The sequence below is a fragment of the Nyctereutes procyonoides genome, unplaced genomic scaffold, assembly GCF_905146905.1.
Source record: "Nyctereutes procyonoides isolate TBG_1078 unplaced genomic scaffold, NYPRO_anot_genome, whole genome shotgun sequence".
Classification (NCBI taxonomy): Eukaryota; Metazoa; Chordata; class Mammalia; order Carnivora; family Canidae; genus Nyctereutes; species Nyctereutes procyonoides.
In genome coordinates, this window is record NW_026575146.1 from 82344769 (window position 1) to 82488947 (window position 144179).

The 144179-nt window shown below is 38.0% G+C and overlaps 2 protein-coding genes across 11 annotated transcripts; one reads left to right on the plus strand and one right to left on the minus strand.

The window, feature by feature from the left end:
- Nucleotides 1-18714: 18714 nt before the first annotated feature.
- ZNF461 (zinc finger protein 461) lies at nucleotides 18715-71047 on the minus strand. Of its 5 annotated transcripts, XM_055310694.1 has the most exons (6): nucleotides 53704-55134; nucleotides 50748-50834; nucleotides 37198-37324; nucleotides 36096-36191; nucleotides 19845-20936; nucleotides 18715-19411 (listed from the first exon to the last, which is right to left on the minus strand). In XM_055310694.1, exons 2-6 carry the CDS (start codon nucleotides 50754-50756, stop codon nucleotides 19158-19160), a joined length of 1578 nt encoding a protein of 525 aa, XP_055166669.1. In that variant the 5' UTR covers nucleotides 50757-50834; nucleotides 53704-55134; the 3' UTR covers nucleotides 18715-19157. The 5 variants fall into 5 exon arrangements, with proteins under 5 accessions (XP_055166669.1, XP_055166667.1, XP_055166668.1 ...); XM_055310692.1 differs by lacking the exon at nucleotides 53704-55134 and adding an exon at nucleotides 70947-71047 and having other exon boundaries at nucleotides 19344-20936; XM_055310693.1 differs by having other exon boundaries at nucleotides 19344-20936; nucleotides 37198-37345; nucleotides 53704-55132.
- An 86-nt stretch (nucleotides 71048-71133) lies between these two features.
- On the plus strand, nucleotides 71134-99632 carry ZNF567 (zinc finger protein 567). Of its 6 annotated transcripts, none has more exons than XM_055310647.1 (7): nucleotides 71134-71217; nucleotides 71766-71827; nucleotides 72598-72924; nucleotides 74490-74563; nucleotides 92973-93099; nucleotides 93358-93444; nucleotides 97174-99631. In XM_055310647.1, exons 4-7 carry the CDS (start codon nucleotides 74555-74557, stop codon nucleotides 98892-98894), a joined length of 1944 nt encoding a protein of 647 aa, XP_055166622.1. In that variant the 5' UTR covers nucleotides 71134-71217; nucleotides 71766-71827; nucleotides 72598-72924; nucleotides 74490-74554; the 3' UTR covers nucleotides 98895-99631. The 6 variants fall into 6 exon arrangements, with proteins under 6 accessions (XP_055166622.1, XP_055166625.1, XP_055166624.1 ...); XM_055310650.1 differs by having other exon boundaries at nucleotides 71766-71823; XM_055310649.1 differs by lacking the exon at nucleotides 71134-71217 and adding an exon at nucleotides 71287-71549.
- Nucleotides 99633-144179: the final 44547 nt, after the last annotated feature.

A 144179-nucleotide genomic window follows, 5' to 3' on the forward strand; every position in this document is an offset into this window, starting at 1 on the left:
CAAGCACCAAGCTGGCCCCCAGGAACTCATGACTAGGCCCATCCCGATGAATTCAGACGCGAGGCCAACTCAAGTACCAAGGCTGGCTCCTGCATACTGAGGTTTAAAGCCTGCCACAAAAACAGTCAACTCCCATGAACCCAGGCTCTAGGCCCATCTCCACAGACCCAGTCACCAGGCTAAGACCAGTGAACCCTAGCACCAGGCCAACCCCTGCAGTCCCAGACTCCAGGCTGGCTGCACAGACCCAATCAACAGGCCCAGCCCGGTAGACCCCCATGCCAGATTTGCCATCATGAATCCAAGCTCCAGTCCTGTCCTTGCAGTCCCAGGCAGGTACCAGGCCCACCCCATGTACCCAGGTGTCAAACTCACCAATTCATTGACCCAGACACTAGGAACAAGCCTATCCATGAACCCCACTAGCCAACATACCAAGAATCTCTGGAAAGACTAACATGGGAGGGGGTTTCACAACTGAAGCATTCTATAAGACTGGAAGAGGTGCCAATTCAAATGTGCAGATACCAAACAGAAAGCCACAAGGATCACAAACAACCAGATGAATATGACACTACTGGAGTAACAAAATAAAGTAACAGTAACCAACACAAAGTAAACAGATCTGCAAATTCTGACAAAAAATTCAAAATAATTATCTTAAAGAAACTCAATCAGCTACAACAAAAAACAGACAACCAAAAATGAGGAAAACAATATATGAACAAAATGAAATAGAAGAAAGAGCTAGAAACCATTAAAAAAAATCAAACAGAAACTCTGGACCTAAAAAACACAATGACTAAACAGAAAAATTCCAGGGAGTTTCAGAAGGACACTTGCTCAGGCAGAAGAAAAAATCAGTAAGCTTTGAAATTTACTGTTCAGTTGAAACTACCCAGTCAAAAGAGTAAAGAAAACTTCCAGATATTGTGGGGTGCCATCAAAAGTATCTATATATGCATTATGGGCGTCCCAGAGGAGGCAGAGAAAAAAAGAGAGAAACAAATCAAGAATCATACTTTTAATTATAGAGAACAAACTGATGGTTACCAGAGGGGAAGAGGGTGGGAGGATGGGTTAAATAGGTGATGGGCATTGTTGTAATGAGCACAGGGTGATACATGGAAGTGTTGAATTACTACATTGTACACCTGAAATTAATATAACACTGTATGTTAACTAACTGGAATTAAAATAAAAACTTAAAATAAAAAAGAAATATTATTTAAAGAAATAATAAGGGACACCTGAGTGGCTCAGCCATTGAGCATCTGCGTTTGGCTCAGGGCATGATCCCCAGTCTGGGAATTGAGTCCCACATTGGGCTCCCTGTGGGGAGCCTGCTTCTCCTTCTGCCTATGTCTCCCTCTGTCTCTGTGTGTCTCTCGTGAATAAATTAAAAAATATATATATATATTTTTAAAAAGAATGGGTGACACAAAATGTCCCTAATCTGGAGAAGAAAATGAACTTCCACATATAGGCAGCCTATACAACCCAAATAGATTAAACAAAAAGAGATCTTCACTGAGGCACATTATAATCAATTCTCAGCAGTCAAAGACAAAGAGAATTTTGAAGTCAGTGAGAAAGTGACTTGTCACATATAAGGGAGCTCCTATAAGACTTCTAGCAGATTTCTCACAGAAACCTTGCAGGTCAGGAGAGAGTGGCATGATATATTCAAAGTGCTAAAAGAAAGGAAGAAAATCTTACCAGTCAATAACACTACACCCAGCAAAGCTGTCCTTGAAATGAAGAAAAGAAAAAGACATTCCCATACAAACATATGCCAAGAGGGTTCATCACCACTGGGCCACCACCATACAAGAAATACTAAAAGGAGTTCTTCAACTTGAAATGAAAGGATGCTAAGTAATATAAAAGTATAAAACTCATTGGTAAAATAGTCAAATCAGAATACCTTAATACTACAATGTGATGTTGCCTTAATAGCTCTAGTATAAAAGTTAAAGGACAAAAGTATTTCAAATACAGCTACAATAATGTGTTAATGGAAAAACCACATATAAAAATGTAAATCGTGACACTGATAACAAAAATGTCGGTGGAGAAGTTAAAGTGTAGAGATTTTATATATGGCCAAAGCTAAGTTGTTATCAGCTTAAATTTAGCTTTATGTCTATGAGATATTTTTTTTTGTGAGCCTCATGGTAAATCACAAAGCAAAAACCTAGAGTAGATATGCAAAAGAGAAAGAGAAAGAGAGATCGGGGCACCTGGAAGGTGTCTGACTTTGGCTCAGGCCATGGTCTCTGTGTCATGGGATCAAACCCCACATAGGATTCCATGCTCAGCAAGGAGTCTGCTGGAGATTCTCTTCCTTTCTCTCTCCCTCTGCCCCTCTCCCTGGCTCATGATCTCTCTCTCTCTCTCTAAAAGAGAGTGAAAGAGATCAATGCATATTATTATAAAATAGCATCAAATCACAGCAAGAGAGGAAGAATAGAAGAAAGGAACCACAAAACAGAAAACAACAAAATGGCAATAAAAAGATCCTATCTATCAAAAATTACTTTAGGGATCCCTGGGTGGCGCAGCGGTTTGGCGCCTGCCTTTGGCCCAGGGCGCGATCCTGGAGACCCGGGATGGAATCCCACATCGGGCTCCCGGTGCATGGAGCCTGCTTCTCCCTCTGCCTATGTCTCTGCCTCTCTCTCTCTCTGTGTGTGTGACTATCATAAATAATAAAAAAATTATTTTAAATGTAAATGGAGTAAATTATTCAATCAAAAGATGTCAAATAGTTGAAGGGATTGAAAAACAATCTAACTATATGCTACTAGAGGGGACTTACTACTTTAAAAGTGAAAGGATGGAGAAAAATATTCCATGCAAATGACAACTAAAAGAGAGCTGAGGTAGCTATACATATGTCAATAAAATAGACTTTCAGTCAAAATCTGTCACAAAAGACAAAGAAGGTCACTATGATATTAAGTGGTCAATTCATAAAAAGGATATAACAATTACAAATATATGTACAGCCAACATCAGAGCACCTAAATATATATGGCAAATATTAACAGAACCAAAGGAAGAAATAGCAATATGAGAATAGGGAACTTAAATACCCCCCATTTCAACAACAGAATGCTCATCTGACAGAAAATGGGTAAGAGTGTACTTAACAATCCTACAGATCAAATGGACCTAACAGATATACACAGAACATTCCATCCAACAACAGAGGGATCCACATTTTTCTCAAACACATACAGAACATTCTCCAAGATACATTATGTATTAGGCCACAAAACAAGTCTTAACACATTTAAGATCAATACTGTATCTAATGTCTTTTGTAACCACAATGGTATGAAACTAGAAATCTGTAACAGTAAGAAAACTGGAAAATTCACAGATATGTGTAGATTAAGCAACATACTCCTAAACAACCAATGGATCAAAGATGAAATCAAAGGGAAATAAAAAATATCTTGAGACAAATGAAATGAAAATGCAACATGGTGTGTGGCAAGAGAAGTTCTATGAAAGATCTCAAACAACCCAAGTTTACACCTCAAAGAACTAGAAAAAAGAACTATGAGGACCAAAGTCAGCAGAAAAGGAAATGTAAACATTAAAGCAGGTATAAATGAATACAGACTAGAAAAACAATGAAAAGTTCAGTAAAACTAAGAGTTGGCCTTTTGAAAAAAAATCCTTTAGCTAGATTAAGTTAAAAAAGAGAAGACTAAAATAAAATTATTAATGAAAAAGGAGGCCTTACAAATGATACCACAGATATACAAAGGATCCTGATACTATTATAAATAATTATGACAATACATTTGATAATCCAGAATAAATGGATACATTTCTAGAAACACAGTCTACAAAACTGAGTCATGAGGAAACATCTGTACAGACCAATAATGAGTAAGGAGACTAAATCAATAATAACTAATCCCCTAACAAAAAAAATTCCAGGACCAGATGGCTTCACTGGTGAACTCTACCAAACATTTAAAGAAGAATTCATACACATACTTCTCAAACACTTCCATATTCAAGAGAAGGAATCACTTCCAAACTCACTTTATAAGGCTAAAATTAACCCCAGAGTAAAACCAGACAAAGACTACAAGGAAAGAAACTTATAGGCTAACATCCTTGATGAACACAGATGCAAAAAGTCTTCAGCAAAATACTATCAAACCAAATTGAAGAGCTCACTAAAGGAATTCTACACCATGGTCAAGTGGGATTTCTCCCAGAGATACAAAGATGGTTGAACATATACAAATCAGTAAATGTGATAATGTGTGATAGCCACATTAATAGAATGAAATATAAAAATTATATTATCTCAACAGATACAAAAAAAAGTATTTAGAAAAAGTCAACATCTTTTCATGATAAAGACTGAAATATATTGGGTGTACAATGAATGTACCTCAACAAAATAAAGGCTCCATGTGACAAGAACACAGCTAACATCACACTAAATGGTCAAAAGCTAAAAGCGTTTCCTCTAAGATCAGGAACAAAAAACAAGGATGCCCAATCACCACAGCTATTCAATATAGTACTAGAAGTTCTACCCAGAGTTATTAGACAAGAAAGAGAAATAAAAGGCACTCAAAATGGAAAGGTAGAAGTAAAATTGTCACTGCTGAGGACTAATCTTATATAGGAAGAAGCCCTAAAGACCACACACACACACACACACACACACACACACACACACACAGAAGTAATAAAAAGTAAATATGCTGGGTACATAATCAACATATAAAAATCGGTTCATTTTTATAGACTACCAATGAATTATTTTAAAAATTTAAGAAATCACCCCTACTTATAATTGCATCAAAAAGAATAAAATAGGGCAGCCCAGTGGCTCAGCAGTTTAGCACCGCCTTCAGCCCAGGTTGTGATCCAGGATCGAGTCCCACATCGGGCTCCCTGCATGGAGCTTACTTCTCCCTCTGCTTGTGTCTCTGCCATTGTGTGTGTGTGTGTGTGTGTGTCTCATGAATAAATAAATAAAATCTTTAAAAAATAGAAAATATCTGGAAATAAACTTAACCAAAGAAGTGAGGATTTTTATGCTGATAATTATAAGATATTGATGAATTGAAGAGGACACCAGTATATGGAAAGGTCTCTCATGTTCATGGATTGGAAGAATGTTAAAAAGACTATACTACTCAAAGCAATCTACAGATTCGGTGCAATCCCTATCAAGACTACTCCTTTCAGCAGCCCCGGTGGAGCAGTGGTTTAGTGCCGCCTGCGGCCCAGGGCGTGATCCTGGAGACCCTGGATCGAGTCCCACATCAGGCTCTCTGTATGATGCCTGCTTCTCCCTCTGCCTGTGTCTCTGCGTCTCTCTTCTGTCTCTATGAATAAATAAATAAAATCTTAAAAAAAAACTACTCCTTTCATACCTCTTTGCTTCTAGACCAATAACTAGACTCAAGTTCCAGAGCACCCAAAAAGTTAGGTACAACGTGTACCAGAAGAGTTGTGCTTTGATTTTTCTAATTTATGCAAATATAAATCTGTGGGTTGTATTTGGAAATGGATCTTAAAGAGTGTGATTATGGTGGAAAGAATATAAGGTGTGTCAGGCAGACTTTACTGATACGGGCCCAGAGATTCTGGAGTCAGTGTTTTTTGTCTTGATAAGTTAGGAAAGACTCTAATTGTTTGGTTGGCTGGCTGAGACATGGACCCAAAGGTGGCCTCCACTAAATGAAGTTATAACGCTGGATCTGCCTTAATATCTGTAGAGTAAGGTATCCAAAGGCTTAGGGAGACTGGAATGTTAGACTAGACATAAGACCTGCTAACTTACTCCAGCAAATCTAGAGGACAAACCTTTCACTATAAATGTGAAGAGGAATCTCAGCAAACTGAAGAATTCTGTTTTCTCTGTACATTGGAAATTGTGGTGGACACTGTTGCCAAACTGGTGCATCCACTCTGGAAAACAGTATGGAGGTTCCTCAAAAAGTTAAAAATAGAATTTCTCTATGACCCAGCAATTGCACAACTAGGTATTTGCCCAAAGGATATAGATTTGAAGGGGCACACACACCCTGATGTTTAAAAGCAGCATTATCCACAAGAGCCAATCTATGGAAAGAGCCCAAATGTCCACCAACTGACAAATACATAAAGAGGTAAGATACATATGTGTGTGTGTGTATATAGATATAGATATCACATATAATAGATATATAACATATATATGTATGTGTGTATATATATACATATACATATATAAAATAGAATATCACTCATCAATCAAAAAGAACAAAATCGGGACAGCCTGGGGGGCTCTGTGGTTTAAGCGCCACCTTCAGCCGAGGGCCTGATCCTGGAGACCTGGGATCGAGTCCCACATCAGGCTACCTGCATGGAGCCTGCTTCTCCCTCTGCCTGTGTCTCTGCCTCTCTCTCTGTCTCTCATGAATAAATAAATAAAAATCTTTAAAAAAAGAACAAAATCTTGCCATTTTGGAGGATGGAGTTAGAGTGTATTATGCTGACTGAAATAAGTCAGAGAAATCAAATGCCATATGATTTCACTCATATGTGGAATTTAAGAAACAAAAGAGATGAACATAGAAGGAAAAAAAAAAGAGTGAAGCAAACCATAAGAAACTCTTAGCAAAAGAGAACAAACCGAGAGTTGATGGAGGGAGGTGGGTGGAGGATGGGTTAAATGAGTGATGGGTATTAAGGAGGGTACTTGTGATGAGCACTGGGTATTATATGTAATTGATGAATCGCTAAATTCTACACCTGAAACCAATTTTACCATATAATGTTAACTAGCTAGAATTTAAATAAAAACATGAAAAAAAGAGAAACTGTTGCCAATGAACTTCAATCTCAAAATACAATGGGGATAATGAGATACTGGTGTAGCAGGGGCCAGATTGTGACACTTAATCACAAAAGACAAGGCAGGTGTGGTTATGTAATGGACAGCAAAGCTAAAGCAGTAAATGTAGTCTGACTCACAGAGACCTATGGTGCTTGCTAATTGATCACAGTATATCTAGAAAAGACAAAGATGGCTAGACTACTAAATTCTTAATTGATCTAAATAAGCAGAAGACATCTAGGATGAGTGAACAGAAGTCTAACTTGAATTACCACAGTGATTCATAACCCTTTAATTCCAAAACCTGAGCCACTTTACAGACACAAAGGCCCTGGTCTAGGTCTAGGTCTCTTCGCGAAAGGATACTGCTACACTGCCAAAAATTTATGTTGTTAATCTTTCTCCTATCCTTCTCCAAAGGAAACTTTGGCCATTTACCAAGGTAGTTGCACTGGGGAAAAAGAAATAATCATACTTTTTAGGAATTACTGAACATTGGGTTGAATTGATGCAAATTTCTGGAAACCCAAGATGTCATTGTGGTCCATCTGTTATAGTAGGGAATTAGGAAGGTCAGGTGATCAATGTTTTAACTCAAGGCTGTGTCACAGTGAGCCCATTGGTTTCCCAGCTCATCTTGTGGTTATTTCCCCAGTTCCAAATGCACAATTGGAATACACATATTAAATTAACGATCACAAAGGTATATCAACTCTCCAGCTTTAGGTCATAATTTAGTCCATCTACACCTCACTAATGTTTCCCTTGCACAAGTCATCATGCTAGTGCATTGTATTAATCAGGATTCTAGACATATTGGCAAGATATTTGTACATCAGAGAGGGAGATAACTTTAGCAAAAATTCAGGGGCCTTCCACATTAGTGGAATTTCTGTGGAGTCAATGTGGTGCGTATTGAGATATCCTTTCTAAAGTAAAGAATAAGTTGTTGCATCTGGCCCCTCCTAGAATAAAAATAAAGCCATGACACATAGTGGACTCTTGGATTTTTAAAAAATATTTTATTTATTTGACAGAGAGAGAGCAAAAGTAGGGGGAGTGGTAGGCAGAGGGAGAGGGATAAGCAGGCTCCTCGCTGAGCAAGGGGCCTGATGTGGGGCTTGATCCCAGGACCCTGGGATCATGACCTGAGCAGAAGATAGATGCTTAACTGACTGAGCCACTTAGGCACCCTGGACTCTTTGGATTTTAGACACAACATTTAAAAAAAAGTAATTTGGAAATGCATAATTTCCCATTTACTAAATGAACTGAAAAACTGCTAGTTTTGAGTGGGGCCCAGAATGAGAGAAAACTCTTCTGCAGGTCCAGGCTGCCAGGCAACCTGCTTTTCTAATTGGTCCATGTGACTCAGAATACTTAATAGTCTTGAAGTATTAGTGGTAGATACAAATGCCATTTTGAGCCTTTGGCAGGCCCCTATAGATGAATCACAGTGTAGACCTTTCAGGCTTTGGGGCAAAGTCCCACCATCCTCTACAGCTACTCTTCTTTTGAGAAATAGCATTTGATTTGATACTGAGATTTTGTAGACTCAATTAATTATAGGCCATCAGGTACCATGAGATCTGAGCTGCCCACCAGGCCACAAAGTTATCAAATGGGGTTGTATATAGTAGATTTGGCTCAAGCAGGCCCTGAAGCCAAAGTTGCATGAAGTGGACTAAAGGGGCCCAGTCGGTTTAGCATACAACTCTTGATTTCAGATCAGGTCATGATCTCAGGGTCATGAGATTGAGCCCTTTGTCAGGCTCTGTGCAGGGTGTGGAACCTGCTTAAGATTCTCTCTCTTCCTCTCCCTTCCTCTTTCTTTGCCCCTCCCCCTCCACGCACACACTCTCTCAAAAGATGATAATGACAATGACTAAATAAATGCACATGACCCCTACTCATAAGATATTGCCATTCCCAGCACCCTCCCTATGCTCTCATGGGGAGTACTTACAACCAGCTGGCTGAGGAAGAGAAAAATGTGAACATGGTTTACAGATGGTTCTGTATGACATGGAAGTACCACCCAAATAAGGAACAATTGCAGCACAACAGGCCCCTTCTGGGACCTCCTTGAAGGACAATGATGAAATATTCCCAGTGGAAGAAATGTGAGGAGGGCATCTGGCTAATTTTTGCCTGGAAGGAGAAATGGCCCAAAGCAAGAATCTAGATTCATAGGTTGTGGCCAAAAGTTTGGTTGGATGGTCAGGGACTTAGAAGGAACAGGACTAGAAAATGTATGATAAGGAGGTCTGGGGGAATGGCACGTGGCCAAAGCTCTCTGAATGGGAAATGATATGAAGATATTTGTGTCCCTTATGAATGTTCATCTCAGCAGAGGAGGATCTTAATACATGTATGGGATATACTCTGTGGAAATCAGTCAGCCTCTTTTCTCAGCCACTTGTATCATTGCCCAGTGGGTTCATGGTGATGAAACAAAATGGCAAGGTCCCAGGGATGGAGATTATGCATGGGCTCAGCAATATGGACTTAAACTCACCAATAATGTCCTGGTTACAGCTACTGCTGAGGGCCCAGTCAGCCACTAGCTGACCCACACTGAGTCACCAAAATGGCATCATTCCCTGAGTGACAGGGCTTTTTTCCCCCCACATTCAATGCTTCCACCGAACTACCATTTGTGGATTTACAGAGCACCTTATGCATCATTGTGGTATTTTTTTTTCACTGTGGTATTTCAAATAACACTTGCTTCTGATCAAAGGGCTCATTTCATAGCAAATGAATTGTGGCAATGTGTTCATATTCATACTACTCACATGGTTTTACTATGTTTTCCATCATCCTAAAGAAGCATTTTCCCCCAGAAAATTTGTCTTGATAGAATGTTAGAATGGCCTTCTGAAGCCTCAATTTCTATGCCACTAAGCTAGCCGTATCTTGTGGGACTAGGGAAATGTCTTTGAGGATGCTGTAAATGCTTGAAATCAGCATCCAGTATGGTGCTGTTTCTCCCAGAGTCCAGGAATCAGAGTGCAAATGGGAGTGGTTCCATTCATTATTCAACCCATAGTGATTAACTACCAAAATTTTTGCTTTCCATCCCTACAACCTTAGGCTCCACTGGACTAGAAGTCTTAGTTGCAAAGAGAGGAATGCTTCCACCAGAAAACAATAATTGTTCCATTAAACTGAAATTTGAAGCTGCCACCTTGGGTTGAGGCCACTTTGGGCACCTCATGCTTCTGAATCAACAGGCAAAGAAGGAGGTTACTGTACTCCAGGAGTTATTGGTCCTGATTACCAAGAGGAAATTGGGTTACTAATATCTAGTGGATTTAAATAATCTTATGTCTGAAATAAAGGCAATCCCTAAGCATGTCAGTACTACTACATCCTGTGATTAATGTTAATAGAAAACTACAAGTGGATTCAGGCAGGATTGCTAAGGGCTGAAACACTTCAGGAATACTTGGTTTATCCTGACAGGAAAGAATCAAAATCAGCCGAGATGCTTGCTGAGGGCAAAGTAGATATGGAATGTGTAGTGGAAGAAGGTAGTTATAAATACTATGACCACATGACCAGTTCTAAAAATGAGAACAGTAATAGCATGCATAATTCTTCATTTTGTTGTTTGTATATATATTAACCAGATATTTATGTTTCCTTCCCTCTGTTATCCTCTGTCAAACATAAGATTTATTAGTAACAGTTAACTTTATGCCAAAGTATTTAAGTTACAGAATATAAGAGTCAACTTCACCCAAGGACTTTGTGTCCTCCCTCTCTTGAGGAGAGGGTTAATGTGTTTTCAGCTGTATACAGGATAGTATTTCATGTTAGTTGGAAGTATGACTTATTGTCTTCATTTGAAGAATGTGATAAAGGAAATGTGTATGGGTGCCAAGCTGATAAGCAGCGAGCAGTTAAAGTCATTTTTATGTGTCAACTTGGCTAGACTACAGTTATTCAATCAAACACTAATCTAGGTGTTGCTGTGAAGGTATTTTGTAGATGTGACTAAAGTCCATAATAAGAGATCACCCTAGTTAATCTAGGAGGGCATTAAGAGCAGAGCTGAGGAATTCCCTACCCACGGATAGCAATTTCATTTCATGTCCAAGAATTCTAGCCTGCCCTTCCTGATTTCAGACTTGCCTAGGAAGCCCCCATAATCACATAAGCAGATTCACTGCAATAAACCTTCATATATACTGTTTCTGTTTTCTGGTTAAATATTGAGTGATGTGACAATCTTGCAACCTTTATTCTTTCAGGCCTCTGACTAGGCCATTTACCCAAGGAGTATGATTATTCTTCTCTTGGTCCATTTCTCCTTCCACATGAAGTGGATGACCAAAATGCAATACCTGAAGTTCCACCCACTAGGAAAAATTTCTTTCAGAGCCACCCCTGTGTGAAGCTTCTGTATAACACCACTGCTTTCCATTTCAGTTTAACATTCACATATAAAGCCAACAAACTAAGCCAAGCTCAGCCTTTTTTTTTCTTCCTCATGTGATTATATGAGGCTCCCAAATGTCTATATCAGTGATCTGAGAGAGACACTAGTGGAAGTGATGGGTGACGTGCTCATGTAGATTGTGTGCCCTTAGTACTTCTTATGCTCAATCCAGTTTTTTCAAAGATTGTACTCACAGCAGGCAATTCAGGGTGCATGGTGACTTGGTTTCACATGGTCAAGCATTCTGTCCTCACAGAGCCCAGTAGCACACCAGGAGCTTATTTTCAAAAACTGTGTAATTATCTGTGATAGATGACATGTCCTCAGTCATTCTGCTCTGATTAGGGCTTGCCATGAACTCCACACCACATCATTTTCCATCACTCATATTTCCAATAGTATACAGTACTTCAGATCATATAGCTCAAGTAGAAGCACTATTTGCACCTCAGCTGGGACATGTTACTTTACTGTGCTAGGCTCCACTCAATGCTGGCAACATTCTTTGTAACTCTGTATATGGAGTTTCTAAAATGTCAAATGTGTTGCTTTCATAGCACAAAGAAGTTTGCCTGAAAGTGCACTTTCTTCTCAACAGTAGAGGATACAAATAGAGCAATTTCTCTTTTACTTTACTAAGTGGAATGTCTCTGAATCTTTGTAGGTTTTTCTTTCATTCTCTGGGGAACATGTGTCTTAACAAGGCTTCCCATTAAGGTTGCATGACATCCTTTCTCTATGCTGTATTATCAAATTGATGTCATCGATAAAATTAATTGCTGTGACGGTCCAGATCTCCTCATTGTATATTTTGACAGAGGTTACAAAATCATAAATACACATTTTGTCTGCCACTTGCAAATGGTCTTTGGTTTTCTTTTGTAATTGAGATAGAAAAGAATAGTCATTCAAATAACGTACTGTATACTATATACCTGCTATAACAAAAATACCAATTCCAGAGACTACTAATTGGTAGGGCTTGCAATTGCCTACAGTCATCTTCCTGTTACATTCACAGACTAGTGTGTAAAATAAATATATGAGCATGAGATATAATAGTGACTACCAACTTTACATCCTTTGATCTTTAGGGTGGGGCTAATCTCTACTATCTCTGCAACGTGACATAGTTTTTAATTCACCATTATACTTTGAGGGGATGGAGGTAATCTCAGAGATTTCCATTTGGTCTTTTCTACGATAGCTCAACACTTACAGGCCAACAATTGCACATCAGAGTAACTCCCAACTCCAAAGTATGTCAATACTTATTGTAAATTAAGGGATACACAAAATTACCACCAATTGGTCTGTGAACCCAGTAGATCCATTGTAAGCTAGACATTGGTCAGGAATCCACTTATTACCTGACCCCCGCATATGACTTTTAACATGTGGACCATGAGAATGCTTTTAGTCTCTGGATGTCATTGTTAACTCAGGGCCTTGTGTGAGAGACTTCAAGATGTCTGGGTAATTTCCTTTTTCTAATGTACAGTTGCTCAAGTAAATGTCATAGGTCCCTGTGACAGAAAGACTAAGATCTTCCTCAATGATCTCTGAATTCTGATAGGCAGTCTTTGTATAATCCCCTTCTCTTGAGAGTGGCCTGACTTAGCAAATTATTTCTAACCAATAGAATATGGCAAAGGTCATAGGAAGCTACTTCCATGATTACAAAAGAGAACTTCTTTTTGTTGGAAGACTCTTTACTGACTGTCTTGCTTGCTTTGATGAGGTCAGATGCCATACTGGAGAAGCCCATTCAGCAATGAACTGAAATTGGACCCTGGCCAACAACCAGCATGAAACTGATGTCCTTAGTCAAATAGCCTCTAAGGAACTAGATCCTGCAAGTAACTCTGTGAGCTTGGAAGTGATCCTTTCCCAGTTGTTCCTTCAGGTAAAATTTGGCCCATATCTTAACTGTAACCTTTTTTTTTTTTTAAGTTTTATTTAAGTAATCTCTACATCCATCACAGGGCTCCACTCACAACTCTGAGATCAAGTGTCATATGCTCTTCCAACTGAGCCAGCCAGGCACCCCTTGATTATAGCCTTATGTTAGACCTTGAAGTAGAGGCCTCAGAAAGGTTGTGCTTAGTCTCATGAACCTCAGAAACTGTGAGATAAAGACTATGTGTTGCTCTAAGCTGCTAAATTTGTGGTAGCTTGTTACAAAATAATAGATAATACAGTGTAATAAGGGGTATGATTCCATTTTTTGACATTTGACTGCTGTGTATGGCTTGCTTTAGTGAAGGTAGGGAAGTTCAAACTATGCAAACCCCAACCTCTTCATGGGAACCCTTACAGAGCCCCATCCCTAAGCACAATAAAAACCCAAGACACTCTCCCCTCCCTTATCTCTCAATCCATTCTGAGACCTACTTGGAATCCTGCCTTATTCTCCCCAGAGAAATCTCACTATGTAATAAGCCTTTCTATATCCTGTTGGTGCAAATGTGCTACTATCAATTTTGACACCCAAACCGAATTCTGAGTTGACAGTCTATCCCACATCTGTAGGGTGGCTGCAAAAATTAGAGCAGTGGGCAGAATGTCTAAGCAATAGCTACTATTATCAGGGGTCTTTCTTCTCATGCTTTGGTTTGCTATCAAGCTCTGTCGCCTTTTGGCAACTATGCATTTTCAGTTGCCAACTGGAAAGCATGTTGTTTGATCTGTACTGCTGTCTAGAGAGTTTGCGCTTTGAGCTTTGCCACTTTGCACTGTATTTTCTGAGTCCTACCAAACCTCTATTATAGATTTAACTGACCTAAATCAGAAGTTTTGATAATGAGCTTTTACAGGAGTGAGATTGAGGCCTTCCTTAAAGTAGCCCTGGGTCATGTGTCTTTACCCAAATCTCTGTCTCAGATTGAGCCTGCTTCTCCCTCTACCTACATCTCTGTCTCTCATGAAAAAAGAAATAAAATCTTAAAAAAAAAAAAAAAAAGATGGTGAGGGGTGCCAGGGTTGCTCAGTCAGCTAAGCATCTGACTCTTGGTTTCAGCTTAGGTCATGATCTTGAGGTCATGGGATCAAGCCCTACATCAGGCTCTGCACTCAGCATGGAGTCAGAGATTCTTTCCCTCTCCCTCTGCCCTTCACTATGCTCACTCTCTTTTTCTCTCTAAAATAAATAAAGTCTTTAATAAATGAATGAATCAATCAATCAATTAATAAAAATTTTAAATGGTGAAATACATTGCAATCAAACCAAAACTGACGGAATATGTTTATAACAGACACTAAAGAAAGTTCTTCAGAATGAAAGCAAGTACCTGAGATTGTACCAAAAAAAGCACTGATAAAGGTAATGATGTAACTAGAAAAGACAGCACAAGAGCATATTTCTTCTCTTAACTGATCCAAAAAGCAATTATATATAGAAAACAATATTTTGTATCAGTCCCAACCTATTGATAACCAATATTGTAGACTGGCCCTTGTGATTCTTATTGTGATTGCAAGATACCCTTAATAATAAACATCAGGAAACTTTAAAAGAAAATATTACTTGCAAGACCTAAAAGTTACATGACACCCCTGGAACCACACAGTAAGGTTGCAAGGAGAGACAGAGGGTGAAGGGTTCTACTTTTATTGGGGTTGTGGGTGGGGGGCCTAGGGTTTTGTGGGCATACTTTTTATTGATGAAATTAGAACATAAGAGCAGGAATTTAAAGCTCAGGAAGAAAAAAAAAACAAACAAACAAGTAGCCCAAATGTTTAGTTATTGAAATCAACCAAGAAAGATATCTAAAACAAAAAAGCCTTGAGAGAGGGGAAGCCTGGCTCTTTATCTAGTCATGTGGCTGGCAATGTGTTCGAAATAGCCATCTTGAAGTGGATGCCTCTTTGAAATGGATGCCTTGGTTTAAGTCAGGCACTTGCATTATTAAAAAAAAACTGCCAGGGCTTATACTAGACAATATTTATACAATTGTATACAATATAACTGTACTGGTAGGCGGAGAACATACTGAAATGTACTATATTAAATAATAACAGCACAAAGGTAAGTGGGAGCAAACTTATATAGAATAAAGAAATGACTCTAGATATTAACTTGAATCCACTGTAAACAAAGAGTAATAAAAATGGTAAATAAGGTTAATATAATAAGCTCTATACTATATACTTTGCATCTTCTTTACTCAGCATCTTTTTTTAAGATTTTATTTATTTATTCATGAGAGACATAGAGAGAGAGAGGCAGAGACACAGGAAGAGGGAGAAGCAGGCTCGTCATGAAGAGCCCGATGTGGGACTCGATCCCGGGTCCCCAGGATCACGCCCTGGGCCAAAGGCAGAAGCTAAACCGCTGGGCCACCAGGGCTGCCCTTTACTCAGCATCTTAACTGACACAAATATAAAGTTTGGGTTCATGAACCCATATATAGATATAATATATAAAATAACACAAAATGGAGATGAAATAGAAGTAATGGGTAGTAACATTTCTATATCTCTATATTCTAAACTGGAACTACATTAATCAACAGGTAGATTTTGATAACTTAAGATATATATGGCAGGCTACAGAGGTGAGGAGCACCTGGGTGGCTCAGCAGTTGAGCATCTACCTTCGACTCAGGGCATGGTCCTGGAGTTCCAGGATCGAGTCCTACATGAGGCTCCCTGTGAGAAGCCTGCTTCTCCCTCTGCCTGTCTCTGTCTTCTCTCTGTGTCTCTCATGAGTAAATAAATAAAAGTCTTTAAGAAAAAAAATCTACAGAGGTGAGATTAAGAGATTCTCCAACACACAAAAACTGTGGGAGCTCATCACCAGTCTAGAACTGCCTTAAAGGAGATGCTAAAGGGAATTCAAGTTGAAATAACAGGACACTAAGTAACGACACAAAATCTTAGGAAAGTATAAACTGAATGGAAAAGGTAAACAGTCAAATTCAGAATACTCAGATATTGCTAAGAGGGCGCATAAATCACATTTGAGTATAAAAGTTAAAAAAACAAAAAATATTTTAAAATAACTAGCTATGACAATTTGATATGTGATATAAAAATATATAAAATGTATCATCAATATCATAAAACTTGAGGGGAGAGCAGAGGTAAAAGGAGGGCATTTTTATGCAACTGAAGTTATTATAGCTTAAACTTATGTTTTACGTAAGCCTCACTGTAACCACAAAGAAAAAAATCTATAGTAGATATGAGATAGAGAAAGGAATCAAAGTATATCTCTATTTAAAAAAATCACCAGGGGCATCTGTCTGGCACTTTTGGTGGGACATGCAACTCTTAATCCTGGGGTTATGAGTTCAATCCCCACTCTGTGGGTAGAGCCTATTTAAAAAATTAAAAATTTGAAAAAAATTAAAAAGCATCAAATTACAAAGGATTATAGCAGGAGAGGAAGAAAGGAACAAAAGACCTACAATACAGTAAGAAAACAAAGAATGAAATGGCAATAAAAGATCTTATCAACCATTAATTAACTATAAAGAATTAAATTCTCCAATCAAGGCCATGGAGTAGCTGATCAGACCAAAAAGAAGAAAAAAGATCCCCAAATATGTTGCCTACAAGAGAATCACTTTAGCTCTAGAATACACATAGGCTGAAAGTGAAAGGATAGAAAAAGATATTCTGTGCAAATGATAATCAAAACAGAGCAGGAGTGGTTATAATTCTATCTAAAAATTGACTTTTAGTCAAAATCTGTCACAAGGGTCACATTAAGTGGTCAATTCATAAAAAGAATATAACAATTATAGATATATGTGCATCCAACATCAGAGCATTTAAACATAGCAAAACTGACAGATATGAAGGGAGAAGTAGACAGCATTACAAAGATAGTAGAGAAGTTTAATACCCCACTTTCAACAATAAGCTCTTTCAGACAGAAATCAATAAGGAAAAAGTGAATAACACTTGAATAAAACTTTAGACCAAATGGAACTAATGGACATACACAGAACATTCCATTCAACAGCAGCAGAATACACATTCTTCTCAAGAACACACACAACAACAACAACAACAAAAGAAAAAAGAACACACACAACATTCTCCAGGATACAACCATTAAGACAAGTTTTACCACATTTAAGACTGAAATCCTATCAAGTAACTTTTTTGACTACAATGGTTTGAAACTACTAACAGAGGCACCTGGGTGGCTCAGTGGTTGAGCATCTGCCTTTGGCTCAGGTCATGATCACAGGGTCCTGGGATCAAGTCCTGCATCAGGCTCCTCACAAGGAGCCTGCTTCTCCCTCTACATAGGTCTCTGCTGATCTCTCTGTGCCTCTCATGAATAAATAAACAAAATCTAAAAAAAAAAAAAAAAACACCCAAAACTACTAACAGGAGGAAAACTGGAAAATTCACAAATATGTGAAAATCACGTATTTTCAAGAGTATACACTCCTGAAAAAACAATGATCAAAACAGAAATCAAAAAGTATCTTAAGAAAAATGAAAATGGAAACAAATGTATGGGATAAAGCAAATACAATTCTAAGAGGGGAGCTTACAGGGTTAAAAGCCTACATTAAGAAAAAAAAAACTTAAGTATGTAATTTCATACCTCAAGGAACTAGAAAAAAATAACTAAGCTGTAAGTTTGCATAAGGAAGGAAATGATAAACACCTATGATCAGATATAACTGAAAGAGACTTTTTTATCTTATTTTAAAATTTATTTATTTATTCATGAGAGACACACAGAGAGAGAAGCAGAGACGCAGGCAGAAGGAGAAGCAGGCTCTTCGCAGGAGCCCAATGCGGGACTCCATCCCGGATCCCGGGATCACGACCTGAGCTGAAGGCTGCCGCCCAACCGCTGAGCCACCCAGGCGTCCCAAAAGAGACTTTTAAAAAGACAGCAGAAAAGATCAATAAAACTAAGACTTGGTGTTTTTGAAAAGACCAAGTTGAAAAAAACAGAGAGAGGGTTCAAACAATATTATACACAAAAGAAGAGTGTTCCAATATTGCAGAGCAGGCAATGAAAAGAGTTGGAACAGAAAGAAAATAAAATGATGGCACAATGTCTGTAAATCCCTGGGAAATACAGAAAATAAACTAAAGAGGGCTAAATTTTGAATAACGAGAATTTCATGAGTAAAAGATTATGAAACTATGATTACTCCATTTTATCCAAAGAATTAAAAAAAAATTAATCCCTGGAAGAATACAAAAGAATTGACAGCTATTGTTGACCTCATGTAGGTAAAGCAGGTGGCTATAGAACCAGATATTATGGAAGCTTTACTTTTTACTGTTTGATAACTTTTGAACTTCGTAGCATGTGCTTTTATTACCTAAAACATTTTTTTAAATTAAAAAGTCAACGTAACATAAAAACATACATACACTCTCATGGCTGGTAATCTAATCAATGGAAATAAAAGAAGGACAAGGTAGAATGTTTATTATATGATCATTTGTGATGAAAAATAGAAATGACTGAATATCTACAGTAGGGAATGGCTTAAAATACAGACATATATCCCATATTAGAAAATCCTAAAGCTTTAAAAACAGTGAGCTAGAAATATTCTGAAGCTTTAAAAATAATGAATTAGATCCATATATAGTCACCTGGGAAAATGTCCACAATTATTCAAATGCAAAAAAAAATTGCTATGCCACTACAGGTGGTATGACCTTCCACACATATACAATAAACACTTCATATTTGCAGGTATGTTTGAGCAGGAAGGAGCAACACACACATATTGGCGATCTCAAGGATTTGTGTGAGGGGAAGAAATTGTTTTCATTTTATTTCTGCCATGTTTTACTGGTTTCATTAAAAACACTTTCATAAAATTTATTTTCAATACTGGTTATTATAATTCAGAAACTGCACTGAAACCAGAGCAATTTCAGTTTTTTACCTGTTAAATACTTTTCCATTTTCCTGCTTGAAGGTTTTTTTTTTTTTTCAAGAATTACTGAAATAGGGCAGTCCCTGTGGCGCAGCGGTTTAGTGCCGCCTGCAGCCTGGGGTGTGATCCTGGAGACCTGGGATCGAGTCCCACGTCGGGCTCCCTGCATGGAGCCTGCTTCTCCCTCTGCCTGTGTCTCTGCCTCTCTCTCTCTCTCTGTCTCTATGAATAAATAAATAAAAATCTTTAAAAAAAAAAGAATTACTGAAATAAATCAATACTAATGAAATTCAGTATTTTACCAACTTTTACCTTGAAGGAAAAAAAAAAGAAAACCTATATTTCTAAAAATAATCTCATGATGTCAGACTTGGGTGAGCAGAGAGGAAAGGAAGCCTTACTGGCACCTTAACAGTATGAAGTGCCTTATGTAGATTAAACTGCAAGCCATGATTAAAGGCCTTTCCACACTCATAAGGTTTCTTCCCAGAATGAATTCTCTGATGGTGTGAGAAGCTTGAATGATAGCTAAAGGCCTTCCCACATTCTTTACATTCATAGGGCTTCTCACCAGTATGTATTCTCTGATGTTGAATAAGGTGTGAATGAAGTCTAAAGGCCTTACCACATTTCAGACATTCATGAGGTTTCTCACCAGTGTGAATTCTCTGATGTCTTTTGAGGTGTGAGCACTGTCTAAACGTCTTCCCACATTCCTTGCACTCATAGGGTTTCTCACCAGTATGAATCCTCCGATGTAGAGTAAGTTGTAAGCCATCACAAAAGGCCTTTCCACATTCACTACATTCATAAGGTTTTTTGCCAGAATGAATTTTCTGATGGTGAGAGAAGCTTGAGTGATAGCTAAAAGTCTTTCCACATTCTCTACATTCATAGGGTTTCTCACCAGTATGAATTCTCTGATGTATAGTAAGGTGTGAGCGATGCCTGAAAGTCTTTCCACATTCTTTACATTCATAGGGTTTCTCACCTGTATGAAGTCGTTGATGTTCAGTAAGCTGAAAGCCACGAATAAAAGCCTTCCCACACTGCTTACATTCGTAAGGTTTTTCACCAGTATGAAGTCTCTGATGTTGAGTAAGCTGTGATCGCTGCCTAAAGGCCTTCCCACATTCCTTACATTCATAGGGTTTTTCACCAGTGTGAATTCTCTGATGCAGAATAAGTTCTGAGCCATAATTAAAGGCCTTTCCACATTCTTTACATTCATAGCGTTTTTCACCATTGTGGATTCTCAGGTGTTGTTTAAGTTGTGAACAATGAATAAAAGCCCTCCAACATTCCTTATATTCACTGCACTTGCTACTATCTTGAGTTTTCTGTTTAGTAAGATACGATGTATTAACAGTTTCTGCACATTCCTTACATTCAGAACATTTTTCTTTAGAATGAGTTCTTTTGTGATGACTAAAAAATAAATGGTAACTGAAGTTTTTCCTACATTCTTTACATTCAAAGATTTTTTCTCTATTATAAAATTCCTGAGTGAGTAAAGTATTTTGGTTAAATATAGGCAAGTGTTTGTGGTTGATAACAAACTGCCTGAAATAGTCCTCCTGTTCCTGTTGTGTCTCAAACTGACTACTGCGTTCCCAGATATCTCTGAAAATGGACTTCTCAGGATTATGACTTTTAAATTGTTCCATGATAGTCCATCGGGATGGTTCTGTCTCATAAATGTCTCTTTTTGGAGATAACTTCTTGGCCTCATACCTGGACACCAAGTCTGAAAGATAAGAAACACATTTTAATTGCTAGCTTTGTGTTACAAAAGAAATAAAAAATCTATGGTAGAAAAGAGAGGTAACTGAAAAACAATTCACATAAGAAATGAAAAGCTTGGAGAGCTCTTAAATACCATCATGCAACTAAATGAAAAAAAAGGGTATGAACACAGATAAATGAGAGTTCATAGGACAAAGTGAAGGAGTTAACAAGTCAATAGTTCTGAAACTTTTTTTTTTTTTTTTAATTTTTATTTATTTACGATAGTCACACAGAGACAGAGCTAGAGAGAGAGGCAGAGACATAGGCAGAGGGAGAAGCAGGCTCCATGCACCGGGAGCCCGACGTGGGATTCGATCCCGGGTCTCCAGGATCGCGCCCTGGGCTAAAGGCAGGCGCCAAACCGCTGCGCCACCCAGGGATCCCAGTTCTGAAACTTTTAAAAAAAGATTTTATTTTTAAGCCATCTCTACACCCAAAATGGGACTCAAACCCACAACCCCAAGACCAAGAGTCACGCACACCACTGACTGAGCCAGCCAGGTGCACCAATGGTTCTGACATTTTGATCTCAGAGTTTGTTGCAATTATGGGTGTTTAGGAAACATTCTAGATAAAATGAAACAGTATCTACCAGAGTCAGTTTTAAAATGAGATCAACTGGGCAGCCCCAGTGGTGCAGCGGTTTAGCGCCGCCTGCAGCCTGGAGTGTGATCCTGGAGACCCGGGATTGAGCCCCACGTTGGGCTTCCTGTATGGAACCTGCTTCTCCCTCTGCCTGTGTCTCTGCCTCTCTCTCTCTCTGTTTCTATGAATAAACAAAATCTTAAAAAAAAATGGGATCAACTGAATCAGAATGTACAAGAGTATATGTTTAACACTTTACACCAAGCCAAAAGATTTTTATATGGAGACTGCTAATTGCTCCCAAATGTATATTGTATATTGATTGAACCTATGGTTTTTAATTGAGAAAAGGGCTGCCCAATATAAACACTGCATTTCTTTTGCAGAAGAATATGCAATATAACTGGATTCTGCCTTAAAATATGTGTATTACATAGTAGTTTCTGAAATGTTAAAAGCCCATGCCCTATATCCTTTATTCTTCCATTTCCTCAGACTGCAATGTGGATGTGGTATCATGTCACATTATGGTTTTGCAGAGAAGAGCTTCCAATCCAGCTTGGACTTTAATACAAGAGAAAATTAATCTGCTATATCATTTAAGCCATTATTGAGTCTCTGTCACATGCAACCAAACCTATAACCAAACTAAAGTAGCTTCCATTGAACTGAAATGTAAAAATCCAATTCTTTATCATGAGAACACATGGCCCTCTTTTTACTTATATGACCTCATTTTGAGTCTATTCCATTTTATTCATGTGCTACAACAACACTAACCTCCTTTCAACAATTAGGATATCCCAAAGTCTTTCTTGGAGCTTTTCAGAGGCTGTTTCAGAAGAAAAAGCTTAAGACTGATAGCTGTATAAAGCATTCTACTCTAACACATCCCCCCCCCCCCCATTTTCCTAATGATCAGCCTTTGGGTTGTTTTCAATTGTTGGCTATTATGATTAGTACTGCTATGATTTCTTTAGGTGGAAATAGGACTTTCTGCTAAATATATACATTTAGGAATGAAACTGTTGTATTATGGGATATGCATTTGTTCAGAGTTGACAGTATCCAATAGTTTCATTTTCTTATCACACTGTAAAAGAGTTCCAGTTCCTCACATCCTTACCAACACTTGTTAATGTCTATCTTACATTCAGGCATACTGGCAGATATGTTATGATATTCTACTGTGGTTTAATTTGCAATTTCCCTGATGACAAGTGAGGCTAAGCATTTTTCATATGTTTATTAGCCAACTGGATATCTTCTTTAATAAACTGCCAACTCAGATATTTTGTCCAATTTAACTAATTTTGTGTGTGTGGATAAATTCATATAAAATCTGCCAGTTTAACCATTTTGAAGTGTATAATTCAGTAACTTTGAATACATCCACAATGTTGTGCTACCATCAGATCACTAATTCCAGAACATTCTCATCATGCCAAAAAGAAATCCCACATCCACAGTCATTTCCTCTTCCCTTCTTACTCCCAGCCCCTAGGCAACCACTAGTCTGCTTTGTGTCTCTATGAATTTGTTCTTTCTGGAAATTTCATACAAATGGAATCATACAATATGTAACCTTTTGTGTCTTTTTTCATTCACTACAATGTTTTCAAGGATCAACCATGTTGTAAAATGTATTAGTACTTCATTCCTTTTTCAATGGCTGAGTAATATTCAATTGTACAGAATAACATTTATTGTTTATCCATTTCATCAAGTGATGAATTCATTTCATTCAAGCATCATTTGGGTAGTTTCTGGGCTATATTGTTCTTTGTAGTAATTCTTAATATATTCTGAATATAACCAACATATTTGCAAATCTCTTCTCACACTCTGGGGCTGGCGCTTTTACTCTCTCACAATAGTATGTTTTGATGAATAGAAGTTTTTAATTTTAAGGCAGTCTAATCCCAAGGTCATGAGAATATACTCATATTGTTTTCTTGAAGCTTTTACTATTTTGCTTTTCATATTTAGACCTATAATCTACCCAGATTAGATTTTATGATGTGAGATAGGACTCAAGATACCTAGCTTCTGATGTAGTTATGTACCACTATTGATTGAAAAGACCATCCTCTGCCTTTCTCTGTAATTCATTCCAAAAATATTTCAACTCCCATACCCGTTAAAACATTTCTAGCTAAATAACAAAATCACTTTGCCAGAATCAGCGCTCTAGTGCTCATCATCACTCTACTTGACTCATTAGCAGCATTTGACACAAATGACCAGTCCCTTTGCTTCCTATATACCATATTCTCCTGATTATCCTACCTTTCTACTTTTTTCTTTCTTTCTTTCTTTCTTTCTCTTTCTTTCTTTCTTTCTTTCTTTCTTTCTTTCTTTCTTTCTTTCTTTCTTTCTTTATTTTTATTTATTTATGATAGTCACAGAGGGAGAGAGAGAGAGGCAGAGACACAGGCAGAGGGAGAAGCAGGCTCCATGCACCGGGAGCCCGACGTGGGACTCGATCCCGGGTCTCTAGGATCGCGCCCTGGGCCAAAGGCAGGCGCCAAACCGCTGCGCCACCCAGGGATCCCCTTTTCTACTTTTTTCTTTTTAAATATTTTATTCATTCACTCATGAGAGACAGAGAGAGAGATGTAGAGACATAGTCAGAGGGGGAAGCAGGCTCTCCACAGGAAGCCTGATGAGCAACTCGATCCTGGGACTCCAGGATCATGCCCTGAGCCGAAGGCTCAACCACTGAGCCAACCCACGCATCCCCCTACCTTTTTACTTGTACTCAGTTCCCCTTAATGCATCCTCTTCTACTACCTGACCTCCATATACTGGAATGTTGTGGAACCCAGGCTCTGGCTAGCCGTCAATATCTACTCTTTCCTATAACAGTTCTGACTTAAATTCCAGTCATAAACTCCTAAGTCCTAAATTGATAATTCTGACTTTATTTTAAATTGTGGCAAAATATACATAACATAAAATTTACCATCTTAACCATTTTAAGTGTATAATTCAGTAGTGTTAGGAATGTTCACATTGTTGCACAATCTGCATAACTTTTTCAACTGAAATTCTGCACTCATTAATAACTGCCCCCCCCATTTCTTCCTCCCCTAGTTCCTGATATCCACCATTCTACTTCTATTTGACACACACCACATTTTCCTTATCCCCTCACCTGATGATGGGAGACCTAGGATGCTTCCAAACTTTGGCTCTTGCACATGATGCTGCTAAGAACATGGGGTGCAAATATCTTTTGAAGTTGCTGTTTTCAATTATTTTGGGTATATATCCAGAAGTAGAATTGCTAAATCATATGATAATTCTCTTTTTAACTTTTTGAGGAACCATCATATTGTTTCCCACAATGGTGGCATTTACACTCCTACCAACACAAAGGTTCCAAATTCTCCACATCTTCACCAATATTTGTCATTAAAAAAAAGGGGGGGATCCCTGGGTGGCACAGCGGTTTGGCGCCTGCCTTTGGCCCAGGGCGCGATTCTGGAGACCCCGGATCGAATCCCACATCGGGCTCCCGGTGCATGGAGCCTGCTTCTCCCTCTGCCTATGTCTCTGCCTCTCTCTCTCTCTCTCTCTCTCTCTCTCTCTGTGTGTGTGTGTGTGTAACTATCATAAAATAAATAAAAATTAAAAAAAATTTTTAAAAAAATAAAAATAAAAATAAAATTTTATTTATTTATTTATTTATTTATTTATTTATTTGTTTATTTATTTGAGAGAGACAGAGCATGCACACATAAGGGGAGCAGTAGAGGGAGGGGGAGCAGCAGAGGGAGAGGGAGAAGCAGGCTTCATGCTGAGCCCAGTGTGGGGCTCAATCCCAGGACCCTGGGATCATGACCTGAGGTGAAGGCAGATGCCTAACTGACTGAGCCACCCAGGTGCTCCTTGGTTTTTTATAGTAACCATCCTAATGGATGTGAAGTGATATTTCATTGTGGTTTTGATTTGCATTTCCCTAACGGCTAGTAATGTTAAGCATCTTCTTATGTGTTTACTGGCCACTTGTATATCTTCTTTGGAGAAATGTCTATTAAAATCCTTTTCCCTTTTTAAATTGAGTTGCTTGGTTTCTTTGATGTTGAGTTTTAAGATTTCTTTCTTTCTTCCTTTTTAAAGATTCCATTTATTTATTCATGAGAGACAAACAGAGAGAGGTAGAGGGAGAAGCAGGCTCCATGCAGGGACCCCTATGTGGGACTCGATCCCAGGACCCCAGGGTCATGCCCGGAGCCGAAGGCAGACGCTCAACCACTAAGCCACACAGGAGTCCCCTGTAAGATTTCTTTGTATGTCCTGGATATTAACCCCTTGTCAGATATGATTTATAAATGTTTTCTCCATTCAAGATGTTGCCTTTTTACTTTATTGATTGTATTCTTTTATGTATATACTTTTAGCTTTTATCTTGTATTCAATACAAATCTAATAAAAATCTCTACAGTATTGCTTAAGGAACTTAAAAAATATATTCAAAAATATATTTGGAAGAACAAACATTTAAGAACAGCCAAAATACTACTGAAGAAGATCAAAGTTAGATAATTCATCCTGCCTATGATAAAGACATCATAAAGACTTAAAAATTAAGAAAATGTGGTATTCAGACAGGCACTGAGCCATGGAAGGACAAGAAGCAGACCCACATAGGAAGCATTAGAGATCAGTGATGAAAGACTAATTTAATAAATGATATTAGAACAACTAGCTACAGCTATAAAAAATCACTCAGGTTCCCTACCATATATTATAAATACATAAACACTAGGTGTATTAAAGACCTACAAGTTAAAGGAAAAGTTGTAAAGCTTATGGGAAAAAATGTGCATATATATTAAGAGCATACCTAAAGGTAGAATGGATTTCTCAAACAAGACACAAACTGGCTAACTAGAAAAAAGATAACCTAAAAGAAAAATTGGCAAAATATATGTTTAGGCATTTCACAGAAGAGGAAACAACTAACAATCATGCAAAGATGCTCAAACTCATTAGGAATTAAGGACATTCAAATTAAAATATAATGAGATATCATTTCATACTCATTAGATTGGTAAAACTTAAAATATCTAAGAATTTTACTCATTGTTAAGATGTTGAACCAAAATTATTAAACATTGCAGTGGTAATGTAAATTAGTACCAACACGCAGGAAAACAATTTGGTATAACATAAAGTGGAGGATAAACATGTTCTATGATCCAGCAATTTCAATAGTAAAGCATACAGGTAGCTTGCATTGCATTGGTAACATACCAATTCCTAAATAATTCACCAGATAGACTCCTCAGATTAAATAAAACATCCCATTCTCTTTGGAATACATTGTGTCAGGATCCAGCAAGATCAGTGGTACTAGATCATCCAAGATGATCCCAATGGTCAAGTTGTATGCCTGCCAGAAATCAGCTGTGTTTATTCCCTTCCCTGTTTATACCAAGAGATGAAATGAATATGAAACCTGGTTGTTTCACTAAACTGTTTTGGAAAGATCACATAATGGCAATCATTTAAGAAAAGGAAAAAAAATGCTACAAGAAAAAGACTGGTGGTGGTGACATAAAAATGAAGTACTCCACACACACAGTCTTTATGATCTTCCCCTTCTTTAAAGAAATCAAAGCAAAAATCACAGAAAATGAACATTCCAAAGTTCATTTTATTTTTATTTAAAAAATATTTATTTTAGAAAGAGTGTGCGAGTGCACAAGTGGAGGGAGGAGCAGAAGGAGATGGAGAGGAAGAGAATCTCAAGCAGACTCTGTGCTGAACACAGGGCCTGATGAGGGGCCTGACCTCACAACCCGGAGGTGATGACCTGAGCCAAAACCAAGAGTCGACACTTAACCAACTGAGCCACCCAAGGACCCCTAAAGTTCATTTTTAAAGGAAAATTTAAAATCTCAATAACAAAGATTGTGTAGAATCCCTCTTCCCAGCTTCTATCCTAGATAAAACCAAAAACCCTCAAAATTACCTTTCATACAACAGTAACTTTGAAAGCTGGAAGAAGGTTGATTTGGACTCTGTGGACTTGAGGAACTACCACATGGTGAGTTCCCTGGGTTTTCTTTTCTTGCCTGTTATTTTATTGTTTAAATTCACTATAATTAATATAGAATGCTAAATTAGTTTTACGTATACAATATAGTGATTCAACAATACTATACATTATTCAGTGCTCATCACATTTAAGGGTACTCTTAATCTCCTTCACCTATTTCACCCATTGCCCCAGCCACCTCTGGTAACCATCAGTTTGTTCTCTATATTTAAGAATGTTTTTTGTTTCATTCCTTACACAAATAAAATCATATATTTGTTTTTCTCTGACTACTTTCACTTAGCATTATACCTTCTAGATTCATCCATGTTGTTACAAATGGCAAGATTTCATTCTTTTTTATGGCTGAATAATATTCCATTATATATATATATATTAATATATGTATACATATATATCACATCTTCATCCATTCATCTATTGATGGGCACTTGCATGCTTCCATATCCATGCTATTGTAAATAATGCTGCTATAAAAATGCTGCATATATCTATCCAAATTAGTACTTCCACATTCTTTCTGTAAATACCCAGTAGTGGAATTACTGGATTACATGGTAATTCTATTTCTAGCTTTCTGAGGAAACTTCATACTGTTTTCCACAGTGGCTGCACCAGTATGCTTTCCAACCAAACATGCATGAGAGTTGAGAGTTCCTTTGTCTCCATGTCCTTGCTAACACTTTTATTATTTATTGTGCCTTTGATTTAGCCATTCTGACAGGAAAGATGTAATAGATACCTCATTGTGGTTTTAATTTGCATTTCTCTGATGATCTGTGATGTTGCACATCTTTTCATGTGTCTGTTGGCATCTATATGTCTTCTTTGGAGAAATGTCTGTTCATGTCTTCTGTCCAATTTTTAATTGGATTATTTGTATTTTGGGTGTTGAATTGTATCAGTTCTTTATATATTTTGGATACTAGCCTTTATCAGGAATGTCATTTGCAAATGTCTTCTCCCATTTGGTAGATTGTCTTTTAGTTTTGTTGATTATTTCCTTTGCTGTGTAGAAGTGTTTTACTTTACTGTAGTTCCAATAGTTTATTTTATTTTTACTTTTGTTTCCCGTTTCTCAGGAGACATATCTAGAAAAATATTGGTACAGCCAATGTCAAGGAAATTATTACCTATGCTCTCTTTTAGGATTTTCATGGTTTCAGGTCTCACTTTGCAGGCTTTAATCCATTTTGAGTTTATTTTTGTGTATGGGGTAAGAAAGTGGTCCAGTTTCATTCTTTTGCATATGGCTGTGCAGTTTCCCCAACATTAGTTGTTGAAGAGACTATCTTTTTCCCATTGGATATTCTTCCCTCCTTTGTCCGAGATTAATTGACCATATAAATCATGGGTTTATTTCTGAGTTTTCTATTCTTCTCCATTGAACTATGTGTCTAATTTTATGCCAGTACCTACTGTTTTAATTACTACAGCTTAGTAGTGTATCTTGAAATCAGCTATTGTTTCTTCAGATAAATTTTCTGCCCTTCTCTCTCTCTCTTCTCTTTCTGGGATCCCTATAATGTGAATATTATTGTGCTTGATGGTGTTGCTGTGTTCCCTTAAACTATTTTCATTTATTATTTTTTTCTCCTGTTCAGCTTAATCGGTTTCCATTATTCTGTCCTCCATGTCACTGATCCATTCTTCTACTTTCTCTAGTCCTCTACTTATTCCATGTAATGTTTCTTAAATTTCAGTTGAATTCTTCATCTCAGATTCATTCATTTTTATACCTCTTTGTTGAGGGTTTCACTGAGGTCCTCCACTCTTTTCACAATTTTAGTTAGTATTTTTATGACCATTACTTTAAATTCTCTATCAGTTGTATTACTTATCTCCGTTTCACTTAGGTCTGTCATTGTCATTCTGTCCTACTCTTTCATCTGGGACACATTCCTGTCTCCTCCTTTTATCTAACTCTCTGTGTCTATTTCTATGTGTTAGGAAAGTCAGCCATGCCTCTTGCTCATGAAAGTGGTGGCAACGTGAAAAAGAGGTCCTCTACTACCCTGCAGTGAAGTGTCCTCCATTCACTAGAACTTGGCACTTCAGTGTCTCCTATGTATGTTGCATGTGCCCTACTGTTGTGGCTGAGCTGCATTTGCCTCCACTCTAGTCATCTGAAAATTTCTCTTTGTCTGTTGTGAGCTGAGTTTAGTCCCTGTGTTGTTACTGAGCCAGTATGAGGCTGCTTTAGGCTTAAGTTGGGCCAAAGCAAGTGCTTGCCAGAGATGCAGTAGCACTGAACTTCAGGGTGCTCTCCTTGTGTTTTGTCTGAAAAGCTGTCATGATGAACAGGGCCTGCAGTCAGAGCAGATGTCTGCCCCCAGCCCACTGCTAAAGCCTCAGACTGATGTGGTTATCTTCCTCTGTCCACATGGCAGGATACTTTGGAGTGGTGCTGGCCCCTGTTGGAAATGTCTGCACACAGTCATACTTGTGGTACTACTTTGGAGAACTTCTGCCAGGCCAAGTTGGAGAAGTGAGGTCCAAAGGAGAAGAAAGGGGAAGGCGTGTGGTGTTAGCAAGGTTTGCACTGGTCTGCAGTGGGAGAGAACCTGTAGCCACTCTGAAGAACTGCTGAAGGAGGGTCCATAGGAGAGCATGGGGACAGGGTATGCTGTTAGCAAGCTAGACTGTTTTGGCAGTCTTCGAGTCATTTTCTGGGTTATTCACGTTGATGTGTTATCTAGGTGTATCTAAGGGATGAGATAAGCTTAGGATACTCTTACTCCACCATCTTTCCAGAAAGTTTTCCCCTGGGTTTTCTTTTTATTTCTTATATACTCCCATAATGGGCACTGGACAGCAGGCCTGCAACCTGGAACCATTTAGAGGTGCACACACACAAGCCAAGAGAAATCTACTCTCTCCAGCCAAAAGACCAGGATCAGGGAAGCCCAACAGACTTAGTGGGATCCCCAGCACCTGCTCCACAACCTAGACCATAGCAACAGTTTCATCAGCCAGCTGCAGTTGGAGCAAGAATTCTGTAACTGATGTATCAGTAGCTGCAGCAAGAGGAAATCTTTTGATGTTCAAGCCCCCAGTTCACAACCAGAGCACTGGCTGACAGATCAATTCACCCAGAAAGGAACCATTATAGAGTCTTGCATCTCCCTGACCTCTGCCCAGTGGCATAAGGAAATCCATGCCCAGTGCCTTCTGATCTCAGTGAAGCTAAATGTATCTCAATGACTTCTGCCTCCCTCATCCCACAGAAGATAGCATAGCTACACTGGGGATCCACAGAAGCTTTCTGTCCTTGCAGAAAACCTATCAGAGATTGAGCAGGACTTCTAGCAGTACTAGAGATATAAAGCATATCAGAAGAGCATTGAAAGGGCTCTGAAAACTAAGCTTCCATTAGAACCAAGACTTATTTTTTTTTAAATTTTTATTTATTTATGATAGTCACATAGAATGAGAGAGAGAGAGGCAGAGACACAGGCAGAGGGAGAAGCAGGCTCCATGCACCGGGAGCCCGATGTGGGATTCGATCCCGGGTCTCCAGGATCGCGCCCTGGGCCAAAGGCAGGCGCTAAACCGCTGCACCACCCAGGGATCCCAGAACCAAGACTTATTAAAGTACACCAGATCTACATGCTAAAACAAACAGCATGACTCCCTACTAAAATCGATTTAAATAGAATCAAAACTCTCTTCACATAAAAATGAAAATGTTGAGGATACAACAAATCACTTGTCATACCAAGAGTAGGGGAAACCAATATCTAAAGGAGAAAAGACAATCAACTAAGACCAATACCAAGGTCTAGCTGACAAGGCTTTTAAAGTAGTCTTTATAAAAATTGACAATTACAAACTCTTTAAACAAATAAAAAATCAGAATATTTCTTTAAAAAAAAAAGACTTTATTTATTCATGAGAGACAGAGAAAGGGGCAGAGACACAGGCAGATGGAGAAGCAGGCTCCATGTAGGGGAGTTCTGGGACTCTAGGATCACACCCTGGGCCAAAGGGAGGCGCTCAACCACTGAGCCACCCAGGCGTCCCACAAAAACAATATTTCGTAAAAAAATACTACTTATCAAAAAGAAGGAAATGAATTGAAAAAATATAATGGCTGTTATAAAAGACACGCTAAATAGTAGCCAGAGTAGACATAACAGAAGCTGGAAATCAATGAACTTAAAGACAGAATTTATGTAATCTGAAAAACAAAGATAAGAAGGCTTAAAGAAAAAAATAGTCTCATTCCTTGTGGGACAATAACAAAAGATCCAACATTCATATTATCCAATTCCCAGAAGGATAGGAAAAAGACTGTGGGGCTGAAAAAAGTATTCAAAGAAGTAACAGTTGAACTTCCAAAATTGCATACAAGACAAATCTATAAATTCAAGCAACTTAGCAAATAACTATTAAGAAAAATCCAAAAACAAACAAAACAAAACAAAGACACCCATTTCTAAAAACTAGACAAAGAAAAACATTTTTAAATAGAAACATACATTATATATTGATGATAAACACCAATTCAAAAGACTGGATTTCTCATTTGAAACTATGGAGACCAAAATGAAACAGCACAACAGTTTTCAAGTTCTAAAAGAAAAGAACTGTGAACTTCAAATTCTATACCCATTCAAACTATTCTGATTTTTAAAAGATTTACTTACTTATTTTAGAGAAGGAGAGAGTACGTGGGGTGGGGGAGAGGCAGAGGGAGAGGGAGAGAAAAACTCAAGCAGACTCTGAGCTGAGCTTGGAGCTTGATGTGGGGCTCAATCTCACAACCCCAAGATTAATCTGAGCTGAAACCAAGAGTCAAACAGTCAACTGACTGCACCACCCAGCCACTCCTCCATTGAACCTGTTCTTAAGGAATGAAGCAGAAATAAAGGACAAAGGAAAACTAAGAGAATTTATTGTTGCACACATGCCCTTAAAGCATGGGTAAAGGAAGCTCGCCCCACACAAAGAAAATAACAGAAGAAGGCTTAGACCTTCAGATAGGAAAGAATAATAGAATGAACAAAATAGAAGAAAACATACGATGCTATCTTTTACACCATGAGTTTCTTTAGTCCTATTTAATGGTAAAGCAAAAATTTTAACACTATCTCTTGTAGTGATCTTCGATGTATGTAGAAGAAATACTTAAAACAAATATACCAAAAAAGTGGGGAGAGTAAAGCGATCTAAATGGATGTAAAGTTTCTACATTTTACTTGAAGTGGTAAAAAATAAAAACCAGCAGGCTGTGATAAGTATGTATATATATGCTAATACTTAGAGCAAACAATAAAAATAAAAATACAAAAGCAACGTATTAAAAAACATAAATCAAAATGGCACTCTAATAATGTTTAAGTAACCCACAGGTAGGCAAGAAAAAACAAACAGAAGAACAAGAAACAGAAGAAAATAACAAAATGGCACATTGAAGCCTTAACATATCACTAATTTTTTTCAGTAATTATTTTAGAGGTAAATGGTCTAAATCACAATTAAAAGACAGACATTGGCACAATGGACAAATAACATGGTCCAACATGGTGACTATAAAAATCTCATTTCAAACACGACATAGAGGGTTTAAAGCAGGAGTGGAAAAATACATAGCATGTACACATTAATCAAAAGAGCAGAAATTGGGCAGCCCTGGTGGTGCAGCGGTTTAGCGCCGCCTGCAGCCCAGAGCGTGATCCTGGAGACCCTGGATCGAGTCCCACGTCAGGCTGTCTGTATGATGCCTGCTTCCCCCTCTGCCTGTGTCTCTGCCTCTCTCTCTCTCTCTGTCTCTATGAATGAATGAATGAATGAATGAATGAATAAATAAATATCTTTAAAAAAAGAGCAGAAATTTAAAAAAGAAAGTAGAAATAGCTATATTAATATCAGATAAAATAAACTTCAGAATAAAGAAAACTAATAACCACCATTGACAGAACTTCAAAATACATAAGCAAAAACTGGGATAGCTACAAGGAGAAAGAAACAAAGCACTTTTATACCTGGGGATTCAAATACCTTACCTTCAGCAACTGATAGAACTACCAGACAGAAAATCAGCAAGGACATAGAAGAACTGAACAAGACTATCAATAATAGGATGTAATCAACATTTATGGAACATGTCACCCAACAACAGCAGAATACACAATGTTTTCAAGCATACAATGAACATTCCCCAAGACAGACCGCATTCTAAGTCATGAAGCAAATCTTAAATATAGAAGAATCAAAATCAAAAAAATGAAAAATGAAAAAGAAATAAAAGAATCAAAATTACAGTGTATGATGTATAGTAAAGAATTTAGGCTTGCCCAAAGAGAGATCTGGCTTTGTCTTCATCTCCAGGGAGAAAATCTCCACAAATAATGTCTTTGTTTAGGACCACAACTAACAATGGGATTTATGATATAGACTTTGAGCCACATGGTACCAATTCTCCTCCAGAAAGACAGGAATCCAAAGGTGTCAGCTTCACCTCCTGAGAAGCTGGAAACTAAAGGCCAACCACATGGGCAAGCCAACCCAGAGCCCAACTTTTGTTCTGGACACCAAGATTCAGGTTAGTTTGGCAATACTACATGCATATAGTTACACACAGTTGATAGGAAAAATTAGCACTGTTCATGACTCCACTGGGTGAGTCCAACTGGAAGCTCCATGTCTGGAAACCTTCTGGGGTCTGCCCATGTGTTTCTTCCCTTGGCTGATTTTAATCTGTATCCTTTTACTATAATAAACTATAACCGTAAGGATGACAGCTTTCAGTAAGCTCTATGAGTCCTTTAGTGAATTATCTAAGGATGTTCTTGGGAACCTCTGAAACTGCTATTGGGTAAAAAATAAGAGAAGACTGTGGACTGTTCCCTCTTTTACATGGGCCATAATGGAATCAAATTATAAATCAGGGATCCCTGGGTGGCGCAGCGGTTTGGCGCCTGCCTTTGGCCCAGGGCGCGATCCTGGAGACCCTGGATCGAATCCCACATCGGGCTCCCGGTGCATGGAGCCTGCTTCTCCCTCTGCCTGTGTCTCTGCCTCTCTCTCTCTCTCTGTGTGACTATCATAAATAAATAAAAATTAAAAAAAAAAAAAATTATAAATCAATAAAAGAAAGGCAATAGGAAAATCCCTAGACATCTCCAAATAACACACTTCTAAATAATTCATGGGTGAAAGAGAAAGTCTCAACAAGAAAAAATTTGTAAGGATTATGAGGACATGTATATATCCTTTATATATATGGATATATATAATGAATTATAAGGATAATAAGAAACCGCATAGAACTTTACATTCATAACCCCGAAAACTTAGAAGAAATGGACCCAACTCCTTGAAAATCTGAAACTACCAAAACTCAGCCAATATGAAATAGGTCATCTGAGTAGTCTGGCAACTATTTATACTACACCATTAGAACATATGTTCTTGATCTACTACTATAACACTTAAAAAAGGGTATTCCTGGGATCCCTGGGTGGCGCAGTGGTTTAGCGCCTGCCTTTGGCCCAGGGCGCGATCCTGGAGACCCGGGATCGAATCCCACGTCGGGCTCCCTGTGCATGGAGCCTGCTTCTCCCTCTGCCTGTGTCTCTGCCTCTCTCTCTCATTCTGTGTGACTATCGTAAATAAAAAAAAAAAAAAAAAAAAAAAAAAAAAAGGGTATTCCTGTCAGCTAGTAAAGAACCTTGTGGGAATTTTTTTAAAGATTAATAAACACTCTTTTCATTGTGTCCTTTGATGAATTGAAGATTTTAAGTTTAGTGTACTCCCATTTGTCTATTTTTGCTTTGGTTACCTGTACCTTATATCTGAGAAATCACTGCCAAATCTAATGTCCTGATACTTTTTCCCTGTTTTCTTCTAGTTTTAGGTCTTAAATTTAGTTCTTTAATCTGTTTTGAGTTAATTTTTGTATATGGTGTAAGTAAGGATCCAACTTTATTCTTTTACATATGGATATCCAGTTTTCCCTACACCATTTGTTAAGGATACAGTACTTTGCCCCACTGAATGGTCTTGGAACCCTTATCTAAAATCATTTGGTCATATATCTGAGGGTTTAATTCCAGACTTTCTATTCTATTCCACTTTTTTTCTTAAGATTTTATTTATTTATTTAGAGAGAGAAAGAGTATGCAAGTGAGGGGAAGGGCAGAGGGAGAGAAAGAGAGAAAGAATCTCAATCAGATGTCATGCTGAGCATGGAGCTCCATATGGGGCTTGATCTCACAACCCTGAGATCATGACCTGAGCTGAAATCAAGAGTCAGACATTTAACTGATTGAGTCATTTAGGCGCCTTTATTCTATTCCTCTAATCTATATGTCTGTCTTTATGTTTGATTATATAGTGTAATTAGTTTTGAAATTAGGTTTTCCCTCATTTGTCTAAAATAGCCTTACTGTTCAACATTCTGACCAATTGGCCTACTCCTTGAAATAGCTTCCTGCTTCCTGATCATTACTCACTCACCTGTGCACCATCCTCCTGTCACTTCCCTCTCAACCATCCAGGGCTCCTTCCCTTGCTCTAATGAAGAGATCACAGCCGGCTTAGATATAGAAAGTCCTGGTTGTAAGAAAAGAAATGGAGACAAGTGGAAATCAAAGTACCCAAATGCTGTGATTCAGAATTGATAAAATAATAAACTATAGCACAAAATGGTATTTGCTAAAAACTAAAGAATAAAAAAAAGTAAACACTCATATTCAGGTAAATTCATGATAAAAAAACAAAGCAAATAAATAGGTCATAAAATACTATTTAAATTAGATAAGTTTTCTGTCCCTACTTTGCTATAAGGAAAAAACAACTTCCTGAGTATACTTATTTCAGATATTTTTCAATGTTAAATGAAAAGTTCTTAGAATGTAACTCTCAAATTGTTTAAAACAGCACATTTGTTATAGGAAATAGAATAGTGTTCATTTGAGCACTAAATAGTAAGTGATATTTCTTGATCCAGGTCATCATTACATTGGGAAAGCTAAAAAGTTTCACACCCAGGATCCACGTGTTTAGTTTGAACCTACACTAGTGCACCTGCAGGTTTAGCAGAGTACAAATGAAACAAAAGATAAAGTGGTTTCTTTCATCATTAACTAATTGATAACTTAAAAATTAGCATTAGTATTAAATAATTAAGTTATTAAGCATAAGCTTTCATGGCAGGGAATTCCAATTCTGTTCTTTAATCTTCAAGGAAGAACATCAATGATAAGGACCAGAGGTGGGCAGCCCTGGTGGCTCAGTGTTAGCACTGCCTTCAGCCCAGGGTGTGATCCTGGAGACCCGGGGTCGAGTCCCACATCAGGCTCCCTGTATGGAGCCTGCTTCTCCCTCTGCCTGTGTCTCTCATGAATAAATAAATAAAATCTTAAAAAAAAAAAAAAAAAAAGGACCAGAGGAAGGAATATGGATAGGGAAAATGAAAATGCACCCCCATCTAGGTGTGCTCATTTCTACACAAAGAAAAACTCATCTAGTTATTTGAAAGACAGCCCTAAAATTCATGGTAAAGAAAGCAGAAATTCAAAGAAACAGATTCCACACTATACGAGGCAGATAACTTTACCCAGTGAAACCAAGTTGCTATAGTTCTCCAGCATCACATCTTTGTACAAATTCCTCTGCGTAGGGTTCAAGCATTCCCATTCTTCCTGAGAGACATCTATAGCCACATCTTTGAACATCACCAACCCCTAAAATGATAAATCACAGTACTATTTTTGAAATTATAAGAACATTTTTCAAAAGGAAGAAGAGGTGCTAAAAGAAAGCATGCAGGAAAATGATAGTATATATAGTATATAGTGAGTATACAGGCAAAGGTTGGAAGCTTGTGACTAAAAGCAATTTAGTGGAAATGAAGCAGAGTGCCTACATGCTCTCAAAAATTCAATTTTTGGGGAAGCCCAGGTGGCTCAGCAGTTTAGCGCTGCCTTCGGCCCAGGGCGTGATCCTGGAGACCCAGGATTGAGTCCACATCTGGAGCCTACTTCTCCCTCTGCCTGTCTCTGCCTCTTTCTCTCTCTCCTCTCTGTATTTCTCATGAATAAATAAATAAAATCTTTTTTAAAAATTCAATTTTTGCAGACACATCCTCTGGCATAGGACGGAAAACTGTTAATCAGTCATCTAGAAATTTAAAAAATTAAGTAGAGGCTCCCAATTAACTAGTTGGAAATTTTTTTAATGTTTCCAGAATGTCTTATGAAAACCTCCATCTTGAGAAAAAGGACTCAAAGATTTTTCTTCATCATATGCATATTTACTTCTCATGCAAATTCTTTAGTTAATATCCAGTGCAGATTGTATTTTCCAAGGATAGATAGAACAACTCCCATCCCATATTTTCTTCTTCAGTGTAACCTTGACATGCTCTCATACCATTGTTGTAAGGTCTATGTCCTCTGCCCTTGAACCTGATCTTGGGAAAACAGTTGTGACTTACCCAACTTATAAAGTATAGCAGAAATGACTATGTGACTTCTGAAGCGATTATAAAAATGCCTCTCCACCCAGTAAGAACACCCTACATCAATTCCCAAAACGTCTATTTAGAAAGATTAAAATTGTGGAAAAGTTCAAAGATTTCCCGTGTATGATTCAATTACCCATTTTTCCCTAACAACACCATTTCCTGTGAGGACATCTCAACTGGATGGCTGGTTTTTCTCCTATAACCTTACTCTGTCCGCAATCTCATTGTGTCCTCTCTTCTCATTGCTGGTGCCAACAACTGTCCCTTCTTATCTAAAATCTAATGTCATCATTTCATCAGACAATATGTGATTATCTTTACCTACTGCAGTGATGTAGTAACATCCAGATTTTTCCCCCTCAGGAATTTTAGCTCCTGGCTCAGTGCCACTAACTCCAATATGACTTCTATCTTAATTGTCAGTGATGATGTGTCTTCCACTCCAGTTCACTCTTTATATCACTACCCTACACCTCGTCATTAATAGTAACTTCAACATCTCCAAAATATCCTTCTCTGGTCACCTTTACATTGTCACTTACCACATTCATACCTCTTCTCCCCTTCCTACCCAATTTAAACTCTGTATCAACTAATCATCCAACTTCATAATGGCTCCTAATGTGAACTTCCTTTTCACACTTGCTTAGGAAAGCTTGAATCTTAGATAAATCTCTCTTCCTCCTCTATTACAGTATCTGTGTAGCCAAATATGACTAGAGAAAATCACTAACCTTAAAGACAATTTTTTATTTTTATATTTTATTTTCCTTTCTTAAATGGCTCAGAACAAAAAAGAGAAACATTCAGATGTCTTACTGCTACCTTTGTCCTTTCCATTTTGTCTCCCACCTCCTCACCTGTTTTAGATAAGCAATTTTATAAGTTCCTTTGTATGGCTTTGCAATGTTTTTAAGCAAATACAAATACACATACGTATTATTTTTTAAAACCTTTACACAAAAGGTAACATACTATAATATATACACTGTTCTGTGTTTGATTTTTAAATTCTTGAGAGCTTGTTTGGAGGTTCTAGCAGGGGAGCGCAGCTACTCGTATACCCTTGACCGAAGAACGGTCCTCCTCTATCGGGGATGGTTGTCCTCTTCGACCGAGCGCGCAGCTTCGGGAGGGACGCACATGGAGCGGTGAGGGAGGAAGGGGACACCCGCCTAGCCAGCCAGATCAGCCGAATCAACCCTGGCGATCAATGGGGTGACAGATGTCGCAGCCAGATCGCCCTCACATCCTGATTTTTAAATTCTAAGATTAATGGTTTCCTTATTTTTCTATAGGTACATATTATTTTTTAAAAATAATTTTAAAAAATTTTTAAAAATTTATCATAGCTTATTTAACTAGATGTCTATACACAGACACTTGGTTGTTTACAATCTTCTGCTCTAACAAACAATGGTGCAATGAATACTCTTGTAAATACGTTATTTTATATACATAAAGGCATATCTGTAACAGAAAGTCTCAGAAATCAGGTTGTTAGGTCAGAATGGAAAATGCATTGGTCATTTTAGTAGATGGTGTCAAGCTGCCCTCTATAGCAACTGGACAATTTTGTCAGATGCAGCAATATATGAGAGTATCCATTTCTTCACAGCCAAGGCAGCAAAGCATTTTTTTAAAAGATTTTATTTATTTATTTATTTATTTATTTATTTATTTATTTATGAGAGAGAGAGAGAGAGAGAGCAGAGACAGGCAGAGGGAGAAGCAGGCTCCATGCAGGGAGCTCGATGTGGGACTTGATCCCGGGACTCCAGGATCGCGCCCTGGGCTGAAGGCAGGCGCTAAACCACTGGGCCACCCAGGGATCCCCTAAGGCATTTTGTTAAAACATTTTGTTTCTATCAATTTAATATGATAAAGAAATCATATGTCAGAATTTTAATTGGTATTTCCTGAATTATGAGTTAAGTATTATTCTTTTTTAGGGTCTTTTATATTTATTTTTCTTTGAAATTTCTGTTCAGGTACCTTGACTCTTTTCCTACTGGGCTATCAGTCTCCTTCTTAAATTTCTTAGTCTTTATAAATCTGATAAGTTCAGTGCCTCTATATGAATTGTAAATACTTTCTACATTTTGACATTTCTCTTCTGACTTTGCTTACTAGTTTCTTGTCATGCAGAAGCTTTTTATTTTTATGTAATCAAATTATTAAATACTTTCTCTTTTAGTTCCTACAATTTTGAGTCCTAGTTAGAAAGTCCTTCCTCACATCAAAGTTATGAAGAAGTACTTCCATGTTTTAGTCCAGTAATGTCATGATTGCATTTTTAAAACTTAAATCATTCAATTTAATTGGAGTTTAGGGATCCCTGGGTGGCGCAGCAGTTTGGCGCCTGTCTTTGGCCCAGGGCGTGATCCTGGAGACCCAGGATCGAATCCCATGTCGGGCTCCCGGTGCATGGAGCCTGCTTCTCCCTCTGCCTATGTCTCTGCCTCTCTCTCTCTCTGTGACTGTCATAAATAAATAGAAATTTAAAAAAAATTAATTGGAGTTTATCCTATATGGTAGATGAGATATAGATTGGGCTTTATCTTTTCCAGAATGGCTACCTAGCTATCCAACATTATTTATCAATAGTCTATCTTTAACCAAGGAGGGAAAAGAATTGTATACGAAAATTATAATATGCTGATGAAAGAAACCTAAGACACAAAAAATGAAAAGATATTCCATGCTTAAGGAATGGAAGAATTAACATTGGTAAAATGTCCATACTACTCAAAGCAATCAACAGATTCAATGTAATCCTTTGAATCCCAATGGAATTTTTCAGAGAAATATAACAAATAATCCTAAAATTTATAATGAAACCATCAAAAAGACCTCAAATAGCTAGAGCAATTTTGAGAAAAAGAAACAAAGCTGGTGGGCAGCCCCGGTGGCTCAGCGGTTTAGCGCCGCCTTCAGCCCAGGGCATGATCCTGGAGACCTGGGATGGAGTCCCACATAGGACTCCATCTTCTGCCTCTACCTGTGTCTCTGTCTCTGTGTGTGTGTGTCTCCCGTGAATAAATAAATAAAAATCTTAAAAAAAAAAAAAAAGAAAGCTGGAGACATTACATGTCCTCATTCCAAACCACATTACAAAGCTATAGTAATCAAAACAGTATGATATTGCCATAAAAATGGCACATAGATCAGTAAAACAGAATAGGGTCCCACACATACATGGTCAATTAACTTATGACAAAAGAGCCAAGAATATACTATGAAGGAGAGTCTCTTCAATAAATGATGTTGGGAACACTGAACAGCCACATGGAAGAGAATCAAATTGTACCACTATCTTATATCATACATAAAAATAAACTCAAAATGGATTAAAGACTTGAATATAAATTCTGAAATTACAAAACTTCTAGAGGAAATCATAAGTGCTAAAGATACTTGGCAATAACTTTTTGGATTTGATACCAAAAGAGCAAAGGCAAGAAAAGCAAAAATAAACATATGGGACTAAACATATGGGACTACATCAAATTAAAAATCTGCACAGCAAAGGAAACCACCAACAAAAATAAAAGGCAACCTACATGGAGGAAATTTTTGTAAATCATGTATCTGATAAGGGTTTAATAACCAAAATATAAAGAACTACAACTCAATAGCAAAAAAACCCCAAATAATCTGAATTAAAAATAAGTAAAGGATCTGAAAGTAGACATTTCTCCAAAAAAGACATAAAAATGGAAAACAGGTACATGAAAACATGTTCAAAATCACTGATCATCAGGGAAATGCAAATTAAAACCTAATGGGATATTGCCTCACATCTGTCAGAATGGCTATTATCAAAAACACAAAACATAACAAGTGTTAGCAACAATGTGGTGAAAAGGGAACTCTTGTCCACTGTTAGTGAGAAATATAAATTGGTGAACTTACTACAGAAAATAGTATAAAACTTCCTCAAAAAATAAAACAAAACAAAATAAAACTACCATGTGATCCAGCTATTCCACTTCTGGGCATGTAATCAAAAGAAATGAAAATATCTATTTGGAAATATACTGGGACCTCCATGTTCACTGAGGCATCATTTACAATAGGCAACACATAGACACAAATTAAGTATCCTCCAATGGATGAACGGATACAGAAAATGTGATACACACACATATACAGGAATACTATTCAGCCATTAATAAAAAAAATAAAGGAGGGGCACATGGGTGGCTAAGTCAGCTAAGTGTCTGACTCTTGATCCCAGCTTAGGTGTTGATCTCAGGGGCCTGAATTCAAGCCCTGCATTGGGCTCCACGCTGGATGTAAAGCCTACTTAAAAGGGGGGGGGGAGGGCTCAGTCAGTTAAGCATCTGCCTTCGGCTCATGTCATGATATCAGGATTCTGGGATCAAGCCCTGCATTGGTCTCCTCACTCAGTGGGGAGTCTGCTTGTCTTTCTCCTTCTGCCCCTCCCCCTGCTCATGCTCTATCTCTTAAATAAATAAAAACAAATAAAATCTTTTAAAAAAAGGAAATCCTACCATTTCCAACAATTTGGATGGACTCTGACGGCATTATAATAAGTGAAATAAGTCAGACAGAGAAAGACAAATACCATATGATCTCACTTATATGTGATATCTAAAAACAGAAAACAAAAATCAAACTCATAGATACAGAGAACATATTGCTGGTTGTCAGAGGCAGGGGAGGTGGTGGTGAAATGGATGAAGCTGGTCAAAAGGTATAATCCTCCAGTTATAAAATTAATAAGCCCTGGGGATACACAACGTACAATGTGGTGACTATAGCTATTAATACTGTATTGTATATTCAAAAATTGCTAAAAGACTAGATCTGAAAAGTTTTCATCACAAGAAAGAAACCTTGTAACTATATGTGATAATGGATATTAACTAGACTTAATGTGGTGATCATTTTGTAACATATACTAAACCACTATTTTGTGCACCCAAAACCAACAATGTTACATGCCAATTATATCTCAATAAAAAAAGTCTATCTTTAGCCTGCTCTTTTAAGATACCGCTTTTATCAATGTTAAATTATCATATGCAGGTATATTTCTAAATTTTTCAATTCTGTTCCCTTGATCTATTTATATACCAGTATCATGATGTTTTAAGAGCCATGCTTTATATTATGTATAATTATATGAATTATCGAGTAGAGCTAACTTCTTCTCTAAGAAGAGATTAACAAGATCCAGAGTCATAGTCAACAAAATATAATATATAATGTTGAGTATACAATTAAAATTATTAGAAATAATTACTAGTAAAAGATTAGAAATGCAAAAAAAAAAAAAAAAGATGAGAGAAACTCACTAGAAACACCAACAAATGATTCAGATGTTGAAATTAGCAGGCAAAGATTTGAGAAATTTAGGTACTTTGAAAAATAATCAAAGGCAAATCATGAAATCAAGAAATAAAAAATTCACTAGAAGGATCTACAGCAGATTAACACAACAGAAGAAAAGATCAGTACAGGACAAGTCAACAGGAATCACCCACTGAGGTCCAGAGAGAAAAAAGACTGTAGAAAAAAAAAAAAAAGGTAAACAGAGCCATAATGATCTATGAGACATTATCAGTCCAACATACATGTAATCAAAGAGTCAGAAGAGAAAAACAAGGCAAAAAAAATTCTTAGAGGGCAGCCCTGGTGGCGCAGCAGTTTAGCGGGTGTGATCCTGGAGACCCAGGATCGAGTCCCATGTTGGGCTCCCTGCATGGAGCCCGCTTCTCCCTCTGTCTGTGTCTCTGCCTCTCTCTGTGTGTGTCTCTATGAATAAATAAATAAAATCTTTAAAAAAAAATTCTTAGAATCATTGAGCAAAATATTTTCCAAATTTCATTTAAAAAAAAAAAAACAAAACAAAATAAAAAAAAAATTAAAAAAAAAAGAAAAGGGGATCCCTGGGTGGCGCAGCGGTTTGGCGCCTGCCTTTGGCCCAGGGCGCGATCCTGGAGACCCGGGATCGAATCCCACGTCAGGCTCCCGGTGCATGGAGCCTGCTTCTCCCTCTGCCTCTCTCTCTCTCTCTCTCTCTCTGTGGCTATCATAAATAAATAAAAAAAAAATTAAAAAAAAAAAAAGAAAAGCTCTTTAAAAAAAAAAAAAAAAAACCACAGATTCAAGAAGTTCAATGAACCCCCGAGTAACATAAAAACAGAAGGCTAGGGGCACCTGGCTGGCTCACTTGGAAAAACGTAGGACTCTTAATCTCAAGAGTTATGAGTTCAAACCCCACACTGTGTGTAGAGATTACTTACAAAAATAAAACTTTAAAAACAAAGAATACTTATTATAACCAACCTGCTGAACACCAACTATAAGGAAAAAAAAAATCTTAAAAGCAACCAGATTCTCTTCCCCACAAAAGGCACATTATACAGAGGGAAACAATGAGAATCAGAGATTACTTCCCATTAATAACAATGGAGGCAGGACAACAAAACAGTTTCTTTAAAATCTGAAAGAAAACTGTCAGTCTATAATTCTATACCCAACTAAAATCTTTCAGAATTATGGGGAAATAAAGCTTTGGGTCTGTTTTTTGTTTTGTTCTGTCTTTCAAGAGAAACAAAAGCTGTGAGGATTCTTCACCAAAAGACTTGGGCTACAAAAAAAGGTTAAAGCAAAAAAAAGTTAAAGCAAGTTCTTTAGGGGGACAAAAATTGATACTAGGTAAAAACTTCTAACCACAGAGGAATGAAGAGTACTATAAATAATAAATTTGGAGGTAAATAAAAAAGATATTTTCATTTAACAATTTCTTTAAAAGATAACTAATCATTTAAAGAAGAGGAAGCTTTGTGGTTTTAATGCATATAGAAATAAAATATATGACAACAATAGAAAAAAGATGTAAAGGGAAAATGGAAGTATCTAGTTGTAAGATTTTAGCATTATTTGTGAAACTGCATAATTACTGGAAGACTGTAATAAACTCTTTTAAAAGCATATTGGAAATCTTAGAACAACCCCAAAAACAATAAAACAGTAAAAATAGTATAGCTAATAATCCTATAGTGGAGATAAATGGAATTCTAAAAAAGCAGTGGAGATACATGGAACACTAAACAAATATAAAACTTGTCCAAGAGAAGGCAGGAAAATAGGGGGGGAAAGGAAGAATAGATGACAAGGTAATAGATTAAAATCTAATAATTACATTCAATATAAACAGTCCATGGAGAAGTCAGCAAACTTTCTGAAAAGATTCAGACAGTAAACATTTTAGGCTCTATGAATCACATATAGTCCCTATCACATATTATTCTTTATTTATTTGTAACCCTTCAGCAATGCAAAATCATTCTTAGCTTGAGGCTGTGGGCTGGATTTGGCTAGCATGCCACAGATTGCTAACTCCTGATTTAGATACTCAAAGGCAGAGATTATCAGATTAGATAAAAAAATAGGACTGAGGGCAGCCAGTGGCTCAGAGGTTGAGCTTCTGCCTTTGGCCCAGGGCATGATCCTGGGGACTCAGGATCGAGTCCCACATTGGGCTCCCTGCATGGAGCCTGCTTCTCCCTCTGCCTGTGTCTCTGCCTCTCTCTCTCTCTGTGTCTCTCATTAATAAATAAAATCTTAAAAAAAAAATAGGACTGAACTATATGCTGTTATATGAGATACACTTAAAATAAGTTAAAATAAAAGATGGAGGGGATCCCTGGGTGGTGCAGGGGGATCCCTGGGTGGCACAGCGGTTTGGCGCCTGCCTTTGGCCCAGGGCGCGATCCTGGAGACCCGGGATCGAATCCCACGTCGGGCTCCCGGTGCATGGAGCCTGCTTCTCCCTCTGCCTGTGTCTCTGCCTCTCTCTCTCTCTCTCTCTCTCTCTCTCTATCATAAAAAAAAAAAAGATGGAAAAAGATATACCACAAAGTAACAATAAAAGAAAGCTGAAGCAGTTATATTAATAAATAGAATGCAGAGAAAAAAAAAGAATATTACCAAAAGGAACATTTCATAATAAAGGAGTGTCAATTCAGCAAGAGGATATAGGAATCTTGGAGTACCTGGGTGGCTCAGTTGGAAAACCATTCAACTTTTTTTTTTTTTTTAAGCATGCAATTCTTGATTTCAGGTTGTGAGTTCAAGCCCCACACAGGGTGTAGAGATCATTAAAAATAAATAAATAACCAAACAAACTTAAGGAAAACAAGGACATAGTAATCTTAAATATACATGCATCTACTAAAGGATTTCAAGACACATAAAGCAAAACTGACAGAATTGTGTGACAAACGTGATAACTGCTACACTATGGAAACAGCTATCAAAACTGACAGAACTGTAACAAATCAACAGCTGTATCTATAATCTTCAACAGTCCTCTCTCAGTAATTGATAGACTAAGTGACCAAAAAAAAAAAGATATAGAAGAGTTGAGCACTATTACGAAACACTTGACCTAACTGATAAACACTCTATCCAGCAATAGTATAACCCCTTTTTCTTTCAAATGCACATTGAGCAGTCACCAAGATAGTGCACATTTCAGGTCATAAGTTTCAATAAATTTAAAAGGACTGATATCACAGAGTATGTTCTCTGACCACAACAGAATTAAATTATGAATTAAGTTAAAAATGAATTCTCAAAAGGATCTGAAAAAGTCCCCCTAAATTTTTAAGTTAAAGAACACTCTTCAAAATAGCGCACGGGTAAAAGAAAAAAGAATTTGAACTCAAAAAAGAAGAGAAAATTAAACCCAAAATACACAGAAAAAAAGGAAAGAATCAGATCAGTAATTAATGAAATAGCAATGAAGGCAAAGGCAAACTGTAGAGAAAAATTAATAAAACTAAAAGCTAGTCTTTGAAAACATCAATAAAATACTGATGTATTTTAGAATACATATACAAACAAGAAAAAAGACAAATTATTGACATCAGGAATTAAGAAGGGGGCATTACTATAGATCTGACAGGCATTAAAAGGATAATAAGGGAATATTATAAACAACTTTATGCTAATAAATTTGACATCTAAATGGAAATAAATGAATTTCTTGAAAGACACAAATTACTAAACTGATTCAAAAAGAAATGAAACCCCCAAAAGCCCTAGATCAATTAAAGAAATTAAAGCCTCCCCATGAAGAAAACTCCAAATTCAGATGGTGCATTTACTTACTACTGCTGCTGTAACAAATATAGTAACTTAAAACAACAGATTTATTATCTGACAGATATATATGTTAGAAGTCCAACAAGGGGGATCCCCGGGTGGCTCAGGGGTTTAGCGCCTGTCTTGGGCCCAGGGCGTGATCCTGGAGACCTGGGATCGAGTCCTGCGTCGGGCTCCCCGCGTGGAGCCTGCTTCTCCCTCTGCCTGTGTCTCTGCCTCTCTCTGTCTCTGTGCCTCTCATGAATAAATAAATAAAATATTAAAAAAAAAAAGAAGTCCAACAAGGGTTTCACTAGACTAAATCAAGATGTCAGCAGGGCTATGTACCTTTCTGGTGGCTTTAGGAAAGAGTCTATTTTCTTGCCTTTTCTAGCTTCCAGAGGCCTCTTACATGGTTCATGGCCCCCTTCCTCCATTTTCCTTTTTTTTTTTTTTAAGATTTTATTTATTTATTCATGACAGAGAGAGAGAGAGAGAGAGAGAGAGAGAGAGAGAGAGAGAAAGGGCAGAGGGAGAAGCAGGCTCCGAGCAGGGAGCCCAACATGGGACTCGATTCTGGGTCTCCAGGATCATGCCCTAGGCTGAAGGCCGCACTAAACTGCTGGGCCACCGGGGCTGTCCCCTTCCTCCATTTTCAAAGCCAGTAACATTTCATTTCACTAACAGGAGTATGCACATTCCATTCTCACACTCCCTCTGATCCTGATTCTTCAGATAATCAAAAATAATCTCCCTATCTCAAAATCATTAATTTAATAACATCTGCAAATTCCCTTTTGCCACATAAGGCACCATATTCACAGGTTCCAGTATTAGCATGTAGACATCTCTGGGGGTCATTATTCTGCTTACTATAGATGCCTTTGTTGTTGAATTCTATCAGACAATAGAGGAAGAAATAATACAATTCAGTAAATTCTTCCAGAAAATAGAAGAGGATGCATTTCCTGACTTATTTTATAAATTAAGGTGGAATAAAGACATTTTCAAATAAAGAAAGCTGAGACTATTTATCATGAGAAGACACAAACTGTAGATGCAGAAGGAAGATCTTCAAGTTAAAAAGAAATGACACCAAATAGAAATTCAGATCTCAAGAAGCAAGAGCAATTAAAAATGGTATATATGTGAATAAATAAAATGTATTTGCAAATAATCCAATAATGTACTTTTTCCAGATTCTTTTTAGTTCCTTTGTTTCTGTGGATTTTCTGCTTTTTAAATTTTTATATTATGCTTTCTCTTTCTTTCCTAATTTAAGATTTATATTATTATCTCATTAATTATGTTTTTCCTATTTTCTAACACATAAAATTTTTATCTTTATAATTCCTTCCATAATTCCTTCTACTTCTTTTCAATTTATATATTTTCATTATTTTATTAGAAGCATTAAAACTGTAACTTTGCCCTTAGAGTCTTACTTTAACTAAATCCTATGGGTTCCAAAATGTAGTGTTATCACAGAGTACCAGAAATTCTTTTATTTTTATTTTTTAAAGATTTTATTTATTTATTCATGAGAGACACAGAGAAAGAGAGAAAGGCAGAGACACAAGCAGAGGGAGAAGCAGGCTCCATACAGGGAGCTCGATATGGAACTCAATCCTGGGACCCCAGGATCATGCCCTGGGCCAAAGGCAGGTGCTAAACCCCTAAGCCACCCAAGGATCCCAAAATTCTTTACTTTTTTTTTTTTTTAAGATTTATTTATTTATTCAGAGAGAGAGAGGCAGAAACACAGGCAGAGGGAGAAGCAGGCTCCACGCAGGAAGCCTGATCTGGGACTTGATCCCGGGTCTCCAGGATCAAACTCCGGGCTGCAGGCGGCGCTAAACCGCTGCACCACCAGGGCTGCCCCAAAATTCTTTACTTTTGGATTGTATTTCATCTTTGATCCAGGAATTGAGATTTTATAAAATGTTGGTAAGAATAACTTTATTTTTCTGATTTTTTTTAAAGATTTATTTATTCATAAGAGACACACAGAGAGAGAGGGGGGCAAAGACACAGGCAGAGGGAGAAGCAGGCTCCATGCAGGGAGCCCAATGTGGGACTTGATCCTGGGACTTCAGGATCACGCTCTGGGCCGAAGGCAAGCGCTAAACCGCTGAGCCACCCAGGGATCCTGATTTTGTTATTAAATCCTAGCTATATTTCATTGTGTTCAGAGAATATGGTATATCATTTCTTCTTACTTGGACCTTATTGTAGCCTAATATTACGTCATTTTTCCTGATTGGTCTATGGACACTTGAAAAGTACATATATTTGTTATTACTAGGATATAGAATTGAATATATATCAATTAGGTAGATTTGATGGAGTGTTTCATCCTTACTAAATTTGTCTACTTGGCTTGACTTTGAAAGGGTTAATTAGGTCCTCTACTACTTCCTTCTATCTGCTTTCCTATTTGCTCAAGGAAATTTGATGCTATAATATTTGATATATGTGTATTTACAACTATGTTATCTTCATTTTGAAATGTATGCCTTAGAATTATATACTACCCTTTGCCATGTTTAATGGTGTTATGTGGCCTGAATTTTTGTCTGTTTTTAGTTTCCATTTGTCTGGCATAATTTATCCATCCTTTCATTAAACTTTCTGAGTCATTTAAGTATCTCAGAGTCTCTGAGTGCAAAGAGTTGAGTTTTTCTTTGAGACTCAACCTAAAAGCCTTTTTCTTTTGTGAGTTAAAATTCATATACATTTATTGATAGGACATATATTTGTTTTTTGGTCTTAGCTTTATCTTGTAATTGTTTTGTTCATTTGTTCATATATGTGTGTGTGTATGTATCTGTGTCTTAAATCTTAAGTCTTGGGGTGCCACGGTGGCTCAGTCAGTTAAAGTGTCTGTCTTCAGCTCATGATCTCAGGGTCCTGAGGATCGAGCCCATGTCAGGCTCCCTGCTAGACAGGGAATCTGCTTCTTCCTCCCCCTCTCTCCCTCTAACCCCCACTTGTGTTCCCTCACTCTCTCAAATAAATAAATAGAATCTTTTAAAAAAATCTAAGTCTGGTAGTACTTAAGTTATTTTTGTCTCTCTCACTACAAGTTAAGTTCTACAAGGGATGATTTGTATGTGTCTGATTTTTTCCCCCACCAATTTATTCATAGTTACCTAGAAGTGTGCTTGTCACACAGTAGGTACTCAAAAATATTTGTTAAATCACCTCATCAAACCAAAGTTCTGACAAGAGAAACATCAATATTTCCCTCAAAAGAATACTATTTCTGTTCTCTTCCCCTGGCAAAAGTCTGAGCATATGGGAAATGAAAAATGATGTATTGAATGAGTATAAGAACACTGGTTAGAAAGGAGAGGAGCAAAAAAGGAAGACCTTGAAGTTTTGAAACCAACACTTACTCACTTGTAAGTTATTGTAGGATATTCACTTAGGCAACAATATCAGGATAAAGAATGCAAATATTCATATGACTACGGAAAAAAAGGACATCAATTAGGAACCAAAAAAAATCAACTTACATTGGCCATGGCTTTTTAAGAATTCAATGTATTAGTCCTCTTCTTAGTTTCACTTTAGAAGAAATTCACAGTCCAAAGAAAATGTTGCTGGATGAGAGGGGTTTAAAAAAAAGACATGTGATGATCTTGCTTCTTAGCTTCCGAAGTGCTAATATAGAATGACATTTTTCTTCCCTCTTCGTATCTTCTATGCCCAGTCCCCATACACATAAAAAGTAAGAGGGAAATTGGACAAATCCCAACCTTACTCAAAACAGGAAGGAAGCCAGGAATAGTGGGATGGATTCAAGAAAGACTGGGTCCAGGCTTTTCAGCAGGACAGATTTAGAGAGGCAGACCAGTGTCCCTATAACAAAATGGTCCCAACCAACCTATTCAGACGTCTACTGACAAGATCCTCGATGAGTTTAAGAGGAAAAGGAAATGGTCATTACAAAAAGATTAGGGAAATAGAAAACGATCTAAAAGACCTACTGCATAACTCACAGGAATTTCAAAAATAGAGACTGATGGAACACAGACAAAAAAGAAGAAATAAATAGAACAAAAATTTCCTGACCAGGGCGCCTGAGTGGCACAGGCAATTAAGCGATAGTCTTGATTTTGGCTGAGGTCACAAGAATCAGCCTACCGGGCAGCCCGAGTGGCTCAGCGGTTTAGCGCCACCTGCAGCCCAGGTTGTGATCCTGGAGACCCGGGAACCAGTCCCACATCGGGCTCCCTGCATGGGACCTGCTTCTCCCTCTGTCTGTGTCTCTGCCTCTCTCTCATATTCTGTGTCTCTCATGAATAAATAAATAAAATCTTAAAAAAAAAAAAAAAGGAATCAGCCTACACTGGGCTCTGGGCTGAGCCTAAAGCCTGCTTAAAATTCTCTCTCTCGGGCAGCCCCCGTGGCGCAGCGGTTTAGAGCCGCCTGCAGCCTGGGGTGTGATCCTGGGGACCCAGGATCCAGTCCCACGTCGGGCTCCCTGCATGGAGCCTGCTTCTCCCTCTGCTTGTGTCTCTGCCTCTCTCTCTCTCTCTCCCTCTGTGTCTCTATGAATAAATAAATAAAAAATCTTAAAAAAAAAATTCTCCCTCTCACCTCCCTCCCCACTCAGCTCCCCCACACATGTGCACATGTGATCTCTCTCTCTATATATATAAATATATATATAAAATTCCAGACCAAATGAATACTTGAGACTTTAGTTTGGAGTACTGGTGAGAATTTTAAAAAGTACACCTGTAAGCATCCTGGAAAATCTTCTGAAATTTATTCCTGAATACAGACAAAAGACCTAAATATCATGTAATAAAGAATTACAAAACCAATGTGTCTAATCTTTTTTTTAAGATTTATTTATTTATTTATGAGAGAGAGAGAGAGAGAGAGGCAGAGACACAGGAGGAGGAAGAAGCAGGCTCCATGCCAGGAGCCTGACGTGGGACTCAATCCCGGGACTCCAGGATCGCGCCCTGGGCCAAAGGCAGGCGCCAAACTGCTGAGCCACCCAGGGATCCCCGAATGTGTCTAATCTTTTAGGGAAAAATACATACATACGTAGGCATATATATATGTATATAAAGAAGGTGAAAGTATTTATAATAAGATATTCAAAGTGAGGGTGCCTGGGTGGCTCAGGTGGTTGTACGTCTCACTCTTGGTTCTGGCTCCAGTCATGATCTCTGTGGGATCAAACCCCATGTGGGATGGCTTGGCCCTCTCCCTCTGCTCCTCCCCCTGCTCACTGTTCCCTTTTTCTCTCTGTCAAATAAATAAATAAATGAATAAATAAATTATTTTAAAAATTGCTTTGAGTGGCTGAAGAATCATAGACAACTTTTAACTTTTACTTTAAATAAAGTAATATAACAAGGAATTTTAAAAGTTTTTATGAACGTTTCAGGTAAGAAGCAGCTCCTAATCATTAGACTGATTTTGGATGAGCAAGAGTACCATTCTTTCCTCCTACTCTAAGGTGTTTCTAAGGAGAATGGCAGAAGTAGTGAGGTAGAGAAGTATGAAGGACATCTGAGTGGCTCAGTGGTTGAGCATCTGCCTTCGGCTCAGGGCATGATCCCGGAGTCCTGGGATCAAGCCCCACATGGGGCTCCCCATAGGGAGCCTGATTCTCCCTCTGCCTGTCTCTGCCTCTCTGTGTGTCTCTCATGAATAAATAAATAAAATCTTTAAAAAAAAAAAAAGAACTATGAGACACGAGGCCTTTCCTAAGTAATCTCCAAATCCAAGGTGGAGCTGAAGTCACAATCCCAAGATCAAGAATCCCAAGCTCTTAACTAAGTCAGCCAGGTGCCCCTAACCAAGACTTTCTTGAAGCTCAAACATTGTGTGACCTTGTGGGTGATGTGGAGTGCGACAGTGTCTGTGACCATGGTAATTATGACTCTTTAACATTTGGTGATATGCTTGAGTTCTTCAGATAAGTGTTGGGGATGAGGGCTAAGTGGGCATAAAGTCAGTTTGTGGTTGGGGAGTGACTGTTCGGTTTGTTTTACTATATGATATATATGTGGCTGTGTCTGAGGTTGTGTGATGATGACAAACGTGGGTTGGATTGTCTTTTTGTCTTTGGTTGTGTGAATCTACAGGTGAATATTGGAAAGTCTCCCTTATTGCCTGACTCCGTGAGCCTGAGTGTAACGGCTTGTGTAATTGTGCTTTTTTCCTTTTATGCAGGAACACAATAGCCACCCGCAGTCATGGTCACCATCACATACAAACTCCATTCACACAAATCGTCACTCAGACAATTAAACTGCCACAAAAGCACGATCCCGAACCCAGTCGCTATCACCAGAACCAAATACACTCAGTCCAGAGACAAACTCATAGTTTCCTTCACGCACTCAAAACAACCCAACCTATCCTCCCTAAGCAGCTCCCGCACTTTGGAGGCCTAACACTCCAGATACTCCTCTTATCCAGGCCTTGAGCTCCAGGATTCCTTACCTTCAGCATCCTCGGGAAGGGCGCTGGTCCAAACTCGGATTCGCATTCCAGGCGAGGCCGCGCGCCTAGCCTCGCACGCCCTGCTGGTCGGGTAAAGTCCTCACCTGCCTCAGCCGCCGACCATTCCGCAGACGTTCCTACCGGAAGTAGCTTTGCACCGCTGTGTCCTCTGGGAAACGTAGTCCGAAAGGAAAGAGCCCAGGCGCTGAAAGAGGTAAACCTTCCGCCAGGTTTCGGGATGCACCTGCTCAGTTTCACGCAGTCCTGGAGTGACGCTACAACCTCTTCGTTTCCAAGGCTTGGTGCCGAATTTTGGGTCTGAATTTGGGACCTCGGATTCCTCTGAGGGAGGATTTCGAGCCTGGCACTGTGGCTGTCCCTACCCCCTTCAAGGTGGACGCGCACGTGCTGTGGTTTGAGAGAATTGTTGTCTGATGCGGGGGAATCCGGCCTTCGTCTGTAAGGTGGCGGTGCGAGATGTGTTTTATGAGTCCGAAGAGGGTGAGGAGTCTCAGGGTGCCGGAGTGAGGATATTGGTTAGTGAAACGTTTTTGAGACCGTTGGAAATAGTGGTTGTGCTGTATACCCGTGTGGGTTCACGCGGTGAACTCGGCCACGTGCAGGGATTGTGGAGTGCTGTGATCTAACGTGGTTTAGGAGTGAGGGGACTGTGTGATTGATTACACGTGCCTATGGGCGGCGCGACTCTACGGGCAGTAAACTTGTAACGTTCTGTGGGAGGCCGTGTTGGGTCCACCTATGACTAGTAGGAGCAGTTGGCTGCGGTGGGTGTCTGTCGCAAGAAGGGAGGAGGTTGGTCTCCCTGAGACCGGGATGTGTGTGTGTTTGTCTGTGTGAACCCTGATGGATGAAACCGATCCCTGGGCCAGGCAGAGCTGACCTTGATCCTTACACTTATGCGTGGGAGAGGCATGAAGCGACACTGTGAGCTCTGTGTGTGAGAAACCAGAGTTGACTGAGAGGGTGGAAGCCAGTACAGATTATCTGCTAGAAGGGGCAAATCTAAAGATTTTTTTAACCTTGCTTAAGTCCAGAAACCCTATCTCAAAGTGCCATGTGAAGAAATGTATCGGTGAGAACAAGTGGTTGTGTTTCTGGGTCTGATACTTGGTCACATGTATGCGTTGGTTGCACTTGGTATTGTCAAAGGTGTTGAGTGAAATGTACAAGTATGGGAAAGTGGTTTGTGATTGTACTCATCTCTAAATGAATTGTATGATAGTGCAAGGGCAGGTGATTAAACATTGTGACTCTAAGGTTGATAACGTGTCGGTTTTAAATGAGTACGATTGGGAGATCACGTGAGATCTGGTAAATTTGTTTTTGTGTGTTTGAATGCAACTTAAAATCTGGATTTTGGAAGATAATGTATTTGGTTGCGATCTGAATATAGTAACTATATAAGTGACTGAAATATTATGTGTGAGATTGAGTATGAGGTGATACCTACTCTAACCTTCTTTACCTACCTCAAAAAAGATGATCATTAAGCTTCCTGAAGCATAGATTTTACTTGAAAATTAAGTTTCCAATAGAAATTTTTAAAAATCTAAGTAACTTGAAACATGGATTTTAAAAATATGAAATTATTATGAATGCAAAATGATCATGAAAGAATTTTTTAAATCTCTGTTATAGGGTAATTGGGAATATGGTATTCTTTGGTGGAAGTGAAATAGATGGGAGTCTTAATTCTTACTCTGTATAAGTGAAAGAGTTCCAGTCAAGTGAACAAAAGCCTAACTTGAATAATAAAAGGTCATGGACTATCAGTCAATTCTCAGACTTGACCCAGTATGCAGACCCAGAACCTCTTGAGTGAAAAGGTTACACTGCCAAAAATTTATGCTGATAATTTTCCCACATGCTTTCCCCAAAAACCCACAGCTTTTACCAGGGTGACCATACATTGAGGAAAAGGAAATAATTAGACCTTAGACACTGGCTTTGAGCTGACACTAATTCCAGGAGACCCAGAACCTTACTGGTCTACCAGTCAGGGTAGGGACTTAAGGAGGTCTGGTGATCAGTGTTGTTTTAGCTAAGGTCCATCTCACAGCAGATCCAATAGGTGCCTGAACCCATCTTGTGGTTTCTCCTCCAGTTCTTGAATGGATAATTGCAACAGACATACTCAGCAACTGTCTCTCTGGCCTGTTGAGCGAGGAAAGGACAACTGTAAACTACTAAAACTGCCTCTATCTAAAAAAATAAAATAAAATAATAGACCAGAAGAATACTGCATTCCTGGAGGGACTGCAGAGATTAGTGCCACTATTAAGAATTTTGAAGAGGGGCTCTTAGGTGGCTCAGTGGTTGAGCGTCTGCCTTTGGCTCAGGTTGTGATCCTGGGGTCCTGGGATCCAGTCCCACATCAGGCTCCCAGCAGGGAGTCTGCTTCTCCCTCCGCCTCTGTCTCTGCCTCTTTCTGTGTCTCTCATGAATGAATAAATAAAATCTTTAAAAAAACTTTTTAAATTTAAAAGAACTTTAAAGATGCAGGGATGGTGATTCCCACCATATCCCCATTCAACTTGCCTATTTGGCCTCTGCAGATAGAGGAATCTTGGTGAATGACAATGGGTTATCATAAGCTGGTTATTGACTCCAACTGCAGCTGTTTTACCACGTGTGATTTCATCAGTTAAGCAAATTAACACATTCCCTGGTACCTCCTATATGATTACTGATCTAGCAATTTTTCCCCCTCCATCCCTGTTAATAAAGACAACCAGAAACAACTGTTTTCACTTGGCAAGAACAATATACCTTCCATGTTCTATCTCAGAGGTACATCAGCTCTTCAGCCCTATAATTTAGTTTACAGTGATAATAATTTAGTTACAGGAATCTTAATTGTCTTTCCCTTCCACAAGATGTCACACTGGTCAGATACATTGATGACACTATGCCATTGGGCCTAGTGAGCAAGAAATGGCAACCACTCTAGATTTACTGATAAGACTTCTATGTGTCAGGTTTGGGAAATAAATCCAACAAAAAGTTAGAGGTCTACCTACCTCAGTGAAATTTCTAGGAGTCCAGTGGTGTGTGGCATGTCATGATATCCCTTCTAAGGATGAAGGATAAGTCATTGCATCTGGCTCCCACAACCAAAAAAGAGGCACAAAGCCTAATGAACCTCTGGATTTTGGAGGCAATCTATTCTTCATTTGGGTGTGTTATTTCAGCCCATTTACCAAGTCATGTGAAAAGCTGCTAGTTTTGAGTAGGGCCCAGAACAAGAGAAGGCTCTGACTCTGCCGCAAGTCCAAAAAATACAAGCACTTTGCCTCTTGGGCCATAAAGCCCTGTATCCAAGGTTGTTTGAAATATCAGAGGCAGGGGCACCTGGGTGGCTCAGTTGGTTAAACATCTGCCTCGGACTCAGGTCATGATCTGAGGGTGCTGGATTGAGCCCCTGCATTGGCATCCCTGCTCAGTAGGGAGCCTGCTTCTCCCTCTCTTCCCTGTGTGCTCTCTCTCCCTATCTCTTTCTCTCTTTCAAATCTTAAAAATATCAGAGGCAGATAGTGATGCTGCCTGGAGCCTTTGACAGGACCCTATACATGGGTCACAGTTCAGGCCCTTAGGATTTTGAAGCAGTCTTGCCATTCTCTGTAGTTAACTACTCACTTTTTGAAAAACAGTTTTGGCCTGCTACTGGGCCTTAGAGACTAAACACTAAACCATGGGCCACCAAGTTACCATCATAAACTGGGTGTAATCTGACCCAACAAACCATTAATAGGGCCCAGAACAAGAGAAGGCTTTGGTGTGTGTAGGTTGTGTAGAGCAGCACTCATAAAATCATAAGTGATTAAGCCAAGTATGCCCTGAAGGCACAAGTAATCCTACTGGTCAGAGCTTTGAGCAGTGCACCTGGTTGTTGTTGTTGCTTGGAAGAAAAAATGATCAGATGTGCAATTACATACAGGCTATGGCCAGTGGCTTGGCTGGGTGGTCAGGAACTTGAACGTGATTGGCAAATTCATGTGAAGGAAATCTAGAAAAGAGGTACAGAGCTCTCTTAATGTGTAAAAGTGAAGCTATTTGTGTCCCATATTAAATGCTCAGCAGAGGAGGATTTTAAGAAGGTGTATAGAATGACCCAGGCTGTGACACTACATGATTTCTTTCCTTAGCTACCCTTGTCATCACTCAATGGGTTCTTGAACAAAGTGGCCATGGTGGCAGGGATGGCAGTTATCCATGGTTCTGCAACATGAGTGTCCACTCATTAAGCCCAACCTAGTTACAGTCACTGCTGAATCCCCAATCTGTCAGCCGCAGAGACCAACACTGATTCTCTGATATAGCACCATTCTTTGGTGGCAGGTTGATTACACTGGACTGCTTCCATTATGGAAGGAGCAATATTTTCTTTTCCTTATCAGAACAGACACTCTGGATACAGATTTGACTATACTGTATATAATGCATCTGCCAAAATTACCATCAGTGGATTTACAGAATGCCTTATCCACTATCATGGTATTCTAAACAGCATTACTTCTGATCAAGGAACTCATATCACAGTAATTGAAGCACAGCGGTGGATCCATCCTCATGGAATTCACTGGTCTTAACAAGTTCCCCACCATTTTGAAGCAGCTGGCTTGGCAGAATGGAATGATGTTTTGAAGACTCAGTCTCAATGCCATCTAGGTAGCAGTATCTTGCCGGGCTAGGGCATGGTTCTACAGAAGGCTGTGTATCCCCTGGTATCAGCATCCACTTTCTGGTGCTGTTTCTCCGAGTCAGGATTCATAAGGCTAGGAATCAAGAGGTAGAAATGGGAGTGACACCACTCACTACTACCCCTGGTGACCTAATAGCAAAATACTTGCTTCCCCTCCCCACAGCCTGTGCTCTGCTGCACAGAGGTCTTAGTTCCAAAGGGAGGAATGCTTCCACCAAGAGATACAATGATTCCATTTAACCATAAATTAAGCCTGCTACCCAATTGCTTTGGGTTTCTCATCTCTCTGAATCAAAAGGCAGAGGGGAGTAGGTATGCTGGCTGGGTTTATTGATTTTGATTATCAAGGAGAAGTTGGACTGCTACCCCAAAACAGAGATAAGGAAGAGTATATATAGAGTATAGGAGATCCTTTGAGATGTCTCTTAATATTACCATACCCTATGATTAAAGAGAATGGCAAACTACAAACTATAAAGGTGGGGTTATTCATGGGCCAGACACCCAAGAATGAATGTTTGGATGACCCCACCAAATAACCATTACCAGTTAGGAGCTTGCCGAGGGCAAAGGAAATATGGAATGGGTGGTAGAAGAAGGTAGTTATAAATGCCCACAACAACCATGTGATCAGGTTTAGAAATTAGGACTATAATTGTCATGAGTGTTTATTTTGTTGTGTTTGTATGTATATAAATATCTTTGCTCCTTTTTTATACTGTTATGTAATATGTATTGAATTTACAGTATGTACTATTAACTTTACATCATAATATTTAATTTGTGGGATATAAGGGAGAAAAGTAAACATGCAAGACTTTGCATCCTCCTCTGGGGAAAGGATTCGTGTATTTTTTTGTTTTATGCAGGATAGTTGTGTCATGTTAAGTGGAAGTATGACCTTGTTATTGTTTTTATTCAGATATTAAGTATGGTTTAGGGAGATGAATATAGGTGCCAAGGAGACAAGGGATGGACTTATGCCTAATTTTATGTAACTTGGCTGGGCCACTATGCTTAAATATTTAGCCAAATATCGTTCTGAATGTTTCTGTGAAGTTTTTTTTTTTTTTAAGATTTTATTTATTTATTCATGAGAGACACAGAGAGAGAGGCAGAGACACACGCAGAGAAAGAAGCAGGCTCCCTGTGGTGAGCCTGATGTGGGACTCGATCCCTGGTTCCAGGATCATGCCCTGAGCCAAAGGCAGGCACTCAACCCCTGGGCAACCCAGGTGTCCCCTGTGAAGGTGTTTATTAAATGAGATTAACATTTAATTTAAATTAGAGCAGATTACCCTCCAGAATGTGGGTAAACCTTATCCAGTCAGTTGAAGGCCTTGATAGACTAAAGGCCGCCTTCTCCTAGGATAGAAAGGAATTCTGGTAGCAGAGCTTTTGGCTCAAACTGCAACTGTTCCCAGGGTGACATACTGACCTGACCTACAGGTTTTAGATTTAACAGACTTGCACAATCTCATGAGCCAATTCCTTAAAATCTCTTTCTTAACCTCTCTTCTCTCTCTCTCTCTCTCTCTCAATACACACAACACACACACACACACACACACATCCTGTTGTTTCTATTTCTCTGGAGAACTCTAATACAATATATGTACTAATTTAATCCTCAGGAGAACCGTGAGGAAGGTATTACCATTCCCAGTAAACTATGTAGGCAAGCGAGGTATCAAGGGCTGAAATAAGTTGTGAAATGTCACAGATTTCCTGAGAGATGGAACTAGAATTTGAGTTCCAAAGCCCTTAATCTTTAACTAACTACCTGATTCTACTATTTTCTAACTCTGTACCTTCTGGTGTATTTTACTAAGCCATTCCGGATGGGTATCTCTCTTTGACAATTAAATTGAGGCCCAAATCATAATGATAATAGTGTGGTCTGTCATATCTTATTTAACACATTGTCTATTCCAAAACATTTTTTTACCCATTATTATCAGGAATTCTTTTTTTTTAAATTACTTATCTGAGAGAGAGAATGTGAGCACACACAGGAGCAGGGGAGAGAGAGAGAAGCAGACTCCCTCCCTGCTGAGCAGGGAGTCAAATGCAGGGCTTGATCCCAGAACCCTGAGTTCATGACCTGAACTGCAGGCAGATGCTTAACCGACTGAAGCACCTAGGTGCCCTTATTATCAGGAACTGTTCAGTGAACATCCTTGTTTCCTAAGACAAAGTATCCTAGAAATGGGGTTTCTGTATAAGACATTGCATATGCCTACAGTATGTAAGAAACTGTGCCTATGTACTAGGAAGAAACACAGATGAATTAAGATATAACTTCTACCTTTATGATGTTCATAATCCAACAGGGGAAATAAAAGTAGGTCAAAGGCAGTGCATGACAAAAATCTCTGGAGAAGTACAGATGATAAACCATGGGAGTTGACAAGAAAGAATTCTAACTATAGCAATATGTCCAACTTATTATGAATTCACGGGAACTCTTTGTGAATTTTCCTTAGTCAAGTTTATGCCCTATAGTTTTGATTCTCTTGATGTTGGTTCTAAAGGGAAACTATGAGTACAGTAATTCTCTCACTGATTACCACAGGGCATTATTGCTAAAGTTTCAGAAGTAAAATAAATTCTTCCAAACAAAGGGTTGCAGAAGGGGAGGTGAGTGGGGGAATAGGGTAACTGGGTGACAGGGCATTAAGGAGGGCACATGATGAGATGAGCACTAGGTGTTATACTATATGCTGGCAAATTGAATTAAACAGTCTTCCATCAAAAGACATAAAAACAACTAGAACAGTGTTGGAGCCTCTTAGCTCTTTTCTAGGCAGAACACCCATACTTGGAAACAAGTAGTTTATTAGAAGGGAACATAAGAGAAATCATTCAAAGTCCACTATATGCTGAACTATAAATCTAACATAAAGACCCACAACAGAGGTTTTTTTCATCTATTTTTTGAAGAACTTCCCTTTAATAAAATTTCTTTTTTTTTAATAAAATTTCTTAAAACATAATCTAAACTCAAGACATTCTTGGTTCTTGTAAAGAATAGGAAGTGTAATTAAATTAAATTTATATAAATTATGGAAGTATACGTAAGACAAAAAATCAGTATAACAGACTAGAAATCAACAATGTTTAACATTTAGAAGTATAAATCCATATATTTTTCTTTCTATTGCTGATGTTTGACATTTTATCCATAATGATATATATGTACCTTTCAGTAAATGGGATGGTTGTACATGTTGTATAGTAACCTGCTTTAGCTACTGTCAGTGTATTATGAATTTTTCTATATTTTGTGATTAGTCTACAATTTAATTTTTAGTGACCACTTAATACCTTATTGTGAGGAAGTTCTGAAATCTATTGAATTTGTATATTCTTGCTGGACTCAGAAAGCTAATCTGTGCCAGAGAAATTCTTCTATGTTCTGCCTAGCTCCCACGTCTGGCCCACCACCTTCCCCTTTCTTCCAGGGTCATATGGGCTAGGGTTTGTGGAGTTGGAATGTTTTGTCATTTGCAGGACTGTCACTTTCGAAGATGTCCATCAGGTTCTCCCAGGTGAAAAGCGAGTGCCTGAACCCTCTTCAGAAGGATGTAACTACAAGGGTGAGATGTTGGAGCCTGGTTTTGCCCATTAAGAATATTTTCGCTTATTATTTATAGTCTGCCTATTGGAAGTATCTTCCTTCAGTAGGAATCTCAGGAGAGCCTTTGAAGAACTGATTTGGCATTTGTATAATTGGAAACAAACAACTGCATTTTGTTGTTACTGGGGCTTCATTTACTTGAAACGTAAGGTGACTTGATCTTCCCATAACCCTTCTATTCTTCCCTGATTGGCAGCACCTCAGCAGACCCAAGTTTCATTTCATTTCCTATATATAGGATTGTATATGTCTAAGCCAGATGTGATTTCCTTATTAGAAGAAAGGAGACAGCCCTGAATGGTGGAAAAACCAGGGAGTAAATAGGCTCCAGAAAGAGGAAAGGCATTGCCTGTAAAAAGCCCAGCTGGTATGAAGAGCTAAAACTTAAGAGGTATGGGAAGCTTTCTTTAACCTGAATTCCCAAAGACACATCACCATCATCCCCATTCTGTCACTGTGTTTGTAGTTAGTTCTATAAATCCCTGAGAGAAACTAGCTTTATAGATTTTGTGAATATAAAACAAATATATACAAAGCATTAAAATTCAGAAAACAGGGAATCCTAAAATAACAATAGCCCACTAAGAACATTTATTGTAAATTCCCTCCTTGTATGCACAGACTTTCCTTTCAAAAATAAAATTGGCTACGTGAAGCTATTCTGAAAGCTACTTTTCTTACCTAACAGTAGTGAATGTGTTTCTTTTTTTTATTTACTTATTTTTATTTTTATTTATTTATTTTTTTATTTATGATAGTCACAGAGAGAGAGAGAGAGAGAGAGAGAGAGAGAGAGAGGGGCAGAGACACAGGCAGAGGGAGAAGCAGGCTCCATGCATCGGGAGCCTGACGTGGGATTCGACCCCGGGTCTCCAGGATCGCGCCCTGGACCAAAGGCAGGTGCCAAACCGCTGCGCCACCCAGGGATCCCATGAATGTTTTTCTATGTCAACAAGTAAAGGTCTAGAACGTCCATTGTAATGTAAAAAACTTCGATTTTTTTTAAAAGATGGAAGTGTATCTTCAGAGTAAATTCCTAATATTGGATGTCAGGTAAATATATACTTGAACAGCAGTTTGTACTGTACAGGTCCAATTAAAGGCAGTAACTTTTATTATTGGTAAGGATTCTGGTCAACAGGCTATTAATTAGTATTAAGTTTTGGGGGGGGAGTCAAAAGTTATACATGATTTTCAACTGCACAGAAGATAAGTGTCCATAACCTCTGTGTTGTTCAGGGTTGAATATAGATAGTTGTTTTTTTTTTTTAATGTAGTTTTTAAATATACTGTCGTATGCCCCAATGTAAGGCTTGTCCTAGCAATATATGATACTGCCTAACCCCCTATGTATTAATTTTCTGCGGCTGCTGTAAAAAATCACCACAAACTAATTATTTTCTCTCATTGTTCTGGGGCCGGAAGTCCAAAATCAAAAAGTCATCAGGGCCAGATTCCCTCTAAAGACTCTAGGGAAGAATCTGGTTTTTTGCTCCCACGTTCTGGTGGCTGTAGGTATCGCTTGACCTGTTTGGCCCCATCACTCCAATTTCTGCATCCATGGTCACATTGCCACCTCTTCCACTGTCAAATCTTTCTCTGCCTGACCCCTACAAAGATACTTGTCATTGGATTTGGGGTCCACCCAGACAATCCAACATAAACTCTTCATCTCAAGGTCCTTAATTATATCTAATTTAACTAATTGTTAATTTCCAAGTTAGCATTCATAAATTCCAGAGATTAGGACCTAGACATATCTTTTTTGGAAGTCACCATGCAGCCCATTATGCCCTGTCTTACTTAACAGAATATTGTTAAAATTTTAAATTTTTGCCATTCTGATAGGTGAAAAATGGGCTTATCATTTTAATTTCCATTTCTCTTTTCATATATTTAAGTGTTACTTTTACTTATTTTTTTGTGAATTGTTTGTTCCTTTTAGCCATTTTTTCTGTCAAATTTTTTGGTATTTCAATTTTAAGAGTTCTTTTTAAATTGAGGTATAATTGACATTTAATGTAAGTTTCAGATGTACAACATGATTCAATATTTGTATATACTGTGAAATGAAGAGGTTTTTTTAATATTAGGAATTCTTATGGACTGAATTTTGTCCCCACCCGAATTCATAACGTTGAGGCCCTAATCCCTTGCACCATACTTTAGAATGTGACTTTATTTGGAGATAGGACCTTTAAAAAGTTAAAATGAGGCTGTTAGGGTAGATCCTAATTCAATCCAACTAGTGTCCATATACGAAGAGATTAGGGTATGCAGAGAGACATACCAGGGATGCATACATACAGAGAAAAGACCACATGAGGACACAGTGAGAAGACAGCCATCTTCAGGCCAAGCAGAAGAGACCTCAGGAGAAAGTAATTTGCCAATACCTTCATTTTGAACTTCAGCTTCCACCCAAATGGTGGTATTTTGTTATGAAAGCCCTAGAAAACAAATACAGGAATATCAGCCCTTTATTTGTGATGAATCTTGTGAATATTTTTTCCTAATTTGTAAGTTGTCTTTTGATTTTGTTTTTTTCTAATGTAGTCAAATCTCTGAACATTTTCTTTTATTTTATGTTTTCTGAATTAGAAAGTTCTTTCTTACATCCAGGTTAAAGAGGGATTCACTGATGCTTTCTTCTAGGATCCATATGGTTTCATTTCTTATATTTACACTCCTAACCTTTTGGAGTTTATTCTTGTGGTATGATAATGTAAGGTATGGGAAGTTTTTATTTTATTTTTTCCAAATGGCAAAGCAGGAAACTTGTTCCAATTATGTGCTTATATTTTTAATTTTGAGATCATTGTAGATTTACATGCAGTTGTAAGAAATAATACAGAGATCCCACATAACCTTCCCAGCTTCCCTCATGACCATTTCTTATAAAATTACAGTACAATATCATGACCAAGGTAATGATATAATCTACAGAACTTATTCATATATTTTGCCCAGTTTTACATGCACCCATTTGTGTATCTATGTGTATATTTAGTTCTATGCATTTTTATCATGTTTAGAGTCATGTCACAACCACTACCATCATGATTCAGAACAGTTTTAACCCAATGATCCCTTGTGCTACCCTTTTATATTCACAGCCACCTCTCTACCCAATCCCTGGTATCCTCTAACCTGTTCTCCTTCTCTACAGTTTTGCATTTTAAGAATGTTATATAATGTATTCATACAGATTATGACTTTTATGAAATTGGTTCTTTTTCAGTTAGCATAATTCTCTTGAGACCCACCCAAATTGTGTATTTCAATGGTCCATTCCTTTTTATTGCCAGTGTTTTTCCATGGTAGAGATAAACCCTAGTTTGTTTAACCATTTACCTGTTAAAAGACATTTGGTTTATTTCCAGGTTTTGGTTATTACAAATAAAGCTGCTATGAGCATTCATGTACAGGTGTTTTTGTAAACCCATGTTTTCATTTCTCTGAGATAAATGGCCAAGATCACACTTGGCTGGGTTGTATGGTAAGCTATGCAATTTTTTTATTGTGAAACTTCATTTCAATTTTTGTTCACTCCTTGTTCTGTGGATCAGGGAATTATTATCCATAGGAATTTATGTTTGCAGCATCATTGATCATAAGGGGAATGCAAATTAAATATAAATGTACCACTACACACTCATGAGAATGTCTAAAAGTCAAAAGACTGACAATAATATTGATCAGGTGAGGCAATGAATTCTCGTACACTGCACATGGGAGCATAAAATGGAACATTCACTTTCAAACACTATTGCAATATTTATTAAACCTAAATGTGTATTTTCTAACCAAGCAATTCTATTTTTGGGTACATACCCCAAACAGTTGATTTCATATGCATGCCAAAGACTGAGACAAGAATGTTCACAGTAGCTTTACTCATAATAGCCCCAAACTGGAAACTCAAATACTCCAGCAACAAGAGAATGGATAAATAAGTTATGGTACATTCAGACAATATAATACTGTACAATACTATGTTAAGTTACAAACTACTGCTGTGTACAGCATGGATGACTGTTATGGATACAATGTTGGATAAAAGAGGCCAGACACAAAAGTACATACTGTATGATTCCAGTTCTATAAAGTTCAATGTGATGGAGGTCAAAATAATGGTTAACTTTGAGGTATACTGATTAGGAAGAGACATGAGCCTTCTGTGCTAAGGAGCCTTCTGAGATTTGACCTTTATCAAATGGTGATTGTATGGGTTTATAAAACAAATCATTAAGCTATGATTTTAGACCTGTGTCCTACATTGTACTAAAGTCTTATTTAAAATGGAGGAGGGGGATCCCTGGGTGGCGCAGCGGTTTGGCGCCTGCCTTTGGCCCAGGGCGCAATCCTGGAGACCCGGGATCGAGTCCCACATTGGGCTCCCGGTGCATGGAGCCTGCTTCTCCCTCGGCCTGTGTCTCTGCCTCTCTCTCTCTGTGACTATCATAAATTTAAAAAAAAAAAAAAAAATTAAAATGGAGGAGGGATCCCTGGGTGGCGCAGCGGTTTGGCGCCTGCCTTTGGCCCAGGGTGTGATCCTGAAGACGCGGGATCGAATCCCACATCGGGCTCCCGGTGCATGGAGTCTGCTTTTCCCTCTGCCTGTGTCTCTGCCTCTCTCTCTCTCTCTCTCTCTCTCTTTGTGTGCCTATCATAAAAAAAAAAAAATTTAAAATGGAGAGGGGCAGCCCGAGTGGCTCAGTGGTTTAGCGCCACCTTTAGCCCAGAGCCTGATCCTGGAAGCATGGAGCCTGCTTCTCCAACTCTGCCTGTGTTTCTGCCTCTCTGTCTCTGTCTCTGTGTCTCTCATGAATAAATAAATAAAATCTTAAAAAAAATAAAATGGAGGAGAAATCGTACATATTCAGCAAAAGGCTTAAGATTTTATTTATAAAATCTTTTAAAAATGGAGGAGAAATTGTACATATTCAACAAAAGCCTGAAGATTTTATTTATAAAATCTTAAAAAAATACAATGGAGGAGAAATCGTACATATTCAGCAAAAGGCTGAAGATTTTATTTATTCATGAGAGACAGAGAGAGAGAGAGGCAGAGACACAGGCAGAGGGAGAAGCAGGCTCCATGCTGGGATCCCAACGTGGGACTCGATCCCGGGTTTCCAGGATCAGGCTCTGGCCTAAAGGTGGCGCTAAACCACTGAGCCACCCAGGGATTCCCAAGCGAGTCTATGTTTTGAATCCACATTTCTCTAACTACAAAACCAGTTCTTTCAATTCTGGTTTTTGTCCCAGAAGCCCAGATTTTATTACATTAAATGAAACCTCAGCATAGGTAATTCATTTAAACAAACACAACTTCCACTAAATTGGTAGATTTCAAGAACTGTTGATATTAGAATAGACACTCTTTATGGTATATTGGTGAAACTTTAAGCAGGGCAAATGATGAAGGTATATAAGTCAGTTTTAACTTTGAAAGTCTTATTCTCAACAATGTTTAAGACTTTAAGATATAATTACACATGTTCACAAAAAGGAGTGTGCAATGAAATGCTATACAATAATGGGGAAAAGCTAGAAAGAAGTTAAATATCCTTCAATAGGGAAATGTCTGGATAGTATATCCAGACAATGTAGTCAAAACATTATGACAGTTTATAATTTGATGACATGAAAAGCTGTTCATTATATTTTGTTAGATGAAGGTAGATTACAAAATAGTATTGTATTGTAGTATGACTGTTTTGAATGAAAAAATGCTATATGCCTATATCCATGTGTTAATTTACAGAGAAACAGATGAAATGATTTGGAATAAAATGTTCAAAGAAGCTTTTTTTTTTAAAGATTTTATTTGAGAAAGAGCACATTTGCGTGCACTCACGTGTGCATAAGCACGGGGAGGGGCTGAAGGTGAGGGAAAAGTAGACTCTCCACTCAGCAGGGCCTAAGCAGAAGGCACTTAACCAGCTAAGCCACCCAGGGGCCCCAAAGAAGCTGTTTCTAAATGAACTTTGTGGGCAGCCCGGTGGCTCAGCAGTTTAGCGCTGCCTTTAGCCCAGGGTGTGGTCCTAGAGACCCAGGATTGGTTCCCATGTCAGGCTCCCTGCTTGGAGCCTGCTTCTCCCTCTGCCTGTGTCTCTGCCTCTCTCTCTCTGTGTGTCTCTCATGAATGAATGAATGAATGAATGAATGAATGAATGAATAAATCTTTTAAAAAAAGCTCTTACTAAATGAACTTTAAGCTTTTCTGTATTTTCTGAATTAAGAATTAAGAATTTTACAGTAATTTTACAGTAAGAAAAAATAATAGAACTAATCCCTCCCTCTTTGAAAGCAGAAGAAATAATAGAAGGAGATTGAAACATAGAGTATAGTGCTGTAGTGTTTGAATTCTAGCTTTAAGTGGCCTGAAGTTTCTTCATAGATATAAACCTTTCAGATTCTACTACTTTAACAATCTTAAATCTTGAAACCTAAGATTTTGGTACACAAGATTCCTCTTGCTGGTTGCCCCTCACCTAGGCTCAGATCTCTTATTGCCAGTCTCCCCACCAGTCATTTCTCCAACAAGGAAATCACATCTGCCTTGGAAATTAATTAATACTAAACCCTGCAAGTAGGAGAAGAAATGGGATTTAGGCCTGATGTGGCTATGCAGAAATTCAGACCATTCCTTTGATGATGAGGCAGAAAAGGAAGTTGAGAAAGTAATCTGAAGGATCAGGATGATGACAGTTTAGAAAACACAGCAGAGATGCCCTTTTCTACCTCCAGGAAAATTAATATCAGTCCTTCAGAAAATTAGCTAAGTACCCTAAAGAGTCACAGTGAAGAAAGTAAGATGGCTTCAGAATGCAGATTTTGAATTGGAAAATGGAAGAGTTTTGTAATCACGGAGTCCCAGTTGATTAGTTTAATAAATGTATATAGATCCTATATCACACCCTTGAACAAATTTCTCTGAGTGGGGTGAGTCATCTGTACTCCACTCGGCAGAAGTCAGTACCACATTCCCAAGTCTACATATCCCTGAAATGACAGGAACCCATGTCCTGATAAGTTTCTGGAAGGAAATGTAAAGTTGGTGAAGACATAGGAAGCTGGACAGTAAGAAGGAATTGCACAGCAAAGTTAATAGTTAAATAAATCATAAAATATCCAGTAAAGGAATACCAAGATAAACAAATGCAAAGCTGTAGAAAATAAGAATATAGAAAAAATTCAAGATACAATACCAGTAGAGAAATCACTTTACAAAACAGGTTGATCAATACCATTATATCAATACGGAGTGATAGATTAAAAGTCTAGAAAGTGGAAAAATGTGTTTCAGTTATCTACCACTATGTAATCACCCCAAAAGTTTGTGGCTTAACACAAAAAAAAATTCATTAGCTCATTATTCTGGGGTTGGCAATTTGGGCTTGGCTTGGCTGAGAGGTTCTAATGATGCCACTCATCTGACAGCAGCCAGTGGCTTGGTAGGGGGTGGATGGTCTAAGAAGAAATATCTGGCAGCTGTTGCTGAAAGTCAGCGGGGCTTCTGGCTCCAAATGATCTTTTGTCTTCAGGCAAGCTAGTCATAACCTTCAGCCTGATGCTCTCAGCGCAGGAAGAGGAAAAGAGCAAAAGCTGCAAGACCTCCTAAGGCTTTGTTTGGAAAGTCTCACTAGGTCACATCCACAACATGCTATTAGTCAAAGTACATCACAAGGCCCTGACTAATAGTAACCTAACTATTTCAGGAAAAGAACAATTACTCCCTTTTCTGAAAAACAAAAAGAGAACAACACCAACAAAACCCCTGACCTTGAGCTTGGTTTCAGATATGCCCTGTAATGTTGTCCTTTATTCAGGGCCCTTCTCTCAGGGAAGAGCACTACAAGGGGAAGGGGAGGGAATCATCAGACACCAGACCTTCTTAGAGCACAGACTACCAAAATTGGAAGAAATTCTTCAACACACGGCCTCTTGCTATATACCACACACATACTCAGAAGTGAAAGGGAGATGAGAAGTACTGCTACTTCTTTTTAGTGTCAAAGGGAATACCAGGGTCACTGACCTCCAGGGCTGAAACTTTCTCTAAGTTCACAGCAAGTTTCCTGGGAAGGCAGCTTTGGGGTTGATGTGGTTCTGAAATGTGTAACTTGACCCCAGCTCCCAAGGGAGATACTCTGAGGAAGGAATCCTACTCCTAATGTATCTCCAAAGGTCTTCCTAGGACTCTGCGGAAGCGATTCTTCCAATTCTAAAATTCATTCCAAATGAATGAATTTGTGCTTTTTTGCTTGTATGTAACTCAAATATCTGACTTCCTATTGGTGACCCTTTCTCTGCAGCTGGGGTGGGTAGGATAGAACCTAAAATTGGTCCCTAAGTAGGCAACACCATCTTCACTGTTACCCCCACTGTGTTAAGCACGAAACTAGGCGCTGGCGTGGGGGTGGGGGTGGTTGTGCACTGACAAGGCAGCTCAGGCCATGCTTCAGTGCAGGGGAACTCTGGCTAACACAGGCATTGCAGTCTTCACAAGCACGGATATACTCTCAGAGATCTTCAACAGACCCCCTCAGTCTCGACGTTAAGCCCAGAACTGAAGAAATGAAGCTCTGTCTCAATACACAACCAAACACGTACCGGTCAGAGAATTAAAAGCCTCTTCGATCACAATAGGTAACAACCAGGTTCTACCCCACAGTGTCACGTGCCTCGCATCGCAGCCAACTGGTCACTCACAATATCTACTGCATCCGATCAGGGTCACACAGGCACACGACACACCTGTCAAGGGTACATCACCGCACATTTAGCTTCGGCCACAAACGCGCATACACAGGCCTGAGCCCCGGGCTCCACACGCCCTGTCTGCACCGTGGGGGCGACGGGCTTCCTCACCGTGCGCGACGGTTGCCACTTGGAGCGCCACGACTTTCAGCGTTTCGGGCGACAACCAGAGACGACCCGGGATGGAAGTTCTTTTCAAAAGCTTCACAGGGGCTGTGGGAAATGTAGTTCAAGGCCGGAAAAGCCCGTATGACGAGAAGGCGCGCGAGCGGGCGCGCGCCCGCACGGAGGCTGCGGCCTCAAAGACCGAGCCGCGGAGACCCTTGGGAGGTACGGCCCGCGCGGGAGTACGCAGGCGCAGACGACTGGCCAGTGGTCGAAGGTGAGGCTGGTGGGTCCTACGGAGGCAGAGGAGGCGGGTGATGGCGGGACCCGGGGGGAATGCCGAGGAGGGAGGCGGGAACCTGGGCCGGGAAAAGCAAGGAAGGAAGAGGGCGCCTGGGCCGAGAAGGCCAGGGAGGAAGGCGAGAGTCTGGGCCCTACAGAGAGCGAGGAGGGAAGCGAGAACCTAAGCAGAAGAAGGAACCAGGAGCCGGGGCCGGGAAATGCCGAGGAAGAAATAGGGAGCCCGGCCCGGGGAGCGCCCTAGAGGCAACCGGTAGTCCAAGCTGGACAGCGCCGAAGAGAGAACTGGAAGCCTGTGGCGGGTGTGAGGTTGGGGAGGGCAGGAATTTTGTCTGTTTTGTTTTGTTTTGTTACCCCCATGAGGAAACCCCAACTCTGGGAGTGCGGCCTGGCGCACTCGGGCGTTCAGTTCGTGGAGCTTTTTGTGGCTGTCCTTGTGTAGTTCGGGCATGTGTTACTTCGTGTGACGTTGTGGAGCCGGTTGCTTGTGAAAGTGATAAGGTCTGTGTCTAATTTTTCAAATAGGTTGCGAGTCGATTTATGTTTGAGACTGCATGCGACTTTGGAGAGACGACAGTAAGGGGTTTGTGAGTAAAATTTTGCTACTTTGTGTAGAAGTATGTTATGGGCTCTGTGAGATTATACATGACGTGTGACTATGGGATTGTGATTGTGTCTTGGGTGATATAACTGTGTCTTTGTCTAATTTTTAAAGTGCTTTGTGTGCACAATCTGTGGTAATTCATGAATGTTGTTTATTGTGTGACTGAGAGCGCTTGAGAAATTGGTTGCATGACCAGTTAAGTATGTATTGTTTAGATTATCTGAATATTGGCCTTTTTATACGCTTGTAGAATTTGACTCTGTGGCAGTTAGACAAGTGAAATAGATTTTTTTTTAATGGAGAGAAAGTAAAATAAAAATGATTTTCAGATGCTAGAATTATGTATTGGGAAACCCCACACTGTCTAATAACTGGTATGGTTAAAATGAGTAGAACCCCATTTGGGAGGACACATACAAAAATTTTCTTCCATAATTACCGCTCAAATTTTCTGTTCGGGTGAATCTCTTCTTTTCCCTGATGCTGGATGCATTCCTAGACAGATTTAGTAATTTCTTTAGTCATTCTGAAGATTGAATCTGTTGAACATTCAAATACAAGATCAGTCTCATTTTATAATAGCTATTTAGATAAATAAGATATTCACTATAGAAATCAAAACTTCAAATTTTTTTTAAAAGTAAAAACTCCCTCCTGCTGGAAGCCTGTGGGGATGGGGGTCAAGGGGAGTACATGATCAGTTTCTTTTCTAATTCCTCAACCTCAATTTTGTCTCCTCTTTAACCCCTCTAGGTGGGTAGTCTCTAGCTGGAATGGATTGGGAGCTGGAAAACAGGAGACAAGTCAGGGACAAGAAGAGGCTAACATGATTGGTACCATTATAATTTAGTGTAAGTCATGTCTTAACGTTCTGAGAGAACCCACTGCTGGGAACTTCCAGATACACTTCCCTTCTCATGGGTACAGCCACTTCTCCAGCTGTCTCCTCAGTGTTTCCTCTGGGCATGCAGTAGTCCACCTGCTCTGGTGGGTCTTGTCTCTCCAGTGAGTCCTCTTGGACAAGAGGATCCAAGCCAACCCAGGCAGGCTCCATCCATGGGTTGCCCATCTAGAGCTCAGGTGAGAATTAACCCCCTCAGTCACTTTGCCCTCTTACATACTGGAAATATGTACATTTTCCCCAAAATTCTCATACCACTTTGGTTCCCAGTGACATCAGCATCTCAGGGGCCCATTGTTATAAGAAAACACCCACTTTTCTCTCCCCAGAAAACTATACCCTATAAATAATTTTTACTCTCTTAGACATTTCCTTCTCTCAGCCTTTTGAAGTAGAGGTTAAATTAATAGTAGCAAAACCTAAAAAAAAAACAAAACCCTTCCTTTTTTTTTTTTTTTTTAAGACTTTATTTTAGAATGACAGACGCTTAGAAGCTTGTTTTGCTCACAATCTTTGGGACATCTGCTGAGACTGAGAGAAAAATTTTAAGTTACCATGCTATTAAAAGCAATACAACAATTAGAAAACTCAGAAGTTTGTTGGAAAAAAACATTGACAAATCAATAGGCTTCATATGTGTGCTTGTGTGTATATATATGTATCAGAAAACTATGGAAAATGACCAGGGGCCATCGAAAATATGAGATACAAAGGATTTTGTAGCCTGTGAAAAAAGAATGTTTCTAAGGGACTCAAAAAGTAAGACTTGAATAAAAGAACAGGAAGACACAAAGTGATAAAGTGTCAACTCCCTAACATTTCATGCAGTCCCATTAAAATTCAGTAAAATTTTTGAACTTTCTGAAGTTCTTAGGAGAAAATGAACAAGCCAAAAATTCTAAAAGAAATAAACAGGGAAGTAGCCCTAACCTGATACTAAAATGTGTTTTAAAACTGTAATGACTGCAGAGTCATCGAGACAATCAAATGAACAGATCATTAAACCTAAAATAAAAAATCCAGATCTACTCAAATATATAAAGGAAATAAAGATGGCAGTTTTGATGAAGAGAGGAAGTAATAGGTTATTGAACACCTGACAGTACTAAATCAAATGGTTAATAATATAAGTTGTTTTTGCATAGGAAAAACACGTTAAATGAGAAACCATAAAAAATTAAGTGAATATAATATTTCCTTCCTTTAAAAAAGATCTAATAACCAATCTAGAAAATAAAAATATGATAGAGAAGTGAAAGAATTATAAGAGGTCATTTACAGATAAACTAAGGATATTTTTTAAACTTCTGAAAAGAATCTTATTTTCTGTCATAATATGAAAAATAAAACCTAGAACTACAATTTTCTACCTATTGGATAGGCCAGCATCAAGGAGATTATATTAGTAGCATTTGTCAGGGCATGAGGTGATAAGTATTCACATATACTTCTGGTGATAGTATAAAAGAACATTATGGTGAGCAGCTTGGAGGTAAGCTGCTAAGAGAGAAAGGAGGGGAACTTCTCCAAAATCTAACCTGTTGCCCAAGAGCCTATTTCTCTGGATTTGGGGATAAGGATGTCTAGGTCATTCTCTCCCCAAGATTATGTGGAATATGCAGAGTGGTCAAGGACCAAAGCAAGGGAAATGGAAGCAATTTCAATTGAGTCTTAAGTTGTAAGAGAGCTGTAAGGCATGTATAGTGTCATGTGGCTTCTTTTCATCTTGGCTTTGCCTTCATAGGAACTGCCTCTTTTCCAAAGAGGAACCCAAAGGAAGACTGGTCACCTCTTGCATATCTCAAAACCATGGCACAGGTGAGGTGATGGTTTCTCTCTCCAAAATTGTGGTTTTGTTTTGTTTTGTTTTGTTTTGTTTTGTTTTTTTAAAGGATATTTGAGCATTTGCCTTTCTTGTACTAAATCCTCCTGCCTATCTTCCCCTTCAGGGAAGTGGTACTCATTTCTTCCCTTATTGGCCAGATAAGCCTTTTCCTTCCACAGACTACTCCTTCTAATTTTAGCTAGTGTTCACATGTTAAATGGTTATATCATTGAACATCTTTCTCAGTCTTCTCCTAGGAGCAGAGCTGGGACAAAAAAATGCATTTCCTCGAATGAGAGCATATTACTTCATGAACTTGTCTTGTTTAGATAAAAACAGTCAAGATGGAGATGGAACTGATAGATTGCTTTTAGTAAGTGGCAAAGAATCTTGTCTTGAGGCTTTGAGAATAGAGCTATGCTGGGCAAATTGTACAAAGAACTGAGAATCTTGCTTTTCTCCTGTCTGATTCTTCAATTTTGCTCATAGCTGCTAACAGTTCCTGAAAATCTGTGGCCTGCCAGTAACATTCCTCTGTTATGCTAATGGTGTTCCTATGTTTAAATTTCTTATAATTTTATATTTGAGTGCAGGGGAAGTAAATGAATATGCTTAGATGACCATATTGAATTACAAGTGTAACTCTTTAAATATTCTGCCCTTGATTTCAAAGATGTTACTCTCTTGGTTTTCAGAAAATTCATCTTTAGCGGCATCTGGATGTCTCAGTTGGTTAAGTGTCTGACTCTTGGTGTCAGCTCAGGTCATGATCTCAGGGTTATGGGATTGAGCCCCTCTTCTGAGTCAGCTATTCTCTCTCCCTCTCCCTCTATGCCTTCCCTCCACTCATGCGCACATGCTCTCACTCTCTCTCTCTCTCTAAATATTTTTTAAAAAAGAAAAAATTCATCTTTATATCTTGACCTCTTAAATGCTAGCATCCTCCAGATTCTTTATTTGTTCTCTTCTCTTTACAGTCTCCTATTGCTATTCACAATCTACCACTATTCGAATGATGCCCACATAATTTTTAACCTAAACCTCTGTCAAAACCATATTCAGAAAAAAAAAAAAAAAACATATTCAGTCTCCAACTATGTATCACCACCTGCATGTTCCACAGATACTTCATGCCCAAGATTTATCTCATTATCTCCTGCCCATCCTATTCTTCCTGGTTTTGTTTTCAATCTGCTTTGACCCTTGTCCCATACCCACCTGCTAATACAGCTGTCTTCAGTTAAATAAATGTTTCTCTTCCACTGCACAATTTAGTGGTTAATCTTATTCCTTATAAAATAGTTCTTTCATCCCCACTGATTTCTTTGAGTACCTCTTTCATATCATGGTCACTTGTCCCATTTAACACCTTTGCTCCTTTTCCAGTCCTCCAAGTGCTCACCCCAATTCTCACTGAGGGATCTTTGTGTTCTGTGTTTTTCTGTCTAACCCTGTGCGTGTGTGTGTGTGTGTGTTAAAATATACATAATATAAAATTTCACCATTTTAGCCATTGTTAAGTTTATAGTTTAGTCCCATTAAGTACGTTCACAATGTTGTGTAACAGTACCACTATGTATTTCCATAATTTTTTCATCATCCCAGACCGAAACTCTGTACTTACATTAACCAATGAACTGTTATCTTCTACTTTTTACAGCATCAGACCTAAAGCACATTAGAAGAATGTGTAAAGACAGCCCATTAGGGGAGCAGAAAATGTCAAAATGCTTATTAACAGTTTAAAATCAAGACTGTCATCATTAATAATAATATGATTTTCTAATTCATGAATATGATGTATATCTCTTTTTATTTAGAACTTTAAATTCAGTAAGTTTTATTGTTTTCAGTGTACAGTCTTGCACATTTTGATATATTAATCCCTAGGTATTTATTTTTGTATGTTATTGTAAATGCTATTCATTTTTATTTCAAATTCTCACTGTTTATTGCTGATACACGAAAATGCAGTTGATTTTTTTATATTGACTAACAGTCTTTCTAAAGTCACTTTCTAAGTTTTTTTTTGTATATTATGTAGGATTTTCTACATAAATAGTCATATGTGAATGATGACTGTTTTCCTTCTTGCTTTTCAATGTTATTTATTTACTACATTATCTAGAACCTTTAGTACAATATTGAATAAGATGTACTTTTTTAGCCTTTTGATGTTTGTACAATCTGTAGCAATGCCCCTCTTTCATTTCTGTTATTGGTAATTTGTGTCTTGTTCTTTTCCTTAGTCAGTTGGCCAGAGGTTTATCAATTACATTGATCATTTCAAAGTACCAGCTTTTGGTTTTATTGGTTTATTCCATTGTTTTTTTCTCCTCTAATACTTTGGGTTTAATTAAATCATGTTCTAGTTTTGCAGATGGAAATTTCTATTACTAACATGAGACCTTTTTTCTGATAGAAGCATTTAATGCTATAAATTTCCCTCTAAGTACTGTTTAAATAGTCTTCAAGAAATTTGAACATGTTGTATTTTCATTTTGATTCAGCTGAAAATATTTTCTAATTTCTCTTGTGATTTCTTTTTTGACCTATTGGTTGTTTAGAAGAAATGTATTTAATTTCCAAATATTGGAGATTTTCCAGGTAGCTTTCTGTTGTTGATTTCTAGTTTAATTCTTTTGCAGTCAGGGAACATACTCTATATAATTTCAGTCTTCTTAAGTTTATGGAGCTTTTTTTAAAAAAATATTTTATTTATTCATGAGAGACACAGAGAGAGGCAGAGACATAGGCAGAGAGAGAAGCAGGTTCCATGCAGGGAGCCCGATGTGGGATTCAGTCCTGGGACTCCAGGATCATGCCCTGGGCCGAAGGCAGGCGCCCAGCTGCTGAGCCACCCCGGCGTCCCAATGGAGCCTTTTTTTTGTGGCAGGATTATAGTTTAAGTTGATGACTGTTCCATGTGCACGTGTAAAGAATATTTATTCTGGTGTTACTAGTTAAAGTATTCTCAATAATCAGGTCAAATTGCTTGATTATGATGGTAAAAATTTCAGTTTCCTTACTGATTTCCAGTCTTGACTGAGAGGAAAGTTGAAATCTTCAATTATGATTTTGGTTTTGTCTATTTTTCCTTTTCTGTTCTATCAGTTTTTGCTTAATGTATTTTGAAGTTCTGTTTTTAAGTACATTCACTTTTATTTTTATTTTTTTAATATACTTTTAAAGATTTTATTTATTTGTTCATGATAGACACGGGGGGGGGGGGAGGCAGAGACACAGGCAGAGGGAGAAGCAGGCCCCATGCAGGGAGCCCGATGTGGGACTCGGTCCCAGGACTCCAGGATAACACCCTGGGCCAAAGGCAGGGGCTAAACTGCTGAGCTACCCAGGGATCCCCTGCATTCACTTTTAGAATTGTTACATTCTCTCATGAATTGACCCACTCTTTCTTTTTTTTTTTTAAGATTTATTTATTTATCCATAAGACACAGAGAGAGAGAGAGAGAGAGAGAGAGAGAGAGAGAGAGAGGCAGAGACACAGGCAAAGGGAGAAGCAGGCTCTATGCAGGGAGCCTGACATGGGACTCGATCCCAGGTCTCTGGGATCATGCCCTGGACTGAAGGCGGCACTAAGCAGCAGAGCCACCCGGGCTGCCCGACCCACTCTTTTATTATGAAATGCCTCATTTAATCCCTAATAATATTCTTTGTTCTGAAACCTATATTGTTTGATATTATAGCCATTTTGGCTTCCTTATGAGTAGCAGTTATACAGTGTAAATGTTTTCCCTCCTTTTAAAAAAAAGATTTATTTATTTTAGAGAGAGAACGTGAGCAGGGGGAAGGGCAGATGGAGGGAGAGAATCTTCAAGCAAACTCCCCACTGACTGCAGAGCCTGATGCAGGGTTCAATTCCAGAACCCTTAGATCATAACCTACGCCAAAACCAAGAGTTGGATGCTGAACCTACTGAGCTGCCTAGGCACCCCTCCATGCTCTTTACTTTAACTTTCCTGTGTTTTCACATTTTTAGTGAGCTCCTTTTTCAAAGATTTTATTTATTTATTTATTTGTTTGTTTGTTTGAGAGAGAGAGAGAGAGAGAGTACGAGCAGGGGGAGGAGCAGAGGGAGAGGGACAAACAGACTCAATGCTGAGACCAGAGCCTGATGTCAGCCTCAGTCTCATGACCCTGGGACCATGAACTGAGCTGAAACCAAGAATTGAATGCTTAACTAAGCCACCCAGGTGCCCCTATAATCAGTTTCTTACAGATAGTATATAATTTGTTCTTACTTTTTTCTCTAGTCTGATCCTACTTTTTAATTGGAGTAAAAACTCCAATTTAGTCCATTTTCATTTAATGTGATTATTGGTAAGTTTAGTTTAAATACACCATATTGTCATTTTTTCCATTTCTCCCTATTGTTATTTTACTGTTATTGTTCCTTTTTCTATTCTTATTTTCTTTTGGATTGGGAAATTTTTTTATGATTCAATTTTTTTTCTCTAATAGTCACATATTACAAGTACTTTTTTGGTCTTTTTGATTTTTTGGTGGTTATTCTAGGCCAAGGATTAGCAAACTATTGCTTGAGGACTAAATCAGGCACGCCACCTGGTTTTGTAAATAAAGTTTGGAAAGCTTATGTTGCTTTCTCTTCAATTTTACTCCTCTTTCCTTCTTTGGTGTCTAATCTGTTGTACTCCCATCCATTGTTTTTTTCATGTTATATATTTTTCTTCTCCAGAAGTTCTTTTTGATCCTTTTTTATATCTCCATTTTCTCTCATATTCATCTTCTACATTCTTGAGCTTATGGAGCATGTTTAAAATATCTGCTTTAACATCCTTATTTATAAAATCTATCCTCTGTTTCTGGTTTCGTTTTGTTTTGTTTTCCTTCTGAATATAGGTCCTATTTTCCTGCTTCTTTACATGCCTGGAATTTTTTTAAAAATTATTTATTTATTCATGAGAGACACACAGAGAGAGGCAGAGATATGGGCAGAGGGAGAAGCAGGCTCCTCACAGGGAACCCGATGTGGGACTTGATCCCCAACCCAGGATCACGAGCTGAGCCAATGGCAGATGCTTAACCGCTGACCCACCCTGGTGTCCTATACCTGGAATTTTTATACTTGAATTTTCAAATTGCTGAATGCTGTATTTTGTTACATTCCTTTAGAGAGTTGAGTTACTTCAGATCGTGACCCTTTTGAGGGTTAATCTTTTGTCACTGTAGAGCAGCATTTAGTCTAGGGCCAGTTTAGTCCCTAATTACTAAGGTTAACAATTGATAGTTTACAGCCAAATCTAGCCTACTGCCTGTTTTTGTAAATAAAATCGTATTGGAACACAGCTATACTAATTTTTTTTTCATATTGTCTATGATTACTTTTACACTACAACCATAGAGTAGTGTAACAGAGACCATATGGCCCACAGGTCTGGCCCTTACACAGAAACCTTGCCAACTCCTGCTCTGCCCAAAGTCTGTGTATTATCAGCTCCCTCTGTTCTGGCTAGTGAGAATACAGACCATTCTCATACCTATTTGAGCTCTGGGAATTGTTCACCATATTACTTTCTTTTTCTTTACCCAACTCCACAGTTTTACTCCCATGGATTTTGCAGACTAGTATTCAGTCATAGATTCAAGGGAATCATTCTGCAGATGTCTGGAGTGGTCTTGGTATATGCGTATGTCTGTGTGTCTGTCTCTGTCTCTGCTGTTCTCTACTCTTAATTATTTTGCCTGGTAGTTCTAGCCATCTTAGACCCTCCGAACTCTGATCTGTTTCTACAACTCAGGGATACTGTTGGGCTCTGTGTATTCTCTCCAAGTTCCTGACCTAGAAACTGTTTTTAGGTGGTAGGCTGGGGCAGTTATAGAGCTTACTTTGCTTCCCTTTTTGCAGGATCACTGTTTTGTCCTGTCAGTTATGCAGTACTTAAAAACAGATGTTTAATATATTTTTGTAATCTTTTAGTTGTTTATGGTAGAGGAGAATTTCTTATAGCAGCTAATTCCCATGGGAATGATAGTGTGAAGTATTGGTTTGTTTTATTGGACAGTTAATTTAGCTCAACTCAAACCTCAGACTTCTGACTCTCTAATTGATTGGTGGCAGCTTGAATCCCTGCTTTATTTATTTTATGTTTAACCAGGGTGCTTGGATTCTGGCCCACTCATGCCTAATTCAGTTATTAGCCAAGGATATGAACAAAGTTTTTTTCAAACTCCTTGGGGCTCCCTTCTGGCTTTCCTTTCTGTGGGATTTCCCTACTTCCTTTCTAGATGCTGCTGTTGCCCTAAACTCTGTCTTTTGGTTATTCAAGCCAGTAAGACCATGGGTTTCCACCTCAATTTTATTTGCCACTCACAATCTCTTCTTGGGACTTGCCCTCAGGCTACAAGTTGTATAAATTGGCAGTTCTCCCTTTGCTCTTCTGTCCTTCCAAATGTAAACCCTCCTCTCCAGTTTCTGTTTGGCTCACTTTGCAGTGCAAAGTGTATACACTATATATATGTGTATGTAAATGTATACACTGTATATATACGTATGTAAGTGTATATGCTATATATCTATGTATGTATATATGTATATATATATATATATATATTTATAAAAGATTTTATTTATTTATTTGAGAGAGAGTGTGTGTACAAGTGGGGGAGAGGGAGAACCAGACTTCCCGCTGAGCAGGGAGCCTGATGCAGGGTTCTATCCCAGAACTCTGGGATAATGACCTAAGCCGCAGCTGCTTAACCAACTGAGCCACCCAGGAGCCCCTATGTATTTTTTTAATCTGGAGTTTATAGTTGTTATCTACAGTAACAGTCGAATAAGACGTATTCTGCCATTCTTGAAGCAGAACCCCAAACCCACTCTCACTTTTTAATTAATTTTATTGCAGTGTAGTTTATATACAATAAAAGCACACATTTAAGTATAGAGTACATGAGCTTTGGAACTTAACTTGTAGTGAGAGAGTCAAAAAAGAAAACTAATCCAGGGGCACTTGAGTGGCTCAGGGGTTGAGTGTCTGTCTGCCTTTGGCTCAGGTCATGATCCTGGGGTCCTGGGATCGAGTTCCGCATCAGGCTCCCTGCAGGGAGTCTGCTCTCTCCCTCTGCCTATGTCTCTGCTTCTTTCTGTGTCTCTCATGAATAAATAAATAAAATCACAAAAATAAATAATTTATATAATATCAGACTTAAGATTTTTTTTAAGATTTTATTTATTTGAAAGAGCACACACAAGCAGGGTGGGAGAGACCAAGGGAGAGGGAGAAGCAGGCTTCTTTTCAGCAGGGAGACTGACAGGGGGCTGGATCACAGGACCCCGAGATCATGACCTGAGCTGAAAGCTGATGCTTAACCAGCTGAGTCACCTAAGCACCCCATGGTTTTTTCCCTTGTACTTTTTGCTTTCTTTTTTTTTTTATTTATTTATTTATGATAGTCACAGAGAGAGAGAGAGAGAGAGGCAGAGACACAGGCAGAGGGAGAAGCAGGCTCCATGCACCAGGAGCCCAATGTGGGACTCGATCCCGGGTTTCCAGGATCGCGCCCTGGGCCAAAGGCAGGCGCCAAACCGCTGCGCCACCCAGGGATCCCCCCCTCGTACTTTTTGATGGCTACATTTGTAGCCATGCTATTTGTTCTCAATGTTCCTATGAACATTTGCCTAGAAGTCTGTTGGACTATATTTTCATTTCTTTGGGATAAATAGCTAGATGTGGAATCAGTGGGTTATATGAAAAACATACGTTTAATTATTATAAGAAACTGCCAAATTTATGGAGAGTGGTTGTGCCATTTTACAATCCCACAATGTATAAGACTTAGAGTAGTTCCATATCCTCACCAACACTTGGTATGGTCACTTTTTATTTTTAGTTATCCTTGAGAGTGTGCAATGGTATTTCATTATTTTAATTTTCATTTTCCTAGTGTAAGTAAAAATAGCATTTTTTATTTTGCTTAGTTGATGTTTATGTAGTCTTCTGAACCTGTTAAGAACTTTTGCCAATTTTTAATACGTTGATTTCTTATTTTTATGCTGTGAGAGTTCTTTATATATTCTAGACAGAAATCTTTTGTCAGATAAAGGTACTGTGAATTATCGTTTACCAGTCTGTGTTTCAATTTTTTATTTTCTTAAAGGTCTCTTTCAGAGCTGGTTTGTTTTTTGTTTTTTTTTTTTTTAATTTTTTTTCTAATATTTTATTTCTTTATTCATGAGAGACACAGAGAGAGAGGCAGAGACATAGGCAGAGGGAGAAGCAGGCTCCATGCAGAAAGCCCGATGCAGACCTCGATCCCGGGACTGCAGGATCACGCCCTGAGCCGAAAGCAGATGCTTAACCATTGAGCCACCCAGGTGTCTCAGAACTGAAGTTTTTTTTTTAATTTTAACAAAATCCAGTCCATCGGGTTTTTTAATTTTATGATGCGTGCTTTTTGTGTCTTAAGAGTCTTGGCACACTCCATGGTTGTGCATATTTTATTTTTTTGTTTACTATATGAGTATTATGGTTTTATTTATTTTTTTTTTTAAGATTTTACTTGTTTATTCATGAGAGACACACAGAAAGAGGCGGAGACACGGGCAGAGAGAGAAGCAGAGAGCCCGAGTAGGACTCGATTCCAGGACTCTAGGATCACACCGTGAGCTGAAGGCAGACACTTAACCACTGAGCCACCCAGGAGTCCCAAGTATTATGGTTTTAGATTTTCTCTTTCTTTTTTTTTTAAGTGAATGATCTATTTCAATATAATTCTTTCGTATGCTATAAGAGTTGAGGTTCCTTTTTAAATTTTTTTAAATGAATATTCAGTTTTTCCAGAGTAGTGAAAAGAAATCCCTTCTCTACCGAATTATCCTGGAACCTCTGTTAACAGTTAATCATACATGTATGTGTAGGAGTCTTTCCATAGTCTGTTTTATTGATCTGTATTTTTACCCTTTCACCAAGATACATGGTCTTGATTATTCTGTTAGGTCACAAAATCCGGTACTGTGAATCTTCCAACACTGACTTTTTAAAACTTGTTTAGATGCTAGGTATTTTACATTTCCAGGTAAATTTTAAAATCAACTTACCAATCTCTAAATCAGTCTACTAAGAGGTACCCGGGTAACTCCGTCAGTTAATCGTTCAACTCTTGGTTTTGGCTCAGGTCGTGATCTCATGGGTGATGAGATCAAGCCCTGCATCGGGCTCACATTTAGCAGGGATTATCTCTGACTCTTCCCCCATTTGCATGCTCATACAATTGCATGACCTCTCTCTCTCAAATAAATAAATAAATAAATAAATAAATAAATAAATAAATAAAATCTTTAAAAAATAAAAACATGTGTTATGAGATTATTATTTAAAGTGGTACTGTAAGTGGCACCTGGCTGGCTTAGTTAATGGAACATGTGACTCTTGACCTCAGGGTTGTGAGTTTGAGGTGCACATTGGTATAGCCATACTTAAAATCTTTAAGGGGCACCTTGGTGGCTCAGTTGGTTAAAGCATCTGCCTTCAGCTCAGGTCATGATCTCAGGGTCCTGGGATCAAGCCCCACATTAGGCTTTCTGCTCAGCAGAGTCTGCTCCTCACTCTTCCTCTGCCCCTCCCCTCCTCACTCATGCTCTCTCTCTCTCTCCTCTCTAATAAATTCTTTAAAAACAATAAAATCTTTTTTTTAAAAATGGTGCTCCACTAATATGGAATGAGTTAGATTGTTGTCAGTATTCTTTAGAGATTCTAAATCTGTCCATATTTTCATCCCTTTTGATCTAGTTCTTTCATTTACTGACAGATATTATCATCAACAATGTTTTGGACTTGTTTAAGTCTCATGTTACTTTTGTCAATTTTTGCCTAATGTATTTTGAAACTTTTGTTATTTAAGTACATATACATTTGTAATTGTTTCATTTTTCTGGTATATTTACTTTTGTATCATAAAATGCCCCTCTGTAATCCTCAACTTTCTAGTGTTTGTGTGTAATTTTCCATCCATAACTTTCAGCCTATTTTGTCTACAATATTTAAAATATCTCTCTTATAGACAGTTATATTTGAGTCTTGCTTTTTCGTGCATTCTAATAATCCTGGCCATTTTATTGGAGTATTTAGTCCATTTATATGTAATAAAATTAGAGGTATATGGATATAGGGCTACCATTTTGCTGTTTGTTTTCCAAATGCCTAACCTGTTTTAAGTTTTTATTTAAATTCTTACTAGTTAACATATAATGGAATATTGGTTTCAAGAGTAGAATTTAGTGACTTATCACGTAAATATAACCAATGCTTATCACAACATGTGCCCTCCTTAATACCCATCACCCATTTAGCCCATCCCCCACTGACTTCCCCTCCAGCAACCCTGTTTGTTCTCTATAACTAAGACTCTATGATTTACCCTCCACTCTTTTTCTTTTTTTCCTTTCTCCTATGTTCATCTGTTTTGTTTCTTAAATTCCACATGAGTGAAATCATATGGTATTTGTTTTTCTCTGACTTATTTAGCTTAGTATAATACACTCTAGTTCCTCTGTGTCATTGTGAATGGCAAGAAATATTCCATTATACACACACACACACACCACATGTGTGTTACATATAAACACACCACATCTTTATCCATGCATCAGTTGATGGACGTCTGGATTCTTTCCATAATTTGGCTATTGTTGAAAATACTGCTATAAACATCAGAGTGCATGTACCCCTTTGAATCTGTATTTTCATTAGTGCATTAGCCTTAGTAGTGCATTTGCTGGGTCTTAGAGTAGTTCTATTTTTAGTTTTTTGAGAAACCTCCATACTCTTTTTTTTTTTTTTTTTTTTTTTTTTTATGATAGTCACAGAGAAAGAGGCAGAGACATAGGCAGAGGGAGAAACAGGCTCATGCACCAGGAGCCTGACGTGGGACTCGATCCCGGGTCTCCAGGATCGCACCCTGGGTCAAAGGCAGGCGCTAAACTGCTGCGCCACCCAGGGATCCCCATCCATACTCTTTTCCATAGTGGCTCCACCAGTTTGCATTCCTACCAACAGTAAGAGAGTTCCCTTTTCTCTGCATCCTCACCAACATCATTGTTTAATGTGTTGTTAATTTTAGCCATTTTGACAGGCATGAGGCAGTATCCTATCATGGTTTTGATTTGTATTTCCCTCATGAGTGATGTTGAGCATCTTCTCATGTGTCTGTTAGCCATCTGGACATCTTCTTTGGAAAAATGTCTCTTCATGTCTTCTACCCATTTCTTAACTGGATTATTTGTTTTTTGGGGGTTTTGAGTTTGATAAATTCTTTACAGTTTTTGTAAACTATCCCTATGTCAGGTATGCCATTTGCAAATATTTTCTCCCATTCTGTCCATTTCCTTTTAGTTTTGTTAATTGTTTCTTTCACTGTGCAGAAGCTTTTTATCTTGATGAAGTCTCAATAGTTCATTTTTGCTTTTGTTTCCCTTTCCTTTGGAGACTTGTCAAGTAAGGTTGCTATGGCTGATGTCAAAGAGGTTTCTGCCTGTGTTTTCCTCTAGGATTTTGATGGTTTCCTTCTCACCACAAAATGGTCTTTAATCCATTTTGAATTTACTTTTGTGTATGGTGTAAGAAAGTGATCCAGTTTCATTCTTTCGCATGTTGCTATCCAGTTTTCCCAACACACTGTTGAAGAGACTGTCTTTTTCCCATGGGACATTCTTTCCTGCTTTGTTGAAGATTCGTTGGCCATAGAGTTGAAGGTCTACTTCTGAGTTCTTTATTCTGTTCCATTGATATTGTGACAGTACCATACTATCTTGATGACTACAGCTTTGCCATATAACTTGAAATCTGGAATTGTGATGCCTCCAGCTTTGTTTTTCTTTTTCAAGATTGCTTTGGCCATCTGGGGTCTCTTGTGGTTCCCTACAAATTTTAGGATTGTTTATTCTAGCTCTGTGAAAAATGCTGGTGGTATTTTGATAGGGATCGCATTAAATGTGTAGTTTTGGATAATAAAGGCATTTTAACAGTATTCTTCCATTTCTCTATGTCATCTTCAATTTCTTTCATAAGTGTTCTATAATTTTCAGAGTACAGATCTCTTACTCTGGTTAGGTTTATTCTTAGGTATCTTTTGGTTGTTGGTGCAACTGTAAATGGGATTTGATTTCCTGATTTTTCTTTCTGCTGCTTCATTATTGGTACGACAATTTCTTCATGATGATTTTGTATCCTACGACTTTGCTGAATTCATATATGAGTCTTTTAGGTTTTCTACCTAGAGTATCATGTTGTCTGTAAATAGTGAAAGTTTGGCTTCTTCCTTGCTAATTTAGTTGCCTTTTATTTCTTTTTGTTGTCTGATTGCTGAGGCTAGGACTTCCAGTACTATGTTAAATAACAATGGTGAGAGTAGACATCCCTGTCTTGTTGCTGACCTTAGAGGAAAAACTCTCAGTTTTTTCCCCATTGTGGATGATACTAGCTGTGGGTGTTTTGTATTTGGTCTTTTTTGATGTTCCATCTATCCCTCTTTTGTTGAGGGTTTTTTGTTTTGTTTTGTTTTGTTTTGTCAAGAATGGATACTGTATTTTGTCAAATGCTTTTTCTGCATCTTTTGACAGGATCATGTGGTTCTTATCCTTTCTTTTATTAACGGTGTCATGTTGATTGATTTGCAATACTGAACCACTCTTGCAGCCCAGGAATAAATCCCACTTGATCGTGATGAATAATCCTTTTAACGTACTGTTGGATTTGGTTTGCTAGTATCTTGTTGAGAATTTTTGTGTCCATGTTCATCAAGGATATTGGCATAGGGGGCACCTGGGTGGCTGACTGGTTGAGCATCTGCCTTTGGCTCCGGTTATGATCCTGCGATCCTTAGATCGAGTCCCACATCGGGATCTCCTCGGAGAGCCTGCTTATCCCTCTGCCCATGTCTCTGTGTCTCTGCCTCTCTCTGTGTCTTTCATGAATAAATAAATGAAATCTTAAAAAAAAAAAAAAAAGGATATTGGCCTATATTTCTCCTTTTTAGTGGGGTGTTTGTCTGGTTTTGGAATGAAGGTAATGCTGGCCTTGTAGAATAAGTTTAGAAGTTTTCATTCCAGTACTATTTTTTGGAACAGTTTGAGAAAAATAGGTATTAACTCTTCTTTAAATGTTTGGTAGAGGGATCCCTGGGTGGCGCAGCGGTTTGGCGCCTGCCTTTGGCCCAGGGCGCGATCCTGGAGACCCGGGATCGAATCCCACGTCGGGCTCCCGGTGCATGGAGCCTGCTTCTCCCTCTGCCTGTGTCTCTGCCTCTCTCTCTCTCTGTGTGTGACTATCATAAATAAATTTTAAAAAATAAATAAATAAAATAAATAAATGTTTGGTAGAATTCCCCTGGGAAGCCATCTGGCCCTGGACTTTTGTTTTTTGGAAGATTTTTGATTACTGATTCAATTTCTTTACTGGTTATGGGTCTGTTCAAAATTTCTATTCTTATTTCAGTTTTGGTAGTTTATATGTTTATAGGAATTTACCCATTTCTTCCAGATTGCCTAGTTTTTTTGGCATGTAATTTTTAATAATGTTCTCTTATAATTGTTTGTATTTCTTTGGTGTTGGTTGTGATCTCTCCTCTTTTATTGGTAATTTTATTGATGAGTCTTCTCTTTTCTTTTTGATAAGTCTGGCTAGGTGTTTATCAGTTTTATTAATTCTTTCAAAGAACCAGCTCCTAGTTTCATTGATCTACTCTGAGGTTTTTTTGTCTATCATTTATTTCTGCTCTAATCTTTATTATTTCCTTTCTTCTGCTGGCTTTAGGCTTTATTTCCTGTTCTTTTCTAGCTCCTTTAGGTGTAAGATAAGGTTGTGTATTTGAGAGTTTTGCTTCTTGAGATAGGCCTGTACTGCTATGCACTTCCCACTTAAAACCACTTTTGCTGTGCACTTCCCGCTTAAGACCACTTTTGCTGCATCCCAAAGGTTTCACTTTCATTTGTTTCCATGTGTCTGTTTTATTTTTAATTTCTTTAGTTTCCTTGTTAACCCATTCATTCTTTAATAGGATATTCTTTAACCTCCGTGTATTTATGGTCTTCCCAAATTTTTTCTTGTGGTTGACTTCAAGTTTCATAGTGTTGTAGTCAGAAAATATGCACGGTATGTTCTCAGTTATTTTGTTCTTGTTGAACCTGGATATGTGACTCAGTATGTATGTGGTCTATTCTGGATAATGTTCCATGTGCACTGGGAAAAATGTATTTTGCTTTAGGATGAAATGTTCTGAATATATCTGTTAAGTCCATCTGGTTTAGTGTGTCATTCAAAGCCATTGTTTCCTTGTTGATCCTCTGCCTAGATGATCTCTCTATTGCTGTAAGTCATCTTAGAAATCTCCTACTATTACTGTATTTTTATCAGTGAATTTCTTTATGTTTGTTATTAATTGATTTATATATTTGGGTGCTCCCAAATTGGGAACATAAATATTTACACTTGTTAGATCTTGTTGGATAGGCCTCTTTATTATGAGATAATGCCTTCTTCATCTCCTGTTACAATCTTTGGTTTAAAATCTAGTTTACCTGGCAGCCCCGGTGGCACAGCAGTTTGGTGCCGCCTGCAACCCCGGGGTGTGATCCTGGAGACCTGGGATCGAGTCCCACGTCGGGCTCCCTGCATGGAGCCTGCTTCTCCCTCTCCGTCTGCCTGTGTTTCTGCCCCTCTCTCTCTGAGTCTATGAATAAATAAATAAAAATTTTTAAAAAAAATAAAAAATAAAATAAAAAAATAAAATAAAATCTAGTTTACCTGAGGGGCATCTGGGTGGCTCAGTGGTTGAGCATCTGCCTTTGGCTCAGGTTGTGATCCTGGGGTCCTGGGATCGAGTCCCGCCATCAGGCTCGTGTGAGGAGCCTGATTTCCCTCTGCCTGTGTCTCTGCCTCTCTCTCTCTCTCATGAATAAATAAATTAAATATTTTTTAAAAAGATCGAGTTTACCTGAAAAATGGCTACTCTAACTTTCTTTTGATGTCCATTAGCATGATAAATGGTTCTACATTCCCTCACTTTCAATCTATAGGTATCTTTAACTAACCTGTTTTTTAATCATTTTAAATATATTTTAAGGCAGTTTTAGGTTCATGGCAAAATTGTATAGAAAGTACAGAGTTTTAGAGTGCACGGCTGGCTCAGTCCATGGAGCATGTGACTCTTAATCCAAGATTGGGGTCAAGCCCCATATTAGGGATAGACTACTTAAAAGTAAAATCTTAAAAAAAAAAAGGGGGGGGGGGACCTGGGTGGCTCAGTGGTTGAGCGCCTGCCTTTAGGCCAGGGCGTGATCCTGGGGTCCTGGCATCGAGTCCTGCATCAGGCTTCCTGCAGGGAGCCTGCTTCTCCCTCTGCCTATGTCTGTCTCTCTCGCTGTGTCTCTCATGGATAAATAAATAAAATCTAAAAAAAAAAAAGTAGAGTTTCCATTTACTCCCCACACATGAGTAACCTCCCCATTATCAACATCCTGCAACAAAATGGTACATTCGTTAGTGAACCTATATTATTAATACATCATTACCTCCTAAAGTCTGTAGTTTACATTAAGGTTCACTCTTGGTCTTATATATTCAGTGGATTTTGACAAATATATAGTGATATGTCCGCCATTATAGTATTAGAATAGTTTCATTGCTCTAAAAAATCCTCTGTGCTATACCTATTTATCACACCCCCCCTTTTTTTTTAACTGTCTCCATAGTTTTGCCTTTCCAGAATGTCACATAGTTGGAATTATACAGCCTTTTGTAATTGACTTCTTATGTGCATTTCAGGTTCCTCCTAACCTGCTTTTAAAAAAAAAAAAAAGTGGCGCAGCGGTTTAGCGCCTGCCTTTGGCCCAGGGCGCGATCCTGGAGACCCGGGATCGAATCCCACGTCGGGCTCCCGGTGCATGGAGCCTGCTTCTCCCTCTGCCTGTGTCTCTGCCTCTCTCTCTCTCTCTCTCTCTCTCTGTGACTATCATAAATAAATAAAAATTAAAAAAAAAAGAAAATATAAAAAAAATAAAATAAAAAATAAGATTTTTTTTTTTTAATTTTAGGGAAGGCAAGGGTGGTAGAGAGGGAGAGAATCTCAAATGGACTCCCCACTTGATCCCACAACCCTGAGATCATGACCTAAGCTGAAATCAAGAGTCAGATGCTTAACTGAGACAGGCACCCCAAGCTGTTTTTATTCATCTGTTTTTATATTCATTGTATTTTGTGTCAATCAAATACATTTTAATAGTTAATTTTCATTCATGTATTGACTTTTTAGGTATATCTTTTTCCATGCCCAGGTTTTTCATTACTTCTTTGAACACATTGAGAATAACTGCTTTGAAGCCTTTTTGGTGGGTTTTTTTTTTTTTTTTTTTGGCACAACAACATTGGGGCCCATTAGGGATTACTTTCTATACCTGGCCTTTTCTTAATATAGGCCATATTCCCCTTCCTCTTCTTTTGTTTTGCTTGTATGTTTAGTAATTTTTGTTAGAAACCTGGATATCATGAATAATATAGTAATCTGAATCTGTTATGTCTTTTTTTCTGAGGATTATTGGGTTTTTGTTCTATCAGACAACTAACTTGCTTGACATCGAACTTTAATTCTGCCCTCACCTCCAAGTGTAAAGCAGCTAATATATCAGCTCAGTTCTTTAAGCTTCCCCCTGCTGCTTTTGACCTTAGCCTCCTTGGGGAAAGGATGTAGGTTTTCCTTTTGTTCATGTAGTTTAGCTCTTTATTAAGGAATTAGTAAGTGTTTACACTTATATTTTAGGGCGTACTTTCTGTAGGTCTCTTTCTTCCAGTGTTTCACCACTTATATTTCTTGCTGCAACTTCTGACACCTCCATCCAGTAAGGTTTCAGTTTTCTTGTGCTTGAGCTATGAGCAGGTTATGTAATACTATTTATCAAAAATGCAGAAATCTCAGAATCTCACTAAGTGTAGTGAAGTTTTTCAAAACTCCTTTTTGTCTGCTTTTTCCCAAGTCCTCTGTGATTTCTCCAACAATTGCTTAGTTTAACTCTCACCCAGGAGTTTTTGAAGCATTTATACTCAGATTTTGGTTCTCATCCTTTCTGTAGTTCTCTCACTTCAAGAATTTATTTCCAGGAGTGCCTTGGTAGCTCAGTCAGCCAGGCATTCCTTGATCTCAGTTCAAGTGTTGATTTCAGGTTGTTTTGTTTTTAAGATTTTATTTATTCATGAGAGACACACACACAGAGAGAGGCAGAGACACAGACAGAGGGAGAAGCAGGCTCGATCTCGGGTTTCCAGAATCAGGCCCTGGACTGAAGGCGGCGCTAAACCACTGAGCCACCCAGGCTGCCCTGATTTCAGGGTTTTAAACTTTTTTTTTTTTTTAATTTTTATTTATTTATGACAGTCACACAGATAGAGAGAGGCAGAGACACAAGCAGAGGGAGAAGCAGGCTCCATGCACCGGGAGCCCGACGTGGGATTCCATCCTGGGTCTCCAGGATCGCGCCCTGGGCCAAAGGCTGGCGCCAAACCACTGCACCACCCAGGGATCCCCAGGGTTTTAAATTCAAGCTCTGTGTTGGGCTCCACACACTGGGCATGGAGCTTACTTTAGAAATAAATTTTTTAAAAAAAGAATTTATTTCTAAATCTTTAGCTCATCTGCCACCTCTCAATTCTGCCTCAAGAGCTGTGGGATTGCTGGTACCTTTATGCAAAAAAAGTCATGAATTGAACAGTTCTTACTCATTGTGGTTGCTGTCCATTAAAAATAAATTCTCCTTCAATTTTTGCGTGCTTTGTTTTCCAGTGCCATCTGTCATTATTATTGTGTTCAGATGTATGTATTGTGTTAATTATAAATAATTATTATCTGAGGGATCATTTTCTTGACCAATTCACTATATTCTTTTTGGATGCCAGAAGTTGTTCCCACGCATTTTAAAACCATATTCTCCCTGCATAACACATTAATCTTGACAGGGAAGAATTTTGCTTCCTTAATTGTGCTGGCCTTGTAATATACTGCATCTTGTATATTCTTCTGTTGTAGTACCTGTAACACCTTCTAGCAGGTTTATGTTTATACATACTTTCTTGAAGGTATGTGTTCCTTGCTTTGAGGCTATGCAGGAATAGTGTTTTGTATATCTTGGAACTCCAGTAAACTAATGCAGTTTGGGGGTACACAGTGGCTTTATGTAAATATTTTTAGAATTAATTATTAAATAAATTAAGTGATAGGTACTTCTACTTTCACTTTTGTTTCCCTTATATATGTAAATCACAAAACAAAAATGATTGGCTTTCTTTATATTCATATGAATGCCCCAAAGGAACAGGATCAAAAGTAGTCTATAATACCTAGTCAGCTTATTCTGATCATAGTTCCAATCCATTGCAGGCATCAGTGTCATTCAAAGATGTAACTGTGGACTTCACTCAGGAGGAGTGGCAACACCTGGATCCTGCTCAGAAGACTCTCTACATGGATGTGATGTTGGAAAACTATTGCCATCTCATCTCTGTGGGTAAGAAAAACTCCCTTCAAAACTTTCAGTAGTATACATTTCTTTTCAGAGTGCCTGAATTATGCCTTGAAGTTAAGGCTTAGGAGGTGATGAATTATTTGTTAACAGAAAGGATAGTTGTGTACTTTACCTAGAGCAGAGTGTTAAGTTTACTCTTACGTGAAGAAATATCTTAATTTGTGGTATTGAAAATATACTTTACTAATTTTTCAAAAATATCAAAGCCTAAGCAACTTAATCCACATTTTTCTTGATCAGGGTGTCACATGACCAAACCTGATGTGATTCTCAAGTTAGAACGAGGAGAAGAACCATGGACATCATTTACAGGTCATACCTGCTTAGGTGAGTTTCTGACTCTTTAGGTGGATGAAATCTAGTGGAGAATAAATTTTAAAATGGTCATATGATGAGTGGCACCTTTGAAATATTTTATCTTTTTAAAGGCTTCTAACCTTTGAAATGGTCATCATGCCTACAAAAACTTAAACTTTTAAATATCACTCTCCTGATATATTCTTTTCTAGTTTGCTTGATGTTATCAAAGATAGTTGCCACTCTTAATCAGAATTTACTATAAGCCTTTCTTCTTTCAGATCTTTTTTCTTGATTTGTGTCTTTTTCTAGCCTTCTCAGTCTCTTATCTTCTTGCCATTGTATATATTTCTTTTAGGGATTCTTAACTCTATTTTTAAAGAAGAGAATATTCTTGGTTAATATTTTTCTTCTCGGTTACTTTCCATTTTTTTTCTTTTTCTTTCTTTCTATTACCTCAGATTTTTTTTCTGTGCTAAGTCTAATAAGCTCCCCTTCTCACCACAAATCTAACCGCTAATTTTAAAACTCACTGGTCTTGGTCCAGATTGATATTTCCACAGTTATCATTTTCTTCCAGCAAACTTTTGTGGTTCATTTTATATGGCTGATCATCGTTCCTGAAATCAACCCTTGGTGTGGGTAAAACATTAACTTATTCTTATCCTGATTCCTTTAGTGATTATTTCCAACTTAGTCTGTTTTCTTCATTACTGGCCATATTGTCTGGAACAATACCTGGCATGTAATAGTTACTAATACATATATTTTTTTAATGTATATTGTTTCCCTAAACTCTCAGTCTTATTTCTCTGATTTGACCTTAAGGGATCTACCTTTAAATTACAGTAATCTCATCTATTCTACGGACTGAAGCTCTTTATGTAGATGTCTCTAACACAACATACTCAGCATATTTCTCCCACCTTCACTATAGTACTTCAGGAGTTCTGCACACTAACATTTCACCTATTTTGTGATAATATATTAGAAATGAAAGTCAAGGGATGCCTGCATGGCTCAGTGGTTGAGCATCTGCTTTTGGCTCAGGTCGTAATCCCAGGGTCCTGGGATTGAGTCCTGCAACAGGCTCCCTGCGAGGAGCCTGCTTCACCCTCTGCCTATGTCTCTCCATGTCTCTATGTGTCTCTCATGAGTAAATAAATAAAATCTTAAAAAAAAAAAAAAAGGAAATGAAAGTCATGAACTTCCCTAGCTTTTAAATTCTTCCCCATTGTTTATTTTCAAATTATATTATTTCTACCATATGGTAGCAGCTTTTTCTATCTCTGTCATCTCTTGTGAATCTCTTCACAATTTGTATTATGTTTTTCAGCCTGTGAGATAAATTTATGTCTTCCCATATTTTCGTTTTTCACTGATGTCATTCAAAATGATGTTACCTTATTTCATGTCTTGACTACAATAACATTTGGCTTTGATGTAATTTTGTCCTCTTTCAATTTATTGTTCCCTATTATTTATTATATGAAATTGAAATTCTTAATTCAAGGACTACTAAAATAAGCCTTCATCCTGTCTTTTCAACTTTATTTCTCTCCCTTGTGGAAAACTTGGTAATTACCATTTGTTCCAGTCTCAGTGTTCTCCACACATCTGTGATTTGTCATGATGTCTGTACTTTTCATTGTATTGTGTTCTCCTTTTCATATACTATATATCTTTTAAGTTAAGTCTTGAGATTTCTTTTCCATAAACTATTCCTTAACTACTCCATATCCTTTTTCTGAATTCCCATGCTACCTACTAACTAAAACATAACTTTTATATATGGTTATGTAATTTGATACCCGATTATATGTGGTTTATGCTTAGGGATTCTCTCCCTCAAAGATAAGATCCTCTGCTCAAATCTTTTTTGTTATAGTTGCTTCATTAACTGTGGAGCTATACAGGGGAAATAGGTTTTTCCTCCATTCAGAAAGGTTATACTGGTAAGTTCCTTTCAGATGTATCTGCTCAGGCCAGGGCCGTATAGATTCTGATTGAAATGGTTGAATTCTACCAAACAGTACCTATCTAGGTTGGACACACATTGTTTATATACACTTAGAGGAATTCAAAGGAGATAGCCAATAAAGTATTACTTTCTATGAAAAAGGATTACTATCAAAAGCTACATTTTTCATGAAATATTTATGACTTGATTAGGCTTGTAAAAAGATTTGTTATAAAATGACTTTCTTAGACCATAATCACTTTCAAGTTATAAAGAAATAGTGCTTAAAGTGGTGGGAAATAAGTGAAGGGTTTTTGATATCATGGAATGGTAGTATTTTCTTGAAGATTCTCTAAATATGAGTAGAAATAAGACTGGAAGTCAAGCCAACTGATTAAAAAAACATAAAGCATGTGATTAGGAGTAAGTGAGATATTTATAAGGCAATAAATATGAGGCTTTACTGTTATTATGTGTGAGATTTGTCAGATATGAGAACAACTCTGAAAATTTGAATATAAAAAGTGAATCTAGGTGATTTAAAGTCTTGTTTACAGGGGAAGTTCCTTATCTGTTGGTATTGAGTTTAATGGACTGAAAGAAGAAACCTGGATTTTTGAATCTAGATTTAACATTGTTCTACTGAAAGTGGATGATTGCAAAGTAACAAATCAAATACAGCTATAAAATTATAAGGAGAAATGAAGGTTAAAGTTAATGATTTAGAGTGAGAATGAGCAATCTAATCTTGTTCACCATATTGGAATACTAGAGTTAAAAAGGGTTACTATATTTGGGAAAGACTTGCAGCAGTCTTTCTTTAAACCTGAAAAAAATAAGTCTGCAAAGAATAGTTATAATTGATGGTCATGAGATTTTTGTTAATGAACAGTCCTAAAAGGATTGATTAAAATAGCAATATGAATATGCCAGCAAATATATCTCTAGTCAGTTTTAAAGTTCTTGTTGGAAGTGTTTTCTTAGATCTTTTCTCACAAAAGAAAATGATTCCCAGTATAGGGAGGATTAGAATCTGGACTCTAGATTCTCTTTCTAAGGGTGCTTGGCTGGCTCAGTCAGTTGAATGTCCAACTCTTGATTTTGGCCCAGGTCATGATTTCAGGGTCCTTTGATCAAGCCCTGCATCAGGCTCTGCAATCATTGGGGAGTCTGCTTGAGGATTCTTTCCCTCTCCCCCAACTCACGTGTGTGCCCTCTTTCTCTCTAAAATAAGTATTTTTTTTTAAAAAAGGTGTCTCTGAACACTAGGAAATTGGTACTTAGAAAGGTTAATTAGTCACTGATAGCTACATGGAAGAGGGTAGTGGAACAATTGTTTTGCCTCACAGTCTAGAGATGAATGTATTAAAATATATGTCCTGATCTGTGTTCTCCAAAACTAATCCTTCCTCTAATTTTTTTCTTGAACAAGTTTTCTACTAATTTTTCTTGTCCATTCTACTTAAAGTTTACTATTCTTGATAGGTTCACTTCATTGCTTCTGAATCCACCTATCCAGATATCAGTCTCTCACTGTTCTTCTTCTCACTGCTTGGTGTAATTGTTTCACTTTCCATATGAAGTCCTAGTACAAAGTACAGAAATTATTAGTGCTCATTGCTTAATTTTCTTATTCTTTGCCACACTGAGGCAGTTTTTAGGTTTTGTATTTTTTCCCAGCCAGGGAGTAATTTGTTCTGGGTCTTTTTTTGATCTCATGTGGTAGACACTAGTACAACTTCTTTCCATAGCAAATATGTGAAGATTCACAAATTGTTATTAATTATATTCTTTTGTAGAAGAAAATTGGAAAGAGGAAGACTTTTTAGTGAAACTCAAGGAACACCAAGATAAGTTTTCTAGATCAGTTGTATTCATCAACCACAAAAAACTGATTAAGGAGAACAGTAATGCATATGAAAAGACATTTACTTTAAGCAAAAACCCTATTCATTCAAAAAATCTACCTCCTGAATATGACACCCATGGAAAGATTTTTAAAAATGTTTCAGAATTAATCATCAGTAATCTAAGTCCTGCAAGAAAACGACTTGGTGAGTATAATGGATATGGGAAATCACTTCTCAATACTAAAGCAGAGACAGCTCAATCTGGAGTCAAATCCCATAATCACCATGGCAGGGCTGTCGGTCATAATGAAGTACTTATGCAATATCATAAAGTGGAAACTCCAGCACAGTCATTTGTATATAATGACTGTGAGAAAGCCTTCCTTAAAAAGGGAGGCTTGATGACACATAGTAGAGTTTACAGAAGGGAAAACCCATCTGAATATAATAAAAGGAGAAGAGCGACCAATATTGAAAAGAAACATACATGCACTGAATGTGGGAAGTCCTTCTGTAGGAAGTCAGTACTGATTCTGCATCAGGGGATTCACACAGAGGAAAAGCCCTATCAGTGTCATCAATGCGGAAATTCATTTAGAAGGAAGTCCTATCTCATTGACCATCAGAGAACTCACACAGGAGAGAAACCCTTTGTTTGTAATGAATGTGGTAAGTCCTTCCGCCTAAAGACCGCCCTCACTGATCATCAGAGAACACATACAGGGGAGAAATCATATGAATGTCCACAGTGTAGGAATGCCTTCAGACTGAAATCACATCTCATTCGGCATCAGAGAACTCATACAGGAGAGAAACCATATGAGTGTAATGACTGTGGGAAGTCCTTCCGCCAGAAAACCACACTCTCTCTACATCAGAGAATTCATACAGGAGAAAAACCCTATATCTGTAAAGAATGTGGGAAGTCCTTTCACCAGAAGGCAAACCTTACTGTACACCAAAGGACTCATACAGGGGAAAAACCCTATATTTGTAATGAATGTGGAAAATCTTTCTCTCAAAAGACAACCCTTGCTCTTCATGAGAAAACTCATAATGAGGAGAAACCCTACATTTGTAATGAATGTGGGAAGTCCTTCCGCCAGAAGACAACCCTTGTGGCACATCAGAGAACACATACAGGGGAAAAATCCTATGAATGTCCTCATTGTGGGAAGGCCTTTAGAATGAAGTCATACCTCATTGATCATCACAGAACTCACACAGGAGAGAAACCATATGAATGTAATGAATGTGGGAAATCCTTCAGTCAGAAGACAAATCTGAATCTACACCAGAGAATTCACACAGGGGAAAAACCCTATATCTGTAATGAATGTGGGAAGTCCTTTCGCCAGAAAGCAACTCTCACTGTACATCAGAAAATACATACAGGACAGAAATCCTATGAATGCCCTCAGTGTGGGAAAGCTTTTAGCAGGAAGTCGTATCTCATTCATCATCAAAGAACTCATACAGGAGAGAAACCATATAAATGTAATGAATGTGGGAAGTGCTTCCGCCAGAAGACAAATCTCATTGTACATCAAAGAACTCACACAGGGGAGAAACCCTATATTTGTAATGAGTGCGGTAAATCCTTCAGTTATAAGAGAAACCTCATTGTCCATCAGAGAACTCACAAGGGAGAAAACATAGAAATGCAATAAATGATGTGACTTCGTTGTAAAGCCTTTCCAAGTTATTGTAAAACTTTAGTTTAAAAAAAAAAGCATGCTAAAACATTTTAATAAGTAATTTTAATCACAAATGTAATAGTTACCTTAAAGTACCAATTACATAACTACTGTTTACTAGCATATATAACAGATATGATCATTGTTATTGAACTCTATCAGAAATGAAGCTAATTTTTAAGTTTTCAAGTTCTGATTCCATTTATTTTTTTAAAAAGTACTTAACAATACATGCAGACGCAAGATACAAAATGGTTATAACATCAGTCTCTGTAAAAGAAAATATGAAATATATTTCTTCTTATGCTTTGGAATAAAGAACAGTTGTTACTTCCCCAAATACACCATGTAACGTGACTTGTAACGTCTTTGCATGTCTTTAAACTTTATGTATGTTTTATCATGTATCATGAATTCTTTTGTGTCTCGTTTCACTCAACATTTTTAAGATTCATACATTATTGCATATGGCAGTAATGTGTTCATTTTCATTGTTTACTCTTCCATTTTAAAAATATACCACTATTTATCCTCTGGATGGATTTTTGTATTTTTTATAATTTTGTGCTATAATAAAAATACTGCTGTAAATGCTATAAGTATTCTTGTATGTATGTGTGTATTTCTGTTAATCTTACATTAAGATGAACTACTCAGTCCAAGGTGTATGTAAGTTTTTTCAGCTATGGTAGGTAACTGCCAAACATCTCAGACCTTTCTTACTATGAGATGATTCATTTTGGAGATAACAGCTCTGATTATAAGTAGTTTGGAGAAAGGTCTTTAGCAGTCATTCAACTAGAGAATTCTACTAAAATATCCATATAATAAAATTGGAAGAAGACTGTTAGCCATGAATTATGAATGTAATACATTTTAAAAGACTCTTAATCTGTGCCTTATATCTTACACAAAACCAGAGAAATCATATTGGAAGGAATCTTACATGAAAATAGTTCAGCAGCACTTTGAACAGTGTTACTGAAGGCCCTTAATTATTTATAACATATATTTACTACATACGTTGTTACTATTTATAATAAAATGCAGTGGAAATTTGAATAAGCTTACACACACACACACATACACACACACACACACACATAATTTAGGTCCTCTGTCTTACAGAAGGGGATAGCAATTGCCAGTGGATAATAAATGGAAACATGCTTGTCCAGGGCTTGCAGATAATTTGGAAGGAAAAAAAAAAATGTGAGGGATAAGGAAAAATCAGACATGATAAAAATTCAGACTTGAGAGGGTCATAGAAAATATGCCTTGTCTGACCAGAACATTATGAAATTTAGCCTTTAGTAATAATTCTCTATGCTTAGAGGGATTTGAGGGTTTTCTAGGTGTTGGGTTTTCTTTTTATGTCGGCAGTTTGAACATACTAGAATAAAATAAATAGGTAAGATTACAGAGTCTATATTCATAACTATGAGAATCTAGTAAGTTTCATTTGAATAAACCTATATCTATATAAGTAAATAGTATATGCTAACAATGGCAACTGACAATTATATTCACAATTGAGGGTGCAAGCCTGTGTATGTAGTGAGTGGGGAGGTGTGTTATAACAATCTGTTCTAACCTCAACCAACCAAAAATGTTGGGAATGTGTAGGTCACTTTTTCTTGGATAGTCTACTCTCCTATGTTTCTTCTCCTATACATTTCGAAAAAATAGAAATTATCTGGCATCCCTCCGTGTGCTATCTTGCCTCCTGATTTACTGATTATATCATGAAGTAGTCTTGTTTTGTTTGCAATAGAGCATTGTGTGCATATACTTACTGTTACACATATACATAGTATTCATGTTTTATACATCTTGTGTATAAGGAAGGTACTAGAAAATCTGGACTAATGGACAGTGTTTTAAACAGCTAAACTTAAAAGTACAGTTATAAACTCACAGATGACTAGGTTGTTTTTTCACCTAAGAGAACTTCCAATATAGGAGGTTATATAAACAAATCAAAAGTATTTTTATAAATAAGATCTTTAAAAAGAAAAAAAAGGGGGGGGGAATCCCTGGGTGGCTCAGCAGTTTAGCCCCTGCCTTCAGCCCAGGGCATGATCCTGGAGTCCTGGGATCGAGTCCCACGTTGGGCTCCTTGAATGAAGCCTGCTTCTCCCTCTGCCTGTATCTCTGCCTCTCTCTTTCTCTGTGTCTTTCTTTCTTTTTTTTTTTTTTTTTTAAATCTTTATTTATTTATGATAGGCACACAGTGAGAGAGAGAGAGGCAGAGACACAGGCAGAGGGAGAAGCAGGCTCCATGCACCGGGAGCCCAACGTGGGATTCGATCCAGTGTCTCCAGGATCGCGCCCCGGGCCAAAGGCAGGCGCCAAACCACTGCGCCACCCAGGGATCCCTCTCTGTGTCTTTCATGAATAAATAAGTAAAATCTTTTTTTTAAAGTATAAAAAAGTATTTTTATAGTAATCATTGAGAATCTCTACATATTTATGCGCTTAGCTATTTCCCAAGATCTCCACAATTTCTATTCTCCTATCATAATTAATCCATATGCCCACCAAACTATATATCACTTATAGGAGGGGATGGAATGGGATGTTATTAGAAGAGACACATTGCAACAGTATTCATTGTAATGAAAACTTTAAAAACAGGTAGGCCAGTCCCAGACTCCTTTGGTATCCTAGGACAAACCAAAAATCCTAAACCTATATTTCACATCATTTCCTTGATTACCAATCCTATAGTAAGCCCTCCTCATTCAAGTCTCAGCAATGTAAGTATCTTAGTTGGCTGAAGAGGGAAGGGGCAAAAAAGATATTATGCAAATGTTTGGCCATAAAAACTTACCCTACTTGAAGTGTCCCTGCAAAAATTCAAAGAAATGGCAGATGTGAAGTTTTCTATTTGATTTTTCTCTTTAAATTTATAATATTTAACTTTTCCATTTAAAATCAAGTCCACTGAATTTAATTTTATAAATACACTACAGTTTTCTTGTTTTAACCACCAAATTTGTGGTGATTTTTATGGCAGCTCCAGGACATTAATACAGATTTTGGTACCAGGAAACGGGGTTTTACCAAAACACCTAAAAATAAGGAAGTGGGTTTGGGTAGTGAATAGAGGCTGGAAGAATTTTAAGCCACATGATAGAAAACCCTAGATTGCTTTAAAGATTTTATTTTTTCATGAGAGACACACACACAGAGGCAGAGACACAGGAAGAGGGAGAAGCAGGCTCCAATCAGGGAGCCCAACATGGGCCTCGATCCCAGGTCTCCAGGATCAGGCCCTGGGCTGAAGGCAGCGCTAAACCGCTGAGCCACCCAGGCTGCCCTCTAGATTGCTTTCAATAGACTGTAAGGCTGAAGGATGTAAGGTGTAGGCTCAGGAAGAAAAAAGTAAGGTTAAGAAAGCTATTTTCTTATAGGATACATACATCCTCATGAACAGAATGTTATTACAAATATTAACATTTAATAGTACTTCTGGTGAGGGCTCAAAAGGAAATGAGAAAACTAGTACTGGAAACTACTGGAAAGATGATTTGTATTACATAGTGGCAGAAAACTTGGCTGAATTGTGTTTTTTAGCTGTGTGAAAAGCAAACTTATAAGTGATAAATTTGAATACTTGGCTAAGGAAATTTCCAAGGTAATTGTTGAAGGCAGAAACTGGTGTATTCTTACCGCTTATAGTAAAATATGAAAGAAAAGAAAAATTGAAGAAGGAAGTACTATGCAAAAAGGAACCAAGGTCTGATTATTTGGGGAAAATTCTCATCCTAGCCAAACTGCAAAGGATGTTGAAATTAGGATATTTGCTGGAGAAAGCTTGCTCTAGAGAGAGGATGTACCTGGATAACCTTAGCTGAAGAGATTAGGTATGTGACGCATGGATCCAATCAACCATCTCAATAGAAATGAATAGAGATGGTTGCCCAACAGTGATGTCTTCTTTCTTTCTCTTTCTTTTTCTTTTTCTTTCTTTCTTTCTTTCTTTCTTTCTTTCTTTCTTTCTTTCTTTCTTTCTTTCTTTTTCTTTCTTTCTTTCTTTCTTTCTTTCTTTCTTTCTCTTTCTTTCTTTCTTTCTTTCTTTCTTTCTTTCTTTCACATTCTTTCTTCCTTTCTTTCCTATCTTTCCTTTCTTTTCTTTCCAGTGTGGGCAGTTTGTCCTCCCTCTTGTGTGATTGTGTGGATTCCTGTGACAAACAGAGGCCCACAACCCACAGTGTCTTTGCAAATTTCTTATCAGCAGAAACTCTGCTAGCTTGGACTGACACAAACAGAAACAGGATGAAATAACAGAAGGCTATCAGATTTCCAAAATTCTACAGGCAGGAAATAGGCTGATAGAGATACTCAACATAAACATGTGTTACCCTTCAAGAAAAGAGGAAGAAAGACCGTAGAGCCATGGACCTTAAAGGCAGAGAGATCCAACCTGGAGGGTAGAGTCTCAGGACATAGTGGAGGGGATTTCTATCAGGCCTTGAAAACTAATGGAATTTGGCCCACTGGATTTTGAACTTTGTTGGGACCAGTGACTTTTTGTGTGTTTATTCACCATCCATATAGTTACTTTGGTGGACTGTCTGTTTATTTTGTCTGTTTTCTAATTGGGTTATGTGGTAATCTTTACTGTGGAGTTTTGAGAGTTCCTTACATATATGAGATATTATTACTTCATGAAATATATGATTTACAAAGATTTTCCTTTAGAGGGTAGGTTGTCTTCTCATCCTCTTAGCAAAGTCTTTCACATAGCAAAAGATTTTAATTTTGATGAGACTAATTTATCAAATTTCTCTTATGAATTATGCTTTTGGTATCAACTCTAACATCTCCTTGCCTAGCTCTGAATTCCTCCGTTTTTTTCTTTGTTTTTTCTTGCAAGTTTTATAGTTTTATATGTTTAAGTCTGCAATTCATTTTGAGTCAATCTGTGTTATGTGATTGTGATCATATATGATATTGAGTTATAATGTGTAAGACTTAGAGGACTTTTTTTTTTTTATGATAGTCACAGAGAGAGAGAGAGAGAGGCAGAGACACAGGCAGAGGGAGAAGCAGGCTCCATGCACCGGGAGGCCGACGTGGGATTCGATCCTGGGTCTCCAGGATCGCGCCCTGGGCCAAAGGCAGGCGCCAAACCGCTGCGCCACCCAGGGATCCCTAGAGGACTTTTTTTATATAAATTTTGGAATAATCTGATTTTTTTTTAAGATTTTATTTATTCGTAAGAGACACAGAGAGAGAGGCAGAGACACAGGCAGAGGGAGAAGCAGGCTCCATGCAGGGAGCCTGATGTGGGACTCAATCCTGGGACTCCAGGATCAGGCCCTGGGCTGAAGGCAGGCACTAACCTGAACCACCCAGGGATCCCCCAGAATAATCTGATCTTAAAAGAAAGAATAACCTGGTTTATATTTACTATGATAGACAAAGATATGACCTCACAAATATATCCACATGTTAATCCCTGGAACTTGTGAATTTCCAGGTCACATAGCAAGGAGATTTAAGATTGCAGATGAAATCAAGGTTGCTAACCAACGATTTAAATACATCATTCTGGATTATTCACATGGGTATGATGTAATCACAGAGATCTTTTTAAAGATGGAAAAGAGAGACTGAAGAGGAAGTCAGAATGATGCATTTTGAGAAGGACTCTACTTCTTGTTGCCTGCTTGGAAGATGAAGACCAAGATGGCTATGAGCCATCTAGAAGCTGGAAAGAAGAAAGAAGAAGAAAAGAAAAGGAGAAGAAAGGAGAGGAGGAGGAGGAGGAGGAGGAGAAGGAATAATTATAAAGAGGAGGAAGATGGAGGAAAAGATAGAAGTTTCCACCTGAGCCTCCAAAAGGTCATAAAGGAGTGCAAACTACCCTCGGTTTGCTTATAGCCCATTGAGACTCATGTTGGACTTCTAATATATAAAACTATAAAATAATAAATTTGGGTTTTAAGTCCTTTGTTACAGCAGCAATAACACATTTACAAAAATTCTTCTGGGATTTGGATAGGAATTTCATTTAAACCTGTATATCAATTTGGAGTAAACTGACATCTTTACTGTGCTTGTCCTTCCTATCCATGAACACACTGGTGTTTATATATATTTGGTCTTTTATTTCTTTCATAAGTATGCATAATTTTCAGCATAAAAGTCCTATATGTGCTTTGTTTTACACCATGTATTTTTGAGTGATTATAAATAGTATATATTTTTTAATTTCAGTGTCCGTGTGTCCCTTGCTAATATATAGGAATGCAACTGATTTTTGTATGTTTGTATTATGCTTTGTGACTTTTCTGAACTCAGTCATTGGTTCTAGAAATTTAATGACTTGTTGAGTTTTTCTACATAGGTAATAAGAACAGTTTTACTTCCTATCAATAAGCCTTTTTTTAATTTTTATTTATTTATGATAGTCACAGAGAGAGAGAGAGAGAGAGAGGCAGAGACAGGCAGAGGGAGAAGCAGGCTCCATGCACCGGGAGCCCGATGTGGGATTCCATCCCGGGTCTCCAGGATCACGCCCTGGGCCAAAGGCAGGCGCTAAACCGCTGCGCCACCCAGGGATCCCTCAATAAGCCTTTTATTGCATTTTTCCGCTCTTGCATCTGCAAAAACTTAGATTATGTCAAGAATAGTGAGAACAGAAATTCTTGCTTCTTGATCTTCAAGAAAAACGATTTAGTATTACAGCATTAAGTATAATATTAGCTGTAAGTTTTTTGTAGATACCTTTTTTTTATCAGTTTGAAGAATTTTCCCTCTATTCCTGTTACTCTGAGGTTTTATCATGAATCAGAGTTGAAGTTGTTCAAATGTTTGTTCTGTATCAGTTGATTTCATTGTGTTGACATTTTTCCTTCTTTAGTTAGTTGAAATGGTAGATTACCTTGATTGATTTCCAAATATTGAGCCAGCATTGAATCCCTGGAATAAACCCCACTTGGCCATGTAAAATTCTTTTTATATATTATTGAATTATCCTTGATAATGTTTTTTTAAGGATTTTTTTGTGTCTGTATTCATAAGGTACGGTAGATTGTGTATTACTTCTTTTATATTGTCTTCGGTGTCAAGGTAATACTAGTATTTTATTTTCTGGAAGAGATTGTGTTCTTTAAAAATTTGGTAAAATCTCAAATGAAATTAACTGACCCTAGAGGTATCTTTTTGGAAAATACATTATATAGATTAAATTTCCTTAATAGTATTTTGGCTATTCACATTATTTCATACTGAGTGTGTTGCAGTAGTTTTGTGATTCAAGTACGTTTCATCTAAGTTGTCAAATTTATATGTGTAGAATTGTTCGTAATATTCCCTTATTATCCTTTTCATGTCTTCAAAGTAGTGATATCCCCTATTTCATATGGGTATCAGTAATCTGTGTCTTGTGGGGTTTTTGTTGATGGTGGTGGTCTTTCCAGAGGTTTGTGAATTTTATTGATTTTCCCAAAGAACCATCTCTTTATTATCTTGATGATTTTTCCTATTGTTTTGTGTTTTCAATTTTATTGATTTCTGTTCTTACCTTGATTTGTTCCTTTTTCTGTTTGTTTTCCATTATTTTGGTTTTCTTTGCTAGGTCCTGTTTTGGGAAGCTAGATTAATAATTTGAGAATTTTCCTCTTTTTTTAATATATGCACTTTAATTTGAAGACTTTTAAATTGAGCACTTTAAAATTATATAATTTCCCTGTCCCTAGTAATTTTCCTTGGTCTGAAGACCACTTTATATTAATATAGCTACTCCTGGTTTTCTTTGATTAATGTTTGCATGATATATCCTTTCTATTACTTTCAACTTGCCTGTATCTTTGTATCTGAAGTGCATTTCTTGGAGATAGCATATTTCTAAATGTTTTAATTGTGGCAAAATATACTTAATGTAAAATTTACCACTTTAACAATTTTTAAGAGTATAATTCAGTGGCATTAAGTATATTCACACTATTTTGCAACCATCACCACTATCCATCCCCAATATTTTATCATTCCTAACTGAAACTTGGTACCCATCAAACTTTAACTCCCTATTACCACTTCCTCCAAGCCAGTGGTAACTACTAGTCTACTTTCTGTTTCTATGAACTTAACTATCCAGGTACCTCATATTATGGAATTATATATTTGTCCCTTTGTGTCTGCCTTCTTTCACCTAGCATATCTTCAAGCTTCATCCATGTTGTTGCATGTGTCAGAACTTAATTCCTACTAAAGGCCAAATAACACATTTCTATTTCATGTTTATACTACATTTTATTTTTCCATTCATCCAATAATGGACATTTGGGTTACTTCTACTTTTTATTTATTTTTTTAAAGATTTTATTTATTTGTTCATGAAAGACAGAGAGAGAGAGAACAGAGACACAGGCAGAGGGAGAAGCAGGCTCCATGCAGGGAGCCCGACGTGGGACTTGATCCGCCATCTGCAGGATCACACCCTGGGCTGAAGGCGGCGCTAAACCACTGAGCCACCCAGGCTGCTCCAACTTCTACTTTTTAGTTATTGTAAATAATGCTGCTGTGAACACTGATATACAAATATCTGGTCCAGTTCCCTACTTTCAATTCATTTGGGATTGGTGTGTGATAATTATATATTTAATTTTTTTGAGGAACTGCCATAATGGGGTTTTTTAATAGCATTCTTTTTTTTTAAGATTTTATTTATTTATTTATTCATGAGAGACACAGAGAGGCAGAGACATAGGCAGAGAGAGAAGCAGGCTCCCCACAGGGAACCTGATGTGGGACTGGATCCCAGGACCCAGGGATGACAACCTGAGCCAAAGGCAGACACTCAACAACTGAGCCACCCAGGCATCCCTGCCATAATGTTTTCTATAGCAGCTTCACCACAAGGGTTTTTCCACATCCTTGCCATCACATATTATTTTCCTTTTTTAAAAAAAGTATAGCCATCTCAGTAATTGTAAAGTGGTATCTCGTGGGTTTGATTTGGATTTTACTAATGACTGATAATATTGGTTCCCTTTATTCTTGAATTTGGTTCCCTTTATTCTTGAATGAGATGCATGTATATATGTATATATATGTTTTTGGTTTTGCCTGAATATAAGATTTGGAATTCTTTCTTTCAGTACTTTAAAATGTACCACTTCTGTCCTCTATGGTTTCTCATGAGAAATCTGCTTTTGTTTGAATTTCCTCCTCTAAATGTAAAGCGGTGTTTTTCTTGCTTTCAATAATTATTTTATTTTTATTTATGATAGTCACACACAGAGAGAGAGAGAGAGAGAGAGAGGCAGAGACACAGGCAGAGGGAGAAGCAGGCTCCATGCACCGGGAGCCCGACGTGGGATGCGATCCCGGGTCTCCAGGATCGCGCCCTGGGCCAAAGGCAGGCGCCAAACCGCTGCGCCACCCAGGGATCCCTCAATAATTATTTTAAAGATCTTATTTATTCATGACAGACATAGAAAGAGGTAGAGAGGGATCCCTGGGTGGCGCAGCGGTTTGGCGCCTGCCTTTGACCCAGGGCGCGATCCTGGAGACCCGGGATCGAATCCCACGTCGGGCTCCCAGTGCATGGAGCCTGCTTCTCCCTCTGCCTGTGTCTCTGCCTCTCTCTCTCTCTCTCTCTCTGTGTGTGACTATCATAAATAAATAAAAATTTATTAAAAAAAAAAAAAAAAAAAAAAAAAAAAAGAAAGAGGTAGAGAATAGGCAGAGGGAGAAGCAGGCTCCCTGCAGGGAGCCTAATACAGGACTCCATCCCAAGACCCCAGGATCATGATACAAGCCCAAGACAGATGCTCAACCACTGAGCCACCCAGGCGCCCCCTTGCTTTCAAGATTTTTATTTTGTCCTTAGTTTTTAGAAGTTTGACCATGAGAGGCGCCTGGGTATAGCTCAGCGGTTGAGCGTCTGCCTTCGGCTCAGGGTGTGATCCTGGGGTCCTGAGATCGAATTCCACGTCAGGCTCCCTGTATGGAGCCTGCTTCTCCCTCTGCCTCTGTCTCTCCCTCTGTGTGTCTCATGAATAGATAAAATCTTTAAAAAAGAAAAAAAAAAAGGTTTGACCATGATGTGACATGATGTTGATGTTGTGGGGAAGGGGGTGGCTTGTCAGTATCTTGAATTTATGGCTTTTTTTTTGGCAAATTGGGGACATTTTCAGTCATTTCTTTGAATACTCTTCAGTCCTCTTATTTTTTTCCTTCTGAGACTTCAGTGTTAGAAATGTTAGATCTTGTGTCTAGTCTCAGAGGTTCCTGAGTTTTCACTTTTTTCAGTCTATTTCCTGTTGTTTAGATTGGATAATTTCTATTGTTCTTATTCCTTCCTGTGTCTCCTCCATTTATGTTGTTAGCATATCTATTGAGTTTATTTCCATTATCACACTTTTCAGTTAATTTTCCTTCATTTCTTTTTTATAAATCTTTTTTCTTCTCTGGACTTCATGTTTCTTTGCTGAGGCTTTCTCTTGTTTCAAGCATATTTGTCTCGGGCATTTTTATGAAGTTTTATGTGTTTATGAGATAATTCTAACATCTTTGTCATTTCCATAATCTCTTATCTTTTTTCATTCAGTTTGAGATTTTCCTGGTTCTTGTTATGATGATGGATTGTCGTTTGAAATGTGAGCATTTTGTGTATTATGCTGAGATTCTAGATCTCATTTAAACCTTGTTTAAACTGGCATTCTCTGACTCCACTTACATGGGAAGGGGATATGCCATCTTGTTATATAGATGGAAGATAGAAATACAGGTTTCTCAGCCTCCATTGACAGGGTGAAGGAGTCCTCATATTATGTGCATGTGGGAGTTCTGGCACCTTTCCACCCTCCTTTTTATACCTCTCTGGCTGAGAGGTAGAAAAGCCTCTTTAGTGCTCTTCATTTGCCTTTCATATTTACCATAGAAAAGGATGACCTAGTTAGCCCGGGTGATGGTGAAGATCTTGACTTTATATTACACTTACTCTGATACCAACCCATTTGGTTGCTAAAAATTTCCCTCTTGCTACTGCTGTGGCTATCTCTCGTAAATTAATATACTGTATTTCCACTTTTGTTCAGTTGAAAATATTCTCTAATTTCATTTGAGACTTGTTTGCCTCATGGATTGATTATATATCAGTTGTTTAATTTCCAAGTATTTGTGGACTTGCCAAATATCTTTTTTTTTTTGCCAAATATCTTTTTTATTGTTTTTCTAATTCCATTTTGGTAAAGAAAATGCTTGACATGATTTCAGTTCTTTTACATTTATGTAGTCATTTATGACTCAGAATATAATTTATCTTGGTGAATATTCCACATGCAACTGAAAAGCATACTCTGCTGTCAATCTATAGATGTTGTTTAGGGGGCATAGAATTCTTCTGTACCTTGATTTCTTGTCTGCTGATCTATCTAATAGGTAAGAGATAAATGTTGAAGTCTCCTACATTAAGTGTGTATCTTAAGTATCTACTTCTTTCAGTTTATCAGGTTTTGCTTTGTGCATTTATTTTATATATACACATATATATCCCCTACTTTTACCAAGGTATAACTGACATATAACATTGTGTGAGTTAAGGTGCACAATGTAATTATTTGATACATGTATATATTGTGAATGATTACCACAAAGGGTTAGTTAACACCTCCATCATTCCATATAATTAATTATCTTTTTGTGGTGAAAACGGTTACTTTCTTAGCAACTATCAATTACATAATTCAATATTAACTATAGTCATCATGCTGTACATTAGATACCCAGAACTTATAACTAGAAGTTTATATCCTTTGACCAGTATCTTCCCACTTTTCCCATCCCTAGGATTCTGGCAACAACCATTTTTACTATTTCTGAGTTTGACTTTTTTAGCTTCTACATATAAGTGCAATCGTACAGTATTCATCTTTCTGACTTATTTTACTTGCATAATGCACTTAAGGACCATCCATGTTGTCACAAATAGTAGGATTTCTTTCTTTCTCATGGCTAAATACTACTCTATTATATTTATGATTATATACATACACCACATCATCTTGATCCATTCATCTATTGATGGATACTTAGATTGTTACCGTATCTTGGCTATTGTGACTAATGCTGCAATGAACATGGCAGTGCAGATATCTCTTTGAGATCCTGATTCTATTTTCTTTGGATATATACCCCGAAATGAAACTGCTGGATCATATAATACTATTTTTTACTTTTTTAATGAATTTCCCTACTGTTTTCCATAGTGGCTGTATTAATTTACATTCCCACCAATGGTGTACAAGGAATCTCTTTCTCCATATCCTCACCAACACTTGTTAAGTCTTGCCTTTTTGATAATACTATTCTAAGAGTTATGTGGCGATATCTAATAGTGATTTTGATTTGCATTTTCCTGATGATTAGTAATGTTGAGTACTTTTTCATGTACATGTTGGCTATCTGTATGTCTTCTTCGGAAAGGTGTTTATTCAGGTCCTTTGCCCATTTTTTACTATTGAGATTTCTACTTTGATCTTTGTTATTGTCTTCCTTTGCTAACTTTGGACTTATTCTTCTTTTGCTTCATGTATTTTAAAGCATATTGTTAAGTATATACACATGTATTATGATTAGATCTTCTGGGTGAGTTTTCTCTGTTTATTATTATAGAATATCCCTTTATCTTGGCATTTTCATTCTTTTTGAAGTATATTTTATCTGTACTTTATAGCCACTCAATCTTTTTTTTTTTTTAAGATCTTATTTATTCATGAGACAGAGAGAGGGAGGCAGAGACGCAGGCAGAGGGAGAGGCAAGCTCCCTGAGGGGAGCCTGAGGGCACAATCTGAGCCAAAGGCAGCCGCTCAACCAGTGAGCCACCCAGGTGCCCCTAGTCACTCAATCTTTGGTTAATATTTGTATGCCTATCATTTTCCATCCTTTTACTTTTCATCTACCTATATCATTATATTAAAACCAGTTTATTATACACAGCATATAGTTGGAGTTTTAAAAAATCCTATCTGATGATCTTTTAATGATTGATTTTAAACTATTTACATTTAGTTTACATATTATAAATTTGGTTTTAGTTCTTTTGTTTCTCCCCGCCCCCCGCCATTTCTTTGAGGTTTTTTATTTAAATAATAAATAATAATTTATTTGCTCTCTCTCTCAGAGAGCAGAACAAGCAACAGAGAACACGAGGGGGAGGGGTGAAGAAAGGGCAGAGAGAGAGAGGGATGAGCATAGAGCCCAATGCAGATTTGACCTCAGGACCCTGGTATTAGGACCTGAGCCAAAGGCACACTTAACCGTCTAAACTACCCAGGAGCACTTCTTCCCCCTATTTTTAATTCCTCTCTCCCTTTCTTGCCTTCTTTAGTTTCATTTGATTATATTTTATTATTGTTTTAATTTATTTTGTTTTTTACTATTTCTCTGATTATCATCCTTAGTAATTTTTCAGGGAATTATAATATATATAATAAATGATCCATAGTATACCTGAATTACTATTTTACACTTCATGTTGAATGTAGAAGTCTTATCTTACCATCCTTTCAGCCTCTTTCTTTTTTGTAAATAGAGTGCAATCATATAAATTATATAAATTTTTAAATGGTGACTGATAGGCAAACAAAATTCTGGCTCTCAAATCATGATTTCCTCAATACTTCATTTCATTGCTAATGTCTTCCTTATTTTTATTCATATTCATAAATTAATCTAGATTTTTCTTGGAAACAATCCTCATCCAGTATTATTTCAGACTCGTAGCCTTCTAGAATTAGCTTATAAAATTCTTATTTATTATTTATTATTTATTTATTTATTATTTATTTATTTATGATAGTCACAGAGAGAGAGAGAGAGAGAGAGAGAGAGAGAGGCAGAGACACAGGCAGAGGGAGAAGCAGGCCCCATGCACCGGGAGCCCGACGTGGGACTCGATCCCGGGTCTCCAGGATCGCGCCCTGGGCCAAAGGCAGGCGCCAAACCACTGCGCCACCCAGGGATCCCGAGCTTATAAAATTCTTTTACAGATTTTCTCTGTAGTTTTATCTGGTGACTCATTTACATATTTTTTTAAATATTTAAAGAGATTTTGAACCAAATTTTCATTTTCCCACCACATTTATTAGACCAGGCCAATTTCTACTTTGAGTCAATTTGAAAAAAAACTATATATTATATACAATTTATTCAAATATATTACCATATTATTTATATAATTATATAATTTTTCAAATATATTTTTATATAAATATATATACATACACATATATAAAAACATGTTAAAAGTCTCCATAGGGATGCCTGGGTGGCTCAGTGGTTGAGCATCTGCCTTCGGCTCAGCTCATGATCCTGGAGTCCGGGTTTCGAGTCCCACCTTGGGCTCCCTGCATGGAGCCTGCTTCTCTCTCTGCCTGTGTCTCTGCCTCTCTCTCTGTGTCTCTCTCATGAATAAATAAGTAAAATATTTTAAAAAAATAATAGATTTAAAAAAATTTTTAAGTCTCCATAAATATATGTATGCCACCTTATTAATGCCATTGTAGTTCTAATCTTTACATTGATCAAATTTATAAGTAGTTTAGATTGGTGTTTTTTTCCCCAAAGAAAATAAATGAAATGTGTTTTATTCTTCTTCATTAAATTCTAACTATAAATGGTTTCCTTCTGCTGGATTTAGGTTAATCTATTCTTTTCATAGTTTCTTAGGTTTGGATTGCTTTGACAGCTTATCAACTCTCCACTATGTGACAGATACTAGACTAGGATTATAAGTGTAATTATGTGGAGCAGTAATCAATTGTTAGATGGTGACTGTTAAGCAAACCAAAATTATGGCCCTAGATCTTCATTCTCTGCATTTATTAAAGAGTACTAATTTCCCACAAGATGACTTACTTTCTTTTTTTTTTTTTCAAGATGACTTTCCAAAAATGAATGATCACCTATAGGTTTTGATTTATAGCAACTCATTATCACTCTTATCTGAATGGTATCCTATTCCAACTCTGGTCTTCCCTTTGAATCAAACAAAACATATATCTCCAAAAAGGGGTTAGAATCACTTCACAGATTACTTTCTAATTGTAAGAATATACAAGGACCTTGAAAATGAGAAATTTTGGGGAACCTGAGTGGCTCAGTTGGTTAAGCGTCTGCCTTTGGCTCAGGTCATGATCCATGGCTCTGAGAGCGAGCCCCATGTTGAGCTCCCTGCTCATGAGGAGCCTGATTCTCCCTCTCCTCCCCACTCATGCTCTCTCTTGCTTTTCTCTCTCTCAAATAAATAAAATATATTTTTTAATATTTTAAGAAATAAAATGAGAAATTTGACAGTCATCAGTTTAACCATATGATCAAATTTACCCTCATGGTATCAATATGTGCCTCTTGCTATATGACAATATAAAATATTTAATATAATTTATGAAATATTTTTGAAAAATTATTTAACCCAAACCCAATCTTCTCTCTACTTAATTTCCAACATAGATGGCAGAATAAGTTAAAGGATAATATTAGGAAACAAGCACAACAATCCAAAATATGAAACACCCCACAAGACAACTGCATGGCCTCTAAGAAGAAAAAGCCTTCCATGAATAAAGGTAGAGAACTAAACTAGACCAAAAGAGACATTATCAACTAAATGTAATTTATGAACCTAGAGTTGATTCTAGATAAAAAGAAAAATAGCTATTAAAGTCAATCTTGAGACAACTGGGAAAATTCGAACATGCATCACATGACATATTTTAGAAGGTGTGATTATATTACAGTTATGTAGAAAATTATAGGAAGATAAAGCAAATATGAAAAACTGTTAGCTTTTAAACTGGGTGAGAGTTGGTAAATGCATGTTCATTCTCCTTTTCAATTTTCTTGAATGTTTAGAAGTTTTCATAGAGACAGGATGGAGAAGTTTAGTGGGAAGGTTTTCTCTCTCTTACCCTTTTGATAATTTTTTAAAAAAGATTTTATTTATTTATTCATGAGAGACACAGGCAGAGGGAGAAGCAGGCTCCATGCAGGGAGCACAATGCGGAACTCGATCCTGGGACTCCAGGATCACACCCCGGGCTGAAGGCAGGCACTAAACCGCTGAGCCACCCACGGATCTCCTTTGATAATTTCTAAGAAATGTTGAATTCTAAGAAGATAGTGTATATTACAGAATACCTGATATTTGGATGTAACTGCAAACTGCATCATACCCTTTTCTACTTCTTCAGTAACTAGCTATATCCTCAATATATATTTACACTAATTCCAGAATATTCCAGCATTAATTTCCTGATGCAACTTAGTAATGAAGTTGTCTCACACGTTCTTTATTTTTTTGGTTTATTTGGTAATTTCTAGACCCAATGTGGGGCTTGAATTCATGACCCCAAGATCAAGAGCTGTGTTCTCTTCTGACTGAGCCAGCCAGGCACCCCCATATTCTTTATATTCTATGATAATTTATTCAGAATCAGCTATATGAAGTTCAATAGTAGATGGGTGGTGATTGGATGCTAAGTTGACTACCAATATAGATTCTTTCATAAGAATTCACTAACAGTTATACTATTATCACTATAAGAAGAGTAGCTAATCTTTAGTTGCCAAATAATCTTGCAAGGGTTTACAGGTAGGGGCACCTGGGTAACTCAGTGGTTGGGCATCTGTCTTTGGCTCAGGTCGTGATCCTGAGGTCCTGGGATCAAGTCCTGAATTGGGCTCCTCACAGGGAGCCTGCCTCTCCCTATGTCTCTGCCTCTTTCTTTGTGTTGAATAAATAAAATCTTAAAAAAAAACAAACCCAAGGGTTTACAAGTATTAATCCTTACAAAAACACTGTTAGATAGGTATTAACTTCACCATTTTACAACTGAGGCACAAAGCTAATAAGTATGTTGTTGAATATCTTGAAGATGACAATAGGCTAAGTATGTGCTGTGACTAAAGGCTTTCCTTCAGTTGTACAACCAAAAGAGTAAGAAATTCTTCTGTGTGAATCTGCTAACATTCAACAGGAACTGAGTGATTTTAGAAGTCTTATATATTCAATAGATTAAGACACCTAGTATGAAATCTTTTATACCAAATAAGTTGTAAGAATGACCCCCCAGAAAAGGGTTTCCTAAACATTTTCCCCTAGTATTAATATTCTATGAAGAGTGGAGTAAAAGAAAAAGTACTGTTTTTTTAAAACACTTTTATAATAACTCCGTAAGGCTATGAGTTCTCAGATTTGATAGTGGCAGAATATTGGGCTTCATACATTTCTTACCTTTTTAGAGTTTTTCACCATTATAAATTCTCTGATGCTCAATAATGTATAAACAAAATCTAAAGGCATGCCCACATTCTTTACATTCAGAGAGTTTCTCCTTACATTCACTGATGTTCATTTTATATAAAGGCCTTCTCACATCACTCCTCACTTCATAGGACTGGTTTCTTAGCATTGTGAAATATCTGATGCTCTGTAAGAATTTGATGAAATTGAAAGGCCTTTCCATATACTTTCAATTCAGAATTCCTTAGTATGCATTTTTGATGTTGATTAAATGTTGAACTCCATCTACAGGCATTCTCACATTCCTTACATTTATTTGTAGGGTTTCTCTTTAGTGTGCATGCTCTGATGTTGGTTAAGTTGAATTCTGTCTAAAGGCCTGCCACATTTCTTACATTCATAGGGCTTCTTACCAGTATGAATACTGTGATGACTTTTAAGGTATGAATGCAATCTAAAGGCTTTTCTACATTCCTTACATTCATAAGATTTCTCATCTTTATGAATTTTTTATGTCAACTAAGCTGTTCATGCAATATAAATGATTTTTCACATTCCTTACATTCATAGGGCTTTTCATCAATATGAATTTTCTGGTATACTCTAAAGTATCTCAAAGAACTGAAGGTCTTCCCACAGTCCTGACATTTATAGGGTTTCTCACCAAAATGAGTATTCTGGTATATTTTAAGGTCTTTGACAAAACTAAAAGCTTTCCTACATTCTTTACTTTTATAGGGTTTCACAGTACTATGTTTTTGATGTTGAGTAAGATGCTAATGTATTCTAAAGGCCTTCCAACATTCCTTACACTCATAGGGTTTTTTGCCAGTATTTTTTTGGTGTACTCCTACATACCTGCCCAAACTAAAAGTCTTTCATTCATAGGATTTCTCACCAGTATTCTAACATCTCTGCCAAAACTGAAAGCCTTCCCACATTCTAGATATTTATAAATTTTCAGATGTTGAGTTGTCCCTGAAGCCTAAAGGCCTTCCCACATTCCTTAGATGCATAAGTCTTCTCACCAGTGTGAATTCTCTAATGTTTGATTAGGTCTGAGCCCTAATTAAAGATATTTCTACATTCCTTACATTCATAATATTTCTGTGAGTAGATATATATTCATGGATGATTTTCAATTGCTGAAATCTTCTTGAGGCTCTTGTTTCTCAATCTTGATTTTGTTCTTCTGCTACTTTAGATAATGGAACCTTCAAGATCAGGCATTTTACTTCTTTATCTTCTGTTTGTACAAGTTTATTTCAAAAATGTTTTCTTCTGGAGATAATGTCTTTGTATTACACCTGGCCTCCAAACCTGAAAAGAAAAAGAACGAGAAAACAAACAAATGTTGTTCTCCCATTCCAGTGAGAAGATAAGTGATATAAACTGTAAAAAAGTAAAACTGTAGGGGTGCCAGGGTGCCTCAGTCAGTTAAACGTCTGACTCTTGATTTTGGCTCAGGTCATGATCTCAGAGTTGTGAAATCGATCCCTACATCAAGTTCTGCACTCAGCACTGAGCTTACCTCAAGCCAGTATCCTTTTAACCTTACAAATCCCTTTAAGGCTCTAAATCATGATACATCGGGGATCCCTGGGTGGCGCAGCGGTTTAGCGCCTGCCTTTGGCCCAGGGTGTGATCCTGGTGACCCGGGATCGAATCCCACGTCGGGCTCCCGATGCATGGAGCCTGCTTCTGTCTCTGCCTCTCTCTCTCTCTCTGACTATCATTATCAATAACTATCTCTATAACTCTATGAATATCATAAATAAATAAATAAATAAATAAATAAATAAATAAATAAACAACAACAAACATCATTTCCTACTTCTTGGAATTTCCCATAAGGTGTTTCATCTCTGTGACCCTCTGATACAGCTCTTTGTAAGACTGGCTCCCTCTCATTCTTCAGGATTCAAGATTAAAAGTCATTTCTTCAGAAAGGCTGTATGATCAGAACCTACCTAATTCCAAGTCCATTATTATCTATTCTAGTATCTTTTGCTTTAATCTTATTTCACTTTGATCTTATTTGCTTTGATCTTATATGTATTTCCATTACATATTCATTACTTTCCTAATTTGTTAATCCATTTATTTTGTTTTTCTTTATTTCTTATTTATTTTTTCATTTAGGCTCCAGGCCCAGAGCAGAGCCCAGTGAGAGGCCCAAACTCAGGACCTTGAGATCAAGACCTGAGCCAAAATCAAGAGTTGATGCTTAAATGACTGAGCCAGTTAGGTGCCCCTCCACTTATTTTCGTTGATTTCTGTAACCTCAAACTTACTATGATTAAATCTAAAATTCCACTTTATTCACAACTAAGAAACAAGGGGTGGGGTGGCTAGCTGGCTCAGTTAGTGGAACATGCAGTTCTTGATCTCCAGGTTGTGAGTTCGAGCCCCACATTGAGTTTAGAGATTACTTAAAAATAAAATAAAATCTTTAAAAAAAGAAAGAAACATGGCTGATGGGATCCCTGGGTGGCGCAGCGGTTTAGCACCTGCCTTTGGCCCAGGGCGCAATCCTGGAGACCCGGGATCGAATCCCACGTCGGGCTCCCGGTGCATGGAGCCTGCTTCTCTCTCTCTCTCTCTGTATGACTATCATAAATAAATAAAATTTTAAAAAAATCCTCATGGCTGAGGATACATAATTGTTTAACTATAGAATAGCTTAACCACTAGATTTAAGAAAGAAAAATAAGGATATAGGTAGATAATACAAAGATTACATTGAGGAAGTTATTTTGATGCTTATTAAAATACTCTTTACAGTAATCATGCAGTAGTTACTATGTGCGGCTCATTGCCTATAATCTCTCACATCTTCCATTATAACTGGCTCATCTTTTTCCTGCAGTGATTAAATACATGTTTTCTGGCATCACTTTCCTTTCAGATGGAATGAAGTTGATCCAAACAAACACAGTTACATGTACAAATAGAAAAGGTGACTGTGGTCTTCTATTGTCTTTACCCTTAAATATAAAGGTACCTCTACCACTGCTGACCATTCCCTCCTATGGCTGCTCCTCTTTGTCCCCTATTTCAATAAGGCAATAGGATGTTTAACTTTATATTCACTTTTAGTATTACACATCTACCCAAAGATGACCAGTCTTTTTTGTTCAGTGGAACTTTTGGTCAGGTGCTTTCATCTATTTCTTCATAGTCAAAGCTAACCAGTACTGTACTTCCCAGCAAAGTACTGTAATACTTTGTAATTATTCACGTACTGTAATAGGTAATATAGTAGGTATATCCAAAGTAGGTCTTGCCATGCTAAAATCAAAGGCTATGTTCTTTCTGGAAGTAGTAGGGAACAATCTATTTCCTTCTCTTTTCCAGGTTTTTATGGTTGCCTTTATTCTCTGGTTCATGACCCTTCTTCCATCTTCAATGCCAGCAGCATAGCATCTTGAAATCTCTCTACCATGCTTCCATTATCACATCTCCTCTGACTCTCTTGCCTTCCTCTTTCTCTTATAAGAATCCTTTGGGCCTACCTCGATAACCTAGGATAATTTCCCCACATCAAAATCCTTAACTTTTTTTTTTAAAGATTTTATTTATTTATTCATGAGAGACACAGAGAGAGAGAGAGAGAGGCAGAGACACAGGCAGAGAGAGAAACAGGCTCCATGCAGGGAGCCCAACATGGGACTCGATCCTGGGTCTGAAGGCAGCGTTAAACTGCTGAGCCACCGGGGGATTCCCCCAAAATCCTTAACTTAATCACATCTACAGAGTCTCTTTGCCTGTGAGGTTCTGGGGATTAGGACGTGAACGTTTTGGGCCATTATTCTATGGTGTGTCCCAGTTGGATTTTTTTGAAATAAAAGGATGGTTTATATGATTAACTGAAGAATCACAATTCTTTGCTAAATGTTCAAAAAGCATGTAAGAAATTCAAAACCTAATATATATTTTTTTTAAATTCCATAAAGTAGGAATTGTTATATAGATATATTGTAGTCTAAAAACCAGGAAAGTTTTTAACAGTATCATTTACAATAGCCAATATATGGGAGCAGCCCAAGTGTTCACTGATTGATGAACAGATAAAGATGTGATATAAATGTACAATAGAATATTATTCAGCAATAAAAAGAATGAAATCTTGCCATTTACAATGACATAGATGAATCTAAAGAGTATAATACTAAGTGAAGTAAACCAGAGAAAGGCAAATAAAATAATTTCACTCATTTTTTATTGTTTTTTTTTAAGATTTTATTTATTTATTCATGAGAGACACCGAGAGAAGAGAGAGAGAGAGAGAGAGAGAGAGAGAGAGAGAGGCAAAGACACAGGCAGAGGGAGAAGCAGGCTCTATGCAGGAAGCCCAATGTGGGACTCAATCCAGGGACTCCAGGATCACGCCCTGGGCTGAAGGCAGGCACTTAACCACTGAGCCACCCAAGTGTCCCTGCAGATATTGTTTTACAGAAGTCTAATGTATATTAACATTCACATCAGTTCAGTAGGACAAAGATTTTTAAATATGTGGTATTTAAAACAAACACACAGGGTGCCTGGCTAGCTCAGTCAGAAGAGCGTGTGACTCTTGATCTCAGGGCTGTAAGTTTGAGCCCCATGTTGGGTGTAGAGATTACTTAAATAAATAAACTTAAAAAAAAATAAAACACAAACACAAGAACAGAAAACTAAGAAAACTACAAGCCAAAACATGAAAGAGTGCTACAGCAAAAGGGGACTCACCCCTGGTGTTCCAAGCTCAAAGTTTGTCAGAATAAGTAATAGAGGGACTCCTGGGTGGCTCAGTGGTTGAGCATCTGCCTTTGGCTCAGGGGATGATTCTGGGATCTGGGATCAAGTCCCACATCCAGCTCCTTGCATGGAACCTGCTTCTCCCTCTGCCTATGTCTCTGCTTGTCTCCCTCTTTCTGTGTCTCTCATGAATAAATAAATAAAAATCTTTTTTAAAAAAAAGATTAAGAAATAGTAAAGAAGACATAATAAACAACTGGTGTTTATTTGGGTGGGGAAAGGGTATAAAGCCAAAAGCAGCATATGGACTGAATGTATACATCATGTCCTGGAGACTAGAGTGTTTATGTTCAGGGCAAAGCAAGTGGTGTGGGAACTTAGATGTGATTCACAGGTCAGTTGCTGGGAATGACCTAGAAAGAAAGGGGAACACCCACATCCACAACCATACTTCTCCCCTGTATCTCACAAAAACAGGTCAGCTTCAAGTTCATTTTTCCAATCAGACTACAAAGAAATCAAACTGATTTCTAAAAAATTGTTACAGGATTAAGACCAGAATTTTAGAATATGCTTAAATAGTACCCTCAGTAGATATAAGGAATTAACAAATCTAGAAAATGGAATCACTTAGATATATAAAATTTTAATTTATATCACTGAAACAAAAGTTCAGTAGCTGGCCTGAATTGCAAGAAGTACACAGCAGAAAAGGCAAGTCAAGCCACAATAAAACAGAGAAACAGGATCAGAATGCAGCAGAAAGTACAGACACCAAACGATGTAGAATAAAATCTAACATTCAGCAGTTTTTAATTTTTTGGAGGTCACATATCTATTTAAAGACCATATTCACTATAACCCCTTAGTCAGAAAAATGTACACACTTAGACACACATGTGTGGTTATGGGCACTGAAGTCCCAAAGTTTGTCAAAGGATCACATCTCCAGGATAACAATATCCATTTAATAGATTTTAATGTTGGGGATCCCTGGGTGGCGCAGCGGTTTGGCGCCTGCCTTTGGCCCAGGGCGCGATCCTGGAGACCCGGGATCGAATCCCACGTCGGGCTCCCGGTGCATGGAGCCTGCTTCTCCCTCTGCCTGTGCCTCTGCCTCTCTCTCTCTCTCTATCATAAATAAATACAAATTTTAAAAAAATAGATTTTAATGTTAATAGAAAAAATAGGGAGAAGACTATGTTCTCCCCCTCATAAAAAAGGAAGTTTCTAAAATTAATGAAGGATCAAAATGCTCAGATTAAATTAGACCCATCATATGGTCAGAAGGAAAATACCGTATCTCTAATTTTGAGTTGCACATTTGTTTGAATTTTAACATCTCTGAAATTGAGTTTCACAAATAATGACATAGCCTAGTTTAATTAGTGATTTAGTTATTTTTTTAAGAGTTTACTTACTTATTAGAGAGCAATAGAGTGACAGAGATAGTGAGAAAGAGCATGACCCAGGAGGAGAGGTAGAAGTAGGCTCCCTGCTAAGCAGGGAAGCTGATGCAGGAGCTCAATCCCAGGACCCTGGGATTATGACACAAACTAAAGGCAGACACTTAACCAACCCCCTCTGGGACCCATTGATTGATTTTTATTTTAATTAAATTAATTAATTAATGGTGGAATTACAATCAATGATTTATTAAATTCAATCACATGTATTTTTCATAAGTTTACTAAGCCTTTTGTTCTTTCATTTTATAAAATATTTATTTATTTATTTGTTTGTTTGTTTTTAAAAGATTTATTTATTTATTTATGATAGAGAAAGAGAGAGAGAGAGACAAAGAGGCAGAGACACAGGAGGAGGGAGAAACAGGCTCCATGCCGGGAGCCCAACGCGAGACTCGATCCTGGGACTCCAGGATCACGCCTTGGACCAAAGGCAGGCGCTAAACCGCTGAGCCACCCAGGGATCCCCTAAAATATTTATTATTTATTTATTTATTTGAAAAAGAGAGAGCATGGCTGGGGGAGGGGCAGAGGGGTAGGGATAAGCAGACTCCCTTCTGAGCACGGAGCCCAAAGCGAGGGTTGATCCTAGGACCAGGAGATCACAACCTGAGCCCAAGTCAGATGCTCAACCAACTGAGCCACCCAGGCACCCCAATTCAATCACATATATTAGATTTAAAAAATAAATAAAACAAGAAAATTCTTAGAATTCAGAACCTGAAAGATGAACATTAAAGTTGTGAATGTTTCAGAAAAGAAAAGCAGTGTGCTTACAAGAGAATAAGAATCAGATTAATCAGATTTTCATCAGTGGCAAGTACATGAGGAAAACTGTCTAAATCTTTAAATTAGAGGAAAATAATTTTGTATTTAGAACCCTATACTTTGGGATCCCTGGGTGGCGCAGCGGTTTGGCGCCTGCCTTTGGCCCAGGGCGCGATCCTGGAGACCCCGGATCGAATCCCACGTCGGGCTCCCGGTGCATTGAGCCTGCTTCTCCCTCTGCCTGTGTCTCTGCCCCCCCCCCCCGTCCGTGTGTGACTATCATAAATAAATAAAATTTAAAAAAAAAAGAACCCCATACTTTGAAAAACAGAAGGAGAGTCCAAGCAGAATAAAGAAATCTCTGAATGCTGACAGAAAATGGATATCCAACTTTTAACCAAAAATTAAACATCTGGGGATACCTAGGTGACTCAGTGGTTGAGCATCTGCCTTCAGCTCAGGTTGTGATCTTGGGGTCCTGGGATCAAGGCCTGCATCAGGCTCCCTGCAGTGAGCCTGCTTCTCCCTCTACCTATGTCTCTGCCTCTGTGTGCCTCTCATGAATAAATAAATACTTTAAAAAATTAGATATCTGAAGCAGAAAAACATGAGCCATAAACCAGAAAAATATCAGTTCATAGAAACAGATGCAAGAGGCAGAAACAGAGAATAGAAACAGCAAATATGTCAAAAATAGTTACTATAAATAATAATAAAGTCAGAAATCTGTAATAAAAACATTTGAAAAATCTCCAAAATGACTGATATACAACTAGTATATTTCTGAAGAATCCATAGGTTAAAGAAGAAATCATGAGTTAAAATTAAAACTTTTGACCCATTAAAGAAAGTATGGCCTACTAAAATTTATGAGAGGCAGCTGAATAAAATTATAAATAGAAATAGAGATTTCTAGCTTCAAATTCCTGTTACAAAATTTTAAAAGTTGCCAAAATCAATGATCTAAGAAAGAAACCGTTTAAAAAGTGCAAATTAAACCCAAAGCAGATAAAATAATAAAGAGTGGAAATTAAGAGAAAAGTAGAGGTATAGAGAAAATCAATTTAAAAAATAAGTGGTTCTATAGGAAGAAACCAAAAATTTGAACAAGCCCATAACCAGCAAAGAACTGAATCAGTAATCAAAAAATCTCCCAACAAACAAAAGTTCAGGGCCCAATGGCTTCCCAGGGGAGTTCTACCAAACATTTAAAGAAGAATTAATAGCTGTTCTTCTCAAACTGTTCCAGAAAATAGAAATGGAAGGAAAACTTCCAAACTCATTCTACGAAGCCAGCATTACCTTGATCCCAAAACCAAAGTCCCCACTAAAAAGGAGAATTACAAGCCAATATCCCTGATAAGCATGGATGGAAAAATTCTCAATAAAACAAAATGGAAAAACAGTAGGAATAATTACTTTTTCTCTTAATAGATCTTGTACAATGGATCTCAATCCATAAAGGCCCCATTTCAATTTATATTGGGCTATATCAGTCATTTTAATAGCTTGAGGCAGATTCACAAGATCCCATTTGGGAAGGCCAACACTGAAGCAAAAGTTTTAGTTTAGTTTTTTTTTTTTTTAAGATTTATTTATTCCTGATAGACACACAGAGAGAGGCAGAGACATAGACAGAGGGAGAAACAGGCTCCTTGCAGGGAGCCCGATGCGGGACTAGATCCCCAGACCAGGTTTCATGCCCTGATCTGAAGGCAGATACCCAACTACTGAGCCACCCAGGTGTCCCTAAAACTTTTAGTTTTATTCTAATGGCCCACAAGACTGGTTAGAGCATATATCCCAATAATGGAAAATCCAAAGGAGGTGTGAGATATGACCACTGGAAAATTAGCCAAAGTTATGGTGCCAATAAGGTAAGGTAGACTTCTTTGCCTTTTTTTTTTTAAGATTTTATTTATTTATTCAAGAAAGAGAACAGAGAGAGAGAGAGGCAGAGACACAGACAGAGGGAGAAGCAGGCTCCCTGCAGAGAGCCTGATGTGGGACTCGATCCCGGGTCTCCAGGATCGCCCTGGGTGGAAGGCAGGTGCTAAACCGCTGAGCCACCCGGGCTGCCAAACTTCTTTGCCTTTAATCTTATGTCTAGTAATGCCTCAAAGAACACAGTGTGTTCCTCCATGGAACTTGAAGTTTCTGGGGATCCCTATGATTTGGAAACATCCAAAAAAAGGCTATAAATGAAAAAAAAAAGGCTAAAAATGGTAACACACTATGTGATGACCAATGGACCACCATGGTTGTACAGGGTCGATTATCAGTGGGTGATGACTGAGGTCCCAGAGGCATACTATCCTATAGGTTAGGGTGGTTGCCTTAGGGTTAGGTCAATGGGGTTAGGGAATGGGGCAGAGGGTCCTACACCTGAGGGAACTGAGTTGGGGCAAAGAGATTGGATGCTCCGTAAGTTTTTTTTTTTTTTTTAAAGATTTTATTTATTTATCCATGAGAGAGAGAGAGGCAGAGACACAGGCAGAGGGAGAAGCAGGCTCCATGCAGGAAGCCCGACCTGGGACTCGATCCTGGGTCTCCAGGATCATGCCCTGGGCTGAAAGCAGGCACTTAACTGCTGAGCCACCCAGGAATCCCGCTCCATAAGTTTGTTACAGAAGAATCTGGAACTCCTTTGGGGTCTTACTGAGGTGAGATAATTGGAAAAGACCAGATTACAGTGTTACCAATACTAGGCCTTTTGGTGAGGATTCTGCAATTGTAGAGGACAGTCCTGGAAACTCCTGAAATGGGGACTTACTTCAATAGTAGGATCCGTTAATAAGTGTCTGTGCCAAGAGGACACCATAGGTGTTTTCCCATATAATCCTGAGGATCAGGATCTTTGTTGTGATAGAGGCATGGGCAGCAGCAGAGGAAATATTTAAAAAGTCTTGGTCAGCCATCTGCTCTTAAGAGTACCAACTTCAGCAAACCACAGGACTGCTTTTTCACTAATGACTGCTCTTTCACAAGCAACCAGCTGATGGATGCATATATTGAAGAGGTTATCAGTTTTTTCTTTGAGCTTTTCTATAAAACTGGGGCCAACGCCTGGCTGAGACACACAACCTGCAGTCACAGGCTGAGTCATTCCTCTGACCTACAGTTTATGATGGAACTAAAACACACAATTCTAAGATACAAACAGATTTTCCAGGCCAAGACAACAATCCAGAACTACTTTAAGGAGGGCCCCAATGCTGTAAGCCCAACCCTAAACACCAATTATCAAAACTTCTGACTTGGGTTGATTAAATCTATATAATAGAAGCTCTGGAGGACTCAGTTAATGCAGCAGAGCAGCACAGCTCAAAGCACAACCTTGCCAGCAAGCAGCAGAGTCCTCTCCCACACCATTTAGTGTATACTATCTAGTCAGCTAAGAGTAAGAGAAGAACTCAAAGGAGTGGTAGTTATAGCCAGGGATTGTCCTGCCAGCTACACAAATTAATTCGTGTTCACTGTATACACGAAGAGATTTTGAGAGTTTGTTACTCACAAAAGAGACTCCTGGGCAGAGCAGGGCCTGCATAAGCAGGTCTGCAGTAGCTTGAGCAAAGCAGAAAGAATAGGGTGGCTTTTATAATAAATGAGGTGGAACTGGATATAAGCTGGAATTTGCAAAATTTAAACTTCCTTCCCACTGGCTCAAAGGAAGAGGTGCATACAGGCTTTCTTATCAGCCTTCCCAGATATGGGGCCAAAGTAGGTAGGGAAGATGAAGCTTAAAAGAAGTCAGTGGTCGGGATGCCTGGGTGGCTCAGCAGTTGAGTATCTGCCTTCGGCTCAGGGCGTGATCCTGGAGTAGGGATCAGGGATTGAGTCCCACATCAGGCTCCCTGCAGGGAGCCTGCTTCTCCCTCTGCCTATGTCTCTGCCTCTGTGTGTGTGTGTGTGTGTGTGTGTCTCTTATAAATAAATAAACAAAATCTTTAAAACAAAAAAATAAGAAGTCCGTGGTCAAACATCAAAACTCTCTATTACAAATATATCATCACTACCAACAGTTTACCAATTAGTAAATTTAAGCACAGAGAAGTTAAATAATTTGCCCAGTGTCACATGAATAATACATGAATAGCAAAGAGTGCCTTTCTCGTTCACCACATTCTCTAGTATGAATCTGTATAATTTCAATAAGGTTTGAGTCATGATAGAAAACCCTTTTACATTCATTATTTTTTCAGTATTAAATTCTGATGCTGAATAAACTGAGTATCAGGTAAAAGGAATCACCACATCCACTGTATTTTACTATAGAATGAAATGTAATGATCTATGGCAAATAAATGATAAGTAAAGGGCTTCTACATTAATTATGTCAGATTATGAATTATCTGATGTTGAGTAAGGTGTGCAGACTGTCTAAAGGCCTTCCCACATTCCTTGCATTTATAAGGTTTTTTTCACAGTATGAATTTGCTGATGCTAAGTTGTGAGGCACAAATAAAGGCCTTCCCACAGTGTGCACCGTCATTGGATTTCTCACCAGTATGAATCTGGTGATGTTGAAACGGTTGGGAACCACAAATAAAGGCCTTCCCACATTTCTTTACATTCACAGTGTTTCATACCATGATAATATACCATGGTGTTCAGTAAGTTGTCAGCCACCAAGAAAGGCCTTCCCACACTCCCTACATTGATAAGGTTTTCTCACCAGTATGAAGTCACTGATGTTGACCAAGTTGTGAATGTACTCTAAAGGCCTTCCTGCATTCCTTACAACCATAGGATTTCTCATCTGAATGAATTATCTGATGTTGAATAAGATGTAAGCCACGAATAAAAGCTTATCCACATTCCTTACATTCATAGTGTAGAAAGTAAGAGTAGCACTCTTGATGTTCAGTAAGGAAAAATTACTAAAGACCTTCCCATATCCACTACATTTATAGGGTTTCTCACCAATAATTCCTTGCTGTAGCATAAGTCCTGAGCCATAAATAAAGGCCTTCACACATTCTGTGAATTTAGAGTTTATTTCCAGGATAAATTCTCTGATGTAGAGTAAGAGATGTCTGCAGGCTGAAAGTTGGTGTTTTTTCATAAGTCATTAATGCTTGCTCCAAATATCCCTCCTGACTTATTTCTTCCTTCTCAAACTGGCCTTTGCAATCCCAGTCATCTCTGATACTGGAGCCCACAAGGCTATGACTTTTTTCCATTATCATCCATTGGGATTATGTTACTCCATAGATTTCTCTTTGCAGAAACAATGTTTTGGTCTTACATCTGAATTCCAGGTGTTAAAGATAACCAGAAAGTAAATATATTGTGTTTCCTCATTGGGGAGAAATAAAACTTCTATGGTAAAGGGGGGGAGGGTACTGAAAACAAAGTCCATAAGAAGTGAAGATGGTATACATGGCTTTCAATATTTTTAAAAGATTTTATTCATTCATTCATGAGAGACAGAGAGAGAGAGAGAGAGGCAGAGACACAGGCAGAGCGAGAAGCAGGCTCCACGCAAGGAGCCCAATGTGGGACTCGATCCCGGGTCTCCAGCATCACACCCTGGGCTGCAGGCAGCGTTAAACTGCTGGGCCACCAGGGCTGCCCTGGCTTTCAATTTTTAAAAAATATTTTATTTACTTATTCATGAGAGACATAGAGAGAGAGGCAGAGAAATAGGGGGAGAAGCAGGCTCCCTGTGGCGAGCCTGATGTAGGACTCAATCCCAGGACCCCAGACCACGACCTGAGCCAAAGGCAGACGCTGAACCACGGAGCCACCCAGATGCCCCACATGGCTTTCAATTTTAAAAAGAAGTCAAGAGCATAAAGATTTAAGAAAGATGAGAGTGGTTATTAGGAAAACAGGTTAAGTCAGTAGTATCTAAATTTAGATATAGAGCAGAATCACCTGAATAGTCAGTCTATTTAAAAATTAAATGTCAATGTATTGACTCATATCAAGTAAATGAGAATTTACAGCAGTAAGTCTTGGGTTTCCTATTTTTAATACACTCAACCAGCCAATGTTGATATTGCAAAAATTTAAGAATCCTACCTAGAATATTTCAATGGTTTCCAACTGCATTTAGAATAAAATCCAACTCTTCACCACAGCTTATGTGATTTTCCATAATCTTTTCTTTGACATATCCCAATCAAAGTCCTATCCAACATCTTCTTGACCCACTTTCCCCACTTTTCATTATGTGCCAAGTATTCATCACTGCTAAGCATCTGAAATAAGCCAAACCCTTTACCTTTCTAAAGTTTTCCAGACCTTAAATTCACTTCTTCCTTCTCTAGCCTATCATAGTATTTTCTCTCTCATTTCATTTTTCTGTATTTTAGAATTACACAATCATGAATTTATTCATATGTAATATTTTCTTACTGTTAAAGCTCTTAAGGGGCAAAAACAATGGCCACTTCACTCAACACAGAATAGCCAACATCTTACTCATAAAAGGTGTTCCAGAGACAAGTGGAATAGGATTATTATAGGGTTAAAAGGAAATATACAGATTAGGAACTAAGTGAAATATTTAAGAATTATAATAATCATTTGTGCTTCTAGTGATAGATTCTAAACATCTGTCTCTGATTTTATTTATTTAGTCTCTGATTTTAATGTCTACCATACCACGTAAATGATATATGTCTTTACTTCATCACTTCCCTCAGAGACTAAAAGGAATCATAACCAAAGTTAGATTATTAACTGATGCAAATGGAAAAATATAATATATATATTTAACCACACATTTTTTCCTGTACACATTTATCTCTGCCAATGCTCACTTCCATTTATGTATAGACATGACTATCTTTTCTGTTTTCCTATTTCAACCACCATACTGAGGTGCCTTGTCTTTTAACCTTCACTTGAATTTGTAATATTATTCAACCTTCCTTCCATCAAACAACCTATTTTGTTCCTCCAGGCCCTTTCTCAGGACCTCCTTTCCACTCTTTTCTGTCCAAGACTACTATATTTGTACTTTCCAGAAAATGTTACATAATGTTAAGCAAAAGGACTTGAGAATATTGGGAGGTTAGGATTGAAGGAAGACTGGAGCATTAGGAACTCTACAACAAAAGGTATATTGAAAATAAGCTGGAGGAGATAATTCTAGATAATGGAAAAGATTGAGAATATTCTAATATGCTGAGTAAGTACAATGATTAACAAACAAATTCTCCTGTGACTACAGTATGGCATGATTTGTGGATCCAACAAAACTAAAACTATCATTTGGTGAAGATGCTATGAAGGTTGTCCTTGAAACAATACAGAAGAGAACTCAGGCAAAGTCTCTAGCAATGAATGATTTGACAGTAAAAGCTGAGAAACTGATGCAAATCAAAGAAGGGGTAGTAATGAAATTTAGTGAAAACACAGGATTCAGACACAGCAGCATTTGAAACCCCATCTCTATTGCTGGTTATCTTTCTGTGCAAATGAATTTTACCTATTTGAATCACCATTTCTTCATATAAAAATAGAAGCAGAAATATCTATTCCATTGCTTGTGAAGACTGGGAGTAATATATGCAAAGGGACTGGCATAAAGAAGTGGTTGTTCCTAACATTCTTATAACTATGGGAGAAGATTCAGGGACAAAGGGGGGAGGGAACTTAGCAAGGAAAATTATATAAGTTGTCCTATACCTGAACTAAGTGCTTTTCTACCAGAAAGGAGATAAATGTGGAAGGAGTGAGGCATAAAGACAAAACTAAATTAAACAAAACTAAACAAGAGACTAACAAAACTCAAGCACAGAAGTGGCAGTTATTCTAGAATCACCCTCTTGTTCATGTTCCCAGTCATTTTTTTTTAAGATTTTATTTATTTATTCATGAGAGACAGAGAGAGAAGAGAGAGAGAAGCAGGCTTCATGCAGGGAGCCCACGTGGGACTCAATCCCGCATCTCCAAGATCAGGCTCTGGGCTGAAGGCGGCGCTAAACCGCTGAGCCACCCAGGCCCCCCTCCCCAGTCATTTGTAATGTTAATTTTCACTGTCTATTATATCCCTGATGGCCTTACCTAGCTTAAATTCCAATCCATCCTTATAACTGTTGTTTTGCACTGCCTCTCTCTCATAATTGGAGAAACCAGTAAGTGGTTTTTAAAATGTAACAATGTTTCCAATACTATATTATGAAATATGACTGTAATAATACATGCCAGAATGTAATGATTCATTCAGTAGAGTATAGGCTGGGTTACTGTGATGGAATCACATCAATTACACTAGGCTACCATAAAACAATCATATTGCTGCTTGTTATTAATGCATGAATCATTACACTTGTAAATAAATATTAATTTCTTTTTCAGATTACCTTTTCATTTTTGATGTTCAGCGTTAGTAAAATATATAATATCTATAGTGTTTTGGATCATATAAGACAATATTGATGTAGGCAGTTACAGACAATTCATCTATAACAATGTAAACTCGGAATATCAATAAATACAGTACAATAGTATAAATTCATTTTATCTTCCTTATGATTTTCTTAATAACATATTCCTTTCTCTAGCTTACTTCATTGAGAGACTATGGTATATAATACATACAACATAAAAATATATTAATTGACTATTTACATTATTAGTAAGCCTTCTGGTCAACAGTAGGCTACCAGTAGGTAAGTTCTGAGGGAAGTAAAAAGTCAAAAAATGATTTTAAACTGTGAGGGGTGGAGGATTGGCACCCCTCACCACTCATGTTGTTCGAGGCTCAACTATATACTATAAGCCTAGAGCAAAGAAGCTATCAAAGACTCCCAGTCATGTCAAAAAAGACACAGAAAACAATCTGAAGAGGCTCCCACTGGTCAAACATGGGGCAATTTCAACATAAATTTAAGAATAGTAACTGTAATGATAATTAATGTACTGATGAAAAAATTTTTAAGACCTATGAGTTCATAATAATTTTTATTAATTTACTATTTTTTAAGGTAGGTTCCATGCCCACTGTGGAGCCCAATGCAGGGTTTGAACTCATGACCCTGAGCTCAAGACCTGAGCTGAGATCAAGAGTTGAACACTTAGAGATCCCTGGATGGCTCAGCGGTTTAGCGCCTGCCTTTGGCCCAGGGTGTGATCCTGGAGTCCCGGATCGAGTCCCACGTCGGGCTTCCGGCATGGAGCCTGCTTCTCCCTCTACCTGTGTCTCTGCCTCTCTCTCTCTATGTCTATCATGAATAAATAAATAAATAAAATTAAAAAAAAAAAGAGCTGAAGACTTAACGAACTAGCCACCAAGGTGCCCCCATAATGATAATTTTTAAATTCTTTGGTGATATTTTTTTTAATTTTTTTTGTTTTATTTATTTATGATAGGCACACAGTGAGAGAGAGAGAGAGAGGCAGAGACACAGGCAGATGCCTGTGTCTCTGCCTCTCTCTCTCTCTCTGTGACTATCATAAATAAATAAAAATTAAAAAAAAAATCTAGTAAGTTTGTTTAAAAAAAAACAAAAGAAAGAAGAAAAGACAAAGATCTTACTGGTCTTCCAGAAAAGAAGAAGATAAAACTATATTAAAAAATGTAAGAGCTAGAATTTATTCAGAACTGATCGATTTTTTGTGTACTTCATTTTTCATTTTTTTTCCAAAGTACATCCTTAGAAGATTCTGTTCATTAGAAAACATCTTTTTTTTTTACCTTTTATCTGAAAAATATCTTTATTTAATCTTTGATCACTTTCAGCCACTCTAGAATATGGAGATTCCTAAAAAAAAAAAAAAGTATAAACTACCATATGATTCACAATTCTACTCTGGGTATTTAGCTGAAGAAAATGAAAACACTAACTCAAAAAAACATATCTGTACCCACATATTCACTGTAGCATTATTTACAAAAGCCAAGATATAGAAACAACCTAAGTGTCCATAGATGGATGAATGGACAAAGAAAATGTGACACACAAACACAGAGAGGAATATTATTCAGCCATTAAAAATACATGTGGCCATTTGCATCAATATGTGTGGACCTTGAGAGCATTATCCTAAGTGAAAGTCGTCAGATATGCTAAGTGAAATAAGTCATAGAAAGACATATAAATGATCTCATTTATATGTAGAATCTTAAAACACACACAAAACAAACTGCCAAGATCATGAATATAGAGAAAATAGACTGATGTTGCCAGAAGCAGAGGATGAAGTGGTAGATGAAATGGGTGAAGGGGGTCAAAAAGTACAAATTTCCAGTTATAAAGTAAGTCATAAGGTTGTAATGTACAGCATGGCAACTATATTCAAATAATATTTGAAAATTGCTAAGAATAAATCTTAAAGGTTCTCAAAAAAAAAAACCATAACTATGTAAAGTGACCTATGTTAACTAGACTTGTTGTGGTGATTATTTTGTAATATATACAAATATTGAATCAAATTATATACCTGAAACTAATATAATTTTGCATATATCAATTCTACTTCAATAAAAATAGATATGTTTATATGCATTGTCCTAGAAAGGATCCAAAATATATTGCTAATTTAAAAAAAAAAAAAGGGACGCCTGGGTGGCTCAGCGGTTGAGCATCTGCCTTTGGCTCAGGGCATGATCCCAGAGTTCTGGGATCGAGTCCCACATCGGACTCCCTGTAGGGAGCCTGCTTCTCCCTCTGCCTCTGTCTCTGCCTCTCTCTGTGTGTCTCTCATGAACAAATAAATAAAATCTTTCAAAAAAAATGTCATTAAAAAAAAAAAAATCCAGGCAGAGCCAGGATTTGAATCCAGACAGTCTGGCTCCAGAGTCGGTGCTTTCAACTTCCAAACCAGCAAAGTAAAAATAAACACTGGAATAAATTTTATTTTTTATTTTAGAGATAGAGAACACAAGCAGGGGCAGGGGCAGAGAAAGAGGGAGAGAATCCTCAAGCAGACTCCCCACTGAGCATGGAGCCTGATGAAGGACTCAATTCCAGGACCATGAGATCATAACCTGAGCCAAAATCAAGAGTCAGATGCTCAATCCACTGAGTCACCCAGGTGCCCCTAAAATTTATTTTTTATTTTTTTATTTTTTTAAAGATTGTATTTATTCATTCGTGAGAGACACACAGAGAGAGAGAGAGAGAGAGAGAGAGAGAGAGAGAGAGGCAGAGACACAGGCAGAGGGAGAAGTAGGCTCCCTGTAGGGAACCCCATGTGGGACTCGATCCTGGATCCCAGGATCACGCCCTGAGCCAAAGGCAGACGCTCAACCACTGAGCCACCCAGGCATCCCAAAATTTCATTTTTTTAATTTCAAATATAAATCAATCCAAGACAATGCAAAATAAAACAAAACAAAAAACAGCAAAAGTAAGAGCACAGAATAAGATGGCTCAACTTTGTGTCTTCATGTATTTAGTTGATTTCTCTTAATAGGGTTGAAGTTTTTCTTTTCTTTAGCCATTTCATTTATTATAATTATTCACATATTTGAACTTTTAGCTACAAAACAAGTGTGGATAGATTTGAACCACTGAAATTATAGTGTCATTTCCAATCACAATGAAATGAAACTACAAATAAATAAATTAAGAAATTTTGAGCTACAACTAAAAAGTTCTGGAGGGGGGCCTGGCTGGCTCAGTTTGGAGAGAATGCCATGCTTGATCTCTGGGTTGTAAATTCGAGCCCTACGTTGGGTGTATTTTTTTTAAGTAAATCAAAGAAAGTATAGAAAAATAGAACCCAGGCATCTTGAGGATCTTCTAGTCACCCTGGATTGCAAGAATCTATATGTTGTTCTTTCATGTAAATAACTGAAACCTGGGGCCCCTGGTTGGCTCAGCTGGTTAAGCATCAACCCTTGAGCTCAGCTCAGGTCTCGACTTCAGGGTCATGAGTTCAAGCCTTGGGCTGGGCTCCATGCTAGGCATGGAGCCTACTTAAATTAACTAATTAATTAATAAAAACATTTTTAAAAATCTGAAAGCTTAAATTACAATTCATACCCTATAGGTTTAGTATGTATGAAAAATAAGGCAGAACTAAAAATAGGGAACCTGTATTCAAAGAAAACATCTGGGCCTGACATCAGAAAATGGGTAAAAAAACAAAAAAACAAAAACTATAAATGTTTTCAACTAAAATAAAATGATTGTGGCTTAGCATACTTTTTCACTTTAACTTTTTAAATTATTATTTTTTTAAAAGATTTTATTTATTTACTCATGAGAAACAGAGAGGCAGAGACACAGGCAGAGGGAGTCTGATGTGCGCCTCGATCCCAGGACTCCAGGATCAGGCCCTGGGCCGAAGGCAGCACTAAACCGCTGAGCACCCCAGGCTGCCCAACTTTTTAAATTATTTAACCAACTACTAGTACTCGTATGAAGTGGATTAACACAGTTTCACTGTATCATGCATTTCTATGTTAGAATATCAGGAGCGTCAAAAATTTAAGCTTTTTGACCCAGGAATTTCTCATCTGAGAATAAAATGTGAAAATACCCACATAAATAAAGTTGCATCATAGTAGTAATCTTAAATAGGAGAAATTGTGAAAAGGAACCTATATGTTTAATAGTTTTTAAACATATGATACCTAGAACTTGCTCTAAAATATTTCAGGGGCCCCCTGAAACTGATATTACACTGTATGTTAACTGGAATTCACATAAAAACTTGGAAGAAAAAGTAAAATGAAATACTTCAGGGGAAGGGGGAGCAGAGATCAGTAGAGACAGATGAAATAAAATTGGAAACATACTGATAATTACTAAAGTTAGGAAATGGATCCATGGGATGGATGTCCATTACACTATCTTTGTGTATATCTGAAAATTTCTTAATAAAACTTTTCAAAAAGACATTTATAAATTTCCACTTACTCTGTGAAAAGAACTAAAATAAAATCTATATCCTGTTTTTAAAAAATCTATATCGGGGTCCCTGGGTGGCGCAGCGGTTTGGCGCCTGCCTTTGGCCCAGGGCGCGATCCTGAGGACCCGGGATCGAATCCCACATCGGGCTCCCGGTGCATGGAGCCTGTTTCTCCCTCTGCCTGTGTCTCTGCCTCTCTCTCTCTCTCTGTGTGACTATCATAAATAAAAATTTAAAAAAATTAAAAAAAAAATTTTTTAGGGACTCCTGGTGGCTCAGTGGTTGAGCATCTGCTTTCAGCTTAAGGCATGATCCCAAGTCAGGAGATGGAGTCCCACATCGGGCTCCCCACAGGGGACCTGCTTCTCCCTCGCCTATGTCTGCCTCTCTCTCTCTGTGTCTCTCATAAATAAATACAATCTTTTTAAAATAATTTTTTAAATCTTTTTTTAAAGTGAATGAATATTCATTAATACATGGAATTGCTGCATCAAAGCAAAACTAGTTAGAAAAAAAGAAAGAAATCAAAGATCGGCAGGAAAAATGAACAGAAGCACTTAAAATGTATTTTGGGAAGCTTTTGAGGGACACCTAGCTGGCTCAGCAGTTGAGCATCTGCTTTCTGCTTAGGGTGTGATCCCAGGTCTGGAGATCAAGTACCACACTGGGCTCCCCACAGGGAGCCTGCCTATGTCTCTGCCTCTCTCTGTGTGTCTCTCATGAATAAATAAAATCTTTTTTTTTTTTTTAAAGAAGCTTTTGAAAAACACACAAGTTTAGACTTAAAAGGAAAAGAAGTAGGGCAGCCCAGATAGCTCAACAGTTTAGCGCCACCTTCCGCCAAGAGCATGGTCCTGGTAGACCATGGGATCGAGTCCCTCGCTGGGCTCCCTGCATGGAGCCTGCTTCTCCCTCTGCCTGTGTCTCTGCCTCTCTCTCTTCATCCTCTCATAATAAATAAATCTTTAAAAAAAAAAAAGGAAAGAAGGGACCCGTGCCACGTTTGGCCGCCTTGCCAGGCGGTCCTGAGACCCGGATCGATCCCCCGGCTCCCTGCAGGAGCTGCTTCTCCTCTGCCTTGTCTCTGCCTCTCTCTCTCTCCTCTCATAAATAAATAAAAAATAATAAATTTTAAGAAAAAAAAAAAGGGAAAGAAGTAGATTCAAGTTACGTGAAATAGATGGCTCGTGAAGAAAAAGCACTTTAAAGTGGGAGGACTTGCTGCAGCCCAGGTAGCTCAGTGGTTTAGCGCTGCCTTCAGTCTGGGGCATGATCTGGGATCGAGTCCTGCATTGGGCTCCCTGCATGGAGCCTGCTTCTCCTCTGCCTGCGTCTCTGCCTCTCCGCCCCCCGCCCCCGTGTGTGTCTCTATGAACAAATAAATAAAATCTTTAAAAAATAATAAAAAATAAAATAAAATGGGAGGACTTATGACAGAAGAGTAACACAAAGAGTATAGGTACAAATAAAAAGACTTAATTTTCTTCATGTGTCTTAGGCCTTTTCTCCATAACACTTGGATGGGCCTTCAAAGGAGAGTTTCCTCAATCAATCACTTTAAGGAACTGCCTCCCACAACAGCTGAGTTAACTGCAGCGCCTTTTCCCATCTCTTCAATCCTTACTCACCTGGACCCCATCCTCCCATGTTCATCAAAACCATCCAAGGCTCCTAACCTTCTTCCAATAAGAAAATTGCATCAGGCTTAGGAATAGAGAGTTCTGCTTATATGAAAAAATAGTAAGATATACTCATGCTATTCCTCAATTCAAACCTAGTCCTCAAGTAAACAAGCAACTACATGATGGACCAGAGAATGTGCAAAGATCTAAAGCATAAAGAAGATAAAGATACCCACAGAGCTACCCGTCTTCTAATCCACAAAATATAAAATAATTACCTAAGAAATAAATAGAAATCCACACAGACAACTGTAAAGTACACACAAAATTCACAAATTATTTGGGGACAGACATCCTCACCAGTAAGATTAGGTTGCTATAATTCTCCATCACATCTTTGTGTAAATCCCTCTGAGCAGGGTCCAGGCATTCCCACTTCTCCTGAGAGAAGTCTATAGCCACATCCCTGAACATCACCAATCCCTGAAATGACAAAACCATATAATACTGTTGAAACTAAAGGAAATGTTTTTAAGATGAAAGAAAAAATGGAAGAGGACACAGAGGGATAGTGAAAATACTTTGAGCATGGGTGCCTAGGTCACTCAGTTGGTTAGGCATCTGCCTTTGGCTCAAGGTCATAATCCCAGGGTCCTGAGATGGAGCCCTGCGTTGGGCTCCCTGCTCAGTAGGGAGCCTGCTTCTCTCTCTTCTCCTTCTCCTCCCTCTCTCCTCCCTGCTTGTGCTCTCTTGCTATCTCTGTTTCTCTCAAATAAAGTCTTTTTTTTAAAAAAAAAAAAAGAAAATACATAGAGCAAATGGGCTAGGCAAAGCAGGGAGCAGAGTAAAAAATTAGCATAATTTAAACAAAGTACCTTCATCTTGAATATTCCTGTTGCTGCAAACAAACCTCCTTCATTCAGTGAGACCGTCCCATTATCCCACAGCTAGGGCTAGGAATGAATAAAATGCATATTTATTTGTAGTTTCCAAAATAAATGAATAGGAGTAGAAAAACACACAACAACCTGTAGACCTGGCAAATTACTATTTACTTCAATGACCATCCACGACTTACCAGTATTTCTATTGTGGAAATTTTCATACACCAAAGTTGAATTTTATAGTGAACATCTGGTATGCTAATTACTACCTACAATAAACTCAGAAAAGAGTCCCTCCCTTCCCTTTCTTATTTCTTAAAGAATAATCTTTCTAAAATATTTACTGAATAAAAAAAACCTCTATTACAAATAGAACTTTCATATGATGAAAATGTACACTAAATACTAAGGATCTTCACTGTTAGACAAAATCACAAGCACTTTTCTTTATAATACAAGTTATTTAGGGATGCCTGGGTGGCTCAGTTGGTTCAACACCTGACTCTTGATTTTGGCTCAGATCATGATCTCAGGGTCCTGGGATTGGCTTGTCTGGCTCCACACAAAGCAGGAAGTCAGCTTGCAAATTCTCTCTCTCTCCCTTTGTGCCTCTCCCTGCTCATGTGTTCTCTCTCTCTAAAATAAAATAAATAAATCTTTTTTGAAAATACAAGTTAGGGACACCTGGGTGGCTCAGTGGTCGAGCATCTGCTTTTGGCTCAGGTCATGATCCCAGGGTCCTGGGATTGAGTCCCACATCAGGCTCCCCATGGAGGAGCCTGCTTCTCTCTCTCCCTAATGTCTCTGCCTCTCTGTCTCTCATGAATAAATAAAATCTTTTATAAATAAACAAGTTATTTATTTTTTTAAGTTTTATTTAAGCAATCTCTATACCCAAAATGGGGCTCAAACTAACAACCCCACATGGTCTTCTGACTGAGCCAGCGAGGGACCCCAAAATGCAAGTTATTTAATAAACTTTTCTTTAACTGTTGTATCTTTCATCTTAGGAACAAGAACATAACCATTCCATTGCTTTGGATATTTAGATTGAACAAGATCTTTCCTTTACAGCTTTGAAAGTCTAAAATTTTTGAAATCTTGCCATTTGCCATTTCAGAAGGATGGAGCTAGAGAATAGTATGCTAAGTGAGATAAATCAGTCACAAAAAGAAATACCATATGATTTCACTCATGTGTAATTTAAAAAACAAATGAGCAAAGGTAAACAAAAGAGAGAGGCAAACCTAGAAGCTGACTATCAACTATAAAGAACTATAAATAAAGTTACCAGACAGGAAGTGGGGGGGGGGAAGCATGGGTTAAATAGGGGATGGTATTAAAGAGGGCATTTGTGATAAGCACAGGGTGTTGTAGTGAAGTGTTGAATCTATTATATGCCTAAAACTAGTACTACACTGTATGCTAACTAGAATTTAAATAAAAATGCACAGGGCAGCCCGGGTGGCCCAGTGGTTTAGCACCACTTTCAGCCCAGGGCATGATCCTGGAGACCTGGGATCTAGTTCTGAGTCGGGCTCCCTGCATGGAGCCTGCTTCTCCCTCTGCCTGTGTCTCTGCCTCTCTCTCTCTCTCTCTCTCTCTCTATGTGGGTCTCTCACGAATAAATAAATAAACCTTTAAAAATAAGTAAATAAATAAAAATGCACAAAAAGGAAAAAAAAGTCTATAATTCTCAAAAACACATCTACTAATCTCATTAAAAAATTCAAAACTATAGAAAATTTAATAGTATATTGTTTAGGGAATATATAGTAAAATAATTATGAAAAGCAAGAGGGGGTGCCTGGAAGGATCAGCTGGTTAAGCATTTAATTCTTGATTTTGGCTCAGATCATGATCTCAGGGTCATGAGACTGAGCCCCACATCAGCTCAGCACTCAGTGCAAAATCGGCTTGAGATTCTCTCTATCCCTCTCTCTCTGTCCCTCCCCCTATTTGTACTTCATAAATAAATAAAGTAATTAATTCTTTTTTAAAAAGACAAGAAAATGATGACTACAAGTTTTCTTTACAGGTTACCCTTTAAAAGGGAGGGCAGGGTACAAAAGGGTCTTCAATAGTCTTTCCTATTCTGACTCTTGTTAGGTACATGAGTGTTCTTTTATAGTTTGAAATACTTTATAACATTTTTAAAGGGGGAACTCAAAAATTAAGGATATATAGGCTTGGGCAGATCAGTTTTCCCATTCAACAATCATTTACACTTCATTAAACTATAATTCTGATAAGGAAGTCTCTAATACTTCCCTCAATGAAATGTATTTAGGCTTTATCATAGACCTAAATGTAAACAATGTTAAAGAAGAATGGGACATTAAGAGACAAGACTACACTGCTGGGCACCATTACTCACTCTATGACAGAATGGGAGGATCTGGGATAGGTTCATGGAAGGAACGTAGCTGAGCAAGGAAGTTTCTAAATAACAAAAATAAATGTTCATACAAATGAAAAAAATCCAACACACCATATTTCAGTAAAATAAATAAGTTATAGGAATGTAATATATAGCATGTTAATAATACTGTATTACATATTTGAAAGTTGCTAAGAGAGTACATCCTAAAAGTTCTCATCACCAGAAAAAAAATTATAACTGTGTGGTAATGGATGTTAACTAGTCTTATTGTGGTGATCATTTAACAATATATACAAATACCAAATCATTATGTTCCTGGAACTATATGTCAGTTATACCTCAGTTTAAAAAAATAGTTTTAAAAAAGTTTAAAATACAGACACTGTATTTAAAGAAAAAAGAAAGAACTGATCTGGAGCTTTTAAGATTGTAAACCTCAGTTGTATTTCTCTGGATCCCTGTCTTGAAAAAGTACAGCATCTCAAAAAAAAAAAAACAGCTGTGGAGAAGGAATAAATAATTCCCAGGTATGCCCCAGGTAACGCCACATTCCCCTTTCAATCTCCTTCTATGCTCCCTACCCCTACTTTCAGCCATCCCAGTTTGTTCTCTCTCTCTGCCCCTCTCTCTTTCTTTTTCTTTCTCTTTCTCTGATGGGAACTAAAAGGAGCGTATACAAATTCCAACCCTTCCCTAAACTTATGGAACCCCAGAACAGCAGGATGATTCAGGCCAGATATGCTCCAGCTCTGAGAGGTCCATGCAGGAAGGATTCAGGCGTATCATTACCCTAATCAAGATGCTGATATGGACTTAGATGAGTACAATACCATGGCCCCATACAGATCCCCCTCTGCAAGTGCAGCCAAGAGTTTCCTTAAGCAGAACTACCCAAGTTATAGCCTAAGTCAAGGATGGAAGCCCTTGAGCCAGAAACCTCGTATGCTTGCACATGTTCAACACCTAGACAAAGACTTCCAGAAGCTTTTAGTACAAACCAGGATCAAGATATAAGATCTCTTAGCTTCCCCAGCTATATGTATTGAGCCACCAAATCTAAGAAGGGGCTGCCCAACCCATGCCAGAGACCACAAAGCCTTGAGTATCTGGCCACACAAACTAGATAAGCAGCAAAACAAGAATTTAGACACGTATCATGGTAGATATACAGTTTGAATGACAAATAAACCTGTCATGTTAAAACACTGATATTTGGGCATTAACGCAGGATGGTCCAGACTAGTCTACCACTGCTGCAGTAATACACAATACTAAATTCCCTATCCACGCCCTCACAGTCCTTGGAACAGCACAGAGATATATTTTAAATTTTATTGTAGATGGAGGTGACAAACATATAAAATGGTATGCAAATTAAAATCACAATGAGATATCACCTCACACCAATTAGAATGGCTACTAATAATAAGACAAAAAAATAACAAATATTGGCAAGGAGTGGAAAAATCTAAACCCTCTGCAGTGCTAGTGGGAATGTAAATTGGTGCAGCCACTATGGAAAACAGTATGGAGGTTCCTCAAAGTTAAAAACAACCATCATATAATCCAGCAGTTCTATTTTGGGGTATTTATCCAAAGAAAATGAGAACAATAAATCAAAAAGATATCTGTACCTCCATGTTTGTGGAAGTATTATTTACAATACCCAAGACATGGAAGCAACCTAAATGTCCACTGGCGGATGAACAGATAAAGAAACTGTGAGACAGACAAATAAATGCAAATAATTGAATGCTATTCAGTTATAAAAAGGAAGGAAATCCAACTTCTGGAGAAGACGGTGGAGGAGTATCCTAGGCTCACCTTGTCCAACAGATAGAGCTGGATAACACACATCAGTGTAAATAATCCAGAAAATGACCCCAAAATGAGCCAAACAGATTCTCCACAGTTAAATGTAGAAAAGGGGCCACATTAAAAAGGGTAGAAAGCGTAGAAACATGGTGGGAAGCTGAGGAGACCCACAGGGCTGTCCTTAGGAGGGAGAGAGGGTGCAGCAGCAGAAGGGAGAGGAGTGGACCCAGCACCAGATACCCCATACACAGGGAATCTGCACAGGGAAGTCAAATCTCCATAACAGGCTTTGAAAACGAGAGGAGCCCAACTTCACAAGTTCTTACAACCAGCAGGGCTTAACACCCAAAACTTTTTTTCAAAAGATTTTATTTATGTATTCATGAGAGACAGAGAGAGAGAAGAGGCAGAGACACAGAGGGAGAAGGAGGCTCCATGCAGGGAGCCCGATGTGGGACTCCATCCTGAGACTCCAGGATCATGCCCTGACCCGAAAGCAGATGCTTAACCACTGAGCTACCCAGGTGTCCCAACACCCAGAACTTTTTTAAAAATTAGCATGCTCAGCTCTGAGAAACCTGGAGGGTGATAGGAAATTGAGTCCTCACCCCCGCTTAAAGAGCTAGCACAACAGCCCCAATGAGATATACCACAGAAGCAGCAGTTTTAAAACACACATAAAGATGCTCCTGAAATGCCAGGATCTGGTAAACAAGTACACTACACTTCAGGGCACTACAATACCTTGTCTTCATAAGGCCACTACACTGAGTAATATACAGAATAACTGATGCACTATATTGTACACCTGAAACTAATTTAACACTACATGTTAACCATACTGGAATAAAAATAAAATAAGGTCACTACATTCAAGAGCAGGAAATGTAGCTGATTTTTCTAAAACACAGAAATGAACACAGAAAGTTAGACAAAATGAGACAGAGCAATAGGTCCCAAAAGAAAGAACAGGACAAAGTCACAGCAAGAAACCTAAGCAAAACAGAGGTAATATGCCTGATACAGAATTTAAAGTAATGGTCATAGAGATAATCACTGGACTTGAGAAGAGTGGAGCACCTCAATGAGACCCTTATAAAGACATAGAAAACATGAAAGCAATCAAGCTGAACAGGAGAAAGAAAAAAGAATAATAAAAAGTGAAAATAGAAGAACTCAGCAACATCTTCAAGCATAGTAACATTCACATTATAGGAATCCCAAAAGGCAAATAGAGAGAAAAGGGGGTAGATAATTTATCTGAAGAAATAATTGCTGTAAACTTCCTGAATCTAGGGAAGGAAACATAAATCCAGATCCAGGAGGCACAGAGAGCCCCTAAAAAAACCCCAACGGGGATCCCTGGGTGGCGCAGCGGTTTGGCGCCTGCCTTTGGCCCAGGGCGCGATCCTGGAGACCCGGGATCGAGTCCCACGTCGGGCTCCTGGTGCATGGAGCCTGCTTCTCCCTCTGCCTGTGTCTCTGCGCCTCTCTCTCTCT

What these genes read in the sequence shown, in the direction of transcription:
- ZNF461 (XM_055310692.1), bottom strand. An exon ending in TAGCAACTTGGTTTCACTGG is followed by an intron (nt 36,192 to 37,197) that starts GTAAAGTTATCT and finishes TCTTACAACCAG; the next exon opens with GACTTTCTATATCTAAGCCG. An exon ending in GACAGGAGGATGGTGCACAG is followed by an intron (nt 20,937 to 36,095) that starts GTGAGTGAGTAA and finishes CTTATCTTTCAG; the next exon opens with ACTTGGTGTCCAGGTATGAG.
- ZNF567 (XM_055310647.1), top strand. An exon ending in TTGCCATCTCATCTCTGTGG is followed by an intron (nt 93,100 to 93,357) that starts GTAAGAAAAACT and finishes TTTCTTGATCAG; the next exon opens with GGTGTCACATGACCAAACCT. An exon ending in TACAGGTCATACCTGCTTAG is followed by an intron (nt 93,445 to 97,173) that starts GTGAGTTTCTGA and finishes ATTCTTTTGTAG; the next exon opens with AAGAAAATTGGAAAGAGGAA.